At 38.5% G+C, this 137,500-nt stretch overlaps 5 protein-coding genes across 17 annotated transcripts in view; 1 reads left to right on the top strand and 4 right to left on the bottom strand.

Moving 5' to 3' along the window:
* Window positions 1–18,427, bottom strand: part of pou2f2a (POU class 2 homeobox 2a) — a 46,289-nt gene extending 27,862 nt beyond the window's left edge. For 3 of the 5 annotated variants that reach the window (XM_053495343.1, XM_053495344.1, XM_053495348.1), the window contains exon 1: window positions 16,973–18,426. In XM_053495343.1, coding sequence (XP_053351318.1) covers window positions 16,973–17,072 — 100 coding nt within the window. In that variant the 5' untranslated portion in view covers window positions 17,073–18,426. Of the gene's footprint in view, window positions 1–16,972 lie in introns of all 5 variants that reach the window. The other 2 variants (XM_053495346.1, XM_053495347.1) reach the window with 2 other exon arrangements.
* Window positions 18,428–44,922: 26,495 nt separating this feature from the next.
* On the bottom strand, window positions 44,923–59,911 carry dedd1 (death effector domain-containing 1). 7 transcript variants are annotated; one of them, XR_008357941.1, is made up of 7 exons: window positions 59,821–59,911; window positions 58,527–59,021; window positions 57,446–57,550; window positions 57,130–57,258; window positions 53,821–54,921; window positions 50,252–50,422; window positions 48,965–49,569 (listed from the first exon to the last, which is right to left on the bottom strand). XR_008357941.1 is itself a non-coding variant. In XM_053494798.1 (6 exons), exons 2-6 carry the CDS (start codon window positions 58,978–58,980, stop codon window positions 45,998–46,000), a joined length of 1,083 nt encoding a protein of 360 aa, XP_053350773.1. In that variant the 5' UTR covers window positions 58,981–59,021; window positions 59,821–59,911; the 3' UTR covers window positions 44,923–45,997. The 7 variants fall into 7 exon arrangements, 4 of the variants coding, with proteins under 4 accessions (XP_053350773.1, XP_053350774.1, XP_053350775.1 ...); XM_053494798.1 differs by lacking the exons at window positions 48,965–49,569; window positions 50,252–50,422; window positions 53,821–54,921 and adding exons at window positions 44,923–46,004; window positions 46,627–47,014; XM_053494799.1 differs by lacking the exons at window positions 48,965–49,569; window positions 50,252–50,422; window positions 53,821–54,921 and adding exons at window positions 44,923–46,004; window positions 46,627–47,014 and having other exon boundaries at window positions 59,769–59,882.
* A 150-nt stretch (window positions 59,912–60,061) lies between these two features.
* rabac1 (Rab acceptor 1 (prenylated)) lies at window positions 60,062–66,378 on the top strand. The gene is made up of 6 exons (XM_053494802.1): window positions 60,062–60,285; window positions 61,018–61,098; window positions 61,531–61,740; window positions 63,558–63,655; window positions 64,116–64,217; window positions 65,508–66,378. The coding sequence occupies exons 2-6, from the start codon at window positions 61,028–61,030 to the stop codon at window positions 65,594–65,596; spliced, it is 570 nt and encodes a 189-aa protein (XP_053350777.1). The 5' UTR covers window positions 60,062–60,285; window positions 61,018–61,027; the 3' UTR covers window positions 65,597–66,378.
* Window positions 66,379–67,740: 1,362 nt separating this feature from the next.
* On the bottom strand, window positions 67,741–93,629 carry atp1a3b (ATPase Na+/K+ transporting subunit alpha 3b). 2 transcript variants are annotated; one of them, XM_053495110.1, is made up of 22 exons: window positions 93,395–93,629; window positions 93,179–93,249; window positions 78,628–78,747; window positions 77,737–77,796; window positions 76,880–77,083; window positions 76,669–76,782; window positions 76,437–76,571; window positions 75,506–75,623; window positions 74,872–75,140; window positions 74,573–74,771; window positions 73,946–74,190; window positions 73,446–73,638; window positions 73,028–73,340; window positions 72,740–72,890; window positions 71,134–71,302; window positions 70,885–71,039; window positions 70,645–70,768; window positions 70,388–70,533; window positions 70,155–70,285; window positions 69,970–70,071; window positions 69,722–69,813; window positions 67,741–68,855 (listed from the first exon to the last, which is right to left on the bottom strand). In XM_053495110.1, the coding sequence occupies exons 2-22, from the start codon at window positions 93,182–93,184 to the stop codon at window positions 68,827–68,829; spliced, it is 3,075 nt and encodes a 1,024-aa protein (XP_053351085.1). In that variant the 5' UTR covers window positions 93,185–93,249; window positions 93,395–93,629; the 3' UTR covers window positions 67,741–68,826. The 2 variants fall into 2 exon arrangements, with proteins under 2 accessions (XP_053351085.1, XP_053351084.1); XM_053495109.1 differs by lacking the exons at window positions 93,179–93,249; window positions 93,395–93,629 and having other exon boundaries at window positions 78,628–78,765.
* Window positions 93,630–129,881: 36,252 nt separating this feature from the next.
* si:ch73-22o12.1 (nectin-2) overlaps window positions 129,882–137,500 on the bottom strand; it is a 73,896-nt gene continuing 66,277 nt past the window's right edge. Inside the window, exons 7-10 of one of the 2 annotated variants that reach the window (XM_053493952.1) lie at window positions 134,532–134,664; window positions 134,076–134,130; window positions 133,499–133,579; window positions 129,882–132,557 (exon numbers count right to left, since the gene is read on the bottom strand). In XM_053493952.1, coding sequence (XP_053349927.1) covers window positions 132,372–132,557; window positions 133,499–133,579; window positions 134,076–134,130; window positions 134,532–134,664 — 455 coding nt within the window. In that variant the 3' untranslated portion in view covers window positions 129,882–132,371. The remainder of the gene's footprint in view (window positions 132,558–133,498; window positions 133,580–134,075; window positions 134,131–134,531; window positions 134,665–137,500) is intronic. The other variant, XM_053493953.1, reaches the window with a different exon arrangement.

The raw sequence follows: 137,500 nt of genomic DNA, 5'->3' as shown, positions 1-137,500 counted from the left end.
TCGCCCGAAGCCCACCATCAAGCACTACTGTATGCCTTTGTATACATGTAGGGGCGATTCAAACCCATGTACCATATAAAACAAATGTAAAAAATTCATAGGCTTCCATATATACACCTAGACCCAGTTGACACTTCATTACATAGATAGATAGATAGATAGATAGATAGATAGATAGATAGATAGATAGATACTTTATTGATCCTGAAGAAAATTCCATTATGCTTTATATTTATATCGATATAAAGTAAATTTTCTATATATGTTTGTAGGTGTTCAAATTGTGACTCTAGTGCATCTCTTACTATGTAAAACATGTCGTCCCATACTTTATCCCATTCACAAATAGAAAGGCAACACTCTAAGACCACATAGTATTTAGGTGGCAGGGTGACGGGGAGTACCTTGTGTATCAACCATGGAATTCATACTCTATATACAGTAAAGTACAAAAGTCATAGGCGCATGCAAAAAACTGCTGTAGAGCAAGGATGTCTTCAAAAACGTTTCTACACTCAAAAAACACTATAAAATCAGTAAACAATTAATAATGAAACAATGTCAATAATTGGTGTGATGACCCTACATAAAGTTTTATTATATTACTCACTCTCTCATCTTTTATACCGCTTTTTTCTGTATTCAGGGTCGCGGGGGTCCTGGAGCCTATCCCAAGATGCTTAGGGCACGAGAAAGGGACAGGGTGCCAACCCATCGCAGGGCACATACACAAACATTCACTCACACACTTATTCACACACTACAGGCAATTTTGGGAATGGCAATTAGCCTAATCTGCATATCTTTGAACTGTAGGAGGAAACCCTACATGGGGGTGGGGGGGACCATGCAAACTCCATGCACACAGAGACGGGAATCGAACCCGGACCCTGAAGGTGCAAGGCGACAGTGCTAACCACTACACCACCGTGCATTAATTAATTAAATAAATGAATAAATTTCGAGTTTGCATTGTTTGTATTGACTTAAAAAAAGTCATAAAATAAACATGAATGACAAAGTTTGTACAAAAAAACAACACAGGATGTCTAATGGTTTTGCACAGAACTGCATGCCTCATGCGCAGGATGTACAGTATATACATTATGCCTTTATTATTATTATAATTATAATAATTATACCACATTAAGTTCTATTGCTCTAATTTGAGTGGACAAGTAATGTTCCAAGAGTGCTGATATTTACTATAAAAGCACTGAAACATTTACTGTTTGCAACAATCTGGCTTAAAAAATAATCCCCTCCACCACAAAAAAAAAAAAGAAGAAAAAAAAATTCTCTAGGGTTTGGGGGTGTGAATCTTTGTTGTGTGTGTTTGTGTAGTCTGCATGTTCTCCCCATGCTTTGTGGTTTTCCTCTTACTGTCCAAAGACATGCCTTGTAGGCTGATTGGTGTTTCAAATTGCCTGTAGTGTATGACTGTACGTGTGAGCGTGTTTATCTGTGCCCTTCAATGGGTTGGCACCCCTTCCTGGGGGTCCCCCAGCTTTGTGCCCTGAGCTCCCTAGGCCTCCACCAGGCCTCCTGCGACCCCACACAAAATAAGCTGTATAGAAAATGAATAAATGAATAAATGAATGTTACTAGACTAACTCTGGGGTGTCCGTCAGTCTTTGTGATGCAAGGCAACACGCAATGCTCTATACAGCAGTGGCTTCCTTCTAAACTATTAGTATGTTCTGTTGTTTTCGCAAGAATAAAAAAAATATTTGATCAGATTGTGGTTGGAATATCTGCATTTGCATTTATTACATACCTGCTTTATTTTATAAAAATACTCAGAATGGTTTAAATCTAAATAAGAGAGAATGCAGAGTCAACTGGAAATTCCTACTTTGATCAATCAACATATGAACAAATCAAAATCTCATAATATTGTTTATGCTGTTTTGGGGTGGGAAATATATGCCGCAGTTAACTCGTAAATTCTCATTAACAAAAGGCAATGTTTTTACAACTTGTTTGTCCAAATGCATGTTATTTCAAGTACTGACTTCCCTTTGCTGATTTAAGTGGAATGCAGTGCAATCATTCGTATTAAACTCTATTTATACAGGGTGTTTCAAAAGACTCCATACCTAGAAGAAATTAACACTTTTTTCAGCAAACATAACTTTATATACCTTTTTTTATATCTTTATATCTTTATATCTTCTACTGTACATGACTTTCACGTCTTTGGAGTTGTCTCGCCTATTCATCTTTCCTTATACATGTAATGCCACTTTTGATTGTGTTTCTTTAACAGATTTTTGTGCTGTACCCTTTATACTATACTATACTCCGCTGCCGTCACATGCCCCTCAAGTGGGTTTAGATCTGGGGATGGTGGGGGCCACTCCACAGGGCCACAATAACCATGAAACTGTTCATCACAACTAATTGGTTAATTTCCCCTAATTAGGTAGATCTTTAGGACACTTTGTATATATAACATTCTACTGTCAATTGTTGATGATGCAACGTTCCCAAGTCTTTAAATAATCCTGATCAAACCCCAACCAAAGTTCAAACCTATCCGTTCTTCAACACTATCCTCTCTGCAAAGCTTAACACTATTCTTCCAGGGTTTCATTATGCATTTTTCAGTTTTTAAACCAGTTTCAGTAATTTTGGCAAAATGTTTTCTTTGCTTGATGCTGGACGATAATTTGATTCTAAACTTATGGTCAAGCTTGGTGGATTTTCCTCTGGGTACTCCTGTTTCCTCCCACAATCCAAAAACATGCAGATTAGTCTAATGTTCATTTTCAAAATCCCCGTAGTGTGTGTGTGCTTGTGTGCCCTGCGATGGTTTGGCACCCTGTCCAAGGTGTTCCCTGGTACCCTGCCTCGTGGCCCAAGCCCCTTGGGATAGTCTCCAGGCTCTTTTGTGGACATGTACAGGATAACCGCTATAGAGAGTGAGTGAATCACAACTTTTTTATTTTTGGCCAAGCATTTTACTTCACCCTGAACCTGCATATTCACATAATATATATATATATATATATATATATACGTCACACATAATCCACATAACGAGAACACCCGTGATACATATGTGGTCCAAGGCCTCGATTCGCAGTTTCATGAGCTGCATTGCCTCTCAGTGCATCTCTGCAGTGACTGTGGAGCGTGGGAGCGGTCGAAGAACCTAAACCGCAACACGAACGTGCACAATGTTTACACATGTGAGTCGATCGCTCCCACGGCAATCGATGGAGAGAAAGAGAGACAGAGAGAGCAGGTTATCTTCTGTCATTAAAACTGAGGGAATCCCAGACTGGGGGGGTGGAGGAGGGGGCACAAGTTCATTGATGAAAAAACAGAGAGAGAGAGAGATAGAGAGAGAGAGAAAGTGAAAGAGAGAGAGAGAGAGAGAAGCTGGCAACGACCGGGGAGCAGACAATTATCTGTATTGATTAAAGTGAGGCAGCAAAGTGAAGAACTGAGCAAACTATGAGTGGATCAATAGAGAGAGAGAGAGAGAGAGAGAAAGAGGGAGTTTGTGTGGAAAGAACGGAGTTGGTCAACAGAAAGAGTGAGGAGAAAGAGACAGAAAGAAAACTGAGCTGGAAAGGGACATAAGTGGTGGGAAGCTGCTGCTGATTTCCTATATCCTGATGATTACTGTACCTTCCTCCAATGCTTTCTCTCTGCCCTCTATCCATCTCATTATTAAAGTATGAGCGATCTCGACTTTATATTACTCTAAAGAACTAACCTAATAGAAGTTGGAGAGCAGTTCTTATATTAGGTTGACGTACATGCGGATGTGTGTGTGTGTGTATAAATGTGATTGTGTGGGTGTGTTTGTAAAATATGCGACTGTATAACATGAAAATTATACTCTAATAATAAATATCCAAGAATGGCACCGTTTTCCCTAAACATATTGTCTTTCATTCAACTATTAAGCAGAGCATATCATTTTATTTATATTAGGCTTCTTTAATGTAAAACCTAACTTTTTTAATATCACTTAAATGAAACTTTCCCAAATGACTGTATGATCCTTTTGTTATCAGATTTTGCTATTAATGCATAATCACACTGTCCCATAAACTGTTTATGGTAGCCTTAATCCTTCCCATAAAAATACCCATCTCCACACAAAATACCAGTTTCACAAAAACATTATTGGACTTCCATAGTAAATTAATTTAGGCTAATCAGGGTTTCTTTCATCAGTACAGGGAAATGTCCTGAAAAGTGTGTGTGTCCATGCAGCCTGAAAATCTGCTTGTCCCTCAACCATTAATTTCCTCTCAGATGAACTTGACCCTCCTACACACACGTGCACACACACACACACGCACGCAAACACATGCACTTTCCGCTCCAGCCAGGAGTATAGTGCATATCTATGGACAGTAATGCCCGTTGCCTGGTAACCATGACCCTCATGGCAGAAACAGTGAAATCATAGCTCTTGTTAAATTGACTGACCTCACATGATAGATAGATAGATAGATAGATAGATAGATAGATAGATAGATAGATGGATAAATCGTATTACACTATACATTGACAACCACACATATGTGACAAGCCATTATGTCAGAAAATCATCTGATTAAATTCTAAAGAGTCTAAATAGGCAAGGGTAAGCTTGCTGAGACCGTAACATTACCATATATCAAGATAATCCAGATGTGAAAACATCATGCTGAAATTGTGACAGGAATTGCTGGCAAAATATTACATTATGTAACTGAATAAGAATTAAATATACATGGGTCAAATAGAAGCACATGCTCTCTTTCTCCCTCTCTCCCTGTCTCTTTCTCTCTCTCTCTCTCTCACACACACACACACACACACACACACACACACACACACACACACACACACACGGGCACGCTGTCTCACCCCTCTCCACAGACACATCCAAACTGATAAATTACCTGTTAAATATGAATTAGATCTACATGGATACACCAAGGACAGAGCAGGAGAGAGGAGAGCCAGTACACATTACACTGCACCAAAGAGCAAAGTGTTTTTAAATATAAAACCCTCACCCTGTAGCACTGTGGCGAAAATAATCAATATGGTATGTGACACCGTTTCTGTTATAAGGTCTTAGCTTTCATTAAAAAAAATATTAAATCTTTTTAATCTTAATAATTTTTTTTTTTGGTTTTTCTACAAAATAAATATTTAATGCTTTAAAAGTTTACCATTTGAACTTTTTTACCTTCTTTCACAGGGAGTCAAAGGATACGAAAATTCAATCCAATTCAAACAGTTGAGGGTGACTTTTATTTTTTGGTTGCTCTGTTTCATATCACTTAATTAGTATTGGATACTATAAACCGCAGCTTTAAAGCTTAACCGAGTGTTCAAGTCAAACTGGGATTTTTGATTGTGCTGAATAACAGAAACAGTCCTGAAAAATCCTTAAATCTCCCATTATTTCTCTATCCCTCACTACCCTAAAGCACTTATCCCAGCGTTTCACTAGTGCCTGGATACCATCAAGTTAGAAAGTTTTCTCACTATACTGGAGCCATGATCGGACTGCCTGCTTCACGTCTGAAACACTGGACTCCCTTTAAAACCCCAAATATGTGGAAATGGCTTGGAGTGAGGTCAGGACTGTACGGATACAGTATAATAATAACTCTATACAATATATATATATTTTTGTATATATGTTCACGGAAGCGGCTGCAATGGGCTTTGATTCACCTCATTAGGGATTCACAGGATGCACCATTGAAATGCTTTACTGTGTTTAAAGTCTTCTTTTCATGTCACTCGGATTTATGCCTTTATCCAGTAGAAATTTCATCAGAAGTCCCGGTTTGACTTGAACGCCCCTTCTGTATGTTATCTATAATGCTGGTAATATCGCACATAAAACCTTAAACAAAGAAAGCATTCCACAGCTATGCCTAAGTGCCGGCAGCACCGTGGCTCTTAACTTAATTCTATTTCTAATTACGGCTTTTGTAGCTGCTGGTCTGCCTGTGTGTATCTGCCCAGTGACTTATTATGATATTCCAGCAGGTGTGCATGGTGTTGTGACAAAAGCCTGGTGTGAATACTTTTTCACACATGGAAAGGAGGAAGGTCAGCTCTTTCCGGATTCATCTTCAGCCCTACTATCCTCACTGCTGGAGTCTTCACTCACTTCGTACCCTTACCCACAGCTTTCACAGTCACACCACACATGGAGCACATCAAAATCTACTGATGCACAGGATGGACCTGGTCTGTCTCTAGGGCAGGTTTTTTTTTTTTTTTAAAGAGTCTATCGCTCTATTGTAGTCTTTTGTTTTCTCCAGGGAGGGAGGGAAGGATATACTGTAAGATAATGTAAAGTGAAAATAATGTATACTGTGCATGGCTACCGGTTCTGTAGCACTGGGGAGCACTTGGATGCTTCTTGGCTTTAAGCAAAGGTCTGAGGGTTTGTTGAAAGTAAAGTAAAACTGTAAAGTTAATTTAATATTATAATCATGTAATATTTTATTTAATGCAAGAATTGAAGTAAGTTTTCCTTGAAGTTTTCCTGAGAACAAAGCTCATCTTTTGTTTAGAGCTTTAGAACACTGAGAGAATGTCAGTGTAATTAGGAAATGGGGCTTGTATCAATCAGTCAATCACATTTTCCTTCTCACTGTGTAGAAACCCTTGGTTAAAAAAAGGCACTTCTATAAGGCTGACATATGTCACTGAGTGCAAGGACAAGTGCCTTTGTTGTGCTTAATTTACGCAATCCTTTCACATACAGACAGTCTGTCCTGAGATCTGGCAGTGTCAGGGTTAGAAATTAGTTAATGAACTATAATGAACCTTACCACGTGTCTATTAGACAGAGTTGTTGACAAAGCATTTGGCAAAAGGTATAATTGTTTCCTTAGTGGGTGCTGATTTTTCACCCATTTTATCTGGCCATATTTAACAATGATGTTACATTTTTGCTCCACCACCAGGACACTGGAAATTGTTTTCACTAGTGGATAATTCACATCCAGTTGCTTTGTCTTGAACGAAAAAAAAAAGAACAAAAAAAACATTTTTGTTTGAATTAAAATAAAAAGAAAAAAAGTCTTCAGAATGAAGGCAAGGACTAATGACTATGGCAGTGTTAGGACAAAGAGATGACCTTTACAACTGAAACTGAAAGATATGTAGCAAGTGTGAAAAGGGATGGAGAGAAAGAGAAAAGAGAGCACAGCAGGACACCAAATGGGAGAGCAGGAAATGAAGGTTGGAAAAAGGGAAAAGGAGATTTTTCAGGTGTGTAGTTATGGATGTGTGACCTCACAGGTTCCCTCCCCTAGCCCTTGGGAACGGGCGCCTTGGAAACCGTCGCTAAGGGAACAGACGACTGAGAGAGAGAGAGAGAGAGCGAGAGAGAGAGAGAGAGAAAGAGAGAGAGAGCAAGAGAGGGAGACCTGGGGGAGAAAAAAATAAGATAGAATGAGCAAATGCCCAGAAAGAGAAAAAAAAAGGAGGAGGAGTATAAAAAGGAGATGAAGAAAGGGAGCATGGGAAATAAAGTAAGCAAAATCATAAATCAAACACACTTTCTGCAATGATCAAACACGTCACATCTAATAACAATAACAAATACCGGTCATAAATATTGGATAGCATGGCATTGCAACAAGATGAAAGGTAATATTACATTATTAAAGAGGTATGAGTACTGTGTGCATGTGTATGCTGGATGAACAGAGCATGCACACACACACACACACACACACACACACAGGGTTCTGTAAGGAATAATGAAACAGGATGCAATAACTATCTGTCTGTGCTTTAAGTACAATGTAAACGTAATGCACTTCGGTAGAGATAATGTCCTAAATATCACATATATCATATTTTGTTTTAATGAAAATGTAAAGAAGATGGTGTAATAATCTACTAAAGGAGTGTGGTACAAGCTGCTAGGGCTAAATTAAGTTTTAAAAAAAATAAAATAAAAATCTAGCAACTTCCGTGAATACTTATTTCATTACACTTAATATCATCCTCGGTAAGAAGTTACTACGAACAGCTACTATGAAAAGAAATGAAAAATATGATATGTATTCATCTGATCCTCGTAATGTGAATTATGAAACAACAGAATAGAAACATAGGTGGGGGGGCGGGTTGGTTACGGGAAAGCTTGAAACATTAATCATTCAGGGAATGTCTGCCAACTCCTAACACAGAGGTTCGTTTAGCTGCAGCAAAACGATTTTATTTAATATGTTTAGAAAATTATGAAACGTATCGATTTCTTATCATAGGGATTTGAATGGGAATGAACGCTAATGCCAAAGTTCACATTTTCAACTAAATCCCATGGATCAACCTGGCTGTGAGACAGACAAGCATCTTCTGCTCCATCATTCATGAGCTTTTCTGAATATCAAAAAAAAAGAAAAAGTCTGAGCTCTGTGTGCGTTTGTGTCGAGAAAGACAAGCTGCTCTAAATACTGGAAGATAATATATAAAGAGAGAGAGAGAGAGAGAGAGAGAGAGAGAGAGAGAAAGAAAGAGAGAGAGATAATGCTTCTAAAGGTCATTAGAGTTGGTATCTTAAGTCCCTTGTTGCCAGATGTCCTGATGTCCTATAGCAAGCATAAAGAAATTGTCTTCTTAGCTGAAGCCTAGATTGGGCAAGTGTGAACCCTAATCAACACCAGAGTCACTGAAATTAAATCCTTTTTACATCTAAATTGAGTCTTTACTTAAACGACTCTGTGATTATATTGTACTTAAGATGCGTGTTTGTGTGTGAGTGTGTGTTTGTGTATGTACTTTAAAGTGCATATGTGCATGGGTTTTCAAAAACAATTTCAATTAAAAAAAGGATTTTAAGCTAGGTCAGATGTGTTTGTGTGTGTGCATGTGTGTATACATTGAAGGACATTGAATCAATCTGATATTGTGTATATATGCTAGACCAACCCCCCTAACCCCTCCCTCCCCTTTGCTAGCGCTCTCTCCACCCCATCTTTAACCTTGGCCCCTGGTGTCACAGCCCGCAGTAATGAAGTCTCCCTCCTTCTCTCTCCCTCCCTCCTCCCCCTCTGGCCCCGGCTGTTGTCCGTCTTTCCACTCATTCATAGTAAACACTATTGATTTTTGGCTCGGCGAGTAAAAAAGCCATGAATTTTAATGCCGCTATCTGTCCCTCTCTCTGCCTCCATTGGATCCCCCCAACCTTTCTCACTTTCCCTCTATCGCCTTATTCCCCTCTTCCTTCGTCTCTCCAGAGGGAAGTGATCGCGAGGCGAGTTGTGTGTGTATATAAGATAAACTCAGGGAATGTGCACATGAATTTGTGACTGCATGGTGTGTGTGTGTGTGCGTGTGTGTGTTTGTGTGTATGTGAGGGATTTCCAGCCAGACTGATCCCTTCTCTCTTATTCAACTTAAACTCTCTCAAAGCTGGGATTATAATACGAATATAATAGGGTTTAACCATTTAAACCATTGCTGCTTCTTTACAATTGCGCACGCATACACACAATCCACTGTCACTCACTCACTCACTTACTCACCATAGACTGCCTTCACTTCCTCACACACTCGTTCCAACTGTGTTTAGTGCACATTTGCTTTGTATTTAAAAACACACACACACACACACACACACACAGACACACTCGCTCAGCCTTGTGATAAACTGCAGGTGCACTGTAGCCAGTTGTGCCCTTAACTGTACACCATCAACCAATAATCCGCACCACATCTTGCCACTGTGTATTTACATTTCATTCAGAAGGACGATAAGGACTTTATTTATCGTCTTCTGCTCCAAGGCTCAGTTTCTCTTGCATCCTCCTTCCTTCAACCTTTGCCTTGCTTCCTACTTCACTCCCTCCCTTTTCCTCTTTCTCTCTCTCTCTGTATTGATTTTGCTATAAGCAGTGTCAGGGCTATGACAGGCCAGCAGAGAGGAACACAAGCAGAGCTCATTAACGGCCAATGAACACACACACGCACGCACACACACACTCAGATTTTGGACAGCGGGACTCATAAGAGTTGCCTATTAAACACGAAGCTGTCTACTACAACGATAATAACCAAATTCTATAAAAACACACTGAGTGGTCCTAAATGCTATTAAAGATCTTGCAGTGCTTTAAGGAAAGTTTTTGAAGTCTCGAGTCATGAATGAAAGTACAACAATAAATAATTTAATGTCCTTTAATACAAAAAACAAGTCCCATCACTATACCTTTACCTTTATAAAAACAAAAAGGCCAGGATTTGTGCTTATACATGAATCTAATCTAAAAGCTGAAATTTAGCTTGCTAGTTAGCTAACTGGTAGGTATTTGTCCACAAATATTTAAGTTTTTGAAGTCTCGAGTCATGAATATAAGTACAACACTAAATAATTTAACATCCTTTAATACAAAAAAAACAAGACCTTCCTTTATAAAAAAAAACTAAAAGCCAGCATTTATGATTATACATGAATCAGTCAAAACAAAACAGTAGAAGCTCCTTTGTATCATCCTCCTAGCACATTCACTAAAATTCAATTTAGCTAGCTAGTTAGTTAACCGGAGGCTATAAATATCTGGGGAATAACTGTAAATTTATTGCTATAACCTTGAGCTAAACTATACCATGACAATCCTTTCCATTTTGTTCACCACAATGATTAGCTAGGGTAGCTAGCCAGGCAGTGAGCTTAGCAAGCAGCTTTCCTGGCTAAAAGTTAGCATGCTTAGCGCAAAGCCCTTAAGCATATTTATTTAAGTCCCTCCCAGTTTCTATTGTTTTACTTTGTTAAAAAAAAAAAACTATTCTAAATTTAATAAGTAGCTTTTAAGTCCCCCTAAAAAAAGAGGTATTTAAAATCATTTTCTTGTCAGTATGTTGAAAACTGGACAGGGAGCAACACAAAATCTCCTATAACGACTACTATAATCATTAATGTCATATTCTGTCATGAGCTGTCGTTTGTCCGGCTTGATGTCCAGTGATATCTCTCCGAGCCCCAATTTATAATGAAGCACAGCATCAGCCGTCTGATATAATGGTCGCCCGCATCGCTCTCTAACACACACACCATAAAGTGCTCCTAGTCGTGTATTAACATCTCTAGCTTTGTCGTGAAATTCCTTCCCTTGTTATTTTATCCCAGAAGAGACTGGCATGACAGTATAAAAATTATGGCGTTTATTTCAAGCTGTAGCACACTTAAGCAGCCGGAGTGTACTGCAAATCCTGCGAATTTAGAAGACACTCCTATGGAATTTATGCTACTATTCAAAATACATATCTGTAACAAACATGCGAGAAACAGCCTATTAAAAGAACTGCAATGTTGGATAATCAAAGAAGTTTTTCTAATCTATCTCTCTCTCTCTCGCTCGCTTGCTCTAATTTATAAGGCAGCCCCTCCTTCCTTTTCCTCCACCATAATTTGATTGATGATTATTCCCGTCACTCAAGGCAGCATGTGGCCAATTACAAGGAATAAGGCGATGGGAGACCTTTCTAAAAATGCTTCCATAAAAACTATTTTATGGCAACAAATTTATAGCCGTTCTCGAGCTTCAATATTGCCTCAACTTCGTTTGCGCCTTTATATTAGACACCAGACGCACGGTCATATCTTAGGTTTACAGCGCACAGGTCCAACCTAAACGCTCGGATGCATGGAAACTGGAAGGGAGGTGCAAGAACAGCAAGAGCCTCTGATCTGATCAGGGGGATTAAAAAAGAAGTGGAACAAAAGAACGTAAAAAGAGGAGGGAGGACAGACGTGGAGTCCCAAACGGACAGGACGAGGCAGTTTAATGGAGGGGAGAGGTCAAGCTGCACAACCCCCACAAACACACACACACACACACACACACACATGCACGCACAGACACACACACACAGAGCGTTCTTTATAAAGAATAGCTTAAAGAATTGTTATAAAATGGCAATTCATATGGCAATTCAAATGGCAGTAAGTTTAAAAGCATCCTCGATTGTAATGTAAGTGAAAGCAACACTAAAAGGATCCACACACAGCAGACAAGGCCTGGATTTTTCCAGGTGAACATGCAACCCTGCTTATCATAAATCTTAACAGTTTAAATGAAATGGAACGAAGGTTTGCTGATTTACGTCTCTACTCAGCTGCCTCGGAGGAGTACCCCCAATCAAATAACTAGGTTTTATTACACATGCCCCTTTATCTGAATACATCATGCATGTGCACACACACACACACACACACACACACACACAGGCATACTTTCCTTCTCACAAACAGAGACAACAAATGTGACATATGTTAGAGTTCATCTACCAAAGCAAGGAAGGATTCTGATCAATCAAAGCAGTATCATATATTTCTGTCAATTCATCCCTCGGCTCCAATATTCCCATCTCTCCATCACCAAAATAACATTCTTGCTTCTCATTCGTATATCCGTCTTCCAGGCACAACCCTAATATCCGAATCCCTCATTCGATATATCAATTTAACCAACAGTCTGTCATCTTCCAGTTGTTTTAAATCCAACAATCTATTCAGCAATCTATATACCTAGACTTCCATCAAGCATCCATCAATCCAAACAACCGTTTCATCTACCCGTCCATTAAATCCATCTATTTGTCTGTCATGTACACGTGAATCCAGCGTGGGTGTGATGGATAACGCCGGTACACGAACATGCAAATGTGCACCAGTTAAGCAGCATCACTCGGATGTCTTTCTCAGGCTCTCTCCTAACTCGCATCCATCTGGACTCAGCTTCCCAAAAGCATTGTAGCCATCATCTTTATGTTTAGTAAGAGTGCTTAAAATGCCTCCCTCTCTACCATCTTCTCATACATTTCACTACTATGGCACTTTTGGGGAATCTCACTCTTGTTGACTTAGTGGCTGCTGGAAACTTCATGAATTTTCCTCATGCCTTATTCTTAACACTTAGAACCAAAAATAAATAAATGGCAACAAGTAAAGGTTGGATTACGACTTTGTAAATCTTAAACCAGGTATACACTGTGTGATACGTAACCATATTTGTTGTAGTTGCTGTCTTAGCCTGTGTCATGAGTTGCAGCTAATTTATAGCTGTTGTGATTAACAACAAAGTTTTGGAATTGTCTTTTTTTTTTTATTATTTATAATAGCTGCTACAATAAACATCTAAAGGAACAACATAAGATCATTAGAAGCTCACACTACAGCTATGCATGAGTGGCAATAAAGAAACGTACTAATGGACCGAAAAATGATTTGCTACTCCATCTCACTTTAAAGCACGTTTCTTTTTGTGCGACGCCATTTTCTGATCAAGTCCAGATCGGGCCGTACACCGACATAACCACGAGTCATAATTGTCCTTCAATCGCAGGTCCTTGATGTTTATTGTATAGTCTGCCATAATATCATATATAGTATATAATCCAAGATTTTACTGAGATCTGCTTTTACGGTGTAAGAAGTAACAATCCTAAAATACTACTACAGTACAATCAGACAATCTTAAACTGGAGCACAGTTTAGAGACTGACTTTAAGAGAACATTCCTAAGGTTCATAATGCATCTCAGAAAGCCGTTGTAGATTCAGTTCATTAAATTCATTGCCTGAGATCAGTGAAGATACTGAGTGTGTGTTTATGAACACAGGCGAAGGTCATTCCTCACTGGGCGAAACTCAATATCTCTCGCTGCTGCTAATGAGCCATGAGACTTCATCACTATTAAAACGCCATTAGTGGAGGCCATCTCTCTCTCTCTCTCTCTCTCTCACTCACTTACCCCCTTTGAGAAACACCGAACCGTAATAAAAAAAATAAAAAAAAACTAGGACTGTGTGTAATTAAACTCTCTATGTATGATCAAATTGTATTATCAAAAAGTTTAAAGATCAAACTTAACACATAGGACAAGCATGATTTTCTTCCTACTTTTGATGATTGTGTGTTTTATTGTGTTTATTACAAAACACAGTAAAATGATAAACCATAGACGGAAAGAGCTGAAGATGTCTTCATAAGTTCATTAATTTATTAAGTCAATACTTAATAAGGTATTATTAACCCCCATCCATGAAGAGAATTAAACACACACATATATACACACACAGAGGGAGGGAGAGAGGCTCAAAGTAATAAAGCATGCTGTATTGACATCTTTGTTGTGTCTATTGATTTTGCATTATGCTACTAACAAGCCCAAGCTGATATTTTGTCATTGACAATCATCTTAAACCTGAAACTCCCTAGTCGCACTCACACACACAGGTTGCATGCGCGCACACACCAGCACACGCACACGCATACACATGTGCACACATACATACACACTGCTTGGCACAATTACCACTTCCCAGGTGACTTTTGTGTGTCTTGTGCATCAGTGCTTCCAACAGTTATGTGACTGTCAAATCAATGCCCTTCTAGTGAAGTCTGTCCACTCAGCGGCCATTTTGCAAATGCCCCTGGATTGTTATTTCCAGTCATACAAGACCAGGCTTATTTCTGAGTCCCATATACAAGAAACTGAGCAAGTTTTTTTTGTTTACTTTTAACAAAATTTACAAAAATTGTTTACATATCTATACTCTGTAACCAATAAATTAAATAGCCATTTATCTGAGTTTGTATCATTAAACTTTTTTTTTTTATTATTAAGGCTAATGACTCTTTTAACTGTATGCTATTTCTTTTATGAATGCATGCTTTGCCTGTCTGTATTCATCCCATTGCTGGTGACTTGTAGAAGTGGTTAGGCCCCCTGCTTCTTTTTTGTAGTTATTTGATAGTTAGGCTCACTTCAAGCCAAAATGTGCTCACTTTTGGTAAGTATATCCAAAAATAACGCAATAAAACAAAAGCTTTCAAACATGTATTTATGAATTTGTAGTGAAAAATAGTTAAAACCTTTCAGCACAGTGGCTTAGTGGTTAGCACCGTCACCTTGCACTTCCATTCTCAGGGTTCGATTGCCGACTCGGGTCTCTGTGTGTGCATGGTCTCTCTGGGCTTGGTGGGTTTCCTTCAGGTACTCTGGTTTCCTCCCACAGATCAAAGACACGCAGATTAGGCTAACTGGTGTTCCCAAATTACTCATAGTGTGTGAATGAACGTGCAAGTGTGTGTATATGTGTGCCCTGTGATAGATTGGCACCCTGTCCAGGGTTTACCACGTCTGGTGCCCTAAGTCTTCTGGAATAGGCTACAGGCCCCTGTATACAGGATAAAGCGGTGTAGACAGATACCGAGTGATTGTCTGAAATTGCAAACACACCATAAACCATATTACTTACACACCTCACAGTCTTTGAGTACTTTGCACCAGATAATCTAATCTATTAAATCTAATGTTTTAAAAACAAGCAAAGCTCAATAAATTGTGCACTGTGTAGTGAATAGGGTAGACGTTCTGACTGATTGGTACGGGCTGCGCATGAGTAAAGTGTGCTCCTTGCATCTATGACATGCATGCTCTCGGGGTTCAGGTGCTCCCTTTTCACCTCCAAAATCCAAACTCGTCAGTTCTTCTCCCTCCAGGGCTCACACTTTTCATTCGCCATGTCATCACTTGCTTTCTCTTGCTGTTTTAAAGACTGTCTTTCTTTCTTCTGAAACATTCAGCTTTCTCTTCTAGTTATTACCCTAATTTAGACCATATACCTAATTTAGCCTGTATCCCTAGTGTCTAAAGTGGGACATCACACCTTACCAGACACGTGCAGCATTATTTTCTTTTAGGTCTACTGTCCGGTGACAGATGCGATCACAAATAATAGTAACACAATGCAGACAACAGTGAACTTCCCAGAATAACATTTCTTGTTTACAGTACAGACCCTGCAGTGAACCTGTTATTCTGTGCAACAAATAGACAGCAAACTGAATCCCATTATAAATCAGTGTCCAGAACTGCACAGGCCTGAGTGTCAGCCCTCAGTGTCTGCTCTTGTGCCTGCTGCCCCGCTGCTTCCTCACACAGCTAACTGCCTTCTGATAATTAACACATACACAGGTTCAGTGGGGATTTTTATTTTTGTTCTTTTGCACAGAAAGCACTCAGGTCTTTAAAAGAAAGGGGAGGCACAGACATACCCCACCCCCCTCCATGTTCCCTCCAAACTCTCATCCTGTCCTGCAGCCAAGTGCCTGGTTATACATTGCAAGGTGGACATCCAAAGCAAAAAGACGATAATCTCCATTTTCCTAAAAAATCCTGGAAGAGCAATTTAATTCCAGTACATGCAAGCTTGATTGCTGCGATCCACTGAACACACATACAGCTTGAATTCTTGCGTATAAAAAAAACAAACAAACAAACAAACAAAACAAAAACAACAAACAAAACAAAGCATGTAGAAATAAAAACGTGCGTGTCTCATCCGGTCTCCTTTCTCCTCCTGCTCTGCTCGGTCTGCCTCTCTCTATCCTCTCTCTGTGTGCCGCGATCCGCCGGCCCCGGAATCGATCTCCGCAGGATCGATATCGCGGCATGAATATTCCCGGGCCGGCGCGCGCCAGACTTTAGTCCAGGAGAGACGGAGCCGGAGGCAGAGCGGAGCGAGCAAAGGACACGGATAGAGACGGGGAAAGAAAAGGAAAGACTGCGAGCAAAACATAAAGGACTGGCTGTCACATAGGCGTTTTATTCCTCAGCTCTAATCTAGGCTATAGTCTTCATGAGAATGAGAATGTAAGAAGTTCTGCTTGTTTTTTTTTCTTTCCTTTTTTGCGCATATTGTTTTTATTTGCTTTTTAGCTTTTATCTACAGTCAACCACAACTGCACTGCAAAATGCCACTTATTCATATAGGATACCACATAAAAGCGCACGTTTTTGGACGGTGGACACAACAAGGGGAAAAGAAAGGCAGTCCAGAAACCGGGACAGCAAAGGACATGGTTTGGATGCGCGAGGGCACAGCCGGGATGCACGCTGCGTGTCTGGATGTGTGAGGAAGAGAGAAGAGATGAAAGAGAGAGAGAAAAGGAGAGATGAATGAGGCTTACCGGAGAGCGCGCGCGCAGCCGGCGGAGACTTGAGGCGCCAGGCACGGAGCTCGGAGGCAGTTCTGGGCAAGACGAACGGCAGCGGCAGGGGGACAAACATGATCCTCCTTCGTCGTCAGGCTTTTCTTCTGGACTCGTTATATATATATGTGTGTGTGTGTGTTTTTTTTCTCTTCTCCTAGTCGCTGGTATTTTTTTATTATTGTGGTTCGGCTTTGGCGTTATTAGGCTACAGCACAGTCTGTTTTAGTCGCCGGTCTCTTCCTCGTCGCTGAGGTCGGATGTGTAGGTCTTCACCTCGTGCTCGGTCGTGTTCGGCTTTGGTTGTGTTTGGGATCTCTTTGGCATTGTACACCAAGTTTATTCTCGGTGATAGTAACTCACTGGAATGCTGACCGATTCTCACGTTTTCATAGATTTTTTTCTTTTTTTATTATTATTCTGTGTACATTCACGTGTGAACTGGATAATAAGCCTAGAGATGAGAGCAGAAGCTGCTCAGACACAAACCCACACACAGGCGGACAGACTACAGGCTATACATACACTCCCACTGATCTGCTCTAACACTCACTGCTCCAGTGCTACACCTGCTGAACCCAAACCGCGCTTTATTATAGGCTAAATATTATAGATTTTTTTTTTTTTGCAAAATCTTACTGTATAAAAAAGCAGAGTGTTTTTATTCATTCGCTGAGATTCGACAGTGAATAATAATAATAATCTCCGGTTCGCTTCTTTCCCTCCCTAATCGTGCCTTTACTTTGGCTAGCCTATAAAACCGGAGATCTCAGCATTTAGAGATTCTTGCATGAAGAGAAAAGCGCTCACGTCCTGACCCTTGCAAAAAAAATAAATAAAACAGTGCTTGTTGTGTTTTATTCGGATATTTTGGTGCATTTGGTTCTTTTGGTTCATTTATTTGGTCTTTAGCTATGGATCTGCTCTTCTCCACAAGCTACATGCTACACAATCGTTCGCACATCCACATTCAAAGTCGCACAGCCCGATCTATCCGAAATTCGCCACATTAAGTGGTTATTTTTAGTCTAATCTATTAATAAAACCTATAAACGTCAATAATAAGGCAACATAACGTGCTCGCCGGCGCTTCGCCCCTCCCACCGCCGCTCTGTCACACTCCGCTAATTAAAACGCAATCAATCGATACAAAAAAATAAATAAAGCGAATAAATAAATAAATAAATAAATAACTTGGAAACGTTTACAAAAAATGTTTCGCCGCTGGATTTCTGTTTTCCTGTCTCTCTTGTTTTCTTGTTTTCTTGTTTTTGTTGTTTTTTTTGTTGTTTGTTGAAGATCACTTGCCTATTTCCCGGTCCGTCCGCCTGCGTGTTTTGTTGTCTGTTCCCGTTATGCGGGAACCCCAATGGCTCACGCGACCAGACTCCCTCCCGAATGCGCGCGCGCTCTGCCTCCGCGCTGCCGCGACGTGGAAACGAGAGCCAAGCCGCTACAACTCACACACATCACCACCTCATCCTCCACCCCCACCCCCTCCCTCTAACCCCCCTCTCTCTCTCTCTCTCTCTCTCTCTCGCTTTCTCTCTCTCTCCCTCCCATAGTAGGCCAGCTGCTCGACATTGATTTTGTGGCTTCCTCGTACCTTCAATAAGACAATTGTCACTGCAATGACATGAGCTACATTTCAAACCATATATGTCCCTATATGTAATCAGAGGCCACCATGAAGTAGTATTAGGCCTACTATTGGGCCTATGCTACTATTTCCAAAACAAGGTCTAGTCATAGTAAGGTTAAAATCTGATTTTTGGCGGCAAAACATGCTTATACCTGATTCAGCAGATGAGGGTGTTCACACTGGGTCTATTCCACCAGAGACATCCTTGAACTGGAATTTGCACTCACTTACTCACTCACTCACTCACCCAATCTATTGCAAGGCACACATTTGCCCTGGCATTTGATAGACGCCCTTATCCAGAGTGACTTCCATTTTATCTCATTTTACATCTGAGATGAATAGATTTGAACAGTTGAGGGTTAAGGGACTTGCTTAAGGGCCCAACAGCGTGGTAATGCTGGGATTTTAACCTGGGATCTTCCAACACCTGCCCTGAACACACACACACACACACACACACACACAATACAGGCAACCTTGGGAAATGCCAATTAGCCTAATCTGCCTGTTTTTGGACTGTTAGAAGAAACCGATGGACCCGGAGGAAACCCACCAAGCTCAGAGAGAACATGCAAACTCCATGCACACAGACCCGAGGTGGGAATCGAACCCAGACACTGGGAGAGAGTGCTAACTAAGCCACTGTGCAATCCTGGAATTTATGGATTCGCAAATATAAACAGATCTGAGACCAGTTATAGAATCGGAGAATATACTATTAAACCAGCTCTTTATCAATTATAGAACTCTTTCTGTTTGCGTCTCCACACGCACGGGCCCAGTACCAAATGCCCACGCGAGGTGTCGCGAAATCAGCGCGCGCTCTGGATTGGTGGGGTGCTGGTGGTTCCGGTGATTCCGAACGTGAGTCCGTCCGTCCGTCACGTGCCGTTAATCACAATCGCGACATTACGCAGCGCCGCGCACTTACACGGAAGATTATTGTCGATATAGATTTTTTTAAATAGAAAAATCTATAGCCTAAACACTGCAGTCGATGGGGGGAAATCGATTGCACCAGGCTGCGAGCCGCACAGCCCCGCCGGGGCTAAAAAGAGTCAAGCCTTTCAACTGTTTACTTTAATGATTAGCTAAAACCCTCCAGAGTTTGAGAATGGATAGTAATTGTGGATTGTTCCAACAGGTGCATGTAATAGACTAGTGGTAAGGTATTATTAAGTGTTATCTTGGGAAAGAATAATGTGCCCTTTAGTAAAGTATTCCATAACCATCTGAGTGCTGGGAAAACCTGCATTACAACTTTCTCTTCCATTGTCATTACTGAGTCGTTTACAAGAGCATACTTTTGGTTTTGGAAGTGAGGCGGGGGCTGTAAAGTTGGAGCCCACTTTACTTTTCTCCTTCCATGGTTATGATATAAGAGTAAGATATATCTCACCCAGTTGAACGAGTTATCTGGAAATCACTACCCATGTTACTGATGCTATGCAGACTGAATAAATTATCCATAAACAAATGTAAAAGTTATGAATATTGAATGTACATTCCCTTGTTATTACTGCAACCGCATTCAGCAAGCAATTGCATGCCTCCTAAGGACTTATGTTGTGTTGTCTAGATGGATTTAATTCCATTTTGGTAATTCTCTTTCTATTAAACACAAGTTGATCAACCTCCTAAGTAACTGGTACATGGACAAAAACAAAAACATACTTTGAAAAATATGGTTAGAAGTCATTTCCACATGTTCCACAGTGAAAAGTATGAAGTCATAAATAAATCAATACTCAGTGAAAAAGATATAGTTTGGGAGACTGAACCTTCCGTCCATAGAAAATTAGAGCCTCATCCATGTCTTTCCAAAAGTATGAACATTCCGGTCCTGCACATACACTTTCTCTTCCTTCCTTCCTTCCTTCCTTCCTTTCTTTCTTTCTTTTTTTCAAGGTTCCTCAAGGATTCCTTGGATTGCAGTTTCAAGTTTTCTACCCCTAAGTGGTTCTACTTTCAACTCTGAAAGCTCTATTATAGGGTTTCACACAAAACCTTTATGGGTTCCTACAGTTTAATTACAATAAAATACCAGGAAAACTCCTATTTTGTGTCTGATTAGAACTGTGTGCTCATGTCAGGTGAGTGACAGTGGCATCTACCTGGCAAAGTAAACCATTAGTGGTGAGAAAGGGAAGAATGGCAAAGTGGAACATTTTTTGTAGTACGTTTATATATTTATTTCTGCTCTAAAAGATGCCAGTAGAAATGTCACAGGGGTATATTTTTTCCCCATTTCTCTCATCAGGTGGCGAATGCTGTATACAAGCCTGTAGTTTGCATGTGCGTGATTATTGTTACACCTGATTAACATTGCAGTCTATTGTCGACTTGTGACTTTAAAACACTAAGTTTCAAATGTTACAGATAATATAAAAAAAGCTGATTATAATAATATATTGATACCAGATTTGAAGATAGTAGCACATGCACTAGCGGTTATGCAATCAAAGATTGGTATTAAAAAAAAAACAAATAAAACAAGAAGGAAAGAAGATGATGACAAATGTCTAGTTTCTTTAGGGGTCCACAGAGTGCATATGCACAGGGCCTGGAATTTTGCACTATGCTTTTGTGCTGAACTGGAGCAGAGGGGGGGGAGAAACGAAAGGAAAAAGTGACCAGTTGTCCCTCGCATGTCCCCTTTCACGCGCAGAGGTAGAAGGCTGTGCGGGCCCTCCTTCCCTCACTCCCTCCCTCACTCCCTCATTCTCTCCCTTCCTCCCTCCCTCCCTCCTTCCCTCCCTCCCTCCCTCGTGCACTCCTCTCAGACAAAAGCAATTATTTCTGGTAGAGTCTGAGTGTGGTTGCGCGCCTGTGAGAAGGAGAGAAGGATAGAGAGAAAGGGATAGAGAGAACGAGAGTGTGAGATTGAAGGAGAGGAAAATAAGACAGTGTCGGCAGGATGTGGAGCTAACACCTCTTCCAACCCGTTCCCTTCCTCCTCATCACCCCTTCTTCCGATATCCTGGTGTAATACACAAAAAAGCCTACACCCACACAGGCTTGTTTGTTGCAAGATAGGAGATAGGAGAGCATATGATCTGGAGCTGAGAAACAGATCAAACACACCAAAGGATGTTCTCAACAAATTATTCATTCCAAAAAAACTCGCTTCTACCGACAGTGCTGGAGGGAGCTGCTAAAATATAAACCAACATAGCTCTCCAAGCACTATTCTGCTTATTATTTTGGGGCTACTTGAATATACAGGACATTACATCATTAAGATGCGAGCCCTGCGTGATTGATGGCGTGGTCTGAAGTTATTAATGACCATCATATTTTGACAGCTGCAGAAAATGTGCAAGTTCAGGGAATTGTAAATTACCATAGCAAGAAAAGCACATTATTCAGACACAGACGTATAGCACAGCAGCTGGTGCGGGATCTGTGATTTATATGAAATATATGAATGAAGCAGCAGGCCATAATTTGTTTGAGAAGAATGGAGTGGTGTATTGTGAGAAGGCATGTTGGCGTGTGTCCGCGTGTGTCATTTTTAAATGGCGGTGACATTTTGACAAAAGAGGGGATGAAATTAAATTCATCAATAACAAGGTGGCCCAATCAATAGCAGCGAAGCGCCTTCCTACTACTGTGGCACATTAGAATTGACATCACATCTTTCTCTATTTCTCTCTCCTTACACACAAACACACACACACACACACACACACACACACACACACTAGACACAGGATGTCAAATTGTCTCTCTCATGCTCTCTAACACACTGATGGAAGTATTCTCTCACACACCTTCAGGCTCATACATAACACACACATACACACACACACACACACACACAAACACACAAGCCTTATATAGATGTAATAAAAATGACCGACCTTACAACATGTAATGTAACAAACAGAGATTCTGTGCCTCCATTTATTATAATTTTTTAAAACATTTAACTATTTTTATAACAACAATCCCAAATAAAATGGACACACACACATACACATGCCTGTTCTCTCCTCTCATGGCAGTCTGACTCACTCTCGGAAGATTTGTGCTCCCAAATGAGCAAAGAAGAAATTCCTAACAAAGCTTTAAGACGTCATTTGTTTCTTAATACTTCCTGCTGGATTTGGACCTACGTCCTGGCTGATCTGAGTTAAAACCCAATTCGGCAGACTTTAGTTAAATATGAGCAGATTATGTGCACTGAGGGAGTGTCCACGGCTTAAACTTCTATCCATGAATGCGCAGAAGCAGGTTTACATATGTATGAGCGAATAGCATGAATAAGGTGTATATGCAGGCGGCGAGTGTGACCGTTCCCTTGTGTGTTACCTTCATGCATACACACACAAATAGACCCGCTCACGCCACTCAGATGTTTCTTTTCAACCATACAAATCATGCACATGGATTATGTTTATGGGGTGTGTATGAGTGTTTGAGCATCTAGGAATGCTTAGAAGTCTTACATCCATCACCACTATAAGTGCATTTTAACTTCTCCATGTGAAGGAATGGCTGAATACGAATGAAAATCAGGAATGCTACAAACATTCGAATATACACAGAATAGTGTCCTAATGCACATGCATTGTCTTTTCTCATAAACATACTGAATTAGATCATAATTGGAAACAGAGCTTTTATAAATTATACACTTTTAGATCCCAACAGTCTATATACTGTATATATAAATCATATGTGGAAAATATCCATTCATTCATTCATTTTATGTACCACATATCCTGGACAGGGTCACAGAAAGCCTGGAGCCTATCCCAGGAGAAATAGGAGGGTGCCAACCCATCACAGGGCTCACACGCACACTCACACACTACACTACGGCAAATTTCGGAAAACAATAACTCTGCATGTCTTTGGAATGTGGGAGGAAACCGGAGTACCCAACCAAGCGCAGGGAGAACATGCAACTCTACACACACAGACCCAAGGTGGGAATCGAACCCTCAACCCTAAAGGGGGCAAGGACAGAATGCTAACCTCTATGGCACCTTGCCAATACAAGTGAAAACATTTTCAAAATTTTAAAATGTGGTATGATGAAACTGCACATGTGAGGTCTAATAAAACACATAAAAATCGTAAAAATCATCGTAAAAATCCATCGTTTGTTTATAATTAGTAAACAGTGTCTCTTGGTAACGGCCGGGTTGATTCTGGAGAACACTGGGAGCAAGGTAGGGACAAAAACTGGAACAGTCCACCGCAATTTAGCTTAGCCTGTCCATGCAGATGTCCATAGAGTCCATAAAGAGGCACAAAAACTCCACACACACATACACACACACACACACACTGTAACCAGAGGTCAGGATCGAACCATGGACCTTGAAGCTGTAATGATGCAACACTACTTCCGGCTAAAGCATACACGTAGGAAATTCTAAACAACTCAACTGTGTGAAAAATGAAAATGTGGAACTAAAAAAAGTTTGTAAAAAAGTGTCTTAAAAGCAATGGGTGAAGTTAACGTGATGTTTCTGTATGAGTTTTTTATTAGCTTCACTGCAGGGATTGAATAATATGCTTTATGATGTATACCCAAACAACAAGCCAAGTGTTGCCACGAGCAACTGTAAAAAAAAAAAATCTTCTAGATTTTTCGATTGAAAGCTGTATTTAAAAGGCATTTTTCCTGATATGAGCCAGCAAACTGTCCTTACAATGAGAAAATCTATCATAGCTGGGACGTTCGGGCTGTGTAAAGACAGTAAAACCAAGTGCATGCACATACACATGCACACACACACACACACTTCATCACTCCTCCTGCCGCTGTCTTTGCCTGTAGTTCGGAGTAAGGGAAGCAGATCCATCTAAAGCCTTTGTTCTTCCCTCACTCGTCTCTTTTATTAGTTTTTATTAACTCCCTCTGCCGCTCTATTCCTCTCTCTCTGTCAGTGCTCCCAATAATCAATGCTGATATATTGCCAATATCCCGGCCAGTCTCAGTGTCATCCCTCACTGCTTCTCTTTATTGTGGGAGATCGGGACAATAATAATGATATTTATTATAGATATTCATTGTCCTTATCATAATCCCTGAGTGTGTGCGTGCGTGCATGCGTGTGTGTTTGTGCGTGTGTGTGCTATTACACTCTCTAGGATTCCTCCAAGATTTTCACCCACTTCTGTCTTCTCATCTCTTTTTGGCTTGCACACATGCACACACACACACACATTCCACCCAGCACTCTTCCTTCCGCTCATTCTGCATTTAGACTGAAACGCAAGGACACATCTACCATGTCCCTGATCAGTGTGTTGAGATCCAGCAAGCACACAAACAGCTTTTTTATTCACACCCCGATGTGCCTCCCGGTCCATTTGGTATTCTGATTGGACGTGTCATTGAGGTACGCATTAGCTCCTACGACTATAAAAGGAGGTTTTAGAAATAGAAAGCTGCAACATCATCTCCAAGGCCTAAACAACAAACCTACCACACCACCACCACCACCACCACCACATACACACACACCCCAAACCCTGTTCCCTGCCCCCCAGCCCCAAGGCCTCCAGACAGTAATCTACACCTCCCCTCCTCATCACTTCTCCTATCGATTTCCTCTCCCTCCCTCCGCCCCTCTCGCTCTTTGGGACACAGCAGGCAGTGCCAGCTCATTGGTCAGCACAGGCAAAGTGGGATCTGACCACAATAGGAGAGCGGCCCCAGAGCGGCAAAAGGACAGGGCAAAAAAAATAAAATAAAATGACAGAACAGGTGAGAGACGGAACGTTGGATTGACAGAGAGCAATATATATATATATATATATATATATATATATATATATATATATATATAAAGCCGAGACGATAAGTCAACGTGACTTAACATCGGAAATGAAGAACAAAAGCAGAATGATGTAGCGCAGTAAGATTTCCTTGTACAACTCGGCGGCCGCTGGATAAAGTGTGCTGCAGAACGAATTATGTGCTAAGGCGATGGATCTTTAGTTCACGAGTCAGCATTTGACCCCTGAACTGAAAAAGAATAATATTTGGCCAATGTCAGACAGTACTGAACTTGCAGTAGAGAGAACAAACACTCTTAAATACAAATACAAGAATACACATCTTCATAGGTCAGCTACAGATTAACACATCAATCAATAATCAATTGTTTGATCAGTAGATTTTTCAAGTTCCTTTCATTCAGGAGCTCGAAAGAGTTGGAAGAGATCTTTTACACAGCTGTGCACACACTCTTTGTCTGTTGAGGTCTCTGTCTTTCCTTTCAAGACTAACCCTCGGCTTTGTCCAAAGCAGTCAGCGAAGGGAGAAAACATGAAAAATCTCTCTTTCTCCTTGTCACAATCTCCTCTTCTTTCCCTCTGTATTGTACTCGCCGGTTCTCCGGGTTTCTAACTCATCGTGCACACCATCACAGAGACCAAAGCTCAATTCCTTACTCCTCTGTGCATTCTGTTTCTCCTTTTAAACCCGTTTAAACACCGTATTGATAGTGTATGGTCAACAGCATGAAGGCTGGATGGAGAGAGAAACCGAGGCAGAGAGACTGAGAAGGAGAGAGAGATTTAAAGCCTGGATCAATGGGAATTTCGAAAATCAGTGTACTTAGGACTACAAAATCAATGAGCTCTAATCGAGCTGCCAATTCCTGCAGTCCAACAGTAAAGAGCTGGAGAAATAAATGTTGAACAACGATCTGCCTCCAGCTTACAGAGAATGAGAGAGAGAGAGAGAGAGAGCGGGAAAGAGAAAGAGAATGATGAATGAACAAATAAGAAATGCAGGAAATTAAAAAGGACATGATGTAAAGCCGATTGAGTTTTATATGAAGAATAACACATCATACGGGATGTAAATCGAGCAAATATGACCAAGATTATATCATTTATGATGTCTTTTATAATAGAGAGCACAGTTTTTGCTTTTCAGCGTGATGGGTATTAGATTAGAATCCGGGGAATTTTCATACTAATCATTTCATGAAGTCTATCTTTTGAGATTAAAAATGAGATGATGCACAGGACGGACCAAGCACCTGAAAGCACTAGTGGAAAACACAGCTTTGCATTCTTTACTAATTGACACAAAATATTTTATTACGAATTCAATGAGTTGAATCTCTGAAATATTTTTTGATGGGAATTTCTTAGTATTTCTTTTGCTTTAATGACAGGGTGTTCAGAGCAGGCACCAAATCCATGGACAGAGTTGAGTGTCGTCTGAATAACTGCCTTGGTGGAGAAGATATCAAGAAAAATTTGCCATTTTGTACTCAGGACACTAAATTTAGACCGTGACTTACGGATTGTGCAGAATGTTTAATATTTAATGTTTAAGCATTTTCTTATTCATACATATGTGTGGGTGTGCAGTATGTAGGTGGGAAGGTATGTAGATGGATAAGTAGACAGATATATGGACAGACAGATAGAGAGAGTTCCATTTTTATGTGTTAAATTTGTAAATAAAAAAAAAAATGTTTGCTTCTAACAAAGATTTCTGCATTGTCAATGTAATCTCAGAAGTTCAGCATTCATATGTTCAGCATCAAGCATTTTAGCACCATGATAGTGTCAAGAACAAATCTTGTTGTTGAAGACGATGTACCATGAGTATTGATGGGAGAACGATGGTCTATCGTTAACCAATTACAATGTTAGCTTTTCCCCAGTGGTAAAGCTACCATTACCATGTCTACATTGTTTAGGGCTTGATGAACAGATGAAAAAGATAAGCTGTTCTGACAGCCGGATTCCAATGGAGATATCCCAACTGACTGAGTGGGCCGGAATGCGGGGGCTAATTTGGGGTCAATCAATCAATACATTTCTCTCTCTTCCTCCACCCGGGTGAAGGCAAGTCAATAGCCGAGTCAATAGCCGAGTCAATAGCACAGTCACTGTGTCTGAATTACTCAACATACGACTAATCACATGACCCGATACTCCTACACTGAACTTCTTAACCGATTGGCGGCGATGCCGGGGGTCACTTACGCGCACTAAACACACTCGTAAGTCAAAAGTGAAGACTCGTTTAGCCTCTCCGTCTTCATAATCAATAAATGAATCGCTCTAAGTGAAGGGGGTGGTGATTTAATGGTTAGGGTTCTGTAATAATCACAGGAAGGTTGTGAGTTCAAATCCCACAATAGACAGCAAGCCGATGCTGGGCCCTTGAGCGATATTAACACTTTGCCGTTGTGGCCTATTTTTTTTTTTCCTTGCTTCTGTTTCAGATGTATTGTGAAAATAAATATTGAAGAAATGAAAGATGAGCCTTAACTATTTGGGGAAAAGAAAAGATGAAAATACTGTTTAATAAGCATAATTTAACAGATTCGCATTCATAGCTATTTCAAAATCAATATATTCGCCAATCAAGGTCAGTCCATTCTGGTTAAAGGCCTTACTTTATTTAATTATTATTAATAAAGTATAATTAAATGTTTGTAAAAAAAGAAAAAAAAGATGAGAGTGCAGTGAACACACTTAATTTCTTTATTAAATATTTGATTATGGGCTTGAAAAGGGTTATAAAAAAGTATTTGCTGCCTGACTATGGTAGCTTTTAATTAAGAAATATCTTCCTATTATTACCATTTATATACTAGCCGTATTTCTGTCAGCAAATCCCCTTTGATATTTTCTAAAGAACAAAATAATGAAAATGATTTTTTTTTCCAAACAAGTCATTCTAAATGCCTGACTCAAAAGCAAATGTGGTCATGTATTGACTGTCTCAGAGCTCGATTGAGAATAATGAGTGATCGCAGTAAGCAGCCTCTCTGCCTGGTTGCCTGGAGAGAGGAAGAGAGAAGAGAGATGGAAAAATGGAAGGAAAAAAGCCTGAGTGAGGCCGAGGCTTCACAGGTGATTCGGCGTCTGCATCCCCTTCGCTTTCATCCCTCTCCCCTGAAAGCTTTTTGTTTTCCTGAGCTGTGCTGCTCGCTCACTTTTTCACAAAGTTCCTTTTTTTCCCTACTTGACCCCATGTGTAAAAAATGAAGTTCTTAAAATAGGCTGAGGGTGAACAGGCACGAAAAAAAAAAAAAGGAAAAAAAAAACACAGGAAAAAACAAACTGAAAAATTTCTAAGAAATTCTTTTCATTCTCTGTGGAAAATATCCAGAACGCATACTCTAAGCCGCCTTGTCAGCATCTCTCTATCAAGACCACAGTACTGTCTTGAGAGCGAAGCACTGTTCGAGGTATTAGACAATAATCTGAAAGTGCTTCTCCACACATTAAACAGAGGAGAGAAACTGCTGCATGAACGGAAATGATGGCCTTAGCGTTAAGCTGGTGCTGTCTGAACGATCGGGCAGGAATGAGACAGAAAGGCATAGCCAACATGATTTTGCATTTGGATCATCCACAGCTGCCAGGATCTACAAAGCCTCAGCCAGACCTTCCTCTTAGACAGGAGGTTTGCTCATAACAAAGCATGGTGGATGCATTGGTTCCGTATAAGGCTGCTTTTCCTTTCAGACCAAAGCTTGAAAAGAGCCACTTTTATTCTGCGCACTGAGAACCAAAAGTCACACGGCTTGACCGAAAGTGGAAATGGGACTGTATAATCTTAACAGTTACAGCATTGTTCTGATACTATGTGTGTCTCAAGTGTGTTACAATTACCAATATGTATGTAAAGTAAGCACAAATATATATTTTAAATACAGGCAACATGTCCTTTATAACAACCAGTGGGTTTCTTAAAGATATTTTTTTATTATTATTATTATTATTATTATTATTATTATTATTATTATTATAAAAAATCTATTTACAACAGCATCCATGGTACAACAACTTTAACAGAATCCTGTCTTAGTCCACCATAAGTAAAGATGGCATGATACAAATTTTACTTTTCTAAAAACTGATACTAAAACCTAAGTATCAGCTGATATCAATATACATAGGATATATGTAAAAATATGCTTACTTTACACTAACATTCTAAATCCAATTCCAATATTTTGCATTTGTCACAAGATCAGATGAAATTCTCTTTTGACCATCACCCCCTGCTAATCAAACCCCTGCCTCCTTTCCCCCCACCCCCCAATCACGATTATCGGATCAGTTCCCTCTACACCTCTAACTACGGTTTACCTTTTAATAAAATCATAATTTGCTTTTAAATAATAAAATAAATAATTTGCTTTAATATATGAAACTTCCATTTGGTTCTTAAGACATTCTAGAGTTACCTGTTATAGGTTACGAAACACCATCACCCAAACACATTCACCTCAATGAAGCATCTGGGTCGATGAGAAGACGAAAAGTAAGTTCTCTTTTTTAGTGATTTGGTGGAATGTAGAGTCTAAATATAATTCTAGTGTTATTTACAAATAATTATGATGTTTTAGATAAATAATATAAATCTCATGTAGTGGGGATAAATCCATATCAAGAGTCATTTCAAGCTGCTTTGTTTCAATATTGATTTATATGTGTTTAAACATTAAGTGAATTCAATTGAATTGAATGCCCTCATGCCATTAGAATGTCTGCCAGTTAACTTCTTTTTGTTCATTTGATAAAAAAAAAAAAGGCTGGTCATTCAGAGCAAAATGCAGCCATTTTCGCAGTAGAAACATTAAAATAAATACTATTAAAAATAACATAAAATTGTTGACATGACTAAACATGCTTTTACAAGGCTTAAAGCATGTTTTCCTAGACTCAAGGCTAAAAATGTATTTAAAAATAAATAAGTATTAAATTTTAGAGTTACAAGATTACATTTGATTTGAAGAGCTAAATGGCCCTGCAGTCTTGGAAAACTACAACTTCAGGAAGAAAAAGAACATTACTTAAAAAGTCATAATGTAAAAAAAAAAACTGGGAGACTATTTTTAAACAGAAACCTACTAATACTATGAATACAACAACCACTTAAAATCTTTTAGGTTTACATTATGATCTTTGATAAGTATAATATGTACAATTCTAAAAGATGCAATCAAAAGACAACATAATGCAAGCCTATATATGAATTGACTACTGTAAAAGACATGTTAGTGCCCCTGCATTTATTTGCTACTTAAGCACATTGAATTCCCCAGTGTATGATGGTGAAAAAAAAAAATCAATAACATGATGACCTTAAATTACATTTAAGAAAAGAATACCATGCATATTTTAGTTTTCATACTTACACTTTTGTATCCCTGAATTGTTTATTATTATTTTTTAAGACGTAGTGTGCGGTATTTCAAGAGTGTTCTAAGAGCAGGATTTGCTCGTCTCCTTCTGCACCACCGACTTTGTTCCGATTTGACTCTGATATATTGGCCTTGGAAGCGAAGATTAATTTTAAGCTCAAATACGTTTTTTTGATCGCAAGAGTTTTAGCAGCACATTGGACAAATTCCTGAATTAATTGTAAGGTTTTTAACATATAGCTCAATGAGTTGTTGCCATTTCATGGAATTACATTGAAATGAAAAAAGGGAAGAGTGAAATTAAATGAATATTGACATAAAAGTAAAATGAAAAATAAAAGGTAAAAATGATAAGCTATTTTTTTTTAAAAGACATGCAATGTGTGTGTCTTGATTGTGCTTTATTAAGAAGACACTATATACATCATGCTGTCTATGAGGGGCAAATATATACAGTTAATAGCTTAAAACATTACTGGAAATGCTTGGGCACTGATTCAAAATGCATTTAAAGTGGATGCAACAATAAGCCCAAATTCATACACTTGTAGTATGTCTATAGTATAATTAAATATTGTTTTAAATAATTAAATAATTGTTCCTTATATAGTAAAATGTACAGTAACAATTGAAGCCTGGTGAATGTTTTACATATTCAAGTTAAGTATTTCGACTAACTTTAGACACTTGCCTGTAGATTTTTTTTCTATACGTAGATCTTTTCCCAGCATACACAGATACTGAATACTGTGCATAACAGTTAAACACTAATTGCTTACATGGTAGCAAGAAAGAACCTAAAAGATAAACATCTACCATTTAGGATCTCTTCCTACAAGCAAACCAGTCACTAAGCACTTCCATTATACTTCCATTAAACTACTAAATGGTTCCTGCCACTGGAATCCTGATAAAAGTGAAGAGAAGTTCCTTGGGCCAAAGTGCAGTCAGTGCCCCTGATCTTCTTAAAGGCAACACACTGATACACCTATAGGGCTGCTACATGAGGAAGGACAAAAGTCATTTTTCAATTGGGACATAAAGCAGAGGGGATGTTTTTTCCCCCGCCCTGAGGGCTCACCCAGGAAAAAGCACTGCTTAGCAGCTGTTCCAGCTTGGCTGGGGGAGCCAGGGGATGCAAATGGTTTTATTCTCAATGGGAACATAAGATAGAAAGCATCTCCATTTTCTCTGTGATTATATGTGCCAGCTGCGTGGTTATAAGCATTGAGGAGTACTTAAAACTGAGTTAAACTGAAGCATGAAAAAATGTGGTGGATTTCAGCGGCATCAAAGAAAATGTGTGCTAGCACTCCAAAAACTGATAAGACTGTTTTGTAGTAGAAGAAAGACGTACAAAAGAAATGTGAAAATGTCAAATAAATAAAAACAAAAATTAAAGAAAGGTCCATAACTCAATATGTGAGACAAAGTGTCTTGAAAGTACATACATACGTTAGAGCTTTTTCAGAGCATTATTCTTATCATTCTCAAAAAAATGTTAAAGGAATTTCTAAGAATGAATCAGAAAAGGAAAAAATGTGGGAGAAAAGGAAATACACAAAAAGTGGAAAAAGTAGTGAAGTGAGAAAGACAGCGGTGAGGAAGTTGCATCGAAGCAGATTAGACGATTGTGCTTGTGTGGGATACACAAAAGAAAAAAGGGTAGGACCTGGAGCCAGAAGCCTTTTACAATGTGTGTGTGGGTGTACACACAACCACACACACACACTCTCTCACACACACACGCATGCACACACACGCACGCACACACACAACATTTTTTCCTTTTTTTTCTTTTTGAAATCCCTCATTCCTTTCTTTCCTTTCACCTCTCCTTTCTATTCACCTGCTTATCATCTAGGATGAGTAATCAAACAGCTGACTCTCCACTGCCGCACACAGGTCACGTGCAGAACTGCACTGACTACACACTCCAACCTATTGCACTCAGACTTCGATTAGGATGGAAAAGTGGACAAAAGCCCTGATCCTCTGGCAGACATGCAGGTGCACTCCGAAAAAAGGAGAGCACCCCACTCTCCGCCTGGTACTTCAGGATGCTCAGCACTGTGCTTAGAGAGGATTCAGTTAGGAACGATAGCCTACATAGAGTCTGTATGTATACAATTAGAAGGGATTCAAGTAGATGAAGAGATAAAGAGAGAGAAGCATGTGTGTCTGAATCCTCATTTGAATGAACATGACAGATTTAAATTTGATGACCACATCGTAGGATCCACCCCACCACCCTCCTGACCCGGTCTCCTTCTCCACCATCGCTCTTTGACCCCTGAGGTCATGCAATCGAACAAGGTCGTCTGGCTCTCTGAATTTGACCTCTGGCTGAATTTGAACTTTGACCCTGACGCTTGATCAGGTTCTAAAGATACATAAATACGAACACAGAGAGCAAACAGACGCACACAACAGACAAGAGTGGGCCTTATGGTGCTTATTTTGATCCATTCGTCACCAGAGCTGCAGCAAACGACACAACTGACGATCGCCATCGAGACGTTTCCACCTCACACGATCGATCTCTAAACGGCTGAATGTGTATCTAACAGACTCAATAATCAATAAAGGAGGAAATAGAAATACAATAGTTTTGTAAATAAATTGTCCTCACGTTTCCCTGCTTGCTTTAAAAAGGATTGATCTGTGTTTAAGAGATGGCTCGAGTAAAATGACAAACCTACAGGTATCATTGGTGACAAGCATGCTGCAGGATGTTACTTATCACTGCTTTAAATTTAATCGGATTGAATCCATTTGTGAACATTTACTAAGTAACCTGTCAATAATGCTGCAGGGGTCAACAAGGACCCTGTCGGTTTCAAATACCTGACATAAATCTATTCACTTCAATATCTAAATGAAAATAAAGGAAAACATGTGACCCAGTGTGTGAAAACCCAGCGAAGATCATTTTTATATTCATTGTTTTATATTGTTTATATTCAACATTTTATTTAGTTTTCCCAGACTAGGTCACAAATTGTTAAAACTACATTTACTTAAAAAACTTAAAAAACATTTACTTAAAAAACTACTTAGTATTTAATATTCTTTTTATTCTTCTTCATATTATTATTATTATTAGTAGTAGTAGTAGTGATATTCATTACCTATATTTTAGAATTTGTATTAAATGTTATAGCAAGGTCTACAAAACACAAATCTTTATTAGGTTGCATAGAGATTTTGCCTTCAAAGAAAAATCTTAAATCATATTTACTATAATTTATGGAATTTATTAATCACCTAAAATAAGTTAAATGTAGGTTTTATGTTTTAATAGCTGGTCTGGCTGTTAACTACAAATTATCCTTTGAACCTGGACACCTGGACAACATCCAAAACCACATACTAATGCACTAAGCACCATGTCAGAATAATACAAATAGGACATGCGGTAGTGGAACAAGAGGCTAAAGACCGCCTGAGATAAAAGTAATAGAAAAGCATACACAGGGTCAGTGTGCTGCACTTTCAGACTCATATTTTTTAACACCTTTTCTCAAGAAGAGCTCTTAATGTGGTATTACTCCAAGTCCAAGAGCAACAGTACTTGTGTGCATAATAAAATGAGAAATATTTATTATAATATTTCTTAGTATATATAAAAAAATAATAATGTCATGGATGTAATAAGGTTTAATAATCAAAATGAATTCTTATTTTTTTTGTTTTGCATTTTGTCTTTTTATTTAAATGAACCATACACACTTCAGATTCAGATTTAAATGTAAAAAAAATTAATAAAATAAAATGTACAGACTTGGTCATCTGAATCTTGTCATTTTTTAAAACTGTATAACTAAATTAGGTCATTAGAAGAGAGCGTTAGAATAACACTGAAAGCTTTTCTCATATGTTAAAGGCAGAATAACCGCAGGCGTGGAACTCATTTGGTTGCGCAAGATCTCAGTAGGATCGTTTTGTTGGTCAAAAGGAATAAATGCGTAAAATATTTTTAGAAATGAATTAACAGTAAAAATAAACCTGGGGAAAAGTGTTTATTACTTTGACATAAGTGCACTGCGGTGGTCTGCGGTACAGTCCGGTGCCTGGTTACGGAACCCCCCCCCCCCCTCACACACACACACACACACACACACATTCATACATATGCGGTTAATGAGCGCTTTATGAACACGTGCTTGTATTAGTCGGACAATAGAAATCAAAAGGAAAATATGCTTAGAGAAAAATCGTGACATTTCCTCCTCCAAAGTCATTTGCTTTCTTCAAATCTGAGTTGTTATTCACTGACTTGTTTATTTATTTGGGTAAATAAAAAGATAAACGCACACAAAACAGCATCAACAGTAACAAACATTTAACCATAATTAACACAAGACACAAATATTCACAGCTAGGATTTTTTTTTAATAATAAAGGAACCATCAGGACTTTATCAGTCTTGCCTAATTTATTTGAATCTATATTAATATAGTTCTGGATATTTAAATCATAAAGTGAAAGTGCATCTTACAGTAAAATAAACTTTGTATGCATGATCATCTTACTATGAATAATGAAGCCCATTAAATGCATGCAATGCTTTCATTAATTATTCTAATTCTATTCTAATAATTTATTTCTCTCACAATGTATTTACTATCCTGATATTTCCTCCCTCGCTGTTAATATCTCAATTTACATTTAAACACATTTGAATTCGGTTTTCCACTTGGTTAAATTACAGTCGTTGCTTAGAGATGTATATTACCGTACTGCACATGGAAAGGGTGCTTAAGGGTGCGTACTAAATTATTTAATTAATAGTTTACATATTCATGCATATCATCGTCCGATCTTAAACATGGCTTATTTAGACATACTCTTAAATCATAGCTGTAATTTTATATGAAAAGGAATTTTCTCAGAGATTACATATAAAAACGCGCATATTGATATGCAACAGTTTGTTTAATATTCATATTTATTACATATCACGTGCTGCAATATTTAATATTTATCACAAATTGTATCAATTTTGTAGATTTGATTTTATTCACCTGAAAACAAAGCTTATCTACATTTACAGGCTTTTTAAAAATCTAATTGGCTGTTTTAGGAAACATAGCCTAACATGCATTTTGTGCAGATTTAAATCTGTATGAGTTTACACTAAAGGTCAGACTCAGATGTGATGTTTTATAGCACATTTATTAAAGGTTGCTTTTACTTATTGGTCTAAAGCCAACGCATACTGTAGAATAACTTACACCATATGAAGGAGAAACTGAAAAGAGAAAAAAAAAGAATCAAATAAGGTGTAGTTATAACAAATACATTTCGAAAAGTTTTCGGGGGAAAATATTTATAATGTATGTGTAATTCAATATTTATTTCATATTCAAATCCTGTCTGAATCTTCACATTTCATTCCTCTTTTTTTCTGCGTACCCTGTCACGTGTATCGGTGAGACTCTGGCAATAATCACGTACTAAATTACTGTCTGAGAACACAGCACTATATAGGCTGCCATAATCAGAGGTCACAGCTTACTAAGTTGATTTGGGACGCAGTCTTTATTAACCAGGACATTTTGCTTATCATGTAGCACACTTGTATTTAAAGTGTACCTCCTACAGCCATTTCAAATATTAATAACAGCCTGCGTGTGTTTTTATTTAACATGCTTATTTGCTATCAGCATTGATTAAGCTTGATTTTATGAGGACAAGGTATACTGTGCTATATTTATATGCTATATTGTGTGATATTCTGTAAACAAAAATTAAAAACTGTAAATACACACTGGTGTAAAATTTTACATTTCACCCGAAGACTAATCATCGTATTTTATTCTGCTCTCTATTCGCTGCAGTTGTAATAATAATAATAATAATAATAATAATACTTTCTATGCATACTTAAGTAACTTACTAACTTGGTCTGTCTCAGAGGCATTTTTTTTCTTCACATCTTCACAGGGGCACTGTTTTCTATTTCTGCAGGTGTGTGTGTGTGTGTGTGTGTGTGTGTGTGTGTGTGCGAGAAAGAGAGAGAGAGAGAGAGAGAGAGAGAGATTGGGTAAGTATAATGGGCATGTGGGCAGCAGCAGCAGTGATGAAACGTGAGGGCACATAAAGAAAACTGAACGCGGTTAGGTCCTGCAAATATTTGCGGCCCCTAAAACTCTACAGATTGCCTCAACAATGAGTGGGCACCACACACACACACATACACACACACACACACGCACGCACGCATCTAGTATTCTTATGACGACCTTGCACTGCCATATGCTATACCTAAATCTAACCCCAACCTTAACTTCGGAGCAAATGGAAACATTTTAGATCTTTCCAAAAAAATTCCTTGTCTCGAAAAAGTCAAAACTGCATACATTGTAAACGACACACACATGCATTCTATTATTTATTTATTTATTTTACTTTTGCAGCTTTTTGATCTCCATCTGCTATTTCTTCTCCAGGGCAATACAGGTTACAGGTAAAAAAGCTTTTGGGATATACACCTCAGCTGAACCCTGTACAAACTAAACAACACATCAGGTCTAGCTGTATAATGATGAACACTGTGTGTGTGTGTGTGTGTGTGTGTGTTAATGTCGGGCCTTTTCCTGTGGGGTTGTGTAGATGCAATAACAACCCAATAAAATAAAGCAGCAGTTTAATGCATGCACAGAAAGCTGGAATAATTCACACAGTCTCTCTTTAGTGTCCTGTGTGTCATATTAAACCATGTGAGCGCCTAAAAGAGAAGCTGAGGCTGGAGGAGAGACGTATTCTCTCTCTCTCTCTCTCTCTCTCTTGCTCTTTAAAACCCACTAAAATATCCCCTCCTCCTGATTGATTTTTTCCCATAATTAACTCGGTTTGTTGATCGATTTCCCTTCGGCAGAGCCTGCACTCCGGTGTTGTTTGAGCGTCGTTATCGCCGAACACGCATCGATCGGATTGATTAAAGAGACACGTCCGGTCCGAGCGACTAAACACGCTTCGGTTCCCACCGAGACAAAAAAAAGCGCTAAGGATGGAGAAGAGGAATGAACGTGGTGCTTCTCAGCAATAATCTGACTATCGAAATTCTTTATCAGCACGACAAAAGCCGAACTAATAGGCTAACCGTGAGCACTAAAAGCAAGCGTGCTGTTTTCTCCAAATAAAATGTAATAAAAAAAAAAGAAAATAATCTGTATGGGCTACAGTAATCTCGTACAGACCTCCAAATTATCAATACTCAATTAAAGTATATACTCAATACTCAATGCACAATTAAATGCACAATTAAAGCGCATGTTCACGCACCAAATGACCAAAGATCAGACTGGGAGCAAAACCTCGCCACGCCCTTTCTCCCCTCAAAAGCCATCGCGTTTGACCAATGCATAACCTGATAAAAAAAAAAAGGGGGAAGAAAAACAACAAAGACAAAGCAACAACAAAGACTGCCAGATCATCAGAAAATTTGCTAAACCGTGGCGCAGAGGCCAAAGAACACGCGCAAAACCCCTGCTCTCGCGCGCGCCGCTGCGCATTCAGTCTATTCAAATGTTCGCGCGATGTGCGGAATATTCCACGGGGCGCGCACGTATGCACATGCACGCACACACGCGCGCACGCACGCAGTCTCTTTTTCGCGGTCACATGCAAAGCTACGTGTAAAGGGAGGAGAGAGAGTAAGCGAGTATGGGAGAGATTGCGGGTTGTCCATGGAATTAGTTTCCTGACTAATCAATAAAAACAAAGTCCAGGCCTTGACTCTCTCTCTCTCTCTCTCTCTCTCTCACACACACACACACACACTCTCTCTCTCTCTCTCTCTGTCACATTAACACGCTCTCTCTCTTTGAGCAGGACATAAAGTTGCACACAATAATGTTTAAGCTGCTCTTAATTTAGACAAGCAAAAGCAACATCAAAAAGCCAGAAGGAAACAAACAAAAAAGACCAAAAGATTCAAAGAGTCAAGCTCTTTTGATGTCGTTTGTAGCATTTCCTTTAAAGACATTACCAGCTTTTCCATCGACGCACGACCGCAGTGTCCGCCATATATGCGCAGTCTGGCTGGATACGAGCTGGAGACGGATGGAGAGGGAACGGGGCAGATATGGAGAGATGGGGGCGGAGGGGGCAGTGAGGTGCGTGTCGGGGGCCGGTGCGGGGACAGAAGGGGGACTCGGGTTGAGGAGGCAGGATTTGAATCCGAGGTGAAAGGTGATGGGGGTCAGAGGCAATGGATGGGGAGTCGGTCAGACTTGCACCTCTCATCACTCTCAACCCCAAGACCATCACCCCCCCCCCCCCAACACACACACACACACACATCTGTCCGTGACTGTTGGCGGTTTCCATGGCGACGCGTTCATTGCTCTTGCCTGGGCAATAAGAGAATAAGCGCGTGCGAGGAGATAGCGTGTAGGAGCTGAAGAAAGACCAAAAAAAAAAAAAAAAGACAGACAAAATTTACGTGTGACTTTACAAGGTCAGACTTAGTGCAACATGCTCTGTTATGAATCCCACGCAAACAGTTAATGATGCCGCATAGGCTACACACAACAGATTCAGCAAAACCCGAGGCAGAATAAGGAAGGCCTTGGATTTACGCTGACGTTATGGAAAAGAGTTGGAGTTGCTCTCAGAGTGATGGCAAAAACATGTTAACAAGACATGTCGATTGAAATGCACCTTGACACCATGACTATATCGATCTCGGTTGTGAAATGCGATGGAGCTGAAACCACGACACACATGTTGGCTTGATCCTACCTGCTGATTCCCACTATGTTTAATATGGAGAACTTCCAGGGTTGTGGTGTTATTAAAGCATTAAGCATTGTGTAATGTGTGCAGTTGTACTGTCTGTTATAGCAAAAATAATTAGGCTGTTATCATTCTAAACAAATTAGCTTTTAGAGTGAAGCTTAAGTGGTTACATTAACCTTTCTAGGCTACAGTAAAATCAAACTGAGGACACCATGGCCAGTGACAAAGAATGATACAGTGTCCCTTAGTTCTGAGCGTGCACTACTAGCACACACTAAAGTTAATATATAAGCTGGTGTCTTTGCACTGTGTGTTTTGTCTTGCTTCCAGTATTGCAGTGTGTATTGTCCTTGCACTTTTCCTCTCCAGTGTCCTGTCCTACACTTTCCTACTGTTTGTATGTACAATGTACTGTACAGTATATTACACTGGAGGGAACAGTGAGAAATCTTTTCGATATACTGTACTGGTATAATGAAAATATATAAAAGCTGAATTAAATCAAGCAAGGAAAGCCTGAAAGAGAAGTGGTTCACCATGACTGCAGTGACACAGAGGAGTGAGATGGGCTTCATTTCATCATCAGGGTGTTTAGTAGTAGGCAGCACTGACCACCAGCTTCAGGACCACGGACAGCGTAGACACCCCCACTCCACTCTAAACACAGCCATTAGTCCTGCCTGGGATCTTCTTTTACCCTACCCGAAAGATACTGATTAATTTCAACATCCATTTAGACTACAATCTAACTGAAAATAAACTGACTAAACAAAATAACAAAATGCTGACTAAATCAGCATGATTTATTTTTAACCCAGTGTAATTGGATTGGCATATTGACTCTGAGAATGTTATTGAGCTGGAGATGTCAATAACACAATATATTTAATAAATAAAAAAAATTATTAAAAAAAAATAAGTTAATTTATTCATTCATTAATTTGTGGGTCTTGGGAATCTTGGGGCCTATCCTAGGGGATTTTGGGTGCTGAAAAAAACTGGGGTACCGTGAGATTACTCAACAAGCACAAGGGAGAAACCTTCGACTCTGGAGGTGTGAGACCCCAGTGCTAACCAGTACACCATCATGCTCCCTAAACTAAAACAATGTTACACAGAAAATGTACAATTTGTCTTATTTAGTGCATGAAGCCAATTTCAGCCATATTTTCCTAAATTTAAATATTACATATTTTTTATTAGCAACACTGCTTATCAAAAAAGCTATTGAATAAATAGTGTACCATTTAATTCAGAAAAATATTTTCAATAAATTAAATATTAACACAAACATATATTTCCTACAGTTCCAGCCTTTTCTTATTTTAACTATACACTATAGTTTACATTATACAAGCAGCTAAGGAAAGATTTTTAAAGTGGGGGGACAAAAGCTTATATTTGATTGAGGCATGCCACATGCCTCATAAATTTAAGATTACATTTACAGTTATAGAAATTACCCACTATGTGTAGACACAGCGATACATTGATATTGTTTTATTATAACAGCATATTACAGTCACCCAGCAAAGATCCTATGTATATTAAAACCTGACATACAATTATAATGATTTTTGCTTCAGCTGATCTACTCTGTGATCTCTGTCTCTTTCAGCCTGATCTGGGGCTTTTTCATTGTTATCAGAAATAGCCTTAAAAATAGGCCATGAGGAAATGTCACCTTTAGCCAGGGCAATGCAAACATTCAGTTAGCACATAAAATATATACTTATGAAAGTCTTGTAAATTTATACTGATACACTGGGCTAGTTTTCCTCCCACTTCCATTTAACCCTAATTAATCATATTATCACTTTAATTATTTAGGTTATTAGAGTTTATCAGGAGACTTAGGGCACAAAGGGGGGATACCCCCTGCCAATCCATCACAGAGCACACACACCAATTTGGAAATGCCAATTAAACTAATCTGCATGTCTTTGGCCTGCGAAAGGAAAACTCCGTAAAGCTCAGAAAGAACATTTCACACACAGACCCTGAGGCTGTAAATGAACCGTCTACCCTGAAAGTGTGAGCCCAAAGTGCTAATCACTACGCCACCATACCAAACACACACAAAAAAAATGTCTATTCGAGATATGGGGGGAGAAATGTGTTGACTGTTGCATTGTACATAGGCTGGGTAAACGTAGAATTCAATTCTCCTTACATTGGAAGCTTTGTTAAAAAAAAGTGTTTTAACATATTTTATTTTATTTTTTCCTATTTGTGCCACTGAGCTACTGATATGGCTTTATAAAACTTACCTGATCGAGTGAGGTTTGTGATTAGGGCTCCACCTGTGACAGGAGCAACAGAGGCAGCTCAGTTCTCAGTCTGTTTTAGGACATCTAAAGATAACTGAGGTTGCACATAAAAGATGAGGTTTTAATAAAAGATGTTTCAAATAAAATGTTTTAAAAACTAAAATCCATGTACAAGTTGTTTATTTATCATTTTGGTAGCATAAGAAAGCCAAGGGTAGCTCAGTGGTTAAGGCACTGGACTACGATTCAATTCAAAAAGTCCCAGGTCCCAGGTGTAAGCCCCTTGACCACCAAGTTGCCGCCCCTTGACCACCACTGTTGGGCCCTTGAGCTTTTCAGACGTATAATGTAATTCGCTCTAGATAATGTTGTCTTGCCAAAATGTATGTGTCTATAAAGCAAATGGTAAAGAAAACTAAGCACATTACTTTCCAGTATTAGAGGTAGTTATTGTATGGCAGGGATCTTCGACTTCAGTCCTGGAGGGCCTGTTTAATACAGTTTGTTGATTATTTTGCTTAAACGCAGCTGATTCAACAAATCTGTTTACCAGGCTCAGTGTGTTAGTGTTTATCTGTTGGTGAATTACAAACGGTGCTGGGTGCTGCGCACCATGACTAGAGTTAAAGATCGCTGATATCATGGCTGAACATGGTGAGAGCAATCGGCCACTGTCATCCTTTTTTTTTTTTTTACCCGAAGAACATACATTTTGCAGGAGGAATGGTAAGATAAATCCACCATCTGTACACCTACAAGGCTGAACAAAATAAGTATGTGTAAGAAAGTGGCTACAAAGCATACAGAGCGTTTTAAAATCCCAGCAATGCTGCTTCACCTAATGCACCAGACCCAGTGTAACCACCACTAACATGCCCTGTTAGTGTTACTTCTGTGCTGAGAAATACTCACCACCTAAATAACAGCTACTCGGCAGCGGTGTTATGGTGTGCCTGTCCCTTGGCATTACTGGGGTAGAGAAGAGTTGACAAGTTCTTTAGAAGTGATTCAGTCAATGATCATTTATGTACAAAGATTATAGAGGCACCTAATAAGAGAGACAGAGTGAGATGGTTCTTGTCATATCCTTAATAGGTTCCAAGGTTTCTTAACTAAGCACTGCCTGTGATTTACACAACCACCATCCACATGATGTAAAATTTAAAGCAGGCCACCTACTTCAAGTTCTGATGATCCTGTACCCATTGTAGATGCTTTTAATGATAGTCACGAGTCAGTATGGGCACTTTGCAACAAGGGAATAAGTTGTCTTCTCACATTGTTTTATCATAGTAGCTCATATGTAGGATTGGTCCGGACAAGCTTACATTCGATCCTAAGCTTTGGGCCCATTTCACCGATTGACCTGTTGTCCTTCATTGGATAACAATTGGAAGGTACTAAATATTGGGGAATCACCATAAAAGCGGCCATTTAAAATCTTGCTGCTTGCCCGTTTTAAAAGCTTGAAGCACATCAACTTCAATAACTGACTGTTCTCTTGCAGCCTAATATGTCCCATTCCTTGACAGGTGCAACAGTAATCAGCATTAGTGATCATGATCATGATATGGACACATTGATTCTAAAATGACATACATCAGGTTCAAAACAGGTTTAAACCTTCAAGTTTTAACTTAGTTGAAATTTGCCACAACAAAGCAAGACACACCAGATTATTACATTTCAACTGTCATTGACTTAAACACCTTAAAGTGTCATATGTATATGGTGATTACACTTAATCAACTCAAGTTAATTCATTTACAAAACACTGACCAATGGACCATGTTACCAAGCAGATTTATAAGAATAAACATCCTAAATATAAACTTTATATATTAACTGTACTGTGTAAGATCTTATGCCTGAGCTCTTAAGGTCATTTGCACACAGTTTATAAATGTATCTATATTGTGGAAAAGTCTTGTTCTCCCCCCACCCCGCTCGTATCTTCATATTAAATTTTATAGATTAAAGAAATCATCTGGTTCAATCATGGTCATCTGTCTTCATCTGCATCTGTTTTTCATTGGTTCATGACTTTAGTTAATGTTTTTTAAGCTTAAATGATTTACAGGTCACTGTGTGGATGAACACACAAAAATAAACATTCTCCTGAAACTGGTAGGCTATAGGTACAGGGACTGGACTGAAGATGTGTGAGAAAAACTTTCCCTTCAGGAAGCCCGGAGAACTACCATGGTACCAAAGTTACCTTTTATTATTATTATTATTTATTATTTTTTTTTTTTTACCATTTTATCTAACTTCATTCCACACAAAAATGACATAAATCTATACCTACTTTGTACAGCTATTTTCTTTTGTGCTATATTTCTTTATATATTTTCTATATTGTGTATTTTTATTGTACATTTATTTTATTTTAACTTTAATTTTATTCTTTCCTAGTTAAATTCACCTATTATTTTATTTTTCATATTTATTTATTATTTATATTCTTTAACTTTAAGGTCACGAGCAGTTGTCTAAGCATTTCACTGCATATCGTATTGTGTATGTGACAAAAAAAAATTGAATTTGAATAAAAACACAAATGTCTGGCTCTTTGGACATCAGCAACATATGAAGAAATTAATATAGATTTATAGTTGAAACTGTGTGGAAACGGGTCTGAATGGTAGTGGGGGGGGGGGGGAACGAGTGTGAGCTGCAGGAAGCTTTTATTTACTAAAGACTGTACTTGGGTTGGAAGAATATTTTTTGTGCAGCAATAAACGCAAGTTGACTCCAGGACATTAATGGCTGTAATAGTGGGAGTTCAATATGTGAGCGCATGCAAATAACAAATGCCCAGAAACATGATTCATGCAGGATCTGACTTAATTCCACACCTGTAAGATAATTGAAAACAACAGCCTAGCTGTAATTCCTAATCCACAGGAACACTGAGGGCATCTGCTGGTGGCTGGTCCTGGACCTCACAAAACTCTGAGCCTGATACACTTGTGCTCTTGTGTGATTAGATTTCATCAACATTGCAATATTCACATTCTATATTTAATTTTTCTTAAGACCTCCTGAGATGACAAAGCACTGAATAGACGTGATAAAACCCAGACATAAAAACATATGCAACAGGAAAAAAAGCACTTGTGGTAGTATTTTATTCAGAAGTAAATTCCAAATTTAAATACAAACGTCTATACGTGCGTTCATGAAATTAAAATGTTAAACAAAAACAAAAGGAAAAAGGACAGAAAGGAACAATTTGGACTCACCAGACACACAAGAGTATAGACCAATCGCTACCCATGACTACTTCTTTTTGTTTACATTTTCTTTAAATGACACAAAGATAATGTGTGTATTAACCCATATTTTCTTCTTAAAAAAAATCCTATAAAAGTTTAAGTGTGGTTTTGACTTGAGGTCAAAAAGACTGCAGCTTTGTCTGAATCATCTGTTTGAGTGAAAAAGAGTTCTTTTAAGAATCCCTTTCACTAGACATGACTTGTCACTTGTCTCCAAGCATCTCTGAGACATTTTGGACTAGGGTCATGGAATGCTGGTGTTTATTGCACAGATGTTACGTTACATCTGGTCCACAAATACCCAGAATTACCAGGTAACGCACCACTGTTACATTTATTCAGTGTCCTGCTATAGAGAGCACACATACATAAACCACCTTGAAGAAAACAAACATGTTACCAGTGTAGGCAGGTTTTTGTGGCCAGTGACCATTTGGTACTTTCATAACAATATCTTTGATTACAAACGTCTGAATCAAGCTCATCTTGTAGATGCCCAAGCAACATAATTAGAGCAAAATCATTGCAAATTCTTGTCTTATACCCAGCTTCACTTAACTGAAAACACAAAACCTGTTTCAGCTGGGTCTCCTTTACTTTAATATGTGGTGTAACCAAAGACATACTGCAAAACACACAACATTACCAGCAGCACAGAAATCTGCCCACAGCTTTATGGTGGTCTGAACGTGTGTGCCATAGATTAGCCTACATACATAAATCTATAGCAAAACTTTGAACCTGTTTGGTTACGCGTTCGTGTCTCTTTCAGCCATACTTGAATTCAAATCTCTCTTCAATTTCATATATCAATCCATGCAAAGACCTTCCTGCACTGTCGTGAATAAATTAACTCAAGAGCACTTTTCTTCTTTCTTTTCTCTCTTCCTTTTGCAAGCATTTATAATTTCTCAGGGCCTGTGGATGAAAATTAGTGCACATTAGAGATTTACTTGAATAAAATTATAACCAAGCATTCAGAAGCAGAAATTGATTGAAAGATTGTCAAAGAATACAGATAGAAGTAAGAAAGAAGCACTGAGTAGCTGACAGGCATGTTCATATGGTTGTTAATTTAAAAAAATCTAATGTAAATAATCAACATTCCACACAGCGATTAAGATCAGTAACACTGTTTGTGATATTTTATTAATAGAAAAAGATTCTGTACAAAATTAGTGTTAACTGGCCAAACATATGTCAAATGAAAAAAGCTGAGATCATCTACTGCCCCCTAGTGGCAGAAATGTTTTTCCGACCCTTTAAAAATAAAAAATCTTAGCTGGATTTCACAGTAAAAAAGAAAAGAATTTACAGACAGCACAGACTTCACTGTTTATAAGGAGTGTAACAAGCTTCCCGCACTAAAGCCTAATTTTATTCAAGGGCAGGAGCTGCCTTTTTAAGTTACTTAAAATATCCACACAATGACTCATCATTTAAAAACTCTTTCAGTAGTTGACTGCAAGCGACTAAAACCAGCGTCCTTCTTAATAATCATGTCCTGGACAACAATCTCATAACAAGGACACTTTCTTACCCATGCACCGGGCCGCTTGCAGTGGTGTGTGTCTGGTTGCTGAGCAGCAGCTTTCTGCCCTCTTCATAGTCGTCCTGGTCGACGCTGACCAGCAACCGCACCCCCTCTTGGCCAGCCGCTCTCTTCAGAGAGTCTGTGATGAAGACGCCTTTGAGTGCTTCCAGCAGCGCGCCACTAAGGTAGTCGGCCCAGAACGCGTCCAGGTTCTGCAGTTCAGAGAATTTGATGTCGCAGACGATGGAACCGAGGTCACGGGCACGCAGCAGAAGGCTGGCACGGCTGAACAGTTCAAACTGACGCTCCAGAGGCTGTTGCTTATCCGAGGAGACCCTTGCTCGCAGGGCTGACTCGTGCTCCGAGTACTCTGCCCGGACACGCAGCCGGATGTCTGCCGTGAGAAAAGAAGAAAAGGAAAGGAAAAGAAAGGAGGGATGGAGGGATAGTGAATAGAGATGGGACGAAAGGTTAACAGCCAACACATGGATGAGTTGTTGAAGACAGAAGAGTGGGTGACAGAATTAGAAGATAGTATTTGAGGAATCAAAGAGGTCAAACAAGCAGAATGGGCAAGAAGATATTAATAAATGAAAGAAAAGAAGGTTGTGGTGGAAGTGTAGAGTTGAGAGATAAGCAAGAGAAGAGAGGGATGAAAAGATAGGAGAGAAATAAGCAAGAAACAAACAAAATGTCAATTACTCAAAAGACTCAGCACATTAACAAACAAAAAAAAACGTGGCTCATATGAAGTCTTGAATGTTATTTCACATTAATAGTGCAAAAGGACAGTATTTCTTGGCTGAGAACTTATTGGGTTTAATGTAAAACGTTTCTGCTCAGAAACATTGGGAGTCTAAGCAGCAAAGAGCTGCGTCTGAGCTCAACAGCCTGACAGCCATGACTGAAACGCTAACTGAAATGATTAAAACAAATGAGACTATAGCTGAATGTTTAAATATACATTCACAAATTAAGTCAAAGGAGAAGAATAATGATTTCAGTTCTAGAAGCAGACAGTTGAGACAGGCTGAACACTTTTGAGCTGAGCAAATTCTGAGTGAACAATAACAATTGATCTCACAAAAGACCATGCACTGCAGTTACTCAACATGGTGGGGCTTTCGGGTAACCTTCACTGATGGCACATGGAACCCACAATGCCAAGTGATTTCCGCTGAATGTTCAGCTGTCCCGTTTTAACTTCGCAAACATTTTGGAGTCACAATTCACGTTGGGGAAATTCAGCATTAACCATCACGAGTCCACCGAGAGAGGGCTTGGTTTCAGTTAATTCAGTGTAACCAATAAAACTAGACCACAGTTCCCGAGTTGTAAAAATTTCTTCTATTTCAGGGTGGACTGTCATTCGAGCAGAACTTTTAATTTTTTTTTAAATTTTTTTAACTAAAATGTTTCATGAGGCCAAGTATTCAGAAGTAGCACAGGCTAATTAAGAGTGGTGCTACCTTGTGGTCAGTAGTTTGAGAACAGGAGAAGGAACTGATGTCATGCAACAGCACAGGGCACAGAGATGGCAAGATACGATTGAAAGATACATACTGAACCAGCGCTTCCTTGTGATGTCATTTCCTTTCATGTCATGAGGAGTGGACCCATCGATCTTCAGAACATCGCTGCAACACAAATCCAACCTTCCCACCCACAACCTTTTCAGGTTTGGTGACTTAAAAGCGAAAGAGTAGCTTAAAAACGTAATGGACACATTGAGTGTCAGCATGAGCATCTTTCTTTTTTCTTTTATAAAAAAATAAATAAGGAGAATAGCAATTCATAGCTGTTATAAGATTAGAGCTTAGGATACTTGTCGTCATTCTTGATTATGATTCTAATACAGCAAGTTTTTTAATTTATCATGTATGAAGGAATAATTATATAATTATAACTATAGAAAAATCAGTACAAGGAGACTAAAAGTCATTTGCAAACATTAGGAAATTAAACCTCCTCTTTCACTGCTCTTTATTATTAAAAGCACTTCTTAGACAGCAAATAACATTAAACTAGTATAATGGGATTTAACTAGTGAGAATTCTAACTAAGAGCACAAGCAAAGGTGACTAATTCTTAGTTTTTAATTGATATACATTAAAGAATAAGTAATATAAGCATACATACTGTAAGCTTTTAGAATTGAGTGTTAAAATAGGTAACTAGAAACACATCAATCTAATTGGGATTTTCCCCTTGGATCTATGTCTTTCAAAATACATAAAATTCAATGTTGATTTGCACAAAACAAACTGGAAACATAAATTGGTTTAAAGCTTTTTTTTTTTTTTTAAACAAAACAAAACATTCCCCAAGAGATCCAATGACAGCGTACATTCGCACAGCACTTTTTATTTTGTTTCCTTGCAAAGCACCTCTCATGCTGTTATGCAGCGAGGACATGGTGCTTTTGTTATTGTTTAAAAAAAAAAGGAAAGAGAAAAAAAAAAACTTCTCCATCAAGCTTCCACCTCCACTACTTTGCTTAGGCAGATGATTCAGTACAACATACATGAGGCAACAGTTTTTCTCTAATGATGGATTGAGTGTGAACTGTTTACAAAAGATCAGACAGAAGGACATTTGAGCAAAATTAAGTTAATCCATGATGGTACAGTAAGCTGTTTACTTTCCAAATTTGTTATTTACAGTAAAAATTTAAAACAGAACATTTCACCTTCTTCAACAAAAAACACAACCTTTAGTTACAATTTTTACGAGGAGCTGCTCCATGCGAAGAGCTTCCACACTATATCCATCCATCTTTTGTGACGAACAACAAACCAAGATGGAGGGAGAGAGAGAACAAGAGCAGGAGGCTGATGACCAACTGCTCGCTATTTTAGCTTGTTCTTTAAGTGCGCTCTCTCCCTCTCTTAGTATGTGAGGATGGCCAACTTGTTTTGTCCCTGACACTTGAGTCAGTCTGTTTTTCAACTGTGGACACAAAGGAGAGAGAGAGAGAGAAACAGACAAGCAAAGTTTTGCGATGAACGTTTTCCAAAGGCTGTTCCTCTGTTGCGGTTAAAGCAGGCAATTTCATAAGCTTCAATTCTATATAGATAGAAATAAATTTAATTTGTAGTCCCCCCCAAATGATATTTACGTCTACATTTCTTTTTTTAAATTGGATTTTCAGCAAGAGCTCTGTTGGGTCATTTTCCTCAGAACTGCTCACAAAATGAAAAACTGGGCATTTCTCAAGGTTGAGCTACCACTCAAGGCAGATTCAGGTTTGTTATTGTTATTGACTTCCTCAGTTTTGATCGGTTCAAATGACACGCATTCAGGAGAACCCTGATAGCTGTGAAAGGTCTGTGAAAACGATATTGTTTCAGAACAATTTTCCCATTATATGAACGTTTCTTTACCCACTTAGCAATGATGAAAAACAAAGTAAAGAACAGTTTAAAAAAAATTCTGCCTTTCTTGAGCCAGTTCTGCGGCCAACAACTTTCTCCAGAATTCTGTACTACCTGTTCCCCCAGAGTCTACTAACAGCACACAATTAAAAACAGCTCTTTTGGGGAAATTGTTTGAAGAAGTGGATTGTTTATAATGGTAACATTCAGCACTTTCACCCCTCCTCTTAACCGAGTGAGGACGGTAAACTTTTTACCTTAGACATGGACCAGGCCTCATGAAGGAGAGCACGAGTGAGAATCAACACACTTGGCTTGTATGATGTGTATGACCGCACAGAGAGGACAGCACACGCCCTTTAGTGTGGCGTGCGCTCTCTTTCTCTATCCATTCTCCTGCTTTTCCTACCCATTCCTGAGCCAACCTGCTGGAATCAAATGTGGGGTCAATAGAGCAAAGAGCACTTTCAGCACGTTCAGGAGCACAAGGTCAAAGGGCATTCACGGTAAAGTAGGACTGTATATTAAATGGTAAACTTCTTTTAAGTGTATAACCAACATGTTGTAGGAATAATGTAAAGGACATAGACACAGTAAAAGAAAATTCTTCTTTAACTAAATTTGGACATTTTAGAAATAATGTAAGGAAAAAAAAAACTGTTTAATTTTAAGGTATTGTGGTATGTGATCATTTCATTCTTTTGGGATACTAGATCTTTCTGTTTTTAGTAGGAACAAAGCCAATTAAGTAAAACAATTAAATAAATGCCAGTCTAAACAAAAAGGGATATCATTAAAATGCTTAAAAAGAAAAAAAAAAAAGTGTTAAAAATAGCTTGTACTAAACAACATTAGGTTAACGCTTTTAACACAGTCACTGCAATATTTTTCCATTATTTACAAAGAGCTAAAGTACTATGCATGCTCTCTTTTAGGTTCCCGTATGTTAAGAAGCTTAAGCAGTAATTTGCGAAAGTAAATAATAGCAATAAAATCTCATTCATTTGGCTGTACATGTACTGACAGCGGATCAGCGAGCTTCGCCAAGTTTAGAAGTAGAGAAATGGGCGGGGGTGGGCATACTCTAGAGAGCCTGAAAGCATTTGCTTTCAGTCAGAACAGGTGTATTTTATATAATGTCCCAGCATGATGCTATGTTGAGAGAATGAGACACAGACATGAGACAATAAAGAGAAAAGATAATGCGATCATGCAAAATTAGGATGGCTGGGAACCTGAAGCAAAACTACAACAAACACTAGACATGACATCTAGTTAGTCAAATATTTCACATGGGAATAAAAGTCATAATTTGGCTATTAAGAATAATAATGGAGTGGAATGCAATAACTAGTTAAAGGTCCACTAAGTAGTACATCCAAATTTTAATGATGAGACCAAACTCTCTTACAGCCTTTTCACTCTATTCTCACAATTAGACTGTATTTGCACATGGGGCAAGGTTTGAACAAAACAGAGACATGTCTCATTTTTAAACAATTGAAAGGGATGGATTGAAGAAAATCGACGCAAACTCGACATGAACATTTGGGGAATATTAATAGACAAAAACACAAGAATTTGCTGCACAAGGCTTACTTTACTTTTGGGTTTTCTGAACCAAACAGCATTAAAATAATTGATGCAACCACTTGGATTATTAATTTAATGGGGGTCGAAGGTTGTGAAAGGTAAAAAATTCTTACTGTTACTGAACAGGATTGACTACAATTTATAGCTTCGACCTACCAACATTGTTTTGACAGAAGTCATTGAATGGATCAACATACTGCTTTTTAATTAAGTTCAAAGTGCTCAGTGCAGATCCAAGAAAGATGATGGAAGATTTTTGCTAGGCAGAAATCTCTTTTGGAGCCATTTCTAAACAATGGCAGATTCCAAGCTCAGTTTAATTACAAGTCATTCAAGATGTCCAGCCACTTCACCAAGGTCTGACCACTTGGACAAATGAATAAACCAAGGTTTGATCAGAGGGTACATTAGAAGAATTAAAGGTGAGGCGTTAAACCAATGGAGCACTGTACAAGAAGTTAAACATGTACAGTTTAACTGTACATGTTTAACTTGTTTGGAACTGTTTTGCTGCCAGTGGAACTGGTGCACTGCACAAAGCAGAGGGACTAATGAAGGAGGACTACTCAAATTATAATAGAGACAGATATAATTTGGAAAGAAATTGCATCTTTTAACAGAGAAATAACACATATGAATCCTTTAAATAGGAAATCGACACTATTGGAAATTTGTAGACAATTAGAAATTAGATTAAAATTTAATTGAAGAGAGGACAAATACCCAACCAGAAATCTACCAGAAGCTGGTTGATGACCACCAAGTGTCTTTTAAAGATGAACTTTATATGTTATAATTAGCCATATATTAAATGTGCTGTATGACAATGACTTTTTACCTTTTGTTGTACAATTTTTATGTTGTGTTGATCAAAAACATACTAATTAACGTACGTTATTCTTGTTGCAGGGGAAAAGACCAGTTACAAAATTCACTGGAATTAATTTGGATACGATATTTTTTATTAAAATAAATTTCATATCTACACCTAAAAATAGCCTTAAACTATATTATCCTAGCACTGGATTATGATTGCTGTATTGGGCAATGTGTTGCAGCTGAAAATTAATTAATAAATAAAACATCACATTAGTCTAAACGTATTTTTAACCCCTGATGTTTGAAGTTTTAAGACAGAAGCTCTGTTTCCAAAGAGGTGATCTAAACACAAACACAAATGAAAACCTCTTGACTGATGAGTACTAGAAAAGGACAAAGCCTGGACATTTTAAGCACATGAACAATATTTGGATAATTATAAATTACTTGAATTTGACATTTAGGTCTAGCACCTGTGTAGCAAGATTCTGAAAAGGGATTATATTTTCTTCTATGTTAATGTTGATGGATAAAATGACAGGATAAAACTGTAGGCTCAGCATCGTGTTGCATTCACCGTTAGAAAAATCAACCGTTTCATTTAATTCCTGAGAGCACAAAAGTGTCTTTTGGTTGATTTGATCCTAGATTCCTTCATTCTTGATTATCATCTTGTAGTATAAAATTGTGTAATTGCTACAACAAGCATACAATATACAGCTGGTCTTGTTACTTGTCTAAGCACAGTTTAACTGTAATGTTCAATTCTAGCACAGATACAATTCTTTTCATTTGCGAGGTTCTCTTAAGTAACACTAAAGTGGTGCACCTGCAGAAACAAACAATATTTTTATTTATTATTTTAGACATAGTGGATTAAAAGTCGTAATAATTACGTAATAATATTAACTATATTTATTTCCATATTTTTATTTAAGATTTCTAATGAAAATTTTTGCATTTATCAGATTACTTCCAATTTATTTCATGCTTAGTGGGTTTTCATTTCCAACTTAATTTTCAATAACATTTTATCTGTATAGAAATTTACAGGAAAACAAATTCTGGATATAAATTGAAAAAGAAAAATAATTTTTTTTTTTTAGCCTTATCTGTTTTGTCCCTAATGAGCAAGCCGGATGTGAAAGTGTCAAGAAAAACTCCCTCGGCCTTGGGGACTGCACCAGTTTCACACTGCTTACCAAGTGCTAGCCGTAATGTTGACTGCATAACCAAATAGTAGCTGCCCTACATGTCACAAATGTGCAAAATTTCACATTTGCTATGTCCCTCACTTTTTATTACAATGGCAATAATGGAAAAACAGATTTTCTTTACACTTAGTGGACCTTTATCATCACTCAATCCATATTTCTTTTTTATTTCCCAGTGACTAATGCAGTAGTTTGTTTACCTGGTACGGCAGAGCAGCATTAAACATGGCAGCAATTTGTAATGACGGTGAGGCACTCTTTCTTGCCCACTCCTTTACCTATTTATCACCCTTTCACTGTTCGAACAGAAAATATGAATCACCAACCATTCTAAGACATCCACGTTCATTTAAGCAAACACTGATTATTTGGTAAGGTGTCTTTAAGGGGATGTAATGTGTTTTTCATGATGCATCTCAAGGCTTTAGAGCAGGGGTGTCAAACTCATTTTAGGTAACAGCCCGCATTATATTTTCACCAAAGTAGTGGGCCAGACCAAAGAAAAAGAAATGTTTAGTCTTTTATTTATTATTTAGTCGATATTTAATAAAAAGTCCATTCTGAATGGAGATTTTATTAAAACATGCAGTTGTCCAAAAGACTAGCAAAAATGCTTGTATTTTGCCCGTTTTTCCTTTTATAATTTATTGCAACAATTTTCATGAAACATTATACCATTGAACGAACCTCGACTAAAAAAAAGAGAATCTCCGACATGTTTACACAAATTTCAAAGTTACTTTGTATTTAGTAAGTCCCTTTTTTGCTTAAATGAGAGTACACACTTGAGCTGGCATGGATTTCACAGTTGTGGTAAACCCTCTGATCCATTATATATGAAAACCATCAGAGTTTCATCGGAACACAGGCTTCAATAGCCGAGATTCGTCATGAGAAAAATCTGATCCATATGTTTGACACCTCTGTTTTAAAAAAGCAATGAGTGAAGCTTCTGTATTCTGGAATTTTTTTAAAACACTGTTTCTTCACGGTCCACACAAAATTGCTTTATAACAGACAAATCAATGTAATATAATGACCCATTTCATGAGGATACCCCTGTGTGCGCTAAGATTTTATGCATTTTTTTTTAAAATTCTGCAAGCCATTAAAACTCGACTTTAACACTTTTCCACTGAACAGCCTGGCACAGCTTGGTAACAAACCTGAACCTAGAACTGTCTGTAATATGACAGAATGCAGGAGGAATGGTTTCTCACCATACACAGCTAGCCATGAAGGCAGGATTTTCTCAGGAGATTTCCAGGTGGTGACTATTAACAGACAACTTGAATTTGTGTCTAGAAAAATAAAATAATTTAAATGAAAGCGGGTTGAAGGTAAAATATGGGTGGCACTGAGACAGGTTTTTACTTAGATCACATGTAATAAATGCAAAATACAGAATATCAATACACTGGAACCTCGATTCACTCACGTAATTTGTTTCTGTTCTTGACCCGATTTGGTTGTAGAACGATAAATTTTTCCAAACTAACACATGTACATAAAATTAATCTGTTCACCGTCACTATGAACTATATTTAACTTTTGATATTTTATATATATATTTCTTTTTAACAAAATATAATACAGCATTAATATAAAAACTGTACCGGAGCAAGCGAACACTTCATTTCTTAGGGAGACTCACTGATGTGAAGGAATGGAGGAGAGGGAGATGGGTGGGTATGGTTGGGGAGGAGGGGGTAAGTGTTTGGATAAAAACACTGAGTAATTACCCTTTAGGGGTGCTCTCTTTTTGTTTCTTGGCTTCTGGTTCATACGTGGCAGCCAATTTCACTAAAAATCTATCCAGACAGATAAATTTGGATTCATTTTTTCTGAGTTGCACAAAGGAGATATCATATATTAGATATATGTTCATAAGGTGCATGATTCTGCTCACCACAGTTTTGTTCAGATAATAGTTTTTGAAAAAGTTTTGGACGTTACTCCACTTTGCACAAAAAAAGTTTTCTGAGCAAAACTGATGCACGGTGACGCACCCGTGCCTTAGTTCAGCTAATAGCAGCAGCTTTGGGATGGCAGTTCCTGGGAAGTGTTCCAACAAGGAGTTCGTGAACAAAGGCAAATTTTTAGGCAAATTTTTTGTTCCCATTGTGAGGCATTTGTGAACCGAGGTTCCACAGTAATTTATTTGGAAAAAAGTTGGACATTAATAAAAAATTTATCAGAAATATTGTTGGCTGTGAAATTCTTTCACACAATTGTCTTTCAAAACAAAAAGATCAGATTCTAGTCAGACACATGAATCTGGATTATTCTGAAAGAAGGACTCTGTTTGAGGACCATAGCTTTAGATATGTTTTTAATCACCTACCTCAGTTTGAATGTGGCAAAGGCAAAACAATTCAGGCTAGGTAGCCTGTATATAAACAGCACAGCTTCTGGTTAACTTGCCAAGCTGAGCTGCACCATACAGTGAACAAGTGCTATTGTTTTTGTAGTTCTTTCTATAACAAGAGATGCATACATGTCAGTCTAATCCTGTTCTTTCCAGCCTTTCTTTACTGATATCCATTCACTTGGCATTATAAACACCCGGACTTTACTGGATTAGCATTCCTAATACATATTTTTCCACCTTTTGTTTGGTTTGTAAAGAGACGTACACATCATGTGAACAGCAAGTTGTTATTAATAAACAGAAAAGTACTTAGATGTACTAATCTAAATACTGGGAGAGTCAGCTGTCTTGATGTGATGAGCAATGCGGCGTGTCTCTGATTCAGACACTGAATCATCCTTGCATCATAACGGCACAAAATGGCTGCCCCATCTGTGACAGCCTGGTGTGCCTCTTAAAGACGGAGGGTGTCAGGGTGACATAGCTTTTGCTTGTTTTGTGTATTTTGCACAGAACACTGTACTTTCGCTGCAATTAGATGAAAAATTAATTCAAACAAATAATTCAAATTAAACCAGTGAAGGATCAGAATGATCAGAGTCTGTTGGATTACTAAGAGAGCAGAATACCTACAACTTTACTATGTTTAGGTAAAGGAGTTTGCGTCTCTGTTTCTGTAATGGCAGTTTGATCTAAAGCAAAATTTTAAGATGAGCAGTAGTCAGGTTAAAGTGCTGACTACATATAAGGAATTTAGCCCTGAAGGGGAAAAACAGGCTAGGACTAATGCTATCAAATATAACATACAAATAGTAAAGTTTGAAAAACATGTTTGTTTGTTTTTTTTTATGTGAAGCCATGGACAATAACTGTATTTGGTCATCTGTATGCATATCAAAACCTAAAACCTGGCAAAGGAAGTAAGGTAGCATTTTTTTTTTTTTTGCGAATTGTTTGATAGATCAAGAGACAGAAAACAGCTGACACAAACACTATAGAAGAATCCAAAACTTTAAACTGTGGAGAATGACCGACAAATGAGTAAGGGTGCAAAAATAAAGGTCTAAAAAAATATTTAAATGAGCACAGAAAGAAAGAGCGAGCGGGAATGACAGAAATGAAGGTAAATTGGTCTTACCGCAGGTCACTTTGTTCGTCGAAGGCTGGGGCATAACTTCTGATGTATCCCTGGCCTTTCTCGCCCGGCCACGCCCCCTACCCCGTCTCCTTCGTGCTGGTGCGGATGCCTTAACAGCTGAGCCAACACCTAATCAACAGATACACACACGCTGTCATGACTGTTTCATACTATTTCACAGACACCTCCCAGGTGTAGAAAAATCACAAGCCCAGGCAACAAGGACAAGCACAACCCTGGAGAATTTCACCAACTTGAAGTTGCAAGTTTGTGAATTTAAAGACCCAAAATAAAAAAATAAATCATCCCAACTCACCCGCCTTCCACTGAGACGCTTGTGTGTTTGCCAGGTCTGAGTTAAAACTTGTGTGTGAGTGTGCTCTGCTTTCCATGTAGCTTACAGCTTCTCTCTCTGGTGACACTGTCAGGAAGAATGCAAGAATGGCTTTTGCTTTAAAATGACACCCACAATATTCCTTAACATTAAAGCAAAACTCCACATGGAAAAACATTATATTGGCACCGTTATTGTATTATTCCTGTGCCCAGCTCGACACTGCACTCGGCTTACCTCCCAGGGCAACACTGTTAGCCAACTACAGTGATGTGTAATTTTAAAATAAACAAACATTTATGTGATTTTAAACTTAAGGGACAAAGGTGAGAATCTGAAATTAGATCTTTGAAAAAAGGGCAAGGGTTCTTTCTCTCTCATCCACATATTTCCAGGAAACATTGGTAGGCTTAGTGCCACACTAATGAGAAACCCAACATAAATGTAGTGGCAACTGTACCCATTGGTCTTAAAAGTCACAGGATGCAGTGCAGGTATATGACAAAATTGTGTCAAGGGTCAAGATGATGAGCATAATGGCACCACAAGCAGTGGTAGCTTAGCGAGCTGAGGATTTGGGTTACCAACCGGAATGTTATCGGTTCAAGCCCCAAGTCCACCAAGCTGGGACGGGGGAGCTCAGTGGTAAGGGTGTTGTACCGATCATAAGGTCCCATGTTCAAACCCCTGCACCGCCAAGTTGCCACTCTTGACCCCTTGAGCAAGTGTACCCTCAACTGCGGATAAGGGCGTCTTCCAAGTACCATAAATATAAATGTAAGCTGTTGGACCCTTGAGCAAGACCCCTAACTTCTGCTCCAGTAGAGTTGTATCCTGTGCTCTGACTCCATAGTTATTAAAAATAATGAAACAATATGCATCACGCAGGGCTGGACTGAGTGAAGGATTAAAGTGCTGCAAGTACCATCAAACTGAGCTCTGTGTGTGTAACATAGAAAAACACTGGTGAAAATAATAAAATGTATCTTATGAAACAATTACAATAGGCGGAATTTTATGATGAGCACGGCTGCTTCAAATGTATGGTTGGTTCATTGCTTACCCGTTCTTCTTTTCTTGCTGGAGACAAACGGTAAGAGGTCGTGCCGTGTAAGGACTCGAAGTAGCTGCAAAAGAGGTTCCAGGTTTGCTTCACTTAAAAAGCCACGTCTCTCCATTTCCAGCAACAGCGCAACGCCGCTCTTCGGCTTGCAAAGGCCACCAAACGGACCTGGCTCTCCTTTGGGACATATCCTGCGCCAAGCCTCCACCAGGCATGGGCAAGGAGAATTTACAGGTGCATCAGAGTCTGGTGAAGCATCTTCAGTCCAGGTTTCTGGATCAAGAGGATGTCTGGCCGGGTAGGCTTCATCCAGAAGGAATGACAGGACTTCGACGTCGGTCTCCGTCAGCTGGGAACCCACAATTTCAAAGATTTCATGAAGAGACAGTGTATCATAGTAGCTCAAGCAGTCGGTCTCTTCCCAGTACAGAGAGTATCTCGAGCACGCTGCCATGGTTCACTGCTGCCAAAGTCTTCCAGGAAATCAAATCGGTTCTGCAACAGGAAAGGGTCATAAATATGGGTTTTTCTTGATAAGATTATCAGCAGACACTGTGCTGTTAACCAACATTAACTTGTTAGTAAGGAATATTCATAGTAGAGGAAAGATCTAGCTTGAATGCTACGTAGATGTGATGAATTAGTGTTTAAATCAATTCGGAAAAAAATAAGATAAAACCTGAAAAATTAAAAAACGCCCTAGCGCAATGACAATGCGAAATGTGACATCACTGCATCACGTGTCTACCTTATATAACGTAATGTAATGCAAAAAACAAGCTAAATAAGTGATATACATTAATAGATACATACGTCTACTGGACAGAAAAACGCAAACAAATCTGTATTTTGTATATACACACAACTGTTTGTTCGGTGTGTTAGGTTAGCTAAGCTTCTGCTCGCTCGCTAGCAAAAAACAGTGTATTTTTATGCTACCTTTACCTAGCTAAACCAGACTCAGAGTCACAACAACAAACCACAACATACAGTCCACAGTGCTCTGGGTCGGGTTGTACCGAAATGTTAACACTGGACCGGGTAAATTTATAGAAACGAGGTAACGTTAAATATTAATCGCTATGCTAGGCTAGGTACACAATACCAGTTGCTACGCTATGTAATGTTATGCTAGATTACCTGACTAGCTCACAAACAGCTGATATTCCAGTGACGTCAAGCTCCTCTTAGTTAAGCTTTCAAAATGGAAATTAATTTTTATTGTCCAGGTTTTTTATTTACCTTTATGGCAAATATACCACAGTGTTCGAAATCTTATGTTTAAACCACTTACTTGGGACAAACTAAGAGTTTAGCCGATGACCACGGTCAAATTTCTCGAAACGTCCCTTCACACGTCAGTGTGGGCGGTGACCGTGCTAAAGAACGACACACACTGACCAATCATGTGCAAGGAAAGACAACGCCACGAGCCAATCACAGGCGCGCTCGACTCGAAACAAAAATCCGTCATGTTGGTAAGGGGAAACACTAGTTTATATTCCGTAATAGCTCTAATATTATTGATTATTTCACGATTTCATTTGCTACCAGGGTTCATTAGAAACAGCGAACAAATAAAAGAATATCGAATATGTTCGATTGTTCAATGTGTGCATTAATGCAGTACCACTAGAGGGCGATAGCGAGTCAGACAAACAAGGAAAACCCAGTATACCGGAAGTGGGGAGTGTGAAGCCGTTCCACATCAGCACATCCGCATTGTGTCGGCACGAGAAAAACAACGCAGATATAAACAGTAAGGAGTGTGTGGTGTGTTTTTTTTATATAGTGTTATTAGAAAAATATTATTAGTGTTGTAACGAGTTACCGTGTAACTATAAAACAAAAAAATACCGTTGCATTGTGATTGAACTTTGTAGGAACTGTTTATGTTGTTAAGGAACATTATGACTTTACACTAACCTGTCTCACATTACCTTATGGGATCAACTGTGAAGTTTCCTTCCATTATAGGTTGCTTTCTTAGCTAACTATTCGCTTAAACAAAGCTAAAAGATAGAAAATCTACTTCTTACTTGGGCATAGACATAATTTTCCTGCTCATTTTGGACTTCAGTTACACATACTGAATATCACACACACCTCCCTGTCCCATGTATACAGTACACTCAATGTGGTAGGCACATAACCTACAAATTTTACACCTCATTTAGTGGACTGTTTGGGTGGAAATTTACCCCGGCCCATCTGCATGTCAGGCGAGAACCCTACCACTGATCCACCCATGCCAAATTTTATGTGCCGTATAATATACCTATTATATTTCCACTGAGCGGCCAGGTCTAGGTTGGGCCGAAAATAGCTTTGATGTCCCGCACCCATTCAGAAGTATGCAGTATGCGACTGGAAGGAATCACTCATCCACCTCACCAGGCTACAGATTGTTTTGTTAGAAATGTTCAAATCAACATCACAATGCACGTCATATATCACTCTCTGTGTGTGCTCATGTGTGTGATTTATGTAGGTGTATAGCAATGGATATGAAGTCGGGTGACCCTTTCAGCGGTGAGGCTGAGGAGCTCCCTGCAGTAGGAATGATCAGCAGGTAAGAACAGACACACATTGGGTATAGAAAAGAATCAGCTCCCTTTTAAATAATTGCATTTTGTTGCTTTGCAGCCTCAGTGCAACTTTTAACATCCCAGTAAAAAGATATAACACCAACATGTCAGAAAAAAAGAAAGAAAAAACAGAATCACTGATTTAGGAAAAAGGACTTGTAATCTCAACCAAGTGAAGCTAACTTCACATCTTCTCAGTGGCACACAAAGCTTTGCAAATTTAGATGATATATCTTTATGCAGCTGTATAAAACAAAAATTGTGTCTGTCTTCATTTCAGGCTGCAAAACAACAGCCTTTTTTTTCTATACCCAGATGTGTGTCTTATTTGAGAAATAAAACATTGCCAAGAATACTGAGTTAGGAAAATCAGGCTCATCCTGTCTCTTTCTCCCATACTCTCCTTGTGTCCGCAGACTCTTTCCTAAAGGCTTTTCTGGGAATATGGCAAAGGAGTGGCTGGACCGTCGACGCAAATCTATCAGGCCCTGGGCCAGCTTTGTGGATCAACGCAAATTTTCCAAACCGAAGAATTTCGGTGAACTGTGCCAGCGTGTTGTGAGAAACCTGGACGCCTTCCATAGCAACTACACATTTATCTTTCTGGGGCTCATCCTCTACTGCATGTAAGAAATCTCTTTAGCACTTACATTAGTAATTAAAAATAATTTTTCCCAAGGATGCATCGCTGTTTCATGAGGCTTTTCTCTGGTATTTCCCACAGGTATCGTAATTTCAAATGATATTTAAGTGGAATCAATTACTTTATTTAAATGGAAAAATGCATTTAAAGGAATGTATTTATTTTATAGAATAAGTAAATCCAGTGCTGCCCAAGGTTATGAGACACTGTGACTGTTGACAGAAATTGTCTGTTTTATTGAAAGACTTCAGCTTAATTGCAGTGATTACACTAAACAACAAATTTTATATAATTTTTATAGAAAATAATGGAAATCCTACAGAACTTTATTACCCAAGAATAGATTAGATTCTGATAAAAAGTGTTAACAGTGTTTAAACTATAGGGAACTATATTTGCTAAGGTAAAAAAACAAATGTCAGAAACTGCTACTAGCCTGACATAAATTGCTGCCTCCGCTAAACTTGTATGGTCTATATTTTTGCATTGCAATAGTTTTTGCAATGTCCACTTAAAAGTATTTGTATGAAATTTTAATAAAATAGTGTATACTGATTAATATAACGATATATGTTTCCTACTGATAAGAAATTCTGATAGGATTGGGAGAAAAAAATAATGGGACTAAGAATGCACTGGCTGGGGTTGGCTGCCTGAATAGGAATCAAACCCAGGTCATAGAGAAAGCTACAAATACTGGCCGGTGGCCAAACGTCTACAGAATGAAATGGGTTTTTGCTTTTTATTAAATCCTTTTTCACAATCTTTACCACATTTATTTTAAACACTCAATAGGGTGAACTTCTTTTGAACCATTACTTTAAAAATCACATTATAATGACAAGCAAAATGTAATTGGAAAGGGAATCAAATAGGTGTAAAAGAACTCGCATAAACAAAGAAATGGCTTCAGGCATCTAGAGAATTAATCAAATCAGGTCCGTAGGCGGAGCTCATGAAGCACAACTAAAGAATTAAAGAGAATCTACAGTGCAGTTAATTTTTTTTTTTAACATTGTGGAATAGAGGTTTTTTTTCATAATTTGATTTTTAAAAAGTGAATCTTATATTTTAGATTAATTATGCGTCAAATTAAATATTTCAAGCCTAATTTAGAAGATTACAGCTTGTAAAAAAAAAAAAAACGAATGGGATTTCAGGAAAAAAAACGATGAAGGTTAATAGAACACGCTTGTCAGAATTAAGAATGAATAGAATTAAGTTGGCATTCTGTAGACCATCAGTGTTATGGCAGAAGTCCTATTGCTGGTCTATAGAAGAGGATCCCAGAAGAGGATTTTAGCAAAACTAAATGTGTATGAAAATGCCTGATTGTAGTTCATAAACTTGTTAACAGCCTTTCTAAACTTTGTTAACTTTCTAAAGGTTAAAACAAATTTTTATTTAGTGTTTGTCTGTTTGCATGAATGTGTAAATTTTATGTGTAAATAAATGTTTGATTAGCACATTAACAATATAAATGACAAATGTTTTTGGGCTGTTTGACTTTTAGGAAAACGAGACAGAACTGTATCTGCTTGTCTTTTCTGTATCATCCTCAGAACACATCTCACTTGTTTTTAGTGGGTACTTCTTTATGAAGCATCACTGTAATACTGTCATTTTATCCATAAAATAATAATTAATGCGTAAGCATCAGTGACTGTTGTTGCCCTTCGGTAATATTATTCTGACCTTTTAAGAGCAAGAGGTTTTATTTAAGAGCATCTTTCCAAATTTAAGTCAAATACATTTGAAACATTTACAAAGTGAATTTTTTTGTTTGTTTGTTTTTCACAGTATCAGCTCGCCCATGCTGTTGATCGCTTTGGCTGTATTTGTTGGTGCCTTTTACATCATCCACCTGAAGTCACTAGAGTCCAAGCTGGTTGTTTTCGGTATGTATGTGTTTTTAGGTGTAAATGTCTATGTTTTAGGCTACATTCACATTACAAGCCACACTGTATAATTCTCCAGGTCAAATCAGATTTGCGAATCATGACAGTTTACATTCATAATTTTTTTAATGGACGTGATTCGTAAAGTGACTCAGATCCAATCTAAAAAAAAAAACAACAGATTTGTGTGTTTAGACATCCCTAAAAATCCGATCTGAGAACAGCCCAGAAACAAAATCAGATTTGAGGACAACTGACCTTCATGTCTTAAAATCAAAATTGACTGTTGCTGTTCTTATTTAACGGCCTAATGCCATGTGTTATTTCATGAAAAATCCAGATTTTTTTTATAATGTAGAAAATAAATCTAAACTCGTGTCCAATTTTTTAACTGGTACTTTAAATGGCAACCTGCTAAGAGGTCCGCAGTTGTATCACCATGTGCTGTCCTTTCCGTCAGGGCGTGAGTTGACTCAAGGTCACCAGTTGGGACTAGCTGGAGCAGTGTCCTTACCCGTGTTCTGGCTTGCAGGTGCAGGAACAGCTGTTTTCTGGGTACTGGGTGAGTATCCCTTCTCTCTCTCTCTCTCTCTCTCTCTCTTTCTTTCTGTCTCTGTCTCTGTCTCCCTCCTCCCTGTTCCTACTATGTGATTAGTGTTAATTTAGTTTATGAAAATATTCTTTGACAAACTTTTTTCCTATGACTAAGATGAGGTGATGAGGCGTCACAGATATCAATGAACAATGACGAAATCAGCATGCATTATTGTTGATGAAAAAAGACAAGACTAAAATGTGTTTAAAAAAAAATAAAAGCTAATATAAAATCTGTCTTTTATTTTAGTCAGCATTACATTTTTGTCACAATCCACTGTGAAACGTTCATTTATTATGGCATGAGCTGCAGTATTTTTCACGTCTCGGTGCGCGGCATATCAGTACTAGTTGGTGCACGCATTGACGGGCTGTTTCAAGCTTAGTCATCTTTAACTCTTTGCCATGACAGCAAAAAAAGAAGAGATGATATTTGGGCCCCTTTTCCTCATATTGAACCGGAGGGGAAAAAAAGCCGATGTGTAGTAATATCGGAGGGGGAAAAGTGTGCTGGTAGAAATACCACAAACCTGAAGGGACACATGAAGCCGTACCAAAAAAATCCCAAGGTAGTTTTACAGCCTCTTTGTGGTAATTATGTGCTGTTATATGTGATGCATTTTATGTTATTTTATAACTAAACCCTTGTCAAACCCATTAAGCTAATAGGTTAGCAAATTATTCTGTAATATAGAAGCTACGGTATCCCAACAACAGTTCAAGTGAGTAAATTCATATAAAAAAAAAAAAACAGTTTCAAAACACTTAATTGTCCATACTGCTTCAATTGTTGTTTAGTTAAAAAAAAAAAAAAAAAGTATTGGACATGCAGCAGTTGTTCTGATGGTTAAAAATAAATATAGTTAGCTGAAAACATTAGATAAAATAAATTTTAAATGTCAAGATAATTATTTTGTGAAAAACAAAAAAATTTTTTTTTTGCTAGACTAGATTGACTATAGGGTTAATTAATAATAATCTTATTGCTAAAATCTACATTTTCATTTACTAAAATTCTTTCTCTGACTAAAACTAGAATAAAATGCCCTGACTTCTAGTCGACTAAAACTAAAAATCTGATAAAAACTAACAGCCACATTTACCCAGGCACTAAGACTAAGACTAAAATTAAAAATGGCTGACAAAATGAACACTATATATGATGTTTAGGAAATGGAAAGCTGCCTTGGATTGATGATTAAAAGTAAAACAAGTTTCAAGGGGTCTCCCCAATTTTTTTTATGTCTTTTTCACACAGGTGCTACGCTGGCTGTAATTGGCTCCCACGCTGCCTTCCGTGAACTGGAACAATCAGACATGGAGGAGCTTCTGATGGAGCCTGTGTAACTCGTCAGCTCTTTGAACATTGAGCTCTTTATTTATCTAGACGTCTTTGCCTGCACATTGTTACTGCTTTCTGATAAGTCGTGATGAATTAACAAAATATTTAATCCATCGCCCATCTGTGAATAGACTGTTATTCAGGAATTCATGTGTTGTCTTGTGTTCCAGCTACGGATCAGATTCTTTAATTATTGTCCAGTAAATAGATGAGACGTGCTTTTAAAAGCAGACTGGCGTTAATTCGCTGACAGATTTAAGCACAGTAGGACACTCATGGGTATGCGAAGATACTTGGCTGTTGCATATCGAAGGACTGCATTAATAAAAAAAAAGAAATCATTGCACAAATTAAGGCTGTAACACATCCCACGAAATAAATAAAAGACCCTATGTGTTTTCTTTTCCTTTGAATAATTTAAAAGTTTGCTTTATGAAAAATAAGAATGGAATATTATCTACAGTAGGAGTGTTACAGTTTTTGTGAAATTATGCAAAAAAGGAAAAAAAATCTGTCCATGGTGCCTGTCAACATTATTATTATTGTGGTGGTGATTATTAATGTTGGGTTTAACTCTATTATGACATACAGTATCAAAGAGCTTCATAAAATGCAGGTTACTCAAGTGCTTTCATTGCAGTTCTTTGCAGTCTTTGCCAATTGTTTTTTTAATCACATAATATTTTTGAAAGTATCTTTTTACGTATTTCTTTTCTGAACTCGTCTTTTATCTTCGTGTTGTATTTTGATCAAAAGGAAAGTGCAATAAAGGCCTCCGCTCGTAAAATACCGCGTGCTGTGTTTGATGTCACTGCTCATAATTTGCCAGGATGAGCTGAAGGAGAATAAAAGCCTTTGTAATCTTGCAAGGCTTTCCATCAATAAGCATCGATTCACAAGCCTTCCGCATCCTCCCGCTCATTTTTCTCTCTCGCTCCCTCTTTTCTGTCTCTTCTGCCTGGTTCTCCTTTGACCCCATTGACCTTTCCGGCCTCTTTCCCCCTTGCCTGCTGACAATCTAATTTTTTTTTAGGTTGCTATAGTGATGACCTTGGAGGAAAGGCTCAGACTCTGGCTTTAAATTATACTGCGGCAAAAGAAGCCGGCGATCGATACTCCATTACAGTGGTGCAGTAAGAAGAGGGAGGGAGGGGAAGCCACTGCAGTGCGCTCACACAGAACAGCTTACAGGGGTCTGTGTGTCTCTGTCTGCGTGCGTGTGTGTTTGTGTGTGTGTGTGTGTGCAATGTACTGATGCCGACTTTTGCAAGTCACGACTTGGTTCTGATATAGAAGCTTCTAGACAAAACCGCAGACATCAGCATATTAACAAAGAAAGCTGATAAATTCCTGGCTTGTATACATTACGCTCCTGATATAGTAGATGTCCACAAACACGCATCAATATTCTGTAAATATTATATTTTGTGTAGACTGCAAAATTCTTGTCATTTAATAAATGTTAAATTATTTCATCTCAGTGACCCATTAATTTATCACTCGAAAAAAACAGAAATAAAGACACAGAGTGTTCTTGGTTGTATTAAATGTTCTAGATGTTTTATTGGAGTTGATTTTTTGTTGCTTCCAAACACATTTATTTTTTTCTACAGTTTGTTGAATTTAATGTTCATCCCTTTCTTTAGTCTCACCCCTCACACCTTTCTGAGATGGCACATTGTCCCCAAGCATTTACACACCCATACATACTGTACAACCTCTTTCTATTTACCGCTCTTTCACACACACACAGCACAAGACCTGGGGCGCTCCGCATACCACACACCACACACGTGTTTCCTGATAAACCAATAAATAAAGGGCCCAAGCACACCAGGTTTGCCGTGAATAAATTTGAAATTCGTTTATGGTAACTAACCCGAGAAACTCATCTTAAGTTTGACGCGGATGAAACTTAAGACAGAATGGATTCAGTCCACTCGGATGTGCTACTGTATAATGATTTATAACAACAGTGTGTTTCGGTTGGAACGCCAAGCAGAACCTGGTGTGTTTGGAGTCGTAATGGCAGTAGAACCTGGAAACATACCAAAAGCATTACTGATTCTTTGCTTAATACCTGATAACGGGCGTGTCCCTGTATCGTTTGTGTCTCGCTGTGGACTGGAAACATGCAAGAGAACCATCCTTCTTTTAGGGCGTTTGTATTTGTTGTGTTTTATTTATTTGTATTGTAGTATTGTATATATGATTTGTCTCTAAAACACACAATCTGAAGATGGATTTGAAACAGGGTTAGCAGAGAACACAAAGACAAACAGTGAGAGAGAGAGAGAGAGAGAGAAAGAGAGAGAGAAAAATATACCATGTTTAAGTTTTCATGTGGAAAGAACCAACATGGGTCTCTCCATCTTCAATTAACAGCAGTAGTAGTAATAATAATAAGAAGAAGAAGAATATTAACAACAACAATAATAATTATAATAAAAACCAGTCAGTGATTGACCCCACCTTTCTCTCAATGTAACATCACAGCAAACTACACTATGACAAAAAGAAAAAAAAAAAGAAAAAAAAAAAGGACATGAACAGCTGTAGCAAGAGAAAAAAAAAACAAAGGTGTGGACGTGTCTTCTCCCAGGAGTCAACAGGAGCAATTGACCAGAGTGTACCAGTGCCAGCAGGTGGTGTCCCGTCGCAAGTCATGTGACAAACATACCCGTGTGCAATTGGAGGACAGGCAGAGGAATTAAGGAAAGGATGGGAGGAATACAGAGGAGTAGAAAGGCATGGAGAAGGAGGCAGAAGATGAGGCAGGTGGATGTGAGGACGAAGCAGCGGGCTGTGCCCTTTGTTAGCAGAGCATACGTGTATACACACACACACACACACACACAGATACACGCGCGCTCACTCATACGCTCAGACACACGCTTGTGATTAGCATTGAAAGCTCCTCTCAGATCTACATGATTATGCAGCTGCCGTCGGTAAATATATAACAGACTTTATGTGCACACCCGTGAAAAGTCATGCAAAGAGTAATATTAGGGGTGATAGGGGCAGCGCAGGGACTTGGACGGTCAAGAGGCTGGAAGGTGCTTTGTAGTTTTCTCTTTGGGGCAGGCATGGTGTTGGCTTTAAGCAGCTGTCTCTTTGAATGTGCGGGTGAAGGGGTGGGGTAATGATTGTGCGCCTTGAACAGGAATAGAAGGAAAAGGAGTGGAAGAGAAATGGAAGATGGAGGGGTGTGAGTAAAGAGGGAATTCATCAATCAATAGTAAGTCTCTTTTTCCACCCAACCTGCAGGAGAGAGAGAGAGAGAGAGAGAGAGGAAGAGAAAATGTCAGAAAATGTCACGAAACAAAATTATATAAAATGTCACTTAGTGATGGTAAGCTTTGCTTTTTTACTTCTAGATAATCAATATGGTCTGAATTATTTACAATGTGCAGTTGAATACGCTTGTTTTAACCCCCACCAGTTACATTATAAAAGCTAAATAATGATTTTTATTGTAGGTGCTTTAAATGTATGCTTTAAATAAAAAACAGTGACTTTTAAAGGTCATACACAGTCAGAAAATCATTAACATTTTTTTTTAGTTTGATAGAGTCTTATCTCTATGCCAGTTGCCCTCATACTGCAATTTAGGGCACAAATGATTGAATAGATACTGTATATTCAGGACTGTGTATTTCAACAATAATGTTGCAAAAATCCAAATAACTTTACAGATCTTCATTGTTTAGGGTTTAAACAATGTTTTCCATGCATGTTCAATTAACCATAATCAATTAATTAACATGCACCTGTGGAATTGTCGTTAAGACCTTAACAGCTTACAGAAAGTAGGCATTTAAGATCACAGTTCTAAAAACGCAGGACACTAAAGAGACTTGTCTACCGACTGTGAAAAACACCCAAAGAAAGATGCCCAGGGTCCCTGCTCATCTGCGTGAACGTGCATTAGGCATGCTGTGGCAACCTGGTGGCAGCGGGGTTCAAACTCCGACCTTCTGATTAGCAACCCAGAGTCTCAACTGCCTGCACCATCGCTGCCCCAATTATTTATTATATTAAAGTTTTTTTTCATTAAATATAATTTGTTGGCACCATGGTTTAAATGCATTTTTGTGTACACACACATAATGTTGCTATGAGCATACCTCCAGGGTTTCGGCGGAGGAGAAGCTTTCGGATTTCATCGTACACGAAGATTAGGAAACTGTACGGGAACGCACAGAACCACCAGGATGGTCTGGGGAAAGAGTGAAAGTAAAAAGGTTTAATATTCCAACATTACTATGTGATCCGAGTATAACGTGTGCTGTATGTACATCCCTATATCTAGCCTATACTTTTAACATTTACACTATAATGTGTGTGTGTGTGTGTGTGTGTGGGTGAGACTCACTTTAGTGGGTACATCCTGAGTGCCACGTCCATTCCTGGACAATAGGACAGTAATGCAGCCAGAGCTGTCTCCTCAAACAGACCAAAGATCAGAATCTTATTCCTGCAAAAGAAAAAGGTTTGACAGTTAAACTCTGTCATGCATAAAGAAATCCAAGCGATCAAACACACAGTGTGTAACCTTACTTCATGCCCTGCTGGAACACAGAGTTACGCCTGGTCTTGCAGATGATTAGATCAGCCCACTGCACAACCACGATACTGACGAAGAAAGCTGTGTGGCATGTGAACTCCACAATCTTTCTCTGCTCGTATGTCTGTCCAAAACAAGCACAAATAGATTCATTGTAACAACCTGGCCGAATACACACTCACAGACACGTATTTTCAGAGAAACACACAATTGAGTGTAGACTTACCCACTGCTGTCCATAGCTGTCCTCTAGGTCGTTGGTGCTGCGGTCGTCCCAAGAGAGCCTGATTCCCACCAGATGAGAAGGAAGGAATCCATTCTCAGCCATAATTACAAAGTAGGCAAAGAAACCTCCCAAGGCTTGGATCATACCTGCACACACACACAAAACAAAATATTTTATTATACAGAATAAAAGAGGGACCGCGTGAATTTCTTTCCATTGTGTGTGTTTTTGTGTGTGTGTGTGTGTTTTAAACTAACCAATCTGCCCATAAGCAATACTAATAAGACGTTCGTTGACCAGCTTGTCCCGCATTGGGTTCCTGGGCTGCCTTTTCATGATGTCACTCTCAGCTGCCTCATAGGCCAGGGAAATAGCAGGAACCTGAACAGACAAAACAATACAATGCTCAATACATATGTATGCGTGTGTGTGAGGAGGTTCGAGCTGGCAGGAGGGCGGTTGGGGGTGGGGGGTGGTTGGTGGGGGTTTGTTCTCACCATGTCTGTGCCCAGGTCGATGCAGAGGATCGTGATGGTACCCAGGGGCAGTGGGATGTTGACGATAATGAAAAAGAGAAAGGGGGTGATCTCGGGGATGTTGCTGGTTAGAGTGTAAGCAATGGATTTCTTCAAGTTGTCAAAAATCAGGCGACCTGCCAGTGAAATACATATAGCATTCAGTTACTTAGTTACTCAGGATGCTTTTAGTGTGCATTGTAAAGGGATTTGTTCCTCCTCCTCACTCACCCTCTTCTACCCCAGTAACAATAGAGGCGAAATTGTCATCCAGTAGGATCATGTCAGCAGCCTGCTTGGACACATCGGACCCAGCAATCCCCATGGCAACACCGATATCCGCCTTTTTAAGAGCAGGAGAGTCATTTACGCCATCACCGGTTACAGCTACAATAGCTCCCTGAGAGATGGAATAATAGAAAAAGAGAGCGAGAGAGAGAGAGAAAAGGACAGAAGGAGAATGAGAGATTCCAAAGAAAAAAAAAGAGTTAGGATGCCAAACCTGTGACCAAAGGCTAAAGACACTGTAACATGTGACTTTAACTTGTAGGAAACCAGGAGAAACAACTTTTTTATTTTTTTTTTATACTATTTTTTTTACTTTTTTTTATACCTTTTATACTAAATTGTGGATTTTGGTTTTTGATAAAAACATAATTTAATACAAATCATAAATTCCCTCATTTAACATGCAGACGCTTTATCATTCATGGGCATCCACCAGGAAACTGCAGTCAGCGCACATCTCCACTAATGAAGCTAGTGCAGTGTAAAGAATAAACCTACACATTGTTCCTTTTAAAAGTGAAGTAAGTATTGTGAGCAAATATGATGAAATTGATTTATTTTAGCAAATTTAATAAGAAAATAATCCAAAAAATTATATTTTTGTCTGGGAAGAAAAAAAACTTTTTACTCATTCTGGCACACAAGGTTGTCTATAACAAAATGTTTTATTTAAAATTTTTAAACTTCCACCTTTTCACCATATTACATAGGCACCAGCTTTTCAAGCGAAATGGTTATCGAGACAAGACAGGCACATTGCTCCTTTCTGCCATAAGATCAGTGAAGAGAGGATGCTTCCTGCTCAACACAACTCCTGGTTTAATTCTTTAAATGTGTTCAGTGGATTCTTGAAAAATGTTGAAGATTTGAACACTTTTGGACCACTTTAGAAAAACTGCCATCCCGTGCTCACTTTTTTCACACACACAGCAAAACTTGACATCCCACAAATACAAAGCTTCCTCTTTCAAACAATGGACAAAGCAAACTTCTAGCATCTATGGTTCCTCTGACATTAATAAAAGAACCACAAGGGTGCAATTGGTTTTGAAGCTTATTACATTCTCGCTGTCTGTGAGTTTGATTCGGAGCCTGTTTATGGACCTTACTGTTACCACAATTTGCTGAGCCTCAGTACCAAATCACAATTACAGCATCATGACTTTCATGTCATTTTTATTTCAAATAAACCAAAATATTATTGGTAGCTACATAATTAAATAAAATTATTTTTTAACCCATTATGATAAAGTTGTGAAATATAGACTTGGAGCTTTTTAACTTGAATAATCTGGCCTGGGTGCTTTTTACCAGCCTTGTGACTCAAAGAAAACATGCTTAAATATTGTATTGTATAAAGTTGGCAATACTTTTTTGTCTTATTTGAAAAAATAACTTGTTTTTATCAAAACTATCTTAAAAAACAAAAAGAAGGATTTATCTAATTTTGCTGTCAAATTGTTTATATGGACACAACAATGGGACCACCTGACATCATGAGATTTGTGTGTGTGTGTGCGTGTGTGTGTGTGTGTGTGTGTGTGTTTACCTGTCGCTGGCAGCCCTCAACAATAATGAGCTTTTGCTGGGGAGATGTCCTGGCAAACACAATTTCAGTATGGTTGCGAAGAATCTCATCTATTTGGTCCTGAGACATGTCCTTCAGTTCTGTCCCATGGATTACACAGGCTTTAGCATCCCTACAACACACAACATGAAAGAATACTAAAACAACACATTTCTGTGTGTATCTGTATGTAATATACATTTTAAGGATGTTCTTGTGAGTAGACTGTGTATGTGTGTGGGTGTGTGTGCGTGTGTGTGTATTTGGTACCTGGGGTTGACTTGGCTGACTGGGATATTAAGACGAGCAGCAATGTCCTCCACCGTCTCAGTGCCCTCTGAGATGATGCCCACTCCCTTGGCGATGGCTTTGGCTGTGATGGGGTGGTCTCCAGTCACCATGATGACCTTGATACCAGCTGAACGGCACTTGCCCACTGCGTCGGGCACAGCTGCACGGGGAGGGTCGATCATGGACATCAGGCCAACGAAGCACATGTTGTCTGTCTGGAAGTTAACATCGTCTGTGTCGAAGGCAAATCCTTTAGGGTACTGATCCTCTGGCATTAAGAGGTGGCAGAATCCTGTGATGGGAAAACAAACCCAGTGGAAAGAGTAATGTTAATATGCACAGTAATACTTACAGACTTATAACTCTCAGTTTTTATGATTTTCATTCACACTCTCACCCAGCACTCGCTCTCCCAGTCCTCCCAGCTCCAGATAGGCATTCTGGAAGGCTTCCTTCATTTCTTCGTCCATGGGTTGCTCCTTGCCCTGTAGCATGATGGTGGAACAGCGGTCCAGGATGCGCTCTGGAGCTCCCTTCATCACCAGCAGATAGCGATTATCATTGGGGTCCTCAGTCTCATGGATGGACAGCTAGAGTAGAAAGAGAGAGAGGGGGTGAGAGGAAATATTGAAGTTCTCAGAAGTGGGCAAATCATAAAGACATTAACCAACCATTAACCTGGTTAGTGTAAGCATTAATGTGCTGCCCAGACTTTTTTGTATATTTCGTTTGCCATGTGCCCACTTTTAACAAAGTACGTATCTGTTTACAGCTGGATTATTCAGGTCTATAAAAGACATATTGGTCTTTTACAACCCTATGAGTGTTTTAGTTGCTGAACTGGTTGGTGGAGAGTTTTTTAGGCAGACCCTTATTTCACATTTCCCCAGTACTGACCTGATATTTGTTGGTGGAGTTAAATGGGATCTCAGCCACTTTCTTGTTCCTTTCTCTCATCTGTTTGACAGATCCGCAGGAGAGCTCGATGCACTTCAGCAGGGCAGATTCTGAGGCGTCCCCAGCCACGTCCCTCTTCAGGATTGGTAGAGCGTCTTGGCCTGCTTTAAACACCGCCCTATTACACAGAGACGCGACACGAGCCAGAGCAACCCACGTCACCGAGGTCTTATCGAAGGATGCACCTGCAGGGATAAAGTCAGCGCTCTGATTAGGTGCACAGCATGGAGTTTTAAATGAATTATGAAGACCTTTTTAAACACCTGCATCTTTAGCTGTTAAACGAGAGATTTTGTGAATTTTTGACTTATTCCTGTTTCTGCTTTGTACTTTAAATATCTCCTAAGGTACCATCATTACCGACTGTCTCAGTGGAGGACGATTAATTATTATTTAGGAGCAAATGACATTATAAAACACATCCATCATTTACGTTAACTTATTTATACAGTATTCCAGAATAAAGCAACTTCACAATGTGGTAAACGATCTGTGTTATTAGATTGTCCTTCTTTAGAAAGCTAAAATGTGATGAATGATAGTGATGATGATGTGACGCTCACTAACCAGACTGGTCCTCAGTGGTGTCAGCCTCATGGATCTGGTTGTCAAACCACATGTGTGCCACAGTCATGCGGTTTTGCGTCAAGGTTCCGGTCTTATCTGAGCAAATAGTGGATGTGGAGCCCAGGGTTTCTACAGCCTCCAAATTTTTCACTAGGCAATTCTTCCGAGCCATGCGCTTGGCTGTGAGGGTCAGACACACCTGCCGGACAAAAGGGAAATAGAATTGGGTGATTTTTTAAATGTAAAACGTTTCATACAGTATATAATATGTGTTTACAGTGTTTTATTTGAATGCTCACAGTGACAGTAGCCAGCAGTCCTTCAGGCACATTGGCCACAATAATACCAATGAGGAAAATAACAGCTTCCAGCCAGCTGTAGCCCAAGATGATGGACAAGATAAAAAAGGAAACTCCCAGGAAAACAGCCACGCCTGTGATGATGTGGATGAAATGCTCAATCTCCTTGGCAATGGGGGTCTTCCCTGTTTCCAGCCCTGAGGTCAGAGTGGCGATGCGGCCCATCACTGTACGATCCCCAGTGCATACGACAATGCCACGGGCGGTGCCTGAGACAATCAGACAGAAAGAGACATGGTTGCATTAATATTCCACCTGAGGTCTTAACATAAAAGGAAAAACACACTTTTATTTATAGATCAGCCTGAAATCCTAAAGTTATAGTGATCTGTTTTGGCTCTTAAATTATTACCCCAGTATTTTTTTTAACTAAGATTATGTAAGAAAATAGCAGAAATATTTTTGGTATGGCTTTCACTCATTTTTAGGACTCAAGAACTATGACATCAGCCCAACGTCATTATAGTGTGTGAGAGTACTTTTAGGGATTTTTTTTTATTATTGCATAAGAGCATGAGTAATGAAATAAATAATTAACCACTAATAGAGTGAATTATTGAAGTAGAGTCTGTACCTTCTACGCAGTTAGTGGAGAAGAAGGCGATGTTGCGGGTTTCCAGAGGATTGTCATGGGTGCAGTCGGGTGATCGCGTCTGTGGTTCTGATTCCCCAGTTAGAGATGAGTTATCGACCTGTGCATATGAGAGGCTCAGTTTTAGACAGTTCACTCATTTCTTATTTCACCAATCAAAGCTGGTAGACCTTTGTAAGAAAAGCTTCTGTATATGGACACATCTGTATTTGGTACGATAAGGGTTCGAGTCAAACCGTGATGAAGAGATAAAACCAACTTTAAAGGAGACTTGAATGACGCCAACATTTTAAAGAAGGCAGTGAGTGGGCTACCTGGACGCCTGACCCTTGAAAAACAACGAATGACTTGTCACCAACATGTGAAAGAGACTCATATGTCTGTGGGAGCTGTACACACGATCATTCATGAACAACACTTGCACATTACAGGGACTCATTACAGGGAGTTTTTGCCTTACAGTTCCAACATCGTTTTAAGCCCTTTCCACATGATTGGGAGTTCCTGGTAGGCCAGTGTTTCCGACATGAAGCAGGCAGTCCAATCATGACCCTGGCGAACTGAGAAAACTTTCTACCATTATGCTATCCAAGCACAAGTGAAACGCTAAGATAAGTGCATTAGTGTAGCAGGGGATTAGACCGAGAAATAAAGGTTGTTTTTACTCTCACACCTGTGATTCTGCACAATCTAAAGTCCCGAGTTGACTCGAACGCCCCTCATTATATGCAAGCAAACAAAAGCTATAAAATATGCCTAAATGTGTGCAGACAAGTTTTACTGAAATGACTGTATGATTCAAAAACATGTTAATTCATTCCTGGTTGATTTTGAACTGTATCAGGATGAAAGATCACATATCAATAAATGAAAATGTGTGTGTCTGTGTGTGTGTGTGTGTGTGTGTGTGCACCTTGCAGCCATGGGAAGAGATTATTCTGAGGTCAGCAGGAATTCTGTCGCCCCCTTTCACCTCTACAAGATCTCCAGCCACAACCTCCTCAGCGTTGATCTGCATCTTCTCTCCCTCGCGGATTACCAATGCTTGCTGTGTGCACAGAGAATGTCATTCAGAATGGTTTTACTCGTGAACAGCAGGACTCTCTGAGGCTACCCTGTGTCTGGGGAAGACGTTGTTAGCTTACCTGGGGCACCATGTTCTTGAAAGACTCCATAATCTTGGAGCTCTTGGCCTCCTGGAAGTAGGAGAAGCAGCCGGTGATGATGACTACAGCCGACAGGACAATACCTAGATACAACTAAGGAAGAGAAAAAGCAGAGTGGTGTTGGTTTAATGAATTTATAACTCGAACTAAAATCGTACAGTCTACATAGGCAGGTGTGTGTTTTGCATACGTTGTCCCCAGCTGGTTCGTCCTCAGTGGCTGCCTGGATGGCGTAGGCTAAGAAACAGAGGATAGCGCCAATCCACAGCAGGATGGAGAAGCCACCAAAGAGCTGCCTGCAGAACTTCACCCACTCTGGCGTGGTTGGGGGAGGTGTGAGAGCATTAGGACCATCCCGCAACAGAAACTCAGCTGCCTTGGCGTTAGTCAGACCCTGATGCAGAGAAGAGAAAGCATAGACATGATACTGAATTCACAAAACTTTCATCATAATGAAGCACTCATCGTCTATACCGCTTATCTTGTAAAGGGATGTGAAAGCCCTGGAGCCTGTCTCAGGAGACTTGGTGCACAAGGCAGGGTACACCCTGGACAAGGTGCCAGTACATTGCAGGGCACACACACAGTCTTACATGCTGATTCACACACTACTGGGTACAATTTGGGAACACCAATTAGTCTAATCTGCATGTCTTTAGACTCTGGGAGAAAACCAGAGCACCCAGACGGAACCTACCAAGGACGAGGAGAACATGCAAACTCCATGCACACAAAGGCGGGAATCGAACCCGGACCCTGGTGGTGCAAGCCCTAACCAGTATGCCACGGTGCCAACCATAATGGAGTACCATCAATAACATAATAATAATAATGAACAAACTAGCCACAATGAAGCCTAATTATATCATTACCAACACAATAAGTGCCTTCTACAGTCATTGCTTATGTTTTTATATTATGTGTTGTGAAGTGAACAGTTTTTACTCGTGTGAAAAGTGAGCAGCAGTATATTGGATCACACTGACACCTAGTGGACATTTGAAGACATTGCAGTAGTTTAAACAGGGCTTAAAGAGAGATGCTCACCTGGACTATGTCTGTCTGGAATTTCCGACATACTTCTTCCACTGACATCTTGTGTTCTGTCTAAAATAGAGAGTGACAATTTTCAAACACAAGAAACACTGCTTTTATAAACATCTTACATGTTGTCAGCCAAAACATTGTATTGGTGCTGATTTTATTTTTAAAAAATTATGTTATACATATACTGTAATACAGAAAATTACAGCTACTTCTGAAGTTTATGTAACATAGAAGTGATGAATTTTGCTTCCCTGTAAAATTCAAGTCGCCACTTCATCTGTTTTGGAGAGATGATTTTATATGTGCCCCAAAAGGTGTCATTTTTCAGTGTTTCTCTGTTTCGCGTCAAACAATAATCATTTAAAATGTAAACTATTCATATTTCTTTGAGTATTGCTTCTAAAATTGGTGTACGCCTTTAAAAGCATATGATCTGTAGAAATTGTTGCTTAAAGAATTTTTGGGTAAAAGATTAAAAAGCAAAAAAATAAACCTTTAATGTCTGTAACCCTGTCAAATTCATGTTGCAATATCCTTACAATTTTGCATTTTAGAATAATAAATTAATCAAGTTTCACCTGATTGATAATTGACAATTAATATCAACTGAATTTTAAAAGTTACGGACACTACATAAAAAGGTATGAAATTGTGTTTAGCAAATGTGTTTCTTTTTATCTAAAAATCTAAAAATATATAAATTTGTATGCATATTTACAAAAAAAAAAAGCATTAATCAGAAGGTAAGAAGTGTTAAGAATTATATTTAAAAAATTTTTTTATTATATAATCCTATCTAAAAATTCACTTTTTCACCTGGTGAGACCATTTTTAGCACCAACACCATGTTTTCAAATGTGAGCACAAATAAATGAAATTCCTGGAGCTTACCAGAGGTACTTCTTTCTTCAGGTCATCCAGATCCTTTCCCCCTTTTTTCTTTTTGTCAGGAGAGGACTTGTCATCTTTGTCCTGTGTGGTAGCCACACGGTAGCTGTCTGATCGCCCATACTGAAACACAGATCCCATAACATACTTCACTTTCAGACCAGTGGGAAAACTGCTGTTATAATATAAACATAAAACAATGTGTTGAACTAATCAATAACCCTCTTTCACGTAATAGGCAAACGTCATCGGCACTCCGTTGTCATGGCAACGTTGACAGCCTGCGAGCCAATAATTTCATCGAAAGGTTCATTTCATGACTTCATTTGCGAGCTCGTGTACTGACACCTAGTGGTCAAGTCTGGTGTAGCAAATAGATTAATATGGACACGCAGCTGTCAGTGTGTGTGTGTGTGTGTGTCGTTTAAAAATCCATTGTGCAAAGGGAATGTTTTGCACTTAACCATCTCTGAATTTTAGAAAATTAATTAAAGAACAAAATAACATGAGTTATTTAATTAAAGTATAATTAGAGTAATTAAAGTAATTTTCGAAGAAATTACTTCAAAATGTTCCTAAGTACAGACCTTTCTCCCTTTCTTTTTTAATTAACAACATAAACATAAACATAACTAGCCACTCTTTGGAGTTTTTTAAAGTAATATATAAATTTGCCAGACAGCATTAAAGGTTTCAATACACAAAACACACGATTAAACATGCAATAAAGAACATTAATTGAGCATAATATATATTCAAAATTAAATTAAATTGTTTCATGCTTTTTTTTCTTCATCTATTTTACAGATAAGATGTAAATGCAAAGTTAATTGTGAAATGCAAAAAAAAAGTTAAGGATCCAGTTTAAAATTTTTTATATAATTATTAATAATATAATATAATAATATAATGAGTGAGATAGAAGTGAGACAAGAATGACCATAAGACCACGTGATCGTATGTGCCTATTGTATTTCTTTGGCTACAAGACACAAGAAGTGAGTGTATATGCATGCCGAAAAAGCTTTTTGTGCAACAATGGACTATGGATGTTACGCAATAATGTCTGTCACTAATAACATGAAAACTTGGCTTGTTTTATTTCTTATATATTTGTATATGATATAAATATTGTATTATTTATTAAGTTATCTGGTAACAGAAACAACCATGAAGATGCATGGTTTGATCCCAACGCGCATAACCAGAAGACCCTTTGTGCATGTCCAATTGTGATGACAAAGCATGGAGACTCCTGCAACAAAATGTGTTTGGACTAGTTTTGACTTTTTTGGTGTGGTATTAGGTGGGCATTGATGGCTCAGTAGCCTGCCATTGCAGAAGGCCTGTGTTCAATCCCCAACCACTGGATGCACTGGATGTTAGAAAGGGCACCCTCAAAAAGAGGGCAACAGAAAAACTAACAAGATAAGTTTAAATTATATTGTAAGATATGTTATAAGATAAGTTTAATAGTTTTTGATCTGTGTGCGCTTGGCAACAATTCATAGAAGTCTAATTAATTCAAAATTGATGCTTAGACAGTATTGTTATTGTTACTATAAAAAAGTTTAAGATAAAGAATAAGTGTTTATAGATGTAATTTGTAAATAAGGTTTAGAGTGAGTCTGTGTGTGTGATGTACAGGCATTTGAAAAGTCTGATAATAAAATTTTCACAAACAGTATTGTTTTTTTTAATGATTTTTCATTTTATTATTGTTTATATACTTTTTATAAATTATATTGTGATAAAAAATGTAACATTTGTAAGTACGATATCAAAAGTTTTTGTAAAAAATAATGATAGTTTTTTTCTAGTGTGTGTAGTTAAAATGAAAAATAAATTATTTTAGTATATTGCCTGGGTTGTGCCGAAAAAAGGATATGACGAACACTACAGTATATTGCACAAGCACTAGACTATATATAATCATTAAAACATAGTGATACAACAAAAAATGCTCTGGGTTTTAAGCCAGCTGACAAGATTCCAGCAAACGTGAGGCCTTGGGTGTCATTGGTCACATAATTACTTTATTCGTAGCCGCCCCATCTGCTCGACACAAGCTTCAGAGCTTCAGTTTTATACATAACATCAATACTACGGGCATGGAAATGGCATGCTTTTGCTTATTACTTCCTATGTTTCCAATGATTACAGGGTACACACCCTTGTTTTGCTAAGTTTGTTGGTTAATAAGGTTTACTTTAAAGTGATTTCAATTTCAGTTCACTTCTGTAGTTAACCTCCTAAAATTCATTAAACATTCTAACCAGACAGATTTGAGAATTCAAAGCACTAAGCTTTTACATTATTTTTATGTTTTTCATGGTTTTGTATTTCATGGTTAAGACATAGTTTTGCTGATGTTTTTGTTGCCTTGCACCTGTCCTGGACTTATCAGATCAAACCACATACACACAAATGCAGAGAGACAAAGAGAGAGAGAGAGAGAGAGAGAGAGAGAGAGAGAGAGAGAGAGAGAATAAAAACCTTTTGATCTCAGCTCGATAAAGTAGGATGCAATCATAAATAAATTAACATGCTTTTAAAGGATACAGGTGTTTCAGTGAAACTTGTGTGTGTGTGTAAGGTTTGATCTACTGTAGTTAGGATCAGAGACTGAAACAAAGCCGCAAGTCTAATAACAGTCTCTTTGAAATAGATAATGAATCATCATAGGTCTTGTTGACACAGAGAGATGTGTGGTGAATGAAGGTGGTGCCAATGCTAAAGTGAGGTGGTAGTTAAAATGCTAAACTGAAGTGGGTAGCTCAGTGGTTAAGAAGTTGGACTACTCATCAGTAGGGTTTTTTTTAATTAACTTTGTTGACTGATTTTCTTGCCAAAACAAACTCAATAAGCAAAGTATATATATTATAATGTGTGAATAAAGTGATTAAACAAACAAAAGACAATGTAATACCAAAATGTTTTTGTCAAAGTAAAAGTAACAAGATGCCCTAATGAGACATTCGAATGTCACGCCTAAAAAAAAAGCATGGAAAACGGCAGCCCTGCAGCTTTCTCCTTCTGTCCGCGTTTAGGTGCTCCCCGTCCTTCAAGCATGAAGAAATCACAAAGAATTTCACCAGCTGGTACAGAGTAAGACTGAAAGAGTGAAGCTGATTGGTTGCAGCATTTTGAAAAGTTGGGATTTTGCATCTCTATTTAAAATAAGACAAGTGAGCACACAAAAGATGCGATATGTGAACAGCCCCAAAGATTAAAATACACAAGAGTCTAGTGTGAGGAACGGCACTGTGTGCATTCAATCAGCTGCCTAAACCTTGGCAAAAAAAAGGTGTGGTGGCTTAGATGGAATCACTGACCTTTTCCTTGCACATTAGGATCGTGACATCCTCTTCCATAGGCAAGGAAGTCTCGCTTTTCCCGTGCCCAAAGGACAGAATGTGAGAGCCTGCTAGCCTTTAGCTAACTCGCTAATTTTTAACAATCCTTGAACTCTGTGACGTTAAACACCATAGCTCGCCACTATAAATGCTGTCATGACAATGATGTAAAACAGGGAAACGATTATGTTTTGCCGTAATCAGAGGTCAGGATTTGGATTTGGACAATGGTCCAGGTCAAACCCTCTGGTACACACACACAATATTATTGGGAGAATATGTTAATTGGTGAATGTTAAATAATAAAATAGTCCCTAATTAGTAAACTAGTTTAGCATTTTGGACACTAATCTTGGCTCAACATAGACACACACACACACACACACCCATTTCCTGATCAATATCCAGAAGAGCTAGGATGACAGCCAGGACACTCTCCGGGATGTGAGCAGCTATTTTAGTGCAGTGCGCACTGCTGATACAAGAAAGTGCACCATCTTCCAGGAAACCACTCAGACAAGAATGTGATTGTCTATGCATTTGCTATAAAATTTTAAAGCAGCTGTTAACTTGTTAAGTGGTTGAACAATGCCTGTAAATTGTGTTTAGATGGCGCACGTTTATTTCTGTCAAAAAAACATCCATAAACAGGCATAGATGAACCTTCCTTTTTCAGACTTAACTGATGGACGAAATAAAGAAATATTATGAAGAGACACAACTTAAAACAATTAAAGCGTAAAGGCATTAGAATTCCAAACACTGCAGCCCCCTACTGCCTGATAAAGGAATAGGACACATTTACAGAATGAATGATATATAATCTTACGATAAATTCTGATGTGACCTCTACACCTGTTTTATTATCACCTGTTTAATTAGAAAAATCAAAAAAAGATTTTAAAAAGTGGATTCCTGTACTTCATAAATGTTTCAATGTAAAAAAAAACTAAACAAAAAAACCCTGTGGTCTCTGGATATGCTACTGTATAAAGGAGTCTGGGGCATTTTCTGACATAACATTTGCCATCACAGACTACATGTTATAAACACCTTATAAAAACCAGCATCGCCTTAAGAACTGTAAGAACACTGTCGCTCGATGTGCACGGAAGAATCAAAATTAAATAAATTATCCAAACATATTTCTGAGAGAATATGGTTCGGAAAGATTACTTTCATCACTCCTACACATTTTTGAAACGCATTAAAGCTGTTCGGATGGCTTGTCATGGCCTGACACCTTCCTTCAAAAATCACAATCAAGGTCTTTTCATCAGATTCATTTTACGTTCTGTCACATGAAAGCTCCATCATCTGGCCTATGGCTCATAATTTCCCTATTGGACTGACCAAGGACACACCTGCTTACACCCACACGTCGGACGTGCACGCATCCACACTAAGCTGTCAGCCAGGTGACATTCGATTAATAGAGAATGAGAAAGTGAGAAAGAGAGATAGACGGATGGACAGAGATAGAGAAAGAAATAGAAGACAGATGGAAAGAGAGAGGAGCGTGGAGGAGGAGACACTGACAGGTTGAGATATCTGTTGCGATGGAGTCAATGTATACAGACAAGTGGAGAAGGGATAAGAGAAAAAAGGAGACAGAGAGAGGGAGAGAGAGATCAAAGAGGGGATTTTGTCGTTTCCTTCCAGTGGGGTAATTAGATATTGACCTGCTGCTCTGTCAGCGTGTGAGCTTGTTGCCAACGGCGATGGCATTTATCGCCTGATGGCTCTTACCAGCACACCACCTGGCCACTTCTAACTGGACACACACACACACACACACATACACAGCCCATCTGACTACGACGTACAGTTTTATGTATGTTTTTTATATTTGTTATATTTCTGATCCTCAGCAGATAACTACATGACTATGAGTCTTCTGGGGTGTGTATGAGCTTTGAATGTCCGGATCTGAAATCTATTAAAATCCTGTGGTCGGATTAGAGAGGAAACCTGAGAATATAAAGGAGTTTGCTCTGGCCTAGGTAGACAATACAGCAAGAAGATTGATGCGTTTATTCCCTGCAGGGAGAAATCGTGGGTGCACAAACTTTAAGCTTTTCAACTAGTATTAATTTGTAATGGTTTTAAAATAAAGTCAAACTGTTGTCAAAATAATTATGTACTTTAAATATACATTCACTAGCCACTTTGATAGAAACACCTGTTGCTAATCAGGTTGCAGTAGGGCAATGCACAGAATCACATAAATTATATGAATTAATTAATTAATACAAATATTCTACAAATTATTTTCCCGATCTAGTAATCGATTGGAAGTGAGACAAAAGATTCTAGCAGCACGTTTCCATATATGTGTCTCTTCAAGTCATGGGTGTTCAAACACTCTATCACTTTTTAACAGCCGCTGTCGGTCGCATGGGTGAAAGTAGGTCGGTAAATTCCGCAGTACAGGAAAGAAGGGGAACGCAGCTGCCTGCCACAAGCCACATTCAAAACAAGTCATGGAAGCACATTTATCAAAAAAAAAACACCTGCCATCTTAAAAAACACTTTGTTGTTCGTCGGTCTCCTTAATAATTGCTAAGTCGGTCTAAATTTTTACAAAGCTAACTAGGTTTGAATACAAGGCTGAATTCCAAATCTCTCACTAACCCCTGATCAAGGACACTACTAACTAGGTGTGTGAAACAAGGCACTCTACACCCACTACACTAGCTTTCTAAGATTCAACCCCCGAATACAGAAAAGTGTATTGAATAAGTGGAAATCTAAAGTAATTGTTAATTCTCCATGGTAAATTCTCCTCAGCTTTCGGCTTTACATAATACCGGTAAGAATTTTACTTTTTTACTTTCACCCCTGTTAATCACATTAACTGTCAGCTGGTAAGTGTGGGCTGCTTGGTCGTTAGTTCGCGAAAGGAAAAATTTTGGCGGGACAAAAAATAACTGGTTAAATAAACAAACAGATCATAATCTGTTAATAACAACATGTTTGTAGAACTGTTGTATAAAAGCAGTATCACACTCAAGGTCATGAGTTCGAGTCCCACCTCGGGTCTGAGTGCGTGGAGTTCTCCCTGTGTATAGTGGGTTTCCTTCCTGCCACGGTCCAACGACTTGCATTTTAAGCTAAATTTGCATTTCCAAATTGCCCACAGTGGGTGAGTGAATGTACTGTATGCTTGTTAGTCTTGTATAAATACTTAAATAATTATATAAATTGTATACATTTTATACATATGCAAAGTGTCATAGTGACTCTTTCCTCTATCATTAAGTTTGAATCAGTTCCATCTGATATCAGATTGCAGTGCATAAACTATCACACAGGACTGGCTCAGGTAAACTACAGTATTGGACGACATCTAAAAGTTTTTTTTTTATTATTTTGTTTTGGTGTATATATTTTCAAGAAATAACTAGGAACAACAATGATGATTTCCCTGTCCGTGTGTAACCTGTCCTAATGTAACAGAGCCGCTTTTTGAGAGAGACAGAGACCCTGGTATGGAATTACATCCTGGTGCATTTCTAATGACTGCCTCCATACACACACATACAACTTTACACTGGTGACCTCTGAACTCTGAACCCTGGTAACTAATTATTGATGCTGCTGTAACTGAGGGCCTTGGTTAGTCCAAAGCGTGGACATAGAAAACGATGAAATATAAGAGAGAGATGGAAAAAGTGTAATCTTGTACACCTGGCACTGCGTTAACTGACTAGCTAATAATGCATCTTATGTACTGTGTGATGATGCACTATAATTGAACGGTATCATCTTTGGAAGTGAGTCATTGAAGACCCAGCTGAAACACATTGCATCAAAAAAAAAAAAGAGAGAGGAGGAGAGAAAAACCTTGAATAGAGATAAAGAAATCCTTAATGTTTAGTTGTCATCATAGACTATACAGTGATGGCCAAAAGTATTAAGATAACATCTGCCATGTATCATAGTTCTTTCTCCCTGTGCACAAAACAAATGATATCACTAATTAGTTCAAGCCTATCTGGCAAAAGAGTTGTGCTGTTGAAAATCAGCTGCGTTAGTAAATGGATAGAAAAAAATACGTTGCAGGACTTTTATTTTCTGGTGCCAGGGTGTTCATCTTTGCACAAAAACAGTTATAACTTATGACTGACTTCATATTAAATGATCAATTCAATTCAGTTTGATTTAACATTAATCATTGTTACAAAACAGCTTTGAAAAAAAATATGGAAATGAGTTAGAACATTTTGAGGAAATTGATTGAGATAGATTGTCCCTGATGAGCACGCCGAGGGTGACAGTGGCAAGGAAAATCTCCTTGAGATGGCAATAGAAAGTAACCTTGAGAGGAACCAGAGTAATTTGGGTGATAACGGATAGCAGAGATTGATTTACAGTCCTGCTGCGTGTTAGGAGGCTGGAAGCTCAATATAGGAGAGGAAGTTAATATAAGGTCCACTTTCGTTATTGGAGGCTCAGGTACAAAACCTTTGGTTGGAATTTCAGTGCTATTGAGTGACTGCATTGATTAAGCGACTGCAAAAATATTGACTGTTGTATAGCAATTTCACTGCATAAAACAACAAATTATTCTTATTATCTTGATTGTCACTATTTATTTAATTGAGATTAAAATATCGAATTTCACTTTTGTCTCAATACTTTTGACCACAGTGTATATTTAAAGTGAGAGCTGGTGAAGAACAAGCAAAAACTCTATCTACTCTGCTAAAAAAATATTTTTATGAGTACTTACAGCATATCAAATATTCCTTTATGTATATGAACCTGTAAGAATTTAGTTAATCTTCTCGCTGAAGGACATCAGCCAGATTTTACACATGGTGACTGACTGATTATTTTAATAAAAAATAAAAACAAGTAGCACTTCATACAATATTTACAGATAACTGAGACTTCACATTAGACACATGTATCTCAAAGTCAAAATATAAAATTTCATAAATAGTACATTAGATATGAGGAAAACTTACTTGCCATTGACAGAGTTGATGACTTCCTGTGAATCATGGTACTTTAGCTTTCTTTCATTAAGTATGTTGTAATATACTTTTTTACAGGAGTTACACATTTTAAATGTTGATTTGGTATCAAAATGTTTCAGGGTTAGTTTTGTAACACGCCAACAGAATGCTCTGACCTTCATAAGTCAGCGTGCCAAAATACATCACCCTGTGTATGGGAGATGTGCAACTGGTGCTATTCTGATCCACGTCTGAGATTTCATTATGGACAGAAAGTTAGAACAAAGAGCTAAATCTGGGCAAATCTTCCTAAGAGACATTTAGCATCATTCAGCAAGTTCATGGCAATGGTGCAATGAGATGTTTTTATGGCAACTTGTGCATGATGATTGTTAGAGAACTTCCGCACCCACTCTACTTACCTGATAATAATGAAGTAAGGAATGAGAATTAAGTACTTCCTTGTAAACCAAGCTAATCTTGAAAATATATGTATTATCTTATAGTGGAGGAATTATCTATGATGGTTTGGATGCTGAAAAAAGTCTGCACAGAATTTCTCTTTGCACAGGATTAGGCAGCAAGTAAACAGTCCATTTTCTGAGATTATGTGTTGGAAACATGAAACATGCACAATTGTAAGGATCTGCATGATTTGACAAGGACTAAACTGTGATTGCTAGACAACGGGATCAGTGAATTTACAATAAGGCAGGCCTTGTGTGGTATTTCCAGTACACTGTGGTTAATACCTACCCAAAGCGGTCCAAGGAAGGACAACTGGCGTCAGAGTCACAGGCTCCAATGGCTCACTAATGTATGTGGGAAGCAAATGGAAGTGCATCAGGCACAATCCAACAGAAGAGCTACTGTACTGTAGAACAAATTGCGGAAAAGGTTCATGCTGGCTAGGACAGAAAGGTTCCAGAACACACAGTGCATTACAGCGTGCTGTGTATGGGGGTGTATCTGCAGAATAGTCAAAGTGCCCATGCTGACTCCTGTCCATTATCAAAATCTCCTGCAATGGGCACAGGACCATCAGAACTGGATCATAGAGCAATGGGAAAATGTGGCCTGGTATAATGAATCAATTTTTCTTTTATATCATGTGAGTGTTACGTATCTTGGGAAAAGATGGCACCAGAATGCACTTTGGGAAAAAGACAAGCCAACAGAGGCAGTGTGAGTCTTTGGGGAAACCTTGGCTTTTGGCATTTAAGTGGATGTTATTTTGACACATAGCACCTACCTAAACACTGCTGCCGACCAAATACACCACTTCATGAAAACCAGATGTATTCCCTGGAGTCAGTTGCCTCTTTCAGCAGGATAATTTACCCTTACCCACGCTTTGAACATGAAAAAGAGTTTAAGGTGTGGCCTTGGCCTCCAGATTCCCCAGATCTCAGTCTGATCGAGCATCTCACAATTCCGATAAATGGAGGACCCATTTTGGAACTTACACGCCTTAAAGGATTTGCTAGCGTCTTGGTACCAGGTACCACAGTACACCTTCAGAGACCTTGTGGAGCACATGCTTCAAGTGGTCAGGGCTGTTTTGGTGGCACAAGGTGGAGATATCTCATAATCTAGCAACAAGACCATGAAGCTGTCATCACAACCTAGAACTCTAATGAATTTAAAATCTTCACATTTGACTTGCAGAAGTAGTTTTGCCTTTTATTTTTATGCTTGGACTAAGAAGACTTTATGTAATGTGTTTTAGGATTTGGGTAAACAAAACCCGTCCTGTTTTGTGTAAGAAAAACCCATAGGGTTCTATCCTATAATGGACCTTATGTAACACTAAGGTCACAATTTTCCATCAAAGCCTAGTGGGAGCTTTAGCTGTGAATGAGTGGTGGTACAGAAAAAATGGAGACTGCCCCTAGAGAGAGAAGGTGTGAAAGTGACAGTGTGTATGGTATGTGTGTGTATGTGTGCAGTATTTAAACACCTTGTGAACATGAAGAAGCAGGGGAAAAAATCTGTCAATAACATCGGAATCATTTCTCCTTGAGACTAATAATGATAAATAAAATCTAATCACTTTTTCATAAGAATCAAAAAGAAGTGATTAGATTATATTTACTCAAAATGTCTATGTGTGTGTTTTTTTGTTTGTTTGTTTTTTTGGAATGCTAGAATGTCCTTGGGGCCATATGCTGTGGACTCTTCTGTGAGTTATCAAGGGTTGGTGGGAATACAGATTGCATAATCCGATTAGGAGAGATGAGGATTAGCTTGCACTTCACTCCCTAATCTCTCGCTTCACATTATACCCTGACTGTATTCTGACACTCGCACCGACTGACCCTAAGAAATCTCTTCGCAGATGAACACGCTGATACTTTGTGACATGTACTAGCACCAAATGCAAATAAAAACAGGGCAAACTGGTTAAACGAAGAATACATACTGTACAGCGTTGTGAGCTCTATGTTATTAAACTAAATCTAAAATCCTTCCTAATGCATTACCTCTTCTGTCTCCTCCTGCCCTTTTAGCTTAACCATCCATCTGCCCATCCATTCATCCATCCATCTGTCCATTCATCCACATATTCACTTATCTTCTGCCTGGTAGCTCGGCTAGAAACTAGGCCCTATGTGTTCATACAAGCTCACGTCTTAATCTGTATGTGTGAAACTGTATTTATTAAACATTGATATAATTTAATTAATATGATTTAATTAAGAACTGCCTGAGATCTGCACTGTCACTCTCTCTCTCTCTCCCGCTCACACACATAAACACACAGGCACACACGCACAAACACATGTATCACTTTCTCTCAGCTTTTCAGTTGTCTTCTGTCTCAGAACCTGGTTTATACCGTATATCTGAATCAAATTGTTTTATTTTACGCATTCATACTCCACATGACTGTTCCTACTGTAATAAAAGAGCACAAAAACAAACAAACAAAAGTATCAAGACCATCTAGGAAAATATTTTGCATATTTGTGTGCAGTTCCCCTTACATTACAAGAGCGCAGCATGAATAAATCATGCTGTGCTGGGCAGGGAACCGGATCCGGGCCCTCGGATAACCTCCCGTAGACACCGGTAATCTCACCGCAATGCTAACCTTCTGGGTAGCTTTCAACGCTGGAGGAACAGTAGGAGGGGGTAATCCTAGCTTGGGAAACTGAACACATCTTCACGACAACATAAGTAGTTCAGACACAGTCTGGTTCTTCTAATACACATAAAATTTAATTTCAATTGAATGGAATAATAAAATCCAAACAGACCGATCAGCTAACTTAATGATCTCCACACGCACCACATGCTCTCGCTAATCCTGTGGATCTAGGATTTACTTTTCTTTTATCTATAATGAATGCAATGTTCAAGGTTAAGAGAGGTTTTATAAGTTTGAATCTGGATTTAGCAGACTGAATAATCAGATGCCAAATGAATTAAAATTTTTTATATTAATTAAGTAAATTATTAATGCTCAGTTGCTGTAAAGACTAACAGGGTTGTTGATCAATACTATTTGAACCAATCGCTCTGATCGGTTGCTGCTGTCACTTTGACACAAAACACTGTCTTGGCATGATTATTCTCAAAAGGTTTACATCAAGGGCACCGAACATGAAAGCCATCTTTATTATTCAATTCAATAAATTATTTTTGTTATATATGTAAATTATTTCTAGTTAAATAATACTTCTAGTTATATAATATTATTATTTCTAGTAATATAATTTTATGTTAATGTATTAACAATGGTCATCGTGGCAAAGCAGCTTTACAGCTTTACATCAAAGGAGATCCAGAATCAAAATTATTATTATATACGTTTTCAATACTCAGTGCTCATAAAAAAACTCTATAAAATAATGACCTTACAACGTATGACTGAGTCACTCATGAAGAATGACTTCATCTCTCTAGCAAGTCCAGAATGTACTGTCCCACTTTAGCAAACCTCTATCATCCTCAGCCAGTTCCCCGCAGAAAGGCCGTCACCTGGACACCTGAGTATGTACCGGCTGTGGAAACGTGAGCTCAGCTCAGGTGGAACGCTACAACACGATCCTATCCTTTCTCTCTTTTGACCACACAACCCTCCCCATCCGCTGTTCCTCCCTTTCCATCCATTCTGTCTATCCTTTGTCTCCTCATACATCTGACTCATTATTCTCATCAGGATCTCCCAAATGAAGTCTCTTTGTATTTTCTTAAACAAAAGCTGTAGATTCTGAGATTTCTGAGGGGGGGGGGGGGGGATCCTGCATTTGAACCCCCTCCACACACACACATCAGATGTCCCTTGTGTCTTTCAAGGTTAACTGTAACAGTATATACAGTAATTCTGGCTCTTTTCTCTTCCTTTTCTCCCTCTTTTTTTCCGCATATGACATCAATCTCACCACATTCTCATTTATTCTTTATTTATAAATGTATTTTTTGGAAAATAAAAAAGACTCAGAGACTCAGGTCATCTAAGCCCTGCACAACTTGTCTAAATGTCTCTTTACGTAAGTGCACGTCATATAGTCTATAAATACCCAGAGCATTCTATGTGTCCAGTAGGAAGCCGTTTAGGATTCAGACAAGGTCTTTCCATGTCTTTGCACAATCTGTCCATCGGTCATGTACAGGGAGTTTCCACTGGCTGGCCCCGCCCCCAGCTCGACGCAACCCGGTGCAGAGCACGAGGCAGCACTGCGTCACCGCGTTCTGCGAGAATAAGCCGGTGGAGCGGAGTCGCGTGTATCAGCGCGCGCACTTCTGCATCTGCTGCCTTTCTATTCTAAGCATATAGACAAATCATGACTCGGCATGATATTCTGCGTGTTATCACTTTTTCCCCTGCGTGTTTGAAACATTGCTGATGGGGTCGTTTTGCCGCAATGGCACTTATACGTTCAGATTTAAATGTGCTTTTAGATAGATAGATAGATAGATAGATAGATAGAAATATCTTGAAAAAAATTATCTGATAAATGCAGGGTTATAGAGATGGCGCGCACAACCTATTATTATCTAACGTTTTATCAGAAAAAAGAATATTAGCGGCAATCAGCTGGAAATAATACGTCTATAATAATAATAATAATAATAATAATAATAGCCTTATTTAGTGTATTAGTGTAAGAGGACGGAATGCCCTTGCGCATGCTAGAGTATATAACCCATGCAGACAACGGGACGATGATGAAGCAAAACTGGAGCCCATTCTCCGTCCTGATGAGCACGGCGTGTCGGTATCTCCGGTCCAGCTGACGCCGCTGTTAAAACCAGGTCGCGTGTCTGATTGGCCGGTTTGACGCAGTGGCACACCGGTGCACTCACTTATTCACTCACTCTCTCCTTAACACCCGGTTTATTATCCGCTTTGTTGGAATCCTGCTTCTAACAGTATCCCTCAGATTCCCCCCTGTACGACCCTTATGTCGTGCACACGTTACCCGGCGTGTAAATATCAGAAAAAAGCCGACAGCGCAGTGATCCCCCGTAACCGCATTATGACGCGCGAACGGGTCCGAGAGCGCTCGCGCTTGTCAAGGAGCCTGTGAAACGATGCGCGTGTAAAAATCCTCCTCGTACAGCCTGGTTACATTGAGTTATTAAAAGATGAGAGAAAAAAAGTTTACAATATCTTTTTTTTTTTTTCGTACAACTTGCATGAGGGTATGAGTAATAAAACCTAAGAAAGATAAAAAGAAAAATGAAGTGGGGACGGGAAAATCTTTAGTATCTTTGGATGGTTTCCGTCATCCATCACAAGGGCACTGCAGGAGATGAAAAAGTGCAAGAGTTGCACTATTTAGGAGGAAATTGGTCGAAATGAGAGCTCGAGCGCGAGCAGCTGGTTGCGTTAGTGAAGTTTAACCGTAAACCATATAGGAACAGGGATGCAGGTTCGAGTCTTAGGATGTTCAATTGTGCAAATATCCCAAAATAAAATGAAAAAATCTAAACGGACAGTTATGTATTTATTTCAAGAGCTTGTCCTGTATCAAGTGTAGTATATATATTTCATACAAGGTTAGCTAGAAAATCCGCATTACACTCAATGTCATTGAGTCCCAGCTCAGCAGTGACACTGCAGTTCATCCTGTACGGAACACAAAGTTCTGCGTCTAATACACAGTACAGTCATTCCATTCATCCTCTCTCTCTCTCTTTATCTCTGCATGCATACATACAATCTAGTGCTAGTCTTTATTTATTGTTTTAAAGTGGGTTAAAGCTGAAGATGTTGGTTCTTACCCCCATGGTTGCGCAGTCAGTCAGTCAGTCACTCGGCTATCTTCAGCTGGTACAGTAAGGAGATGTCAGCCCTTGAGGATGGATGAGAGGGGAGATTTGACATTTGTGTGCATACACATATAAATAAATATAAAACAGTACAAAGAAATGCGAGGTCAATTAGTGCAGTTTATCTTGACAATGAGGATGAGGAGGATGAAGAGGAGGTAGCCTCACCGCGGCTTTTCGTTCTCAAACTTTGGACAGGCTGTGAAATAAAGTGGAACATAAAGCTATTGTGTCGGATAACATCCAACAAAACGAATTAAAGACAGTACTGGCTAAATGAAAAAAGGTATCTATGAGAGCAGGACAGTGCCGGTTCTTGAGGATGCCGCTCTCACGCGCTGCTCTCGAGCTCAGGCAAAGCCGGCAAAAACTAAGAAACCGCACTGTCCCGGATGCGAGCGATGCGCAGCGGTTTCAGCGACCTCTCAAAGCTCATTAACGAACCAGCTGCACTGACCAATACAAATCCTCTTCCGTGTATAACGGACGTGTAGTCTGGCCAATCAGCGCGAGGGAGCCTGATGAAACAAACCAATAGGAACGCGTTTGATGCCCCGCCTTCGTTACTGCAGAATTCCAAGGGTGAAAGCAGGAATCTTGTCTTCGCCACCTGAGTGTGAATTGACAGGATTCTCCAAGCGAATGCGTGATTTTCCTGTTTGCCTTTGCATGACACAGTGTTTGATTCTTTGTAAAAGCATAACCGACTGCATTCGTGACTGATATGAGAACTGCATGTGAAGTAATGCCAGTGCAAAAGTACAGTATATAACAGTGTTTGCACATGTGCAGGTGTGCAGATGTGCTTCTGAGACTACAGCTCTAAATAATGGCCAGATTTCTGCGTATTAAAACACCACCATTAGTTTTGACACCACTAATTTCTTTCTTACATTCATCTTCTTGTCTAATCATCCATACTGCTTTATTCTGTATTCAGGGTCGCAGGGTCACAGGGCTTGGAGCCTATCCCAGGAGACTTAACTATGAGGAAGTGTAGACCATGCACAGGCTTCTAATAAATTGCAGTGCACACACACACACTACGGGAAATTAAGAAATGCCTATTTGCCCAATCTGCTTGTCTTTGGACTGTGGAAGGAAACTGGAGTACCAGGAGGAAACCCACCAAACTCCATGCACACAGATTTGAGGCGGGACCCTGGTGGTGCAGTGCTAACCACTAGTCACCTGGCTACAGTATATAATGATTTATTAATGACCTCCTTCATGCAGAGTGTAGAGCAGTAGTTCTCAGATCTGGTCCTGGAGGATCAATACCCTGGACATTTTAGTGCTTCCTCAAACTCCCAGCACGCCTGATTTAACTAATCAACTAATTAACACCCTTTTCCTAATTGAAGTGCATGTGTAATATTAGGGGGGAAAAAAAGAAAATATGCAAGGCAGTGGTCCTCCAGGAATAAGGTTGAGAAGAACTGATGTAGAGCATCTTTAACAATCAGGGCTGTGCTGTTTCTCAGGTACATCTTCCAAAGGGAAACTCACGCATTGAAATAAAATCAGAATAGGAACACATGCACATACAGTATATCACTCACTTACTCATTGTCTGTATTGCTTTATTGCTGGACAATTTAAGGTACAAGGCAGGGTACTAGACAGGGTGCCAATCCATCGCAGGGCACACACATACCATGGGCAATTTGGGGAAAGACCATTAGTCCAATATTCATATCTTTAGATTGGGCGAGGTAACCCAATAAGCACAGGCGGGAATCTGGCCGACAATCTAACCCGGACCCTGGAGGTACAAGGCAACAGTGCTAACAACTAAGTCACCATGCTGCCATAATCATATTTATCCAGTTGTTTTCAGGGCCCATGCTTTAAACCCCTTTTTTTTTTCGAGTCTCTGCCACAATATGCCCTGATCATACATGCACAATATCTTACATGCTCACACATGTATACCCACAAAAATTAATGACTTTCAAATGCAATGCAAATCATGACGCAAAGGAGAAGCAGTGAGTCAAAGCTTTACTCATCTAAGGATAAGGCAGCCTCAGCTAATAACCTGACATTTGCTGCAGTAGAGTCTCCTCACTGATATGCAGACAGTGTAGTGTTGGCACTGCATCTCAACAGAGGACATGAAAGAGAATTCACAGAGTTTATCCTGCACATTATGTCTTATTTATAGCCCCTACTGCTGTATATGTTCCATTCAAATTTGTGTCATTTGGCCCAACACTATAAGTATCACAAAATGATAAGGTTTTGATATTGTCACTTGCTCTTGTCTTTAATAAAGTTTTTTCTTGGTTTTTGAATAACCAACATGGCGGTCCCCATATACATACAATATCCTTCATTTACCCAACCCCCATCTCTCTCTCTCTCTCTCTCTCTCTCTTGCTCTCACAAACAGGATAGTGAGAAAATTATCCCTGATTCTTGGTCTCTGGTCTCCACGGCAACACAAGTCAGGTGACCTTGCCTTGCTTCACAATCAATTTGCTGATTCAGAGGTAGACAAAGACAGATGGAGTGGAGGACATATGTAGAACTGGACTGCCATAGGTGAGGGTCATCACAAAATATCTCATCTCCAGGCCTGAGTGTGAGCAGATAACAAAAACATTGTTATTACAGTACAGTACTTCAAGTGGGATATACACTATTGAACTCCACCAGGACTGCTGTGTGTGCAAATGTGTGTATGTGTCCGTGTCCTAATCTGCTTTTATATGTGTTAAATGTCAGACTTGGAAGCACTCTGAGACCGAGAGCAGTAAATGGGGTGTATTTGAAGATCAGGACAAGGACCATGGGAATAAAAGAGTGGGGGAAAAAAGAAAAGATAAAAGGATGACAGACAGAATGAGGGTTTTGGATGATGGGCAAGAAGGAGTCAGCTAATAGCAGATGGAGAAGAGGGATAGAAATGATAAATTGGTGGATGAAAAGAGAGGACAATAAAGGAAAGAGAGTCAGAAAAGGAAACATATTGAGTATAGAGAGGTAAGACAAAATGAGACATTGGTGTAATTTGTTAAATAAATAAAAGCCAAATTGATACAATAAACAAATCAGATCAATACAGTGCACTATACATGGCGTCACTGTCAGTCTTATCATCTTTTGTATTGGTACTCTTCCATCTGTTCCCTATCATAAGACCACCCTCGCTCTCAGCGCCACTCGGCAGGCCCTCATCCAATCTAACACCAAGGTAAACAATTGATAGCGATAGTATTAATGTGTCACTATTGCTTCTACTTGCAGCAGGGTGGCTTAGCACTGTCACCTTGCAACTTCAGGGTCTGGGTTTGATTCCTGCTATGGGTCTGTGTGCATGTGCATTTTATCCCCATGTCTGGTGGATTTCCTCCGGGTACTCTGGTTTTCTTTACAGTTCAAAGATATTTTGTTACCCGCAAAAATTGTCACATAAATGATGAATATATATCCAGGGTGGAGAGTATCTCTCGCAAAATGTGCCAGATAGCACGTGGATGGACCAGAACGGCAAAAAAATTGCTTCTACTGTGTTATAGCTTTCTGTACTATTTCATCATTTGCAGGTACATCTGCAAACTCTTAAATTATTCTGCCTCATCACACATGTTATTATATTATTATAATACATGTAATATTTTAAATATTGTTCCCAAGTGGCAACTAACATGTCTCTAAGATCAGGAGATCGCAAGTTTAAATTCCAATGATTCTACAACCATCTGTGACTGGGAGGCATCTTCTCCTGGTAGGCAGGATAGTACACTCTGTCCTGTCAATCACACCGACACCAGCCAAACGTGGGCATCCATGGGCTCATCATATTGAAGACAACTATTAATGTTTTCCTCCAAGTATGACGCATGAGAGTTTAAAAAGAGGTAGCTGGCTGGCTCAACATTAGGAAGAAATAAATGAAACCATTATTTAACAGAGCGTGGTTTGATTACATTAATTAACCACTAGCCTGCACCAGGAACCAGAATGTGAACAATCTGAAGAAAAAAGACATCAGCGACAGGGAAACCTGGAGCATTTGACAATACTCTGCTGTGTTGGAATCCCCTCCAAATACTTCACAAGACACCAATTTCTCTCATATGCATAATGAAACCAAGCACCTATATAAGAATTCAATGCATGACATTTCATGATAACATAATAATAAATAGCTGAATATGACTACAATATTTTGACCACATACTCCATCTTGTGATCAATAAATGTCACATTAATTCCCTTTAATAAATTCTAAACATGCTGCCAGAAAAGTATGAGTCATATGCATCTAATTTCAGTGGAATCTAGCAGAATTTAAGATTTTATATTAAATTCTATATTCATATATTAGTGTAAGAGACTGCATGAAATCGGAATTGTGGAAAATGATTTAAATTTGATTCAATTATGCAATGTTAAGTAATGAGTCTTTTTATCCTTACTTCACTCAGTGTCCATACAACTGCATTGAAGACATACGCACAACTATATCTAACCTAAAGTGGGTCAGATGAATTTTTTTTTTTGCACCATTGTCTTTGTCAGAAGCTCAGTATCTCTGAATGCTGCAGTGTTTGCATTAAAATCAGTAGCATGCAGGCTCCCTCACCTTAATGACCTTTAGCTCTGACCAAAGGCACTGCAGTACACATAAAGCATATTAAACATCATAAACATGCTTGCTGGAGAATTAACTGTATCATTTTAACAAGGCACATCACATTGAGGGATCACTGTGTTCAAGCTGGTGTGATTGCTGACTCTGCAGTCATCGTCTGTGTGTATGTGTGGGTTGGTTCAGAGAGCCATGTGTTCAGCAGGATGCTGTCTAACAGGGAGCTAGCCAACCAGGAGGCAGCTAGTGAGACTGGTGTGTCCTTGGAAATGACCTTGCAGAGCAGCATAATATCTTACTATCTTATTCTACACTGATTCACTCGTGCAAAAGCTAATATGAAGGGGGGAATTCACAGTTCAAGGCATTAGAAGGATATAAAAAGATAGTATAAACAATAGTAGAGAAAATTCATTTTAAATACCCTGGATTAAGGTGACCAAACAATAGTTAAAAAGGTTAAAGGAATAAAATGAGATTAAAGAATGTTTAATGTGTGAATCCTGTTAACATTGTTGCGAACAGAAGATGTAATACCATGTGTACAATTTTCCTTTCCTGCTCATAAACAAAATGTGCATAGAGCTAGGATAGGGGAGTCAGTGTTAGCATGTGTTGCAGTTCATATTTTTCCCACTTGGTGCAATAATAACTCTATGGGATAAATAGGGCAGGGTACTTCAAAGACAAGCAAATCAATTGCATATCTACTTATTTCGACCATATGGCATTTTTTTAATTTCTGGACCTTCAATAGAACTATGTAGTATTTCCATAAAATAAAAGAGCTTTGTGAATAAGGACTTTAGAAAGATTATTCTTCATTGCAAATTGTCACTGACAACAACAACAACGAGTCTCACTCAATGAGCCTTTTTTTTTTTTGAGTGACATCAAGCCAACATGAACATGCAGGCTATGAACAATAGACTGTTTCCCTTCCCTACCTTTAGGAACATCTAGGAACCTCTGTAGTCACCTCGTGGTGGCCAATGATGACAGTTGTATTTATTCCCCTTTTGTACGACCGTGGTTAGACTTCTGGTCAACATAAAATTTGGGAACGCCAATTAGCGTGTCTTTTTGAGTGTAGGAGGAAAACCACCAACATCACTTAATATGCAGACAGAGATTTAAATATTCTAATTACTGTTTTAAGAATATAAGCATCAACATTAAAGTTATTCTTAACAGTAATTGTTAAAGTGCCATTACAGCCATATTCATGTCTTTTTGAATAAAGCAACCATTACATGTTGTAAGAATAAATGGTCACTACAACTGACACTTTGTTGCACTCTGAAGTCTTAAAAGTGTAACAAATACCCCATAAAAGCTTTTTAACTATTAGAATAGTCAGTATCAATAACAGCATCTGCATGTATTAGTATTTATGAATGAAGTAGTGCACTTTGTCTGAAGAGATATCGAGAGAAAAAGAGAGATTTGTAGCTGGATTTTGTAGCTTGATGGACCAGTGAACGGGTTTTGCTTTTATTAGCACTGCGCTAACTGATGCAGCTGCCTAAGTGACCCAGATATGGTCCCGAGAAACACACACATCCGCACAGTTTATAATACACATTAGTAGTGGATGATCAGAGAAAAGAACATTTTCTCCAAATAACAGTAATGCAGCATACTCTATTTTTATAGTTTACAAATGTAATTGGCCATGTAGATGATATTGCAATGGTGCAAAAGTCATAGAGACTCACAAATATATTATATAATAATAATAATTATTATTTTATTATTTTATTTTATTTTTTTAAAAATGTGCCAGACTGTAAGGAATAACACTTAACAAATTTTCCCTAAAAGCACAGGTTGGACTGTATTATTCCACGTATTTCACAGCAATTTTAAAAAAATGACAATTATTATTATAAAAATTATTAATGAACAACAAATTATGCAAGATAACAGTTTATGGTGAGATTTATGGTTGCGGAAGTTCCTGTCACATAGTTCCCTCACCAGCCTCTCTCTATCTCTCCCTCACTGCCTGTCATTTCTCCAAGAAATCTTACAAAGCATTGACAACTGAGATGCCATGGCGTCTCCTGAACAGCCCCACCATCACATCAACACTTACACCTTTTTTCCCCTTTATTGAACAACATCTTTTATAAAGATCTGGTTATAACGTCATTCTGTTTTAGAGTTTGTTGACAATCCACTATACAATACAAAACCCAGGGTGTGCTCCGTTACTATATAAACAATAATGTATTTATGTATCAATATTAACCCATGATTCGTGTTATGAAAAATATTGGAAGCTTTTTTGATTCATTTAGATTTAAAGTAAAGAATTTTATTCACAATTGACAAAGTAGAAAAACAAAGTAATATTAATAGTTAGTACATATTTGTCTTTAGAACAAGTTAATTAATTTTTTTTCCGGCATAAATGTATATTTAAGTGTTTAAAGTCATATACATTACTTCAGGCTATCTTAACCTTCCTGAGTTTTTACAAGGTCGTATAAAATTGCATGTAGGTCTTATTTCTACTCTGTCTGAGAAAATGCTATTTCTAATATATTCAGTAATGTCATCATTTTTAGACTCTTCTTCTATAGCACACACACACAAACACACACACACACACAGAGTTAGCATCTTTTGTTGTACAGATACACCTGCTAGATGAGAGTCAAGTACTCCGCATTAAAGCCACATAAGCATGAGAAAACATGATTATTTGACAGATTGTGTGAGAGAAATTAGAGGCAAGGCAAGCCGTCTCAGCACTATGGATTTTATTTACCTTAACCACACATACTACACACACACAATAACCCCGCCGCTGTCATAGGTCTCTTTTGCAATGCATTATTAATATGAAATTACATTGCCCAAATCATTAACACAGCTAAATTAAAGGACAAGATACCACATAACCCCCCCCCCGCCCAACCCCCCACATACACACCAACTATGTACACAGTTATACACAGGGCTACACATCTTGATGAAAGACATGCTATTTCTAGTACTATGACGTCTGTGCTCCCCCTCCGCATCTGCCAGCCATGCTATTTACATTTGTCTCTTGAGAACAAACATGCACATACACACACACACAAACACACACAACGGTATCACACTGATATGATCAATTTATCTGATACCCACTGGGTTCTTAATTGAGGGAAATACCACATGGCACACACGGACCGTGAGTAAGTTTCTTTTTTGACATACACACTGTGTGTTTTGTACAGTAGCAGGTGTTTTTTTAAGGGCACACTCACACATACATGCATGTACATGTATGCACACACACACACACACACACACACACACACACACACACACACACACACACACAATTGTTGCTGGGTGAGGTTGAGCACTGCTGGACCAATGGGATGCAGAATTAGTCACTGCTCTTTTTACACATACTGTACACTGGGGGTGCACTGCATCCTTTTTTATATGGGCACAGGGCTAAGGGCCTTGCTCAAGGGCCCGACAGTGGCAACCTAGTGTTGCCAGGGCTCAAACCCCCAACCCTCTATTAGCAGCCCAAAGTCTTAACTGCCTGAACCACCACTACACCTTGTCGACCTCCTTTACCTATGACAATAAAATTCTTGATTCTTGAATCTTTAGGTAACGTTATCACTAGTCCCTCAGAAACACTAGGGGAAAAAAAAACAGACAAAAAGAAAAGATAAGGCCTCTTTTCATGAATACAATATATCATAACAAATTACTTGGAACTTGCCTGATTTTTCCTTCTTTCTTTTTATTTATAAGGAAGAGTGATAAACAATATGCTACTATTTGTCTATTTTTTTTTTCTTGCAATAAAGGAGTTGCCACTCCTTGCCACTCTGTTTAACAATTGATTGGTGACTAGAAAGAAAAAACAAACAGCAAAAGCAGTATGAGGATCAATTCGTCAAAGGAATTTTAACTTTCAAAAACAGATGTGTGTCTTCAGGATAATTTATGACTAAATGTCAATTCTATCTTTAATGTGTAAATTATCCCTAAATGATGTGAGCCAAAACCCCTGGAATCATAGGCATTTTTAAGCTTAACATCCAGGAACAAGTTGGAAAAATGTACAAGTATGCCATTAGATTTGTATTTTTTTTTTTTACAATATAAAAGCTCAGTTTAAACTTTAATAGATAGCTAAATATAAAGCTAAAACGTGTATTAATTAACATGTGCTACATATCTAGCTAGTTAACTAACCTAGCAAGCTACTAAAACTCCATCAGCGTTTGGTCATGTTAGCTAGTCAGCTAACATTCCCATTAATTTTGATAATTGAGGTGGTGTTTACTTCAGAAGAAAAATACATTTCTCAAAAAACATACATTTCCAGGCAGTAGAATAGTATTTTTTACCAGACGACTGCACTGTGATGTAGCGGTTAGCATTGTCGCCTTGCACCTCCATGGTCGAAGGTTTGATTCCAGTCTCTGTGTTCATGGATGTTCTTCGCGTGCTTGGTGGATAAAACAGTATAAACAATGAGTGAATGAACTTATTTACTGTTAATTCAGTCATTTCCCTGATCACTTTTACTTAAGTGATTTTTTTACTAAAGGTGCAATACCTTTACTCATGTCGGTGTGTTCTGTATTTTTCCACAATAGCAGCTAAAGGAAGAAAAAGCGCCAACAACGTGAGCTTGAAAAATACATAAATCAAAATGGCAGCTAATCTAAAATCAGAAGGCAGAACAATAAATAATACCTGAAGCAAAAATAAGAAAGTAAGTAAATGAATAAATGAATCCCTATTCATCCTAGAAGTTACAGCCAAAACAGCTAAGGACGCGGTCAGTTGGAAATGTATGTAGTCTATTGTTTAAATCGGATGGAGCATTGACAACTTTTATTATCTGATAAAATAAAACTGGAAATATTATTACAATTCAGAGCCAATATATTCAAAAAGAAAAACTGTTTAAAATCTTTTAAAACTGACATCATTTATCATCTTCATCATCAATCTCCCTCCTAGTCATGCATCCGAAAAGGGTGCCAGTCCACAGTAGAGCACTATGGACACACATTGACATAAAAAAAAAAAATCTGATTTACTGTATGGTTTTAATCGTGAAGAAATTAAAGTAGATCTGTTCATCTATTAATATTCCAATTGTCTTGCACAAAGGTCTAAAACATTTTGGATAGAAACAAACCAGGAGGCAATATTATCCAGACACAACTCATAATGTACAGCAACAGCCCTATAATGTCCCAAGGCATAGAAACTAGAATTGAGAAATATTTTCTGAGGAAAATGATAGAAACCTATGAGCTTGTAGATAGTTTAAGATCTGAACTGAATGAATAACCTGTTACATCTGAAACTTATCTAATCTATAACCTCAAACAGTAGCCAGTTTAATAAGCCCAAAGTCAGGACAATCCCACAACCAATCAACAAGCTCTCAGCCAGAGAACCGTTCACTGGTTCCTTAGAATAGCCAGGGGACCAAGTTTACTACCCCACAGAGCTGCTTCAACCATTTGCAGCCTTCTAACCCAGCAGCCCCCACTGCTATTCTATCAGATCACGTTTCATTATTTATCCACACCAGATGTAGCCTGCAGCCTAAACTCAAAACGAGAGCAAGTGTCAGAATGTGTGAAAAAAAGTGCTGACAAGCAATCATAGCCATTTTTATACTGATATGTCCACCTACTGTGGTTTGGCTAGCTGTTAAAATTCTTGCTAATAATCTAAAGAGAACAGAACACCTGAAAAAGCCCAGATTTACCCATCTACTATATTGCTGCCAAGAGAAACATGCTAATGGCTTCCACCCTGCAGTCCAAGCTAACCACTCAATGGTGGTATAAAAAATAAAATTAAAAAAAAAACTGATTTGTAATATCAGATCAGAATATCAGGCAAAATTGACATGTCACACAAAACTCTAAAAATGGGCTGAGGACTTAGGAACCAAAATTGTGGAAAAAGATAAACAATCTCAAGGTTACAAGTCCATCTCCAGAGATCTAGATTTGCTTTTGATCACAGTGCGCAACATTATCAAGAAGTTTGCAACCCATGGCACTGAAGCTAATCTCCCTGGGTGTAGACAGAGGAGAAAAATTCATGAAAGGTTGCAACGCAGGATAGTCCAGATGGTTGAGTTCCAAAGAAATCCAAGCTGTCCTGCAGGTTCAGGGAGCATCAGTGTCAGTGCGAACTATCCGTCAACATTTAAATAAAATGTGACATTTAAATAAAATGACCCAGAAATGGATGGCAACAAAGCGATAGAAAGTTCTGAAGTGGCCAGCAATAAGTCCAGATCTAAATCCCATTGAACACCTGTGGAGAGATCTTAAAATTGCTGTTGGGAAAAGGCGCCCTTCCAATATTTAATTCAATACAATTCAATTTTATTTGTATAGCGCTTTTAACAATTGTCATTGTCGCAAAGCAGCTTTACAAAATCAAAAGAATTATTTAAGTCTGTATGAAATGTAAGTGTGCATGAATCAAGATGAGCAGATCGTCCCTGGTGAGCAAGCTGCGGGCGACAGTGGCAAGGAAAAACTCCCTGAGATGGTAATAGGAAGAAACCTTGAGAGGAACCAGACTCAACAGGGAACCCATCCTCATTTGTGTGAAACAGAAAGCAGGAATTGATCTGCATTTATACAATGTGTTACAGTAGGTGACAGGCAGTTCAGTTATAACAATTGATGTTAGTTGATGTGAATATGGAGTCCGGGTAGTTATTGGAGACAATTGCAATCTTGAACTACGGAGCAACCGCAGCCAAGTCAAGTCCTCAAAGAAACAGCTGTCAACACCAATTGAGGCCAGAACCGTCTTTATGGTAAAGTGAAACCATCCCCAGACACCAGACGCATTCCAAAAAGACACACAGGGCATCCATGCGACGAGATCTCCAACCAGAAGCGGGGCACCAGGATGGGTCAGACAGGTCCGGAGGGCAGAGGGAGTCTGGATCACTGGCAGCTAAGGATCGACATGTTTAGCTCGACAGAGATAGGGAAGAGAGAGAGGGGGAGAGAGAACAGAAGGAGAGCAGAGGAGGAGAGATAACAGGTAGGTATGGTCGCAGTCACATAATGTATAATGTGAATGTATATTTTGTGTAAAATGAGAGACCTGGAGCAGTTTGCAAAGGAAGAGTGGTCCAAAATTCTGGGTGAGAGGTGTAAGAAGCTTATTATTGGTTATTTCAAATTATTTTTTCCAAAAGGTGTGCAACCAAATATTAAGTTAAGGGTGCCACTAATTTCCAGCCCATTTTTGGAGTTTTGTGTGACATTATGTCAAATTAGCTTTTTACCCCTCCTTTTCTTGTTTTATTCCAATACACACAAAGAGTGTATAGCAAAACATGTGATATTGCAATACTTTTCTGTGAGAAATACTTGATTTTCTGGAAAAATTTCAGAGGTGCCAACAATTTTGGCCATGACTGTATAGACTATCCGTGTTTATTCTTATTTTTTCTTATCATTTGGAGCCAGAAGCAGATATTAATGTATTAAAACTGAAGTTGATCAGATCAGACTTCAATTAAGTCTTTCTGGCTTCATTTAAAAACATAAAAAGTATGGAAGAGACTCAGGCAGGGTCATTGTCAGATATCAGTTTAAAAAACACATTAAAACTTTAAAGAGGCACTATAACCCAGAATCCTGACCCCTATACATAGAGTGTAGAGTATATATAGAGTATAGAGTGTAATAATGAGTTCTTTCATAATACCCACAGAAGTCAGTCCTGTGCAGGCTCAGGGCAATTTGCTGCTGTGTGTGGGTTTTAATGCCAGGCTCAAGATCTGACATTATAGATATCCATGGAAACAATCATATATTTAAGTCTGCTCTTTTCCAGACCCACATAGCAACAACACCTACCGTATCAACCAGCCTCTACTGATGATAAGAATCCTAAGCTGTCAATGCAGCTCTGTCGAGACCTGGGCCTAAACCTACTGTACAGTAAGTATAGTGAAGAAATTCCAACCTAATATTAAAAATATGGAGGGACAGGGTTGGGGGTATGTATCTCCTCCGTGGTCTGGGTGTGAGAAGTTTGGTGGGAAAAATATTTTTAAAATGAGAAAAAGCTTTGCTGAGGAATATACATATAAAACTTTAGATATAACTATATTATCTTAAACAGAAAGAGAACTTTCGTGATATACCCAAGCAATATATGAAAAGTTGAAGTAAGACAATAAATCCCTGAGAAGAATCTTGACATCAAACAAAACAAGAACATACAGTATCAATACAAAATGCACAAATATGGAACAAAAAAAGATAAATTAGAACTTTTAAGTGGCTATCAAAAAAGCCAAAACAAACGTTTTTCATTCTGACAGTATCGGCATATACAGTATATGATAAAGAACGACTCCTTGATCGGCAAGAGAATTTCAAAATATGTTTAATCAGAAAAGCTGGCTGCTTTCCTGAAATCTGAAACAGGGAATTCTGTATGTTCTCGCTGTACAGAGTGTACTGAGGAAGATTGGCTTTTTACCAGATTACTGCACTATTGAGCATATTCAAATATTCTTCTCAATCAGCACATTTACTAGAAATGCAAAATATTTGCACGATTTGATGACTTGGCTATTTTATCAAGTCTTTTAATAGTGCTGCAGAGTATAGAATATGACGTTATTGAGTCTATGCATCTAAAAAAATTATTTCAGGATAAAACTTGGAAAACAAAAAGGAACAAAATATTTGACTCAAAGCTATGGGGTGGTAAAGTACTGCAGCTCGTGTTCAATACTGCTCAATTATTTAAATCAGTGTGCTCCTGGTGTTACCTGAACTCTCTGCAGTCCCTAGACTCATCCTAAACAATACAGAAGTGAGTTTTTTTTTTTTGCACTATGCAGAAGATCTGGTTGTGCTGTCTGCACCTGACACAGGCTACCCAAATTGCCTGGACATACTGAAGCAGTGCTGAGAGATGTACAGTGGTACCTTTAAAAAAAGCCCAAGACTCAGAAAACAGGCCTGTTTTTGTTATATTATTTTGGTTGCTCCTGTCAAGGGCACCACAGCAGACCATCCAAACCGCATAGAACTTGGCACTTGGCACTTGGTACCTTACCTGATGCAACTCTTCCTTTCTATTCAGGCTTGGGACTGGCACTAAGGATGTGCTGCATCCAGTGGCTGGGTTTGGGCATTGGCAAGAAATGGAACCTGGGCCTTCCCTGTGGCAGGCACCCTTAGGCGCCTGATTTTGCAGGGGTGACTCCAACCACGATTCATTAATATTATCTACTGAATAATAAATAATTTTGATAACCCTCATGGACCCCTACTGGCCTGGGGCCCCGAGCAGTTGCCTGCCTCCAATGTTGACAAGCAGGGGGTGCCTGGGGGTAAATTGCACTAAGAGAGAAAAAAAATGTTTTTATGCAAACAAGAACAACAAAATTTCTGACAATGGTATTATGCCTATTGGACTGTATGAAGGTGAAATTGGAACGTGAAGAAGAACCTTGAGAGGAACCAGATTAAAGACAGGAACCCTTCCTTTTTGGGGGGACACCAGATAGTCAATTTATAAATCATACCTCTTCCTAAAGTGTATAATGTACCGTCAAATTAGAATAGATCCTACTAATAGGTCCAAAGACTAAAATAAATAAATAACCTAAACATAAAGAATGATTTGAAAGGCATGTCTGGGAGTACTGTATTGTATATCCTAGCCAGGCAGTGGAACAGCCAAGACTTAGCTGGATTGGGTGTTCAATTTAATTTATTATTACACACATCTAAGCTGCCTGACTCTCCCTTCACTAGGACTGATCAACTTGCTCTATAATTTATTTACGATCTCTAAATAAAGTAGAACATGGCATGTGAGAGCCTTATTACACTCGGGAAACAGCACTATAAAAAGTCTAATTAGGAAAAGTAGTACAACATATTGTTTCAGTCAATATACACACATTGTAATGTTTTATTTGGAACAGTCTATCTCCTCCACTTATTGATGTCTTGCTCACATGCAGTGTATGTAGATAGATTTTAGCATCATTTCTTATTTTGTTAAGTGGAATAGAATTTTTAACATTTTTAAAGTAAAATAGGTTAAACACGTTTTCTTTTATTTACAGTGACAAAAAATGTGCAAAAATATTAATACCGTTTGAACTTTTCCACATTTTGTCACGTTACAACCACAAATGTACACTCACCTAAAGGATTATTAGGAACACCATACTAATACGGTGTTTGACCACCTTTCGCCTTCAGAACTGCCTCAATTCTATGTGCCATTGATTCAACAAGGTGCTGAAAGTATTCTTTAGAAATGTTGGCCCATATTGATATGATAGCATTTTGCAGTTGACGGAGATTTGTGGGATGCACATCCAGGGCACGAAGCTCCCGTTCCACCACATCCCAAGGATGCTCTATTGGGTTGAGATCTGGTGACTGTGGGGGCCATTTTAGTACAGTGAATTTAATGTCATGCTCAAGAAACCAATTTGAAATGACTCGAGCTTTGTGACATGGTGCATTATCCTGCTGGAATTAGCCATCAGAGGATGGGTACATGGTGGTCATAAAGGGATGGACATGGTCAGAAACAATGCTCAGGTAGCCCATGGCATTTAAACGATGCCCAATTGGCACTAAGGGGCCTAAAGTGTGCCAAGAAAACATCCCCCTCACCATTACACCACCACCACCAGCCTGCACAGTGGTAACAAGGCATGATAGATCCATGTTCTCATTCTGTTTACGCCAAATTCTGACTCTACCATTTAAATGTCTCAACAGAAATCAAGACTCATCAGACCAGGCAACATTTTTCCAGTCTTCAACTGTCCAATTTTGGTGAGCTCGTTCAAATTGTAGCCACTTTTTCCTATTTGTAGTGGAGATGAGTGGTACCTGGTGGGGTCTTCTGCTGTTGTAGCCCATCCGCCTCAAGGTTGTGCGTGTTGTGGCTTCACAAATGCTTTGCTGCATACCTCGGTTGTAACCAGTGGTTATTTCAGTCAAAGTTGCTCTTCTATCAGCTTGAACCAGACGGCCCATTCTCCTCTGACCTCCAGCATCAACAAGGCATTTTCGCCCACAGGACTGCCGCATACTGGATGTTTTTCCTTTTTCACACCATTCTTTGTAAACCCTAGAAATGGTTGTGCGTGAAAATCCCAGTAACTGAGCAGATTGTGAAATACTCAGACCGGCCCGTCTGGCACCAACAACCATGCCACGCTCAAAATTGCTTAAATCACCTTTCTTTCCCATTCTGACATTCAGTTTGGAGTTCAGGAGATTGTCTTGACCAGGACCACACCCCTAAATACATTGAAGCAACTGCCATGTAATTGGTTGATTAGATAATTGCATTAATGAGAAATTGAACAGGTGTTCCTAATAATACACAATATAAAGAGTGTAAATGTATTTTATTGGGATTTTATGTGATAGACATGTGAACACATCATTGTGAAGGAGAAGAAAAATAATAAATGGTTTTCAAATGTTTTTACAAATAAAAATCTGAAAAGCATGTCATGTATTTGTATTCAGCCCCTTTTACAATGATACCCCTACCTAAAATCCAGTGGAATAATTGCCTTCAGAAGTCAATTAGCCAATTAGTAAATATAGTCCATCTGTGTGTAATTTAATTTCAGTATAATTAAAGCGGTTCCATGATGCCCTATATACTGATGAACAGGTTTGATGAACACATCTCACAAAGCAATGTTCAATCCATCAGCCAAAAATGGAAAGAGAATGGCAAGACATGGCCATCCACTTACTGTAAACTGACAGGCCGGGCAAGAAGAGCATTAGTCAGAGAAGCAGCCAAGAGGCCCATGGTAACTCTGAAGGAGCTGCAGAGATCCACAGCTCAGGAAAATCTGTTCATAGATCAACTACAGTATTAGTCATGCACTTCACAAATCTGGCCTTCATGGAAAAGTGGCAAGAAGAAATCCATTGTTAAATGAAAGGCCCATCTCCAGTTTTGTCATGTGGAGGACTCAGTAAACATGTGAAATAATTTTCTTGGGTCAGATGAGACAGAATTTGAACTTAAATGCAAAACGCTATGTGTTGCGGAAAACAGTGCATGTTGGTGGCAGCACCATGTTGTGGGGTTGCTTTTCTTCAGCAGGACAACAACGCTAAACATATAACCAGTGCAACAGTGGAATGGAATTCATGTGTTAGAATGGGCCAGCCAAAGTCCAGACTTAAATCTAATTGAGAATCTGTGGCAAGACATGAAAATCTTGAAAAGCTCACCATCCAATCTGACTGTGCTTGAGCTATTTTGAAAGGAAAAACAGGCAAAAATGTCACTCTCTATACAGGTTTGTGCATAGAGAAATATCCCAAAACACTTACAGCACTGTAATTGCAGCAAAAGGTGGTTTTACAAAGTATTGCCTTAAGGAGGCTCAGTACAAATGCACACAACACTTTTCAGATATTTATTTGTAAAAAAAAAAAAAAAAAAAAAAAAAAATTCATTTCAATTTATCATTTTTCTTCCACAATTATGTGCCACTTTGTTTTGGTCTATCACATCAAATCCCAATAAAACCATTTACATTTGTGGTTGTAACATGATAAAATTTGGCACTGTAGAATTTGCGAAATTAGCCTATTTAAATATGGACAGATTTGCACAAAGTTTATTTTAAAACATACATTGTCACTAGGACATTAGCATTTGTTGTCATAGTTACAAAGGTCAGATCTATAAACCTAAAGGATATATACCGTAGCTTACATTGCATGTTAAACAACAAAAACAACAACAACAAAATACTAGTCTTGAGATTAATTCCATTGCTCATAGACCTCAGACATAATTTTTTTTTTTTTATCTGACAGAAGGAGAACAGAAGATTTCTGCAGATTTTAACATCTTAAAGTATACATTGGCTTAATTAAAAAATCTTAAGTTCAAGACCTAAAAAACATTTCCTTTAGCCATACAACCAAAAAAACAACAAGCTAACAGTGTAGTAGGATATTAGACAGGGAGATAAAGCTGAAGGTCGATTAAACTTCAGTGGTCCTTGGTGAGATTAGAGAACGTGACAGAAGGACAAAGCAGCATTTCACTGGCCAGTCGGAATTCATTCTTTAGTAAACAGCACGTGACATTTCATTTGGAACTTACTCAGAGGCACCTAACACATGTTCACATCATGAGAAACAAGATCCTATGCCAATAATAAAAACTTCACAGTTTTTTTTATTTTTGCAGCCAAAAAAAAAAACACAACCTGGCAGAAATCCAGATGAAGATTTAGATCCCTCATGACCACACCAGAGGCAAGAAAAATCTCCCTGGGAGGACATAAGAAATAAACCTTGAGAGGGAACAAAACCCATCTTCATTCTGAGAGACACCAGATACGGTGTTGACGGCATGCTGCGGTAAGGTTTCCACCATCAAGGACTGGACGGCTTATCGGGAAAACTTTTTCAAGAGGGCTCTAAAGTACAGATTGCAGTGAATGTTCACAGATACCGTGACAATGACCTGAAACACATGACCAGTGCGGGACAGGAGTTTGCGGATGTCCTTAAGTGACCAGCCATAGTGCAGGCCTAAAACTGATTCAATATTTCTGGAGGGCCCTAAAAATAGTAGCACAGTGGTGTTCTACATCTAACCTGACAGAGGTTCAGCAGAGAGGTGTGTCAAGATTGAAGCAGTATACAGTATCCAAGAACATTCTAGTCATTGTCAAGCTACTTTCACTAAACGTTAAAAGCATTCTGAAATTATTTAGAAATGTGATTTTTCATGGTTGATGGTACTCAGAAGTGAGTAAGTAACTAAGCTTTTAAATATATATATATATATATATATATATATATCTCAGACAGACAACCTTTGGCCTAAATGGTTAGTTAAACAGAACAAAAAAACCCTTTGGGTGAAATAAAAAAATTATCAAATGTAATTATAAAATGACTCATTCACTGGGGCATTGTTTTTGCATTTGTTGTGTAATTTTTCTCCAAGATCTTATACTGATGATGGCAGAGTCAGACAGCTAAAAGTAAGTCTTCTCAAGCACTTTCCAAACATTTTCAATGGAGTTAAGGTCTTTAATCTGTTGTGGACGATCTATGTACAGTATGTGTGAAAATGATGTCTCATGTACCCTCTTCCACCATTCAGGTTATTAGCTGACCTCATTTTGTGGACATATATTGTTGCTGAACCTAGACCTGACCAACATACTGTAAACAACCCCAGATCATAACACTGCCTCCTCAGGCTTGAACATTAGTCACTAGGCATGATGTGTCACTACATCTGCCTCGCTTTTTATCTTGATAAACTCATCACTCTGGAACAGGGTAAATCTGGACTCATTAGATCACATGACCTTTTCCAATGCTTTACAGTCCATTCTCTTTTCTTAAAAAGGCTTTTAAAAAAGCTCTTTATGCTACACAGCTGTTTACTCCCAATCCCTTCAACTTTCTTTGCATTTTTGTGGAAACGCTCTTACTTTCACAAATAAAGATGATGATTTGATTTTACCAAACGTTTAAGTGATTTCTGATCACAATCTTACAAAAAAAAAATTCCCGTGACATTTCTTCCTTGAAGGTGATGATTCACAACTAACCTTCCATGCTTTAATAATGCATTTTACAGTTCTTACCCTAATTTTAGCAATTTCATCTCCTTAGTTCTTTTTTTATTTAACAGGGCTATGATATGACCCTTCTGAAACAGGGTAACATCTTTCCCACAAACACAGGATATGTCTTCTGACCAGCTTGATTGAGAAATGAGAAGCTACTGACATCAGTTGGGGGTTAAATAACGTTTTGACAGCTGAACCATATTAATCACTGCAGTAATTATCCAATGGAAGTTTTTTACTTATTTGTTTAATTAAAACCAGTTGGTAACGTTATTGGCCAGGCAGTGTATATGAACAAACTCAGACAAAGGAGGTCAATTTACATTTTTAGAAAAAGGTTTACACTAATGTTGCTTCTCACTCAAAAAAATCAAAGGGCATTTAAGAAATGTTGCTGGAAAGCAATTATATATAACTATGACAACTATAGTTAAACAAACATGTAAAGTATTAAAAAAGGTATTAGAATGAGACACTATTTATCACTTACAGTATGTTCTTGTTTAGAAAGATTATTTGTTAAATAAAAAAAACTCAATTCTTTGTTAGTATTAAACAAGAATTGTTCTTGATGTGTCCATCATACCTTGGTACACTTACTTTGCTGGCCAGGAGAGATACCTCACACCACACATGATGACGGTGTCTAATTGTTCCTGTTTATTGTCAGGAAAGAAAGCATAATTTTAAGCCTTTGTACAGTCAGCCTGTGCCACATCTGTTCTGTACATCAAAAGAACAAAAATCATTAACATGTTCCTGGGAAAACAAAAGAGAATTAATCGTATGGAAACCTGGAGATGGACAGATGATAAGAGGCACATTAACATGTGCTTCTGGGTAGACAAAAGGGTTCAGAGGAACGTGGACGTTCAATGAGGGGGTTGTTTTAGAGACATATAGAAGAGGACAAAGAGAGATGCATGGGAAAGTTCACACAATGTCAGAAAACCCTAACAGGTTGGCATTCCTAATTGGAATCAAGTTTGTTGGTCTTTTGGCTGCATGGGGTCACCACAGCGGAATACCCAGTCCGCACTACAACTTGGCACAGGTTTTTTGCCAAATGCCCTTCCTGACGCAACCCTCCCATTTTATCTGGTCTTGGGATACCCTCCCATTTTATCTGGTCTCTGGCGTGGAATCAAACCTGGACCCTCCACATGGCAGACGAAACACCTACCACTGAGCCACCAGTGCCCTATCCATCTTATCCCTGTATTCAGGGTCGCGGAACATTCAAAAATATTACACTCAACAGTAAAATCTCCTGCAATTCTAATATCTTATAATCCTATTTTTTATGTATACATACACTACTGTACTGTATATAGATAAACGTTTGCAGATATGTGACAAATCACAATCATATCTGCTTGTTGAATATTCCATATTAAATTTAGCACCCTTAGCAACTATAAAAGCTCTATTCCTCTGGTAAGGCTTTCCACTAGCTTTTGTAACATGACTGTGGGTATTTACCCATTCAACCATGGGGTGAGCAGGTTGCATTAAGTTGCAGTTCATTAGTTAGTTAGTTAGTTAGTTGTGTTTAGGGGGGTTGGGGTCAGTGTCCTGTACAGGATACTTTAATTCTTTCATGCCAGTCTTGTCAAACCATGTCTTCATGGAGCTCACTTTGTCCACAGGGACATCGTCATGCCGGAACAGGTTTGGTCCACAGTTCCAGTGAGAGCAAATTGCGTTGCTGTAGCATATATCCAGCAAAATAACAGTTTGAGAAAGAACCATATATTGAACTGGTGTGAAGGTCAGACGTCTATAAATGTTTGGTTGTATAGTGTATGTTCTGTGTTTTAAATACAACCTACTTGGATGGAAACAGAGCATTCCCTATCACAACCACTGTTTGGCATGTTAACAGGCGTTGACTGAAATTTAAAGAAATTTCAAGAAGAATCTTTTAAAGAACAAAAAGCAAAAATTTGTAAACCTGCTCAATGTACTGCCTTAGGGAAGCAGAATGTGTATACCTAACCTGATTATGACTTGTCTTCAATACTGGACTACAATATGCTTTAACAAATGTTGAACAGGTCTAAAGCATAGAGCTTTATATGGTAGAAATGAGACTTCGCCATTTTCTAGATTCTGATAACATATCCAAGTATTTAACAGAAGAAAAAAAATAGTTGTGAAATGGGCAAAACATATTAAGCACAGCATGCCAGTTTGGGATAAAAGCGTCTCTGACACTTGAATATGCACACAATTATGTATGAGTATGAAGCTTGCAAGAGAAGATGTTTAAAAAGGAAACTTTTTACATGCTGGGAAATGGATGCTGTCCCAGATAAGAGTGCTGGTGTGATACTATCTGATGTATGATGAGAGAATCAGGGCTGTGCTAAGAATTCTATATTTTGCATTTAGTGAAGTGAGAGCGTTGCCAGCAACATCAGTTATCAGTTTTAAACAGATTTTGTGAGTCATCCTGTCTAACAGAAAGAAGGAGAAATGTGAGATGCTTTATAGAGTCTTTCAAACTACTGACATATATACTATGTAGACTGTGCTCACCTAATCTGACCTCAGTTCTATCATTTCCCTCTCCTTTATGTCCTGCATATTAAAAAGCATATTTCTCAAACATACTCTATGAACGCCTTTTTCAGTTTTCCTCTGCTTCTGGATCATCTTATTTATCTCACAGTCCAAGTAAACCGTTTGACAGCAAAATAAGATAACTCCATTTTTGCAGCTTTGAAAAGGTTTTTTTTAAATAAAGCAAGAAATATTGAAAAACTAATACAAGTGCACTACAAACAAATGTTAAACTGTTCAGTGTAAATTTTGTGTGATTTTGCAAAATACTTTTACGCCACCTCACACAGTTTTGTCATAATGGATAAATCAGCCTGCAGTTGCATTTGTGGTTATTTAAATATGCATCTTAGGATCAATATGTTATTTGAGATTTAATTAAATTTAATAATGCTCTAATTGTGTTTTCTTAATTAGCCACTGGCAGCGAAGTGGAACAAGGAAAAGGGTGCTGCGTCTTGTTGCATACGAAATGTTTTCATTACAAAAGTTTTTAAAGGGCAATAAAAACATATACGATGTTTGGTTTACACCATATAGTACCTGTTCATGCATTGCCCAACTGTGTTTCTTTGTCCAATAAGAGTATAACCCTTACACACACAAAAAAAATAAAAATAATATATATATATATATATATATATATATATATATATATATATATGTGTGTATATATTTCTCTATATATTAACGGTCAATATATTAAATGATATATGATACTATATGATACTAACTAATAATTAACAGAAAAAAAGATATTCATATTTAAAAATATATTCACAATTTACAGAATAATATATTGTAATAATATATTACAATATATTTAAAAAAATACATAAGGAATTGCCGCTTTTCATATTTTAGGAAATATATAAAAATATATTTAAATGTATATATTATGGTATGTTATTTTATATTCAACATAATACTTCATGATATATTGAATTTAATTGATATATACAGTATATTCTTTTTTTTTTTTTTTTTTTTACAATACTCTTATATGTTAATGTAGTTCGAACAAAATAGACTTTTTTCAGGCATTATTCAGAGCACACTGACAAAGTAAATGTGTGTGTATAATTCTTAAACATGCATAAATATAATGGTTTTTGTCTTCATTGCAATATATATATATATATATATATATATATATATATATATATATATATATATATATATATATATATCCATTCATTCATATATTGCAATATATTAAAAAAATATAATCACTAGTTTCCTATATATGCAAATGTATAATTTAATATATTGTTTTATATTTTACAATATATTGCCTTTTTTCCAGTAAGGTAATAGACATTTAAAACCCCAATGTAGAACACACTGGAGCACATCAAACCATGGAAATCACAACAGCTTTGTGCACATAGTGCGTGCATTTCATGTCTCTTGTACACAAAGAGCTTGTGAGTCTCTAAGAAGTGAAACAGAAGTTTACACTACAGTATAGCAACAGGAGATAGATTTGTTTTAACAAGGACATGACAGAAAGGAGTAATATGATTGGCTTTTCAGGACACATCATATTTTGCTGTGTAATGCAGCTGCTTCATTTCATGTTTTGAAGAAAACAAGCAACTTCAAAACCAAATGCAGGATGTGGTTAAAAGTCTTTGATTAAAAAATGTTTATTGCTGTTTAATACAAAACTGTTTAGGGGCAATGGTGACAGAGATGAATAGGGTCAGAGAAATAAGGGAGACTGAATAGCTAACAGAAGGCTATCTGGGTACTGGTCCATTAATCTCCATAGGCAATCTGCTTAAAATGCTGTCTCACCTCACCATCTCTCTCTCTCTCTCTCTCTCTCTCTCTCTCTCTCTCACACACACACACACACATACACACATTTAAAAAGTCCATGGGCCACTCCATTTCCAGACAAGTACTGTAAATACAGCACATGGATACTGTTAAATGACATCATTCTTTAATTAATTAATTAATTAATTAATTAATCCATTCATTCATTCATTCATTCATTCATTCATTCATTCATTCATTCAGGCAAGTTTCTGCAATGATCTTTAGGAAACTACTCAGGAACACACCATAAATGAGACACCAGTGTATCACACTGCACCGTGCACACATACACCTTCACACCTCAACATCTGCCAGTTGCACTATCAGCATGTTTTTATGGAGGTGTGAAGAAATATGAGAACCCGGAATCCAGGTGGACATGAGAACATACAGTAACTAATAGATGGTAACCTATGTTTAGGATCAGATCAGATAAAAGTAAGAAGCTAAAAAGGACTAATAAAGCTTCACATATACAGAACCATTGTTATGGCAGTTAAAAAGACTCTGTACCTTTAACATGTTTCATTTCTTCCATTCTCTAGCCATCCCCCTCTTATTCATCCACCTCTTCTTTAATTTATTTATAGACGGTTTCCTGCCAGGTCACGATCAGGAACACTGTGCATGAGAAGGTTACTGACTAAAACCTGGATGATGTTCTGAATTATTCATATTATTAGTGCTGGTTTGCTTTAATGCTGAGGTATTCAGACTTTTGATACATACAGTAGAGGAGAGCATTGAAGCCATGTGTGGAGCAAATTGGACTGTAACAGCACTTCCAAATGTGCAAGAGAGCAGCTTGACCTTGTTGACTTCTTCATCTGGGGGTTGTTTTTAGTGTCACCCAAAGTCAGTGAATGATTGCTGCCCACTGAACCAGGTAATGAATATTATGTAAAGCCAGCGGAGAATGTCTTTTATGGACGGCTAAGCTTCATGCTCAAGTCATACTCCTTGTGAGGTCAGTCGTTGTATCAGGTGGTGACCCTGTTGCAGGAGGAGAAACAGTAATCCAAATTGCAGTAGTTTCATAGGAATGACTTGAGAGATGAAATAGAAAACCGTTTAACCATGTACGTAGTACACTGGATGGCGGTAAAAGATTAGTGACTTACAGCATAATCACATAATGCAGTAGAACCTAGAAGAGGATGAGTTGCCTTTTACTGTAAGTCTGGTTACTTTCAACAGTTCTTTTTTGTCTTTGTCAACTCTAGCTACCTAAAAAATAGACCTTCCCCTCTGTGATATTGTGTTCAAACACCTTTAGCTTCAATTACAGCTCACGATGTGTTGGTGATTACACATATGAAAATGATTTCTCATGTGCAATGAACAACTCTTTCACAATCTGAGTCCTGGAATATGCCTATGGCATCAGGGAAGAAAATCCACTGATGTGATAACCTGGTCATTCAGGTCATCAGCTGACTTAATTGTATTGCCGCAACATGTGGCTGAGCATAGACCTGACCAACAGAAGCCATTGGCCTCTTATTATTTTTTCCCGACCTCATTTCTTCCATGATGCTGATGCTCTAGCACTATCACTCAAGGTTCTAATGTTATTTTCATACATATTCCAGTAATTTTAATGTTTTGAATTCTCCATAAAGGGAAATATTTTGTCACGTCTGAAGTGTCTTTGAGAAAGTACCATACAGTACAAACAAAATGAAACTGTATTGATATGGCTCTCCATGACGACAGTATGTCACTCAGTAAAGTTGAAGACAGATGCAACTGCAGAAAAACAAGAAAAACCATGAAAACAAGAACCATGAACATCACCTGTACATATGAGGCAAAAAAAGACTAAGAAGTGATACTGTGGCACACGTATAAAAATGACAGGAATAACAGGAGCTTGACAACAAGACACAAAAAATAGAAGTTACACTTGAAATAGTTCTGGTAATGATGGTGAAATAGGACACAGGTGTGAGTGATTGGTGAGAGCTAGCTGTGACATTCAGGGCTGTTTGCTAGTGTAGTTCTGCGCACCCGTCGTGCTACCTTGACAGGTTTCCCATTGGTAAATCAAACATGAGAAGGAATACCCTTGTTATCCATCTCTATTTATTTACACTCTGGATTATTTATAGCAGTGATAATAAGTCATTTCCAATGAGATCATAATACAAATTTTTCCTGCACAGATACTCAACAGGAAACTTCTTTATTTAACCGGAAAAATGTGTGAGTCGTGTGTGCTCAGCCAAGGCAGACTGACTGATGGTTTAAAGGAAAGATATCCAGCAGAAATCTAAATAAAGGATTTCCTTTTTTTTCCTGGAGGTGGAACTTTTCTGCCAAGGCTGCTTATTCAAGGAAACACTTATAAAGAAAGCCAAAAAGAGCTGGCTGGAGTGGAGTTGATGTAATAACAAGCCCTCTTGCCTCAATTAATCTTGCTGCGTGACCCAAACAAGTAGGGGGCACCTGTTATGAGTGAATACTTCCTGTCTTTCTACGATAAAAAAAAATCAGCTTTCTTTTTTTTGGCATCTACAAACAAAAATGTTGATAATAATGTGTTGAAGTCAAACCAGGACTTTTAATCAAATTAACAGAAGACATTTCTTTGTCTACTGTATATAATCCCCTTCCTTACACTAATGAATTTGTTATTTGTTAATGATTAGATACAAAGTTTTTCCTGTACACCAGAGTCATGAATACACTTCATATCTGAAACGCTGGCCTCCCACGAACTCCTTTAATGGTTAAACATTTTGGAAATCTCTTGTAGCGAGGTCAGGACTGTACAGAGGATGGGGCTATAACTCTCAGTTGAGTTCTTGTAATGTGCAAGTGGTGTTGGTGAATGATTGCGTGCACTGGTTCCACGGATAGATGTGTCTCTTCTGCAAGCTTGTGACAAGTTGTCTGTCAATTTTTTATGGTTCAGGCACTCCACTCTGTGAATGTTCATGGGAATGACTGCAGTGTGCTCTGAGCCTCCTCTCCCATTACGTTATGTTCATGCCACAATCCTGAGCACACAGTTTTGACATTTTGAGAGCAGACAAAGCACTCTATGCGCGTGCAGTGTCTCCCCTGCGTGCTCAACAGCTCGGTTCTGCGCGTGCGTTGTCTCTCTTGCGCGCGCAACCTGTTTTCCGCGCGTGCGCGCAACATCCTTTTTCTGTGCGCGCTCAACTCTGCCTGTACGCACTTTGTCCAGTGTTACAAAACTGCCACAAAACTAGCCAATCACAGACTTCCACAGATTTATGATTTTATTCATGAGAAATTTCATCACAGGTCCTGGTTTGACATGAACATCTCCCGTATTATACCTGCATAATGTACAAAATATAAAGTAAAATATGGAAAGAAGAGAGGCTAGGGCTGATTTCTTTCTAGCCCAGTCTGTAGATTTGTCAGACCAGGGTTGTCATGTCAGGATATTACTTAGACTGAAACTTCACCTAGATTTACTTTATTCTCCATTCAGTGACAAATCATCAGCAGTGTTTGAGAAGGCAGGCCTAAAGAACAGGAATAAATTTGATTATTTGTTCAATTAGATTACAGAATGAACTTAATCGCCTTGCACCTCCAGGTTCCAGGTTCGATTTCCACCTCGGGTCAATGTGCATGGAGTTTCCATGGTCTCCCTGTGCTTGGTGTTTTTTTTTTTCCAAATGCTCTGGTTCCCTCCTGCAGTCCAAAGACATGGTTGTGTGTATCTATGTGCCATGTGATGGATTGGCATCCCATAGAGGGTGTCAATATGCGGTCGATAGTACTGTACTACCTGATAGAGAAGAAACAGCCAATCAGAAGTGGTGTGTTGAAATCCTGCCTCGTGCTCCAGGTCTCCTGGGACTCCAGACCCCCTGTATACAGGTTAAAGTGGTAAAGATGATGAGTGAGTGAGTGAATGCGTGAGACTACTGTACACTTTTAAAACAATTGCACTTGTGTGTAATAGTTTGTCCTGTCAATGAGACCCTACGATGTAATGCATTATACCCTAATAGCTTTATTGTGGCACTATTGATTAATATTATTTCATAAGTTTTAGCTTTCCAGTCTTATATCCAGAGCAGCTGTCATTGGATATCCTCATGAATTATTGCGGATTAGGTTTACTTGCAATGCCCGAAGACAATGCAGTACATATTGTCCTACTGTCAGCCACTGCTAAATCTTTTTTGAATCCAAGATTTATCCTTTCAGGGAGCCATTTCTGGCAGCTACATCAGTTCAGCTCACAGCTCAGCAGTTCAGATCATAGATAAAAAGCGTAAGGTGAGCCACACATGAGACAATAGGAAAAGCTCTTGATCAAACCATACACATGCTTTGTTCTAATAAACATTTTAAATAACCTCTTAATGGGCAACTACTAACTGACAGCTATACAGAGATCCAGCATAGAGTCTAGTACCTAACAAGTGTGTTAAGTGTAGTCGGGGTTGTCAGGGCTCTGCTAAACTTCAGAAAAATTGGGTTTCTGTGTTTTTCAGCTTCTGCATGGGAAGTAGTGAACATCTTTGGGATGACATAATGCGCATACATTTTTTTGATGTACAGAAATTATCCACTTAATGATCCTATTTTTTATCACGTAATCTTGCAATATTTGTATTTTACAATGGCATTGGCACGCTGTCTGCACGTTCCGCCCCTTTTTTGCACAAATGAATAAGATTGAATTGCATTAATGTATTGAAAACCAATTTGGTGTGAAATTGCAAACCTGGCAACCCCGTCAATAACCTGAAAATGGTTGGGGCATTGCATGGGGCAGCATGCTTCCTGCCTTAATGGATGGCCTTAATTAGTGCTTGTCACAGTTCCCAGTAATAGAAGTTAGTAACCATTATATAATCAAAATTTATGCATGTTTCAGTTACACAGCAGTTGCTAGGATACACAGAAAAAAACATGCAACATGGCAAGTTTTAGGATTTTTTAACAAATCAATACCTTTCTGCTCACTAGATTCAATAACAGCTACATGGGGCAATGACTGTGCTGCCACATGATCAGACATCATCTAGGGAGGCGAGCCAATCAATGTAACAGCTGTTTTATATGCTTGGCCTGTGCTCCGCTTGCCGCTGTTAGTCCACAGTTGGTCCAGAACCTTAGCTCATTTGAAGAAATTTGAAACAGCAGGTAGAACCCGATCCTATCTCTGACTGGTTTAAAAAGAGAGAGGAAAAACAAGGAACACAAAATTAATTAATTTACAAACAATGACTAAGAATCCTAAGGAAGACTCCAATTCATCCCAAGGGAGCACTAAGGGAATTAAATGCATTAGGTTTTCATTGAACTGTCACTTTTATCTGGCAGCCTGACCTTGCTTATACTTACAAATCTAAGGTCAGTAAAGGAAAATTGCAGCTTTTGATAGTGGTAGAGAAATGAATTAGCCTTAAGCAATGAATCCTGCTTAGAGGTGAGCAACTGTAGCTCATATTCATGTTGCGCTTCTTACTGCTATTTATTTATTGCTGTTGCTGAAGCATCTGGTGCTGAGTCAGGATATGGTTTTACTGCTGATGAAATGAAAATAAGTCTTCTATCATGACTTTAAGAAAGACTCAAGATACCAAATCCTTGAACGCAAGAGGGTAATAAATAAATAAATAAAATGCAGACTACAGAACAGACATAGAAAGACAAATTCAAAATTCAAATTCAAGCCACATACACAACCCTACACAGTATGATATGCAGTAAGATGCTCATAGAACTGCCTGACCTAAAAAATAAAAAATTTAAATGCAATAAAATAAATTTTACTTGAGAGTACAATTGACGGGGTAGAACCTGGACAGGGTGCCAATTTATCACAGGTCACACATACACTCACACACTCATGGACACACTACAATTTGGGAATGCCAATAAGCCTAATCTGTATGCCTTTGACTGTGGAAGGAAACCAGAGTACCTGGAGCACGGGTAGAACATGCACACTCCATGCACGCAGAGGTGAGAATCGAACCCGGACTCTGGAGGTGCGAGGCGACAATGCTTATTAAAAATATATTTAAAATAATAAAATCTAGAAATGTACAATATTTACAGAAGTTACAAAAAAAGGATTAAAATATAAGGGTATGAATTATACAGGAATTTACAGACTGTACATTCCAGTTCCAAAGAACACAATAGCATGAAATTACAGTAAATAAGAGAAAAAGAAACATAGTCTGAAGACGAGTCAGCATGAATGAAAACAAGACTACACAGAAAGTTCCATCGAGCGAAGTAGAGTGATGACACCTGCAAAAACAGGTTGTGTTCATTTCAAATCTAAAGGGCTGGGTTTTTAAACATTATCAATAAAAAAGCGTGAGATGTCACTGTGCAGATTCTAATAACATTTGACAAAACAGTTATACTGTATCTTTCTATCCATCCTGTCCTTAATAATATAATCAGCACATTCAGTAACATAAAAGCATGAGAACCCAGGCATTCTCCTTCCCATCTCTTGTTCTCCCTCTCAGCCTGATGAAGCTGAGGATTGTTGCTGTGGTGATGTCATGTGTTGCCTGGCAACTACTGTCCTTGGGTTACCCATGACTAAGGCTGCAATGGGAACATTTTGGATAATGGGGGTTGCTAAGTTCATTTCTCCTGCTTAAGCGTTCATCTCCGTGAGAACGCCTCGCTTTCCTCTCTACAGAGTGTGTAACAATGCAGATAAGACAGCGTCATGTGCTTTATGCCTTTTACTTAAATAATGGTGGATGAAGGCAGACATAGCAAAAAGAGATGATGACACAGCACATTCAGACACGCTCTGGCCCCCGATGGATTAACATAGCTTTAACAAATAGACTAAGACAATAGCAGTGTTATACTGCAGTCTTTCACAAGAAAAGGCTATAAAATAAGATATGATATTTAATATAAGATATCATGTTAATAAAGGATTTGACTAGTATATACCATAAAGAAAATATTTAAAGTGCGTAAACCACATTCTTACACACAAAATGATAAAACTTTAATTCAAAAGGACGAGTTAATGTTCGATATCAACGAATCTCTGATACGCACACATTCATTGTCTATACCACTTTATCCTATATACTGTACAGGATTGTAGGGAGCCTGATGTCTATCCCAGGAGACATAGGACACAAGGTGGGTACACCGTGGACAGGGTGCCAATCCATTGTGCGCTCGTTCACACACTACGGAAAATTTGGGAAATCCAATTAGCCTAATCTGCATGTCTTTGGACTGTGGGAGGAAACCGGAGCACCCAGAGGAAACCCACGAAGAACATGCAAACTCTGCGCACAAAGACCCGAGACAGGGATTGAACCCGGACCCTGGAGGTGTGATGCCACAGTGCTAACCACTAAACCACCCTGCCACCATGACCATATCTACTCTAGTATAATACTGTATGATAGAATATGTTTAAACAGAATTTGATTAAAGTGTGACCAATTTTATTTCAGTCTATTTAAATGCATACTTTATGGTTAAAGTATGTAGATTCCTGACCATCACACATGTATGATCTTGTTGGACAACCCATTCCAAAACCAGGGACTTTAACTTTCACCACTCTGGGAAAGCCTTCTATAAAATTTGGATTTTCTTTGGGAATTCAGTGAAAGAGCATTAATGTGGTCAGCCACTTATGTAACAGATGGTAGATAAGACGGCCTGGCTTGTAATCATCATTCCTCAGGGCTCAGGGCTTTGTGAAGTTCCTTCTCAACAAATTTGTCGAACTATGTCCTTGGAACAGGAAAGGTTCTTCGTCAAACTCTTAACACAAAGCTATAAACTATATGTACAATTATGTAACTGTCTTTGTATTTGGCAGCATTAACATTACCCTATACCTATACTAATGGCATTATGCTTTCTAAAAGGAAGAGTTCTCCAAGCATCCTCCAGACTGTGAGATAGTGAAAAGTGCTACATCATTCCGGAGAACACATTTCCACTGTTCCAGAGTCCAGTGACAGAGTGATTTATACCAGCCAACTCCTGGTATAGTGCACAGTGTCTGCAGCTGCCTGGCAATGAAAACCAATTTCATGAAGCCCCCAACACACAGGACTTCTTGTGTAGATCCTGCATTCAGAATCAGTTTGAGCAACACGTCAGTGGATAAATGATTTTTACCTGCTTTAGTGCTTGTGAATTTGTGCAGTCTATTGCTTCATGGCTGAGCTGTTGTTTCTCTTATGTGCTTTCAATTCACAATAATGACATTTAGACAGAGGTGTATATTGAGCAGGGCAGAAATTTTACAAATGGCCTTGTGCCTGAGGTGGCACTCCATGACATTTAAATTCTATTCACTACTATGTTTAACAGCTATTGTTTGTCTTTGGGCTTTGCATGTCTGTGCGCTTGATTTTAATTAGCTGTTAGCAACGGGTTTTACTGAAGCAATTAAAATCAATCTTTAAGAGCGGTGTCCACCCACATTGCAATTTCTACTGAGTGTTTGTCTTTATTCATAGCTTAAAACTATATAATGTACTTAATGTCTTCAACCAGGAAGAAGTACGCCAAAAGAATTATATCTAATAATATGGTGGCGTAGTGGTTAGCACTGCTGCCTTGCGCCTCCAGGGTCTGGGTTCGATTCCTCCCTCTGGTCTGTGTGCATGGAGTTTGCATATTCTCCCAGTGATTGGTAGGTTCCATCTGAATACTCTGGTTTCCTCCCACAGTCCAAAGACATGCAGGTTAAGCTACAGTAATTGGCGGTCCCAGATTGTCTATAGTATGCCCTGAACACGATAAGGTGTTTTTGTACGCCTCATCGGGCCCTAACTCTTCTGGGATAGGCTCCAGGCCCATACACTCCTTTATATAGGATAAACCAGTATAGAGGAAGAGTGAGTGAGAGGAAGTCCTCATATGAGGATGGGACAAGGATCTTATATACTGTATAAACAAAGAAGTTGGGAGAAAATATAATGTCCTCATATAAAGGGCATTTGGGTCCCAAAACGACATAATGGGACAATTCGGGGTATACTATCTGTCCTTCTTTGGTCAATTGCATTTCATGCAGTTGTAATGAATTATCTAGTTACATTGAAATCCTTTTTTGCATTTCAATTTTTACATTGTAGTCATGTATATGGGACATGGGATATGTAGTCATCTAGTACAGGCTGAATGCAAGCCCTTATACTGTACTTAAAGCTGCAGTGGCGTCACCCCATGCCTCTGACTAATCAAATTATATTTGAACGATTACAGTTTCATTCGATCAGGTTGTATAAAAATCAAGTCATTAAATGGCAATCTGTGCCTGTGGACATATGACCTTTAATGTGGTCTTACTGGCAAGACAGCACCCTCCTCTGGCAAAAAATGAGCACAGACACACAGAATGAGACACCCAGAGTCTGACCTATATACAGTATAGCATTTGCAAGGAAGGAAGTATATTTAATATTTTTCATTTGTCGGCTAAAACCTAAAGTGACACTGTATCATCAGGGCCAGTTTGATCTTTGCAGTGTGTCATACCTTTTTAGTTATCACTGACTGCCACCTAATGGTGACGATGATGCGACGCCAGTTGCTGGAAAGCTCCATGCTGACTCAGCATAGGTGTTGTGCTATGTTCCTAGAATAACTCCATCATCACGTCAGCCAGGCAGGCAGGCAGGGGTGGAGCTCATAATATGAAAGATGTTCCTCTTTTGAACACTTGTGCTGTAGGAACGGGTCGTCCATCATTTAGGAGCTGGAGAGGTAGAAGGAACTTAGAGATATACTGGAAAGCCTGATAGAGGGACGAAGGGCAACTATAGCTGGTCCTCATTACAAATTCCTGAATTCTTTACAGATTATTTTCCTTTTTTTTAATCACAGTAACTGTTTTGCAAGTGTGAGTGAGTTTATAACAAATATGTACATAATAATTTCTGTCTTGGGTGGATGCTTGCGATTGAAGATTGAAATTGTTTATTTCTCTAAACAATGTTTTAACCTCCTGGCAGAGGAGGTGCTTGGTAAAAGTCCTGATTCCCTGAATCCTTTCTGGAGTAATTATTACAATACCTTGCTCTAATGTAATTAAGTAGTAATATACAGAATAATTTAGGTTACTTAAGTATAGTATGTGTAGTTGGAGTTTTATGACCAAGAAAGGGAATATATTATGCTAGAAATGGCTCTTTAAGTCAAGACTTAAATGAATAGTATGGTGATGCAACTCTTATCCACAGAAAATGGTGCAAACGTTTAAAGAAGGCCATATGTGCATGAATGATAAGCCCTTCAGGAGTGGCTTAAAGCCCACTGCAGATCTTCGAAAATCGATGGATGACTTGACACCAACCCACCAAAGAGACCATCTGTCTGTGGGAACTGTACTGTACACACAATCATTTACCAACACCCTTTGCATGTTACAGGAACTTGGCTGGGAGTTGTCACATCTCTCACACAGTCCTGACCTCGCTCCTCGCTTCAGGCCATTTAGACATGTCTTGGCCATTAAAGAAGTTCCTGGAAGGCCAGCATTTCAGACATAAAGCAATCATGTCTGCAGTATACTGAAAAAACTTTCTACCTTGAAGTGAAATGATGGGATAAGTGCATTAGTGTAGCAGGGGATTAATGCATAGAGAGAACAGAAAGTAGTTTTTGCTTTCGTATCTGTGTTCTGTTATTCTGCATAATCAAAGGTCCTGCTTTAACTGGAACACCCTTGGTCGCTTCCTAAAAGAATTGTTTTTTAAACATTCTCTAATATAAAAAAAACTCAATATGGGCAACCATTATGTTACAGTGTATAAAGAGCTGACAAGTTACAAAAAATGGTTGTCGCACTTTCAATTAAAGCCACTGTACCATTCTGGGATAGCCTTAGATCTTACTGCACTGATGAGATTTGTTCAATTTGGATAAACAGTTTGCATGCCACTTTTGTACGATAAACCCCACAGACAAGACATTTTTTGTGTTCTTGAGGGTATTGTTTTTCTGATATCATTTCTGCAACAATCCTTACCACTAAGAAAGAAGCGAAATGATCTTTGACATGTGTCCCCATGGTTTTACGCCCCGATGTCTCTCCAGTGCTGAAAGCATGTTTATACCAATGTTCGGTCTTATTTTTAAAGCTTTCTTTCTGCTAAACTCTTTATTTTTTTATAGCCAGAGGTGGACATTAAGTAATTAAGTAAAAGTGCAGGTACATCATGCCAGATTCTCCATGACTAGCAAAGATAATCTGCAAATTCAGACAAATGCAGAATTTTGCTTGATGGCTCTATAATGCTTAATAACGCATTTTGATTTAAATGCTAAGGACAATTACGCAATGGCAATTGACAAACAAAAAAAAACCTCACTAGCTAACTTAATGAGCTCATTTACAAAATGCAAGTAGCTCATTAAACAAAGTCATCTGCTAAAATTAACTCCGCATCATTTGTTTGAAGATGAACTTCATAGGCAGTAATTTAATTTTTACTACGATAAACATAAGGAACGGAAAAAGCTAATGCATGATCGCACGTACTGAAGGAAATATGGAATATGTAAAGCGTATCAAATAATATAAATATATGAAAAACAATATAATATTATATTAAACAATATATTAGCATGTGAAGTGAATAAAGGAAAAGTTATCTAATATTTCTGATCATGAGATTATTCTCTTAGTAATACTGTATATTAAAGCAATAGGCCATATTTATTAGCACATATTTATTAGTGCATTTTACTCATTTTACTACTTGTTGCTATAAATAATAAATGCCTAATACAAGCAACGTTATCCACCAATAGAATTATACCACTTAAAAAGATGAAAACATTAAGACAGAATCTACCAGGAATAATTGAATATTTGTGTAGCAACAATATACCACTATAGTTGAATTTGCCATGTATTTAATACTATATTTTATTTTTATATTTCTTTTTGTGTGTGTTTCAATAATACAATTCAATAATTAAGTAGAGTGCCAAAGTTCAATTATCATACACGGCAATATATTTTAATATGCCCCTTCTACAAGGGCAGCACGGTTTAAACCCACCTCTCCTGTGCTTATGATAATTCTGATGATTGAATAATTATTTATTTTCTGGAAATACAGCACCATGCACACTCTCTAAAAAGAGGAAGTTAGTTCAGCAGTTCTGAGCAGAAGTTTTGATGTTAATTTGTACCCTGACCTTACTCATTGTCTGTCAGCCCTATGTCTCAAGTTACTTCCCTAAAAACATTTCAGGCCCAAACTTCCAGTCTTTGCATGTTAATTATTAATTTTGATACTTATATCATTTATATTTGGTTTGATTAACATACTTGTGCTAAATGATATTTAATTGAAGCCTGATAAAATCTTCTACTACATTAGTGCTAGTATTTCCCACCCCAGTCATAGCATAAGCAGATCAGACAAACTGTTTACACCAGAAATGTTTAAACTAAAATTACTGTCTATTTTAATTTATTTTCCAGTTATTAATAGGCAGAGTATACATAAATGAGGAGCGTCCAAATCAAACCTGGACTATGGATTGTGCAAAATAACAGAACAGTATGAGAGTAAAAACTCCCTTTATTTCTCTATATAATCCCGCTACACTAATTAAAATAATAAAACTACGCTAGTACTTGGGTTGATGCGACAAGTTGTCAGTCAATATTTAAAGATCAGGCGTTCCACTTGCTGAATGTTTTCAGTTTTACGCCTTCATTTACCAGCAATCTCACGAAGTCCCGGTTTGACTTGAACACCCCTCATAGTAAGAACTAGCAGAATGTAATGACCACAATTATAAAAAATTATTACTGCAACTTTTCTTCTAATGAAAATAAACCAAATAAACTCTCACAGGAGAGGAAGGTAAGAGTGCATCATGTTTCATCACGGTGATAAAACTATTCAGTTTCTATTTTCTATTATCACTTGTATAAATTATACATAATTCGACATTATTCAGGATCTGAATCCAATATCTAAAATAGATTTATTCAAGAAAAAAACACACACACACACCAATATTTTAAACCGCCCACCACCACAATTTATTACGCTAATACTGTCACTTAGATCCATAAACAGTATATTTATTGTAACAAAGAAAATAGCAGCAGAGAAAAAAAATATTGTGCTTGTCACAGTATAAAAGTATTTTAAGGAGCAACAGAAAAACACATTCATGACAGAAAAGTAAAGAAATCACAATCTAATGTAGTGTTGATGTTGGACAGTACAATATTATAGAGAGGAATAAACTGAATTATAAATGTATAAAAGTCTCATTAGTAATATAAACCTAGAATAAAAGTATTAAAATTGGGGAAATTGTGTTTAAAAAAAAAATGCTACAGCCCCGCCCTCCTGATAAAACAAACTCAATCAGAGAGATTTACTGGTTCAGTGACATCAACAGCAATTAGAATGAAGACCTACAACACAGAGCGAGCGAGCGAGTGAGCAGCCTACAGCCCAGGAAAGGTGGAAATAAAGTGATGCATTACAGTATACAGGCACTGCATTGCATAAATATTGGCACAAAAAGTGAAAAGAAGTCAAATTAATGTTATTTGGACATTATAACATTATTATCTTTTATATTATAATTGCACACTATGGTTGTTGAGTCCCGTCACAGTGAACTGGGATTATTTGGTTTTGTCATCATCAGGTTTAGTACAAAACAAGTGCAGATTTTACAGACAAAAAGCACATGCAAGAAGGAAACTTACAGTATAAGAGTTTCTAAAAAAGATATTTATCTACAAGAACATGCATTACTAGATTCCAGTTAATAACCAGCCAGAAAAAAATGTGTTTTAGAAAGTCAGATTAGTTCATTCGAGCAAGCAACATGAAGCATTACTAAGTTTGCATTATCAGGTTTTTTGTTGTCAGACTTGCATGCACTTATTGTATACAGTAGAAGGCTATCATTATGCAAAAAGGGAATGGAAATCTGACACTCTGGTTGATAAAGGGTCATTTTGTTTCTGTTCGGCTCTGGGGGGGATTAGTGGAAATGAGATTTTAAACAGGATTATCTAATCCTCTTAATTACAGATCATGATGTTACAAATCATATTTTTATTAGCATTCTGACTATGACCAATTAGAGAAATGATTGTGGTTACAACATGTAATAAAAGGACCAGTCAAAAGTTTGGACACACCTTTTTACTCCATGGTCTCTACTGATTTAATTTCTGTCTACGCTGTAAAACAATGCAGACGGCGTCCAAAATTGGTCTTGCTTTCATGAGAAGCCAGTTTCATCATGGTGCTTGATGGGTTTTGCAAATGCAATACTGTTCTTGTAAAAACTATTCCAGGTCAGTTGACCTTCATGTCCGAAAATAACAAATGACTGTTTCTGTTGTTATTTTTTACTTAGACCTAATCCCCTATGTGGTAATCATCATTCAGAAATCTCCAGTATTGTCTAGAACGTAGAAAATAATTTGCGAAACAAATAAAACACTGAATTAGAAGGTGTGTCCAAACCTTTGACCGGTAACATATAATCTAATTCATAATGTTTGACTTGAAAAAAACAAAAAAAAAAACAAGGCCATTGTTATCTAAAGGCCTGAATTGCTAAGACTTAAAGCTGAGCGTGCACATCGCTCTCATGCGTGACGGGGAAACAAACACATTCCATCACCCAGGCAGGCGCCAGTGTGTTTTCTAATCACTTTAGTTTGTACCAGACGCAGAAGATGAGGAAGAGTAAAAAGCCTTGATAGATTAACAGTTAGAATGGGGAGTACACATGCACGAGCTGTGTGTGCACAAAATATGGATAAGGAGGGAACTTCAGACATCTCCTAGGGCAGCCTGATCTGGTGCAGGCTTGAGATAACCTATGAGACATCTACCCATGATAGAGAGAGTAAGAGTAAGACAAAACAACATAAGATGAAGCAGATATGTCCTGCCCTTGGGATTGTGCTTGTCTCTATGGACCTCCTTTATTGTAAAGGTTTGCCTTTTTGTAATAAAGCTTCTTGATGATTCTGACAGGTTTTGGGGTCCTTGCTTATCCTCAAACCTAATTTGTGAAATAGGAACGGATTCTCCGTGACAACATTCATGTGGTGTATGGAATGTAAGAGAGGAAGGAAGTGGTAATGTGAGAGTGAAGAATTGGTGGATGTCAGGCAACCTGGAGGGGATTTGAATTTACAGGGATTGTATTATTTGCCTTATTTGGATTCCTGCATATTTTTGGGGAAGGAAAAAAAAAAAGGAGATTGCTTTAATGCTTGCCAGTAAATGCAATGCTAATCTCTCTCACACACCCACCCACACACACACACACACACACACACACACACATTATTCCACACTGAAGATACAGTAGTGGCACAGCAGACTTTGACTTCATCTAATCTTCTCCTTACCCTTAAACGTTTAAAATAATTTCTGCACGATTCAAACGATCATTCCACAACTTAACATCTAAAACTACAAGACTTGACTGCCTCTCTCTCTTTCTCTCTCCAGTGTTTCCTACACGAGCATGGGTGCGGACATAAAACTGTCCTCCCTGGATAAAGATGAAGGGTTTTCGTGCTGGTCGTCCACGTCCATCTGTCTGAATTCATAATACGGTGGAAGCATCTCACTCTCGTCCATGACAGAGCTGGTGTTATAGTCGAACTTCTTCGGGGGATCGTCATCTCCATCATCCAGATCCTGTGAGGGATTAAAAACAGTGATGAGAATCATCAGCATATTCATAATAATAACACAGGAACAGCTCATGACTAGATGATCTAGTGGGGGAGGATGACGGAATTGCTGACTCAGATGACATGGTCTCAGAAAAATAATACGAAAAAAAAATAAAGATGCTTTTGCACACGACTTAGGATCTGAGTTACTGATTAGAGGTTTGGGGGTTCCAAGCCCCAGCTCCACCATGATGCAACTGGTGGGCCCTTGAGCAAGGCCCTTAACCCTGCCCGCTCCAGGGGTACTACATTAAATCACCCATCCTGCACAAGCTTTCTATAATCATCTAAAAAAGAATTTACCTGCGCTGTTATATGGTTTGGAAGATCCCAGGTTCAAATCCCACAACCGCCATGTTTCCCCTTTATAACCCCTTAACTGCTCAGATGTATAATGACATCACGTTGGATTATTAATAGATCTAGAGAACCTGGCAACCTGGAACCAGCGCTAAAATACAGACTTATAGGCTGCAACTGTAGCTTCAATTAACTGTCCAGTTTGCTGTCCTTCCTACAGTATGCTCATAATCAACACCTTCCCAGTGTAAAAACGGGGCAGTGCAAACCCTGTCCCAGTGGTTCTCTTCTAGTGTTTGTTCCAACTGCTTGCGATTAACACTTCTTTGGAGATAAACACAATTGTGCAACAAGGAGAAAGACAACCAAATAATGCAACAGTGGCTTTTAAGTATCAAACACCAATTTGTACACCAATGGTCGCTCCAAAACAGGACACAGGCTTTCATTCAAAACAAAGCAGGAGCTCAAAGCTGACTTGTTCCATCAGTTCCTTTAATGCACATTGAAATGAAAACACCATAAATTGTATGACATGTCAAATTAAGTTGCATGTGTATGTACAGTAAGTGTGTGTAAAAAAAAAAAAAAAAGTCTTCTTACCGTCACTGGTTCTGTTCTTTGTGTCTCGTAGTATGCTACTGTAGCATCGGGGGGGCCGTTGCTGTTCTCCTGTTGCACAGGCTACATCACACACATTCTCAGATCAATGTCATGCTAAAGATGACCAAATGTTCTTAAACACAATGAACTCCTGCACTCATCACAGTAATCCACAGGGAGGTGCCACAACAGTGTGTACCAGAAACCCATCTCACATGACTACTGTACAATAAACAATAAACTGCACAGTGAGCTACTCCTCATTTCATTTTTTTTGAATAAAGAACACATTTGGATGTGACTTTTAACTAAATGTTGTTCAGAGCTCCTTAGTGAGTTGTTTTTCTAAAACAGACAGTATATTAATATACATATTATTGATTATGATTATGCATGATTATGCTTATGTCTTATGTTTGAAATCCAGCGACACCACATAGTCATTACAGATACAGTTCAGATAACATCAAAGAGCTGGTTTTAGATACACAAAAGCGGAATACTTGAATAATCATTACAATTTTAATAATATTTATTATTCTTATTATTATTATCATAAAGTCTGTATCTGACTTACTGTGTAGATGGGAGTGTTCTTCTTAGGAGGAGGAGGCTTGTAAGTGGGAGGACCACTGTAAAACACACATACACACTAATTAAGACGGATTTCTTGTGTGTGTGTGAAAAAATTATACGTCAGATCTTTGCGTGGCAAATGAAACCTGAACAGCTACACCACCACCGAGAGGATGATTCAAAACAGATTCTGGTGTGTTTCCTCATACCTTACACACACACACACACACACACACACACACACCATTTCAGCCCATGAAATATTTGATAATATCGAAGATGAGTGTATCAGGAGTGTTAAATGCTATGCAATGTCAGCATACTACAGGACTGGAATCTGGCATTGTGCTTAACATTAACTAACAAAGATGTAAAAAGAAACAGAATGCAAGATAAAGGAGAGAGAGAGTGAGAGAGAAAGAGAGAGACTGAGAGAGGCGGTGGGATTCGGACTGACTCTCTGTTCATGCGTCGTTTGCGGATCAGGAGGGCAATGGTGGCGATGAGGGCGATGAAGAGGATGACTCCAATGATGGCTCCGATGATGCTGCCTGTAGCAGCCCCGCTCTGTGACAACCGCAACGGTTTGTCTAAATGAGAGAGAGAGAGAGAGAGAGAGAGAATGTGAGTGAGTGCATAAAATAAAATCGTTCCTGCATCCTTCTCATGAACACTCAACAGTCAACAGTGAAGTGTTAATCGCAGTATGAATAATTCAGTATCGACATCAAAGCTAATAGGATATGTGTGAAGCTTCAACAGTGAGAACTCTAAGTCTAGACCTGCTGACAGATCCTCCGGGCTTAATATCTCAGGCGTCTTCCTTTGAAATCAGTAAAAAGCTTTAATGATTTTCATTTTAACCCCCAATTTGTTTTGTTTCGCCCAGCCGATGGCCAAAGTCTTGGGATAAAGCCGTCGGTTTAAAGGGATGGTGTAGTAAACATCTCCTCTTACCCCAAATGCACTCAACGGGAAATGCTTAGTGACTGTCAGGTTGTGTGTGTTAGCTAGCAGATGGCTGAACACATCCCGATCAAGTACGTGTAGTGCAAGTTGAAACTGGTATAAATACGATGCTGCACACTATCAACTTAAAGACGTCAATTAAAAATCTTACTAGTACAATAACTTGGAAACATTATCAGGTAGAACATCATAAAAAAAAATAGCAGTTTAAGCCAGGGCTTAAGGACAAGTGCAGCTGCGAGAATTTAAAAGCCATGTCTATCCCCTTAAATCCACCCACATCTCAGTCTGAAATCAGCATGCGCCTAGTGCAGCCGGATCATTCTACTGTGAGGAAGAGAAGTCACTCTGTGCTTTAAAAGATCTCAGTGACAAATGAAAAAGTCGGCAATGAAATCACGGCGGCTCAGAGGTTAGCACTGTGGTCTCGCACCGCCAGGGTCCGGGTTCGACTCCATCCTCGGGTCTGTGTGCATGGAGTGTGCATGTTCTCCCCGTGTTTAGTGGGTTTCCTCCGGGTACTCCGGTGTCCTCCCACAGTCCAAAGACCAAGACCCAAAATTAGGTGTAGGTGTGTGTGCTCTGTGACGGATTGTCACCCTGTCCACCCTGTTTACTTGTTTAAATAGATAAATGTATAGATAACTCTATTCATCTTAAAGTAAAACTGTATACTTAAACTGTATAATTAAATGATGTGTACAAAAATAACCTATTCAAGAATTTTCTCACGCCTGCGAAATAACCAGAACTTATAAAATGTGTAAATGTCATGTGTATGAATTAACAAAATGCAAAATCTAATTGTGTCTCATGTACACTAATTAACCAAAATGTGAGAATTAATTGTACCACATGGGCGCGATATAAGCAAAGCATGATTTAGTAAAAATAAGCAAACTAACCAAAAAAAAAGAAAAAAAAAGAAAAAGCAACCTCTGGGACTCCGTAAAGCCCAGAATAAACCCTGGCAACACCTTCTCAGTGCTTGTGAAAAGTGATGAAGCCAGACACAGGATCAGCGATCTTGCTCTCCTGGTTTGGAGCGTAAATGAAATCTGTAATTAAAAAAAATAAATAAAACTCGAAATTCTTTCAATGGCTGGCATCACATAACGATTTTTTTAATTACCAAAAAAAAAAAAAGTACAAAAAAGGTCAGCGAGTACACTAATGAACATCCTTATAAATAATTATAAGGCATATTTTTCATTTTTATAGAGCTGTAACTCGAATGTCACTTGAAGATGATGTCATGCCAGTAATTGATGATGTTAAAACCATTTCGAGGGCGGAGCTTAGAGTGCAACGGTAGGATTGAGGGATGAAGGGGATGGAGGGTCTCAGAGTAAAAATCATTTGAATCAGATTTGAGGCCACTTATTTAACCCTTAAAACCACTCTTGCTCATGTTATGCCACGTCACGTGATGTACTCGTAAGCATCCAGTAACTGAAGGGTGTGATCGCTTTCTAATCCACAAGGTGGTGATATAATGATAGACCCACTTTGGCAGGACTACAGTGACCTGTCCAGTGATCTGAAGCTTTTTTTTTTTTTTTTTTTTTTTTTACCTCCTGCATAAATGCTTCCTGATTGCACATGGTTTTGTGAAAACTGAATGATTTTCAAAGCTGGGGATTTGATGAGGCCTTAATGCTGAAGGTCATGTACAGGACAGAACACTGCAGATCCTACAGCGTGCAGCCCGTGCACCGACAGCCTCCTCTCTCCCTGGCACGTTCCTTCGAGTGATTTTACTGTGTGAGCTCGTCATTGCGTCAGCCGTGTTGCTCCAGACGTGTGTCGGCTCAGTGCTACGCGAGACAAAGAGATGGAGAGAGCGAGAGCTGCGACAGGTACGCGGCCATCCAGAAATACCTGCTTACAAAGACAAACAGTGTGACACAACGTCGAAGTGGTGGAAGAGAAAAAGGAACAAAAAAGAGCCGATCGGAAATCCGCCGGATGTTCTGGTAGAAAAGCCCCTGAACAATACAGCATGAAATGTAACAGCTGACTGAATTCACCCCTTTTTTTTCCCTTTCACACAACTGCCCCTGAGCTTTCTCACACACACACACCCACACACACACGGCTGTCACGTCTCAGCGCTGTCAATCAGACATCTGTCTACCGCGTATCGTGCCTCGGCCTGTCAATCTCCCAAAAGCCCCCCTAGCATTCCTCTCTCTCCGTCTCTCTGTCTCTATCTCCGTCTCTCTGTCTCTATCTCCGTCTCTCTGTCTCTATCTCCGTCTCTCTGTCTCTATCTCCGTCTCTCTGTCTCTATGTCTCTATCCCTGTGCCTCTTTCTGTTGAGGAGAACCCATCCTGCCACACACTCCCAGTCAAAGCAAACAGCACAACACAAACACACACACACACACCAGCAAAGAGTCTGTGCGCGAGAGAAAATAAAAGAATGCAAGTCATGTACGGAAAGTGAAGGTCACG

The sequence above is a fragment of the Clarias gariepinus genome, chromosome 4, assembly GCF_024256425.1.
Source record: "Clarias gariepinus isolate MV-2021 ecotype Netherlands chromosome 4, CGAR_prim_01v2, whole genome shotgun sequence".
NCBI lineage: Eukaryota > Metazoa > Chordata > Actinopteri > Siluriformes > Clariidae > Clarias > Clarias gariepinus.
Note: the sequence above shows the minus strand (reverse complement) of the source record. Positions and strands in the feature narration are given on the sequence as shown.

Excerpts from the sequence above, each read along its gene's own strand:
- rabac1 (XM_053494802.1), top strand. The coding sequence starts at position 61,028 with ATGGATATGAAGTCGGGTGACCCTTTCAGCGGTGAGGCTGAGGAGCTC. Across the intron at positions 61,099-61,530 it reads GCAGTAGGAATGATCAGCAG|ACTCTTTCCTAAAGGCTTTT; the intron begins GTAAGAACAGAC and ends TTGTGTCCGCAG. Across the intron at positions 63,656-64,115 it reads GTCCAAGCTGGTTGTTTTCG|GGCGTGAGTTGACTCAAGGT; the intron begins GTATGTATGTGT and ends CCTTTCCGTCAG.
- dedd1 (XM_053494798.1), bottom strand. The coding sequence starts at position 58,980 with ATGGCAGCGTGCTCGAGATACTCTCTGTACTGGGAAGAGACCGACTGC. Across the intron at positions 57,259-57,445 it reads AGCGTCTCAGTGGAAGGCGG|GTGTTGGCTCAGCTGTTAAG; the intron begins GTGAGTTGGGAT and ends TCTGTTGATTAG. Across the intron at positions 47,015-57,129 it reads GACGAACAAAGTGACCTGCG|ACATCCGGCTGCGTGTCCGG; the intron begins GTAAGACCAATT and ends TTCTCACGGCAG.
- atp1a3b (XM_053495109.1), bottom strand. The coding sequence starts at position 78,765 with ATGGGATCTGTGTTTCAGTATGGGCGATCAGACAGCTACCGTGTGGCT. Across the intron at positions 77,797-78,627 it reads TGAAGAAAGAAGTACCTCTG|ACAGAACACAAGATGTCAGT; the intron begins GTAAGCTCCAGG and ends TCTCTATTTTAG. Across the intron at positions 72,891-73,027 it reads GTCAGCCAAGTCAACCCCAG|GGATGCTAAAGCCTGTGTAA; the intron begins GTACCAAATACA and ends TGTGTGTTGTAG.